We start from the raw sequence: 144179 nt of genomic DNA, 5'->3' as shown, positions 1-144179 counted from the left end.
AATATTAGTAAAAAAAAGAACACACAAAATTGCATTATATCAAACTTGCAAAATGCGTATATTTGTCACATGTTGGACTAGAGGTTCTCTAGCTGCAAGTATGTGTGCATGCATGCTTTCTTCTTCTTTTTCTTCTTTGGCGATCACTTGTAGCCAAGTAAGATTGTCTTTCATGAACAAAGTCTTAACAGTGAGTCTGTAAGTGACTGTGGAGGCCAGTTCGGGTAGTGATAAAGCAGGATATCAAATCCAAACTACTACTACTACTACTACTACTACTACTACTGCTACTCTTCTTCTTCTTCTTCTTCTTCTTCTTCTTCTTCTTCTTCTTCTTCTTCTTCTTCTTCTTCTTCTTCTTCCACAGTGGGGACATAGGTTTTCGGGCAGGAGTTGATCATGGTGAAGGTTTGCCAAGCATGTTTTCCTCTTAGCATGTTTCTTCCTTTCATCCTGAGTTCAAGCATCATCACACACAGAGAAGAGTTGCTCTGGGAATGAGTATATAGGGCCATGCATGCATTTGTGTCTATGGCATGTCAGATGTGTGATCCTGCTGCTTCTCATTCAGGATAACTTGTGGTACCATTTCTGAATGCTCCCAAATATATTTCTTCCTGTACATAGAAAATTAACATTTCAGGTAAAAGAAAACACATCTAGACTCATCTATCTGCTAAACTAGCTTTTAAAAAAATAAAAAAAAAAGAGCAAGGAAAGAGCATATGTGAAAGAGCATTACTATATGTGATCCACGCACACATACCCCTAACAATCAGAAGTGGATAATACAGCTGAAAATGGATTTCTTCAAACTCTGCACTCTGAATTGTTCCACAACAGCACTGCTTGCATTCAGCAGTGCTTAAATTTTGCACCAAATACAAGTCACACAGCTTTCACCAGATCCACTCAAACAAACCTTGGTTACAGCTTGTGGTTGGTGAGGACACAGCTTAACTACGGGTCCTGATTTGGACAACACATGATTATTGTAGAATGTAGAGATAGTAACTAGAGCAAATCTATGGACACCCCTCTAAAGCATCAGTAACATCATTAAAGTAAATGAAGCATCCTTAAAGCAGTGGCACTATCTTCAAGCAGCTATCGAACTAATTATTGTTATATAACCTACACACACATAACCTTGTTATTTTATGTTATAGCATGATTTAATAGATTGTAATATGTTTGTTTGACTTTCAGACACTAGTGTCTTGGTCTTTTCATCTCATGCCTATACCTAGTTATGATTTAAATAGGATAAGGGAAGCAGGAACTTTTAATCTATGGTGTATATGGCTGGGATCCATGACAAACTGGTAGTAGCCACAGGATTGCTTTTGTGGATGTTTATTGGATTTATATATCGCCCTTCATCATAAGATCTCAGGGCGGTCCACAGAATAAAATACAGGATAGATAATTAAAACAAAACAGGAAAACACTCTTCCCACAGACACATTTAAAAGGCTGTGGAATATTAATCAGCCAAGGGCCTTCACAAATTGCTGGGCAGTGGTGGGATCTGTATCCACCACAAAACCCTAACATTACCAGTCTTGGTTTCAGATAATGCCAGACTGTGTTTCACACCGTCAGTTCATACCTTCCTACGGGTGGCGCTGTGGTCTAAACCACTGGGCTTGCCAATCAGAAGGTTGGTGGTGCGAATCCACACAATGGGGTGAGCAAGTTGATAAATAGGTACCGCTGCAGCAGGAAGGTAAATGGCGTTTCCGTGCACTCTGGCTTCAGTCATGGTGTTCTGTTGCACCAGAAGTGGTTTAGTCATGCTGTCCACATGACCCGAAAAGCTGTCTGTGGACAAACACCAGCTCCCTCGGCCTGAAAGCGAGACAAGTGCAGCAACCCCATAGTTGCCTTTGACTGGACTTAACCATCCAGGGGTCCTTTACCTTTTTACCTTTTACCACTTGCGTACAGCAGTGCAATGTCACTTGGTTTTCTCTGAATTTGAGGACTTTATGTTCTGACAGAGGTTGGGTGCAATCAGGAAAGACACCAATACAATCAAGAAATTAGGAATTGAGACTGTGTGAGCAATATTGCACAATGCTTCATTGTCTTTAAAAAGAAAAACAAGAAAACAATACTTATCATGGTTGACTTTAATGTAACCTAATTCCCATCTGAGAGGCACAGATGCATATCGTTCTTTAGTCACCTGTTATTCATGCTTTTGTCCCTTTCTTTTTATCGAGCCATCTGTCAGATTTTTTAAAAAACCACTTCACAGATAGCTGACATCCAGTAAACCCCATACGTTTCCTGCATTCAATCCCACTCATGGCTGGGCTAGATTGTTGCTACATTCTCTGAGGTGTGGAGCTCAGCCAGCTATGCTGTACAGTGTTGGATGCAGCTCCTGGTTTCTCCCTGACTCATCACCGACTCTCCTCACCGCAGGGAATCAAAGCAATGTTGGAAACTGCCTTACTTCCCCTAGATCTGGGGGAAGGGGGTGGGGAAGGGTAGGTGGAATAGCTCATCTCTTTTGGGTCATTTCCAGGCAACCTGCTTATTGAACATCCATCCTGATTTGTTTGCACTAGGTTGTGGGCTGGTTGGATGACATTTTGCTTTGGGTTATAGAATATTGTGTCAAGCTGTCACTATCCCACACTTTCCATTGCATCGTCTCAACACTTTTCTTATCACGAAAAGTCCAATTTGGGTGGGGGAAGCGGGTTTCTTGCATTATGCTAATTTATACGGAGAGACACACATTTCAGAAATAATCATCATAATTTAAGCCGAAATACATCTCACCATAGTGGGGAAGGCTGCGACCAAGTACCATCCAATGGCTAATTGTTGATGGGTATCATCTCACCTTTGAACTTGGACCAGACAGTCCTTCAAATAGAAGTCTCCAACCTGTCAGGAGTAAGCATGGACCAATGGTACCAAATAGTATGGGAAACAGCCCTACTAGAAAGATTAATCTATAAACTGAAACTGACACAGGGACAAACAGAAGAAGACACCTTCACCCCGGTATGGCTCCCCTTTATCACATACACAGCCCAACAAGACAAAGACAAGAATCCGCCAACAGCATATGAATCAATCTAGTTAACCTGATTCAAAAACACCCACCCACCCCACTCACACATGAAAACAAAGTTTACCACAGCCAGTCACAAACAAACAACCACATCCTAGGCCAACCCCAACCTCTCTCACCACCAAATGAACACAAGTGAATAGTAAAGAGAACCCGCACAAGCAACGCTGACGCAAAACCCCACACATACACTAAGTAGAATAGAAACACCCCCACCCGACCCCACTCACCATGCCCCATCCACATCTTTCCCCCTTTCTTTCCTAATGTAACACTAATGTCTCAACAAATGAAACTGATCTGTAGAAAATGTAACCTGAAAAAAGAGACATTGCACATACTTTTGTAAACCATGAAATCATTAATAAAAATACATTTTAAAAAAAGATAGAAGTCTCCAAAAGCCCTTCAGATAGAGCACTATTTCAGGATTATAAGTAGGATACTGAGTGTACAGTTCAGAACGAAGTGCATTGGATTTGTGTGTGGATGCCCTGTTCAAAATAATCTCCCATGTGTTGGTTACTAGGGACTTAGAGGCAGGACAGACATGCCCATGGGACAGATGTGAAGGCACAGTCACATTTCCACACCTTGTGTCTGGACAAGCTCAAGGTAAACATAATTTGATTTCTAAAGATTGGCAAAGCAGTCGAAAACCCATTTGCACTGAGCTGGCTGGGGTGGGAGGAGTAGATTGGGTGGAGATGTCTGTCTTCTAATCCTATCACCTCAGGAGCCTCACCTCCCTCTGGTTAAAGGTCTTAATGCACATATGGAATGGGGCCTCTACCACTCAGACTTAAAATGGCTCCTTCTTACATTCTTAGCATCACTCTGGAAAGCAGCCCTAGAGCTGGGTCTCTGAACTTTCGCCTAATAACCTTGTGTCTCAAAAGTTTCTTCTGACTTCCGGACACAGAGCTCCCAGTGGATCACCACTGGGACAAGCATGCCAATTTAGGTTTTGCAGGGGGACAATAGTTCATGTGTTCACCAGCTGCTTGGAAATCTTTCCATGGCTTTGGGTCATAAGTGCAGATTTTTATAATGTTTAGGGCTGGTAATCTAGCATGCTGTATTTATTCTGGCTAGCTTTGAGAGATTCAGTTCATGAAAGTCTGCCGACTCAGGAGTGGTGGTGGTAGAGTGGAGAGGTTTTATGTTCTAGAATTTAGTCCTCCTTCTACATGGAGAACATCTGTCTGTCTGTCTGTCTGTCTGTCTGTCTGTCTGTCTAGCTATCCATCTATCCATCTATCTATTTTAAAAAATCTATTTTCGCTTAAATTCAGAAGTGAAGATTCAGGAAATAAACAGACATCAGGTAGGACCACCAAACTTTACTGAATATTTTCAGAGAATGAAAAAGCATTAGAAGTAATAAATTCAAAGAAAGGAATACTAATTCATAAAGGCAAACACACAGTAAGACCATGCTTCACAAATTACCGTATTTTTCCTTCTATAACACGCAGATTTTTTCTCCTAAAAAGGAAGGGGAAATGTCTGTGCGTGTTATGGAGCGAATGTGTGGTCCCTGGAGCCAAATGGTGCAAGGGGAGGCCAAAAAAAGCAGGCAAAAATCGCGCGTCTCCTAGAAGGGAAAGCTGAAAAGAGGAAGTGGCTGCTTTCCTGCATTCTGCCTCAGGGTCTTACTGCCCACCTACCTCTGTTTCCTTGCTGTGTTTGCTCAAACGGAACAAAGAGCAGGGAAAGCCCCTCCCCTTCAGGCAAGCAGAAGGGAAAGCTCCGTGCAGGAGGGAGAGAGAGAGAGAGCGCGCGTGCGAGCTGGCTGGCTTGGGTGGGTAGGTGAGGGAAAACTTTTGCCTTCCTTTCCTCCCTCCCGTTATACCCCTGTCCTGCATTCTTAGCCAGCTGCTTCTGTGCACACCCCTCTCGTGCTCCTTGTCCGTTCTGTTTTTTTCCTTCCCTCCCCACTTAAAATGTGGTTAAAAAGCATGGATCCACATGGATCCTCAGGATCTTTGCATTGGGTCAGCCCAAATTCACCATCAGATCACATAGCATGTCCATGGCTACAGCCTGCCCCCCCAAAAATCACGCACCCACTGTTGCCTGGGGCTGCAATGGTGCAAAAACGTGGTTACAAAGCATGGATCCACAGGGATTCTCAGGATTTTTGCAATGGGTCACCCCAAATTCACCATCAGATCACATGTCTGTGGCCACAGCATGAAGCACAAAAATGATACATCCACTGTTTCATTCAGAATGTTTTTTCCCTTGTTTTCCTCCTCTAAAAACGATGTGCGTGTTATGGTCAGGTGCGTGTTATAGAGCGAAAAATACGGTATATGTTATTCTGAAATATGCACACATATAAGAGGGAAGCAGTGTGCTATAGATTGGGGGTGGGGTATCTGTGGGGAGGCCTCCAGACATTGTTGGACTCCATGTCTCATCAGCTCTAGCCATGTCTCATCAGCTCTAGCCAGAGATTGTGGGAGTTGTGGTGCAACAGCTCCACTTCTCAGTGACACCTAAATCAAGTGTAGCTGTGCAAGGCCAGAGCCAGTGTCTGGATGCAGTAGTGGGATGGATGAGGTCCAATAAATCCAAACTGAATCCTGGCAAGACAGAGGCTCTATGGCTTTCTTGTCTGGGTTACGGGTCAATTACCTGTTCCGAATGGGGTTGCACTCCCTCCGAAGGAACAATCCTTGATCCATCATCACTGGAAACTCAGGTGGTCTCAGTGCCTAGGAGTGCTTTTTACTAGACTCGTGCATCAGTCTTGTGGAAGTCACTACCTCCAGAATTTTGTTGGATATTAACAACTTTTCTATTTGTACAGGCTTTAACTGAAGGTTGGGACACGGGTGGCACTGTGGTCTAAACCACAGAGCCTAGGACTTGCTAATCAGAAGGTCGGCGGTTAGAATCCCTGCGACGGGGTTAGCTCCTGTTGCTCGGTCCCAGCTCCTGCCAACCTAGCAGTTTGAAAGCATGTCAAAGTGCAGGTAGATAAATAGGTACCTCTCCGGTGGGAAGGTAAACGGCATTTCCGTGTGCTGCTCTGGTTCACCAGAAGTGGCTTAGTCATGCTGGCCACATGACCCAGAAGCTGTCTGCAGACAAACGCTGGCTCCCTTGGCGTATAGAGCGAGATGTGCCCGCAACCCCAGAGTTCGCCATGACTGGACCTAATGGTCAGGGGTCCCTTTACCTTTACCTAACTGAAGGTTAGGTTGGTTTGCAAGTGGCATCTGATGCACTTTAAAAAAAAAAAGAACTGTTTCATCTGCATCTCCAAACAACCCACAAAGTAAAACCTGGAACAATGGCTGTGTGTTTATGTTGCAGAAGGAAAGAGAGGCAGCAATTCATTGCTCATGGTTGCCAAATGAAAATGCAGAGACAACCGCATTGATCTTGTTCAGTCCACTGGTGTCCCAGCCATGGACGTAGCCAGCATTTATGTTAGGAGGGGAAGAACCGAGCTATCTGCGACTGTTTTCTGCTGCTCCAGAGAAGCGGACACGGAGAAATGGTTCCAAACTACAAGAAAGAAGATTCCACCTAAACATTAGGAAGAACTTCCTGACAGTAAGAGCTGTTCGACAGTGGAATTTGTTGCCAAGGAGTGTGGTGGAGTCTCCTTCTTTGGAGGTCTTTAAGCAGAGGCTTGACAACCATATGTCAGGAGTGCTCTGATGGTGTTTCCTGCTTGGCAGGGGTTGGACTCGATGGCCCTTGTGGTCTCTTCCAACTCTTCTATGATTCTATGATTGGTCACTTATTTATTTATTTATTTATTTATTTATTTATTTATTTGATTGGGGGGGGGCAGCAGCCCTCCTGGTGCCCCTTGGCTATGCTCAGGGTTCCAGCCACCTCTTTGGGATACAAGCTCTCACCAGGCTGTCCATGGGGACTGCAAGGCCTGCTGCTTTATGACTATGGATCCAAAGGATCTAAGCTCAAATGTAGGCATTCCCTCCCCCTGCTGTGAACTGCAGCTGCTCCTTCACCCTTCAGTTTTCAAATGTCTTTCAGAAAACCCAGGCAGCTGTGAACAGGCGAGCCCAGCTAACTCCCATCTTTTTCAGCCCGCTCGCTCCACTGACTCTTTGAGAAACTGAACATCTGGATACTGGAATGCTTCCAGACCTAACTGTTATGGCTAGTGCCGAGTCCTTCAACCCTCTGCTGCTGTAGCAAACCCATCAATCACGACTCAGAGCCCTGCTGGAGAAAGTGTGCATGGTGCGTGGACAGCTCTAGACATTCCAGGGCACCCAAGTATCTTTTCCTGTCCATTTAGTGTCATACCATAGATTTTGCTGCTCCAAGATGTATGATAGGGAAACATCAAACAAGACATCTGTCCAAACTTCCTGTCTCTGGAAGGGGCCAGCAGACTGCGCTCCGTTAAGCAAGACTAAGAAAATGGATTTTGCTTTTCTGCTTGAGATGTGGGAAATCAATTGGCATTTGGTTTCCGTCTCTGTTGGTTGCATGCTTGTGATGGAAGAGTTCTCAGTTAAACTGCCCACCCTCTGTGAGCCACCTCCTCTTCCCCTCTCCACACCACTGAAAGTTCCAGGCTCTTTTCTTTAGACTTTTGGGAAATTTTAAGATGAGACCAGCTAGTAACATTGATCCTTTAGAGGCCCTCTACTGAGATCTCAGTCGACTCAGGATGAAGGATCTTAAAATTTCAGGCCTCCCCAAATCCATCAACACCACCACCATCTTGAATTACAGTGTCTGCAATGAATAAGCAACATTGCCTTACCTACCTTCAAACAAGTCAAGATTGATGGTTAATTAAGAGGTCATCTTAAGAGTGCCCTAGCAGAACTGGCTCACGTGCCACAGTTGAAAACAGTGGCTATAGCACAAAACCCTGGTCCCTCCTTCTTGTGGTATCTTTCTATACCCAGAGTACATCTAGGCCAGAGTACATCTAGGCCTCCATGCTTTAGTTTGGAGAGGTGGTTTATACATATTGTAAACAAATACTGTAGAGGCAAATGCACTGCCAAACTCATTGCAGGAAATTGGTGGCAGAGTGCATGAGCTGTACTGGTCCCCATCCACTGTGTGCAGTGGCGTAGCGTGGGGGGTGCAGGGGGGCCGGCCGCACCGGCGCAACATCTGGGGGTTAGAGTTAGGGGGTGCAAATCCACGGGTTAGGGGGCGCAAATCCACGGCTTAGGGGGCACAAATTACTTGCCTTGCCCCAGGTGCTGACAACCCACGCTACGCCACTGACTGTGTGGACCACAAGGGGCTGTCATAGACTGGCGTAACATGCTCCACAGCAGCAGAGCATGTTAAGTCGTCCCACATTCTGAGCGACACAGGGCTTACATTTACTTCTTGATTCCTGAAACATGAGCTTTCTTCATTTGCCTCGAAAAACGCCACAATATTTTAAAACCGACACACTGACCGTGTTGATTTGAGACACACTACAGAATGTTTTGGAGCTGAGACTGAGTAAGACTTTGGACTCTCACTAGGCAATTGGGAGCCAGCTGTGGGATCATGTTTACCTGCTGAGCTAGCGTTGGGTGTCAGTTTTAATGACACACTTTCAGCTGTGCACAGCAGCCTGGTTTTTTTAGCATCAGAGGTTTCATAACACTCGGATCAGTGAGCTGCTTCGGCCAAAAGCCTAAAGCTCAGATTCAAGAACAAATGATGTAACACAGGGTGGACTCATTGGGGCCCTAAACCTCTGAAAGAACACTTCAGCAAATTAAGAAAGGGGGTGGTGGAAACCCCCTAAGTAAGAGAATACAAGCCGCTAATTCTGTTTGGATTCAGAGAGTAGCCAAGTCACTGAGAACCACAAAACACTTCATTCCTCATACGCTGTACACCTGCTACTGCTGTCCAGCCTATGTCAGTGCAATTTGTGTCTCCTTTCCAACTTCATTCTGCTCAAGGATTTTGCTTTAAGAATTGTGAGAGAACACCCTTGCAAATACCAGTCGTCCTCTCTGGGTTAGTTAAATTTCTCAGCCCAACTGGAACCTTTTTTGGGTGAGCTTTTATTGTGATCACCGATTACTCAGCATCACTTCTCAGACTCCTGCCTTGTCCTTGGCCCAGCATCACCCTGCTTGAAGCAGCAGCACAGCAGCATACCGTGGCTTGGAGAAGATGCGACTACACTGTGGTAATTGTAGAATTGCAGTTGTTGTCAGGCTGGGTGCAAGGAATGGCCTTTGCTTCTGTGCTTGTCATACAGTATTTATGGAGAGAGCCAGCAGAATCTGCACGCATCCAGGGAGAATGCGAAACATATGTTTGCCGTTGTCCACTGGCCTAGAAATACTAACCAGATCAGCTTGCACATAGTCGATATGCTGCTGGCTCCGGGAGGATCTCATGGGTGGTCTTGTCGTGAACTGGCTGGGCATCCTCAGCTTTGCAAAGTTTCTTGATTGTGTCACATGGTGCCACATCTCACATCTCTTTCCACAGCAGGTGGACAGGATGGTCCTGAAAGCAAAGATAAAAACAACGTAGCTTGCAATCCTCAAGATTCCTTAGTAAGTAGGGTTGGCATTGACACCATTAGCAAGAATGGGGTCCTCTGTTCTGACCTGGATATATACAGATATCTGCAATGGGCTAGAAATGGGGGACTGGTCTCTGCCCAAAAGCACATGCCTGCACTGCTTAGGTAAACTGACAGATGACTGTGCAGAACACAGCAATCAAATAAGGCACAAAAATGCCTATAGAGAAATGTACTCAAGTGGTCTGGGGCGTTCATGTTGGAGCTATGTGGGAGGCAAAATGTGCTCATTTAAAAATAAAACTAAAAAATCCTTCCAAAAGGCACATCTGTAAGAAAAGAAAAATACTGAAAGCAAGGCAGGGTGTTCTCTTAGGAAATCATCCAAAGCTCGCTGATATCAAAGGGAGGAATGAAATAGCCGTTAGATCATCGCCCTTGTGGTGTTGTTTTAAACAGGCACACAGATTTTCATGCCTGTGGTTTGCATTGAGAAAGTTGAGGACTCTGCTCCTTTAATGTGACCATCCCTTGTCCGTTTAATATCTTCCATTTGGCTAGAGGAGACTGAGCAATGAGAGGTTTCATGGGTATTAGTGGCCCAGAAGTGTCTTCTTCTATTTCATATGCTGTGTTTTATGAGAAGCTTCTTAAAATCACCAGTTCACTTTGCCAAATCTGTGTATAATTTGCTCCCTATATGTAGGGTTGCCATATTTCAAAAAGTAAAAACCAGGACACCCCGAAAGTTGCTGAGCTTTTTTTTAATAAGAAACCACCGAAATTGTGTAACCTGCAGGAAATATGAAGAAAATTCTTCCTTTGTGTGCATGGCTTGAATTTGGCATGTGTTTGTTTGTTTGTTTGTTTGTTTGTTTGTTATTTAACAAATTACTATTAGTTTTCAAATCCTTGCAAACTTTGAAGATTCCAAACATTTCCCAGTTCATGCTCATTGCTTTTAAAGCACAAGTCAAGTTAACTCCCTGGCCTGTGCAGAGCAATGGGGTCATGACTGCATCCACAGCTCTGCCATCATGCATGGCAATTGGGGCAGAAGGTGGAGGGGAGCAAGATTGCAACACCATCCTGAAACCTGTGCAGTGATCAGATCCAGATCGGGCCTGACGCGTCACATGACAGCAGTGAATTTGACTTGGGATCTGATGAATCCCAAGCTAGGTTAGTCTCTCCTGTTCCATATGAACCTAAGACAAGTCTGCTGGGTCAGAGCAAGCACCCATCTAAGTCCATCCTGGTCTCACAGTAGCCAACCAGATGCCTGTGGAAAGCCTGCATGCTGGACATGAGCAAAACAGCACTTTGGAGACCTGTTGTTTCCCATCAACAAACTGAAGCTCAATCAATGAATGCTCAAGGATGGGTGGAACTGGATCATGTCTCTGTGACTGGAATATTATGAAGGACTGTAGAACAAAACTGTGTACGATTTTGCTTTGGCAGTAGCTCATTAGCAGACGCAGAGCTTAAATAAATCTAGCTTTGCATTTTATTTGAATCACACAGTCAGGCACAGAAAACCCACAACCCACCCACCAGAAGTTGCTTTTCACATCCAAACCCACAGCATTTTGGATTCTGTCTTGGAAAACCAGCTGTGGCCTAGGGCCACCATCAATGGTTTCTGAAGCGCCAATGTTGTTCCCTAAATTGTGGCTGATAAGGCTGCATAAGCAGCTCTGGCTCTGACTCATTCTTCATTCCTCACAGAGCACTTGGGCGTAACAGGACTGTTGTGAGATAACCCAGAATTCTCCCACTCTTCTTGCAGCCAGAAATAAATTATGCAAATTACAAAACGTGCTTAGTATTTAAACAAATCAGTCAAATGATACATAAACATCATTCAGCCTCAGTAAAAAGCCGTAGCGACATTCTGTGGCTAATATATAAGGAAAGGAAATGGAGGTCTCTAGGGAGAAGCCTGGAACCAAGAAATGGGGGGCGGACCCTCAGCCTGTTTACCTACAATTCCTCCTAGACCCTCCCCACTTCCGATAGTGCCTATCATTCAGTGCCTCTTATCAGCTAGTGCCTAATATTTAGCAAAGAAGAAGGAGCAAGAAGGAAGTTAAAAGCTTGAGAAACAACTAGGAATCAGCAAGGGAAGAATAGGTTGCCTTTAGGTCTATCACCCTCCACCGGTTATTGCAAGAACCTCACAGGTTCCCAAAGGCAGCTTGCAAAGAGTTAAAATTAGAACACGTAACACTTACTATGTATTCCAATAGCTGAGAAAGCACTTGAGCCTGAATGAGTATTAGCAACATGGAGGTTTGACTACATCCATTGATAATAATAGGATAAAAAAATTAAAAATCTAGACCCATCATTCATTCATTCATTCATTCATTTTAAAAGCATATTTATAAACTGTCAACTAAAAAAGATCATGGTGGTCTACAATAAAATAATTAAAACATCAAAAAATAAAATATGTGGAACAAATGACCAATGCTGAATTAAATCAATTCTCTGAAAATGCTTGGCGACACAGGAACATTTTCAGTAGCATATTGAGTTTTACGTGTAATTCACTTCATAGTGAGATTCATCTATGCACGTTGGGTCACTTAATTCACTGCTCCTTCATTTCAGGATGAAAAACTATTGCAAAAAAGAGTAGTAGTATTCTTCAATATGCTGCAGTGGAGAGTTTTCCACAAGAACACAGTGACCTAACAGAGAGAAGCAGTGTCATGGCTGCAACCTTGAAATGCTTTATGTTTATAGACAGGAGCCAGCATTTAAAATAGTGAAACCACTTAATCATTTCACTAACTGAGTAAAGGAAATCTGTGTGCTCACTCATACCAATTCTGAAAATCCAGCACCTTTATGAATTGGGTCAGGAAAGAAAACAAGGAATGGCTACACCCATGACATAAAAAGTGTTAATCTCTATTATTTGCTGTTTCCATATGTATTCTAACACTGCTTTTAGAAGACATGTTCTCACCAGCACATCTGCTAACCAGTTAGCCAATGACTTCTTGCATCTTCCTGAAGCATCCTTGTTATGCCAAAAGCCTTTGAAGAAGAAATGTATCTGGCTGTCTAGTCTTGCTTGTCCTAGCAGCTTCCTTTCCTTCAAAATTGCCACTTCCCTACCGACCCACTCCCAAAAAGTGATTGCTCTCCTCTCTGAAACCCCTGAACTAGGTGACTGGGGTAGGTGTTCCTGCCAACTCAACAGCTAGAGTGCTTGGGTTGAACAATGCCAGGTAATGGTGTGTGTGTTCTAACCCCATCTGTAAAAACAGTGAGAGTCTAAATGTGCACCGTAGCCCAATGTTGTGCATTATGAGCTGCTTTCCCCTTCTTTAAGAAGGCTGGGAGTGCTGGTGTGTATTTCAAATGTATGCTGTAGATGTGACCTAAAGCTGAGATTTTAACCCTTCAAGGGGGCTGCTACATTAACATATTTTGCACTCCAAAGTTGATTGGATATGTCCCTGGTAGGCTCCAAAACACTATTGAATTGGCATGTTTCAAGAATTTTAAAAATGATTGATAGACCACTAGTTTTATTCATCATCTAATCGTCAGTGCTTTTTTTCTTTTAAAAAAAAAGTTTAGGGGTACTCTCATTTTGACTTAAGAAAATCACCATTTTATAGTTCAAATTGGGAAAATAAATACAGTAAATGGACAAAAGTACAAAGATTCACAAAATCTTTAGGGATATGTGTACCCAGGCGGGAAAGCACTGCCAATAGTTAATATCTGGAATTCGTAATTCTTTGCTGTCACTATCTAGGTGTGTTACTTGTTTCCCCTACCATGCTCTCAGGACAAATTTGCATTTGTATGCAGCCCAGAAATGAGAGTTCAAGCCAAGCCAAGCCGCATGCTCTCTGGAACACGTAACACTTCAATTTGGAATTCTGATCAGTCAAGTTATTCCCCAAGTTAACGGAGCTCAGGTTCTGCTCACCAGTTTGTGAGCAAGCTGAGTTTGTATCCCAGAGTGCTTTGGAAGAACTCCCTGACTCATGTCATTCCTAATTTTAGCTCTCCCGGTCAGACATCAAGAAATCAAACTGCATTCTTGACCCATGGACTCAACACTAAGAACCTTCTCTGATAAATAGAATCTTGTCCTGCTCACCTAAATATCTTGCTAAATAATGTACCCAGTGTGCCAGGAAGGTCTTGTAATGTTATCACTTACTGTATGTTTTTAGATTCCCCCCTGGTTTGCCTGGATTAAATGACTGGGCAATCAGATTCACGAAGCAAGGAGAACAGGATAGGAAATCTATTTTTCCTTCCTGACTTCTTACATTTCACCTGCTTCTACCTACACAGCCTCCTCTCGTGGCAAAGGTGTTGGGAGGGTTGAAACATACTTGTTGCAGCTTGTACAATGGAGCGCGGTATTAAAATAACACAGAGCACAGGTCATTCCATTTCCCATTACAGAATCAGAAGACAGCTGCAAGCCTTGTTGACAGACCAGAGCTTCCCCAGAGTTCAGAGCTGTTTGGATCCAGAGTTTCAGTTCTTTGCCATGTGAAAAATTATATGAAGGGGAGGGGGAGAGAAAATAGCAGACTTTGCTGTCAGCTACCCATCAAGCAACCCAACCAAAGTTCTACCTGTCTTGCAAAGAAGAATGCAATGAAAAGACTTGGTGGCTAGACATTGCCTGGAATGTTCATAAATGTAGGCAGGAATCTGGTGCTCCAACACATCAAAGGAACTGGAATATATGGACACATTTTCCCCCACCCTTTTTTTTTAAGTGTCTCTGAGTAACTTTCTAAAACCACTCCAGTTTACCTCTGAGACTCATATTTCCTTACATAAAATGCAAGAAAAGAATACTGTAAACCTTTGCTGCATTCAAAAGAAGAATTTATAGAACTAAAACTATTTTTGCACTGTGAATAAGCCACACTCCTCCTGGTTTCCAGGAAGAAAGGAAGGCTGAGATGTTAAGAAGAGCAGCTTGAAATCACTGCCCACCTCAAAAAAGAAAAAAAGGGGGGCAAGAGTAAACTGTAGCAGAAAAGCAACACTTGCCTTGGAGGAAGTTTCCCCATCTCATTTCTAGGGACTACCCAGTAAATAAAGCCTGCAATCTGCATGTACAAACAGATTTCTCTGCATATGGATCAGCCACAGATGGTGTGGAACGGAGTCTGGTATGGGGCAAATGACACATTCAGCAAAGTGGATGAGAGGCCAGCAGGGGTGGAATTCAGGGCAGCGGGTGGGTACCAGTTCCCAGCCTACCTAATTATTATTGCCTTTAGGGTCTCAGCATTTAACCTTGTAAATTCTCTTTGGCTAACAGAAAACAATAAAAAAAAATTAGAACATTAAGGTTTTTTATTTTACTGTAATAAAAAAAATATTTATAGGCAGATGTATGCATGCATACACACACCATTAGACAGTGGAGCCAGCTCCTGGGAGCTGAGCCCTTCTGGGCCACCAAATATTTTGGGGGTGGGGACCAGCCCCCCAATGTCCAAAAAGCATGGAGGTGAAGCACAGAGCCGAGTGTGGCATGGCTGCAGTGACCAGCTTCTTCTCCTCCTCCTCCTGCCATGGAGGGGGAAAGGGTCAAAGCAGTCCCGCACTGGTGGGGGTGTGAGGAGGAGCAGCCGGTTGCCATAGTCTGCTGCGCCCCAGATCCTCCCGACATCCTGGTGTCACACGCACAACATTTGGACTTGGAGAGGTCACCATTCTAGGAAGGCTGGGAACTACTGAGATAGTACACTAGCTGTGTCTTCTCCTATGCCCAAGGATTCAGCCTGTGCGTAGGGGTCAAGAGGCTTCCCACATGAATTAGCATAGAGTACAAAAGCATGACCTTGTTTCTGTGATGCTGTAGACAGTATTCTGAGTTCCTAGGAACATGGCTCATTACTAAACAGAACTATGGTTCTCTGACTGGAGGTGACATATTGGCTATGGCCTTGGGTCTTCTGCATAGGGTATGTTTTTACAAGTGAAGCAACATGCTAAGAAGGAAATTGCTCCCTCGTTCTTTGTAGGCTTCGCAGAGTTAATGAGCGAGCATGTCTCCAGGCCCAGAGCCCATTTCAACACGTGGTTTCAATAAGCGGCACTGGGAGGGATACAATAGCTTCTTGTGAAAGAAGCATATGGTTCACTTCAACCACAAGGAAATGGCAGGTGGTAAGGGTGGGAGGGAGATGCTGAAGTTTACAGAAGGAGGGAGGTAACAAATAGAAATGGTCCCCCTCCCAGCCCATATTTTTTTAACAGTGCTATGGAAAAATGCATATTAAGTATGTAAATGCTGTTGGAAAAGGACCCCACTAATTTTAATGAGTAGAAATAAGTATGTGGGGCAGAGGATTCATATCAAATAGATATACGTAGCTCAGAAGGAAAGAGTAAGGACAATGAACCCCAGAAAATATGTTGCCCTGTGAGAGGCATTGTGGAGAGACTTAGCCAGAACCAATTAATCACACTTTATAGCTTGTTGCTGAAGCAACAATAAATAATGGAAAACACGCAAGAGGAAGCAACCTTCTGCCCTGTTGCAACAGGAAGCTAATCTTGGAGAGGTTGATGTCTAGGAGAGATAGATTTGGAGAAAATTTGTTACTCCTAAATGGTGTTTCCAAACACTGAGTCTGAGTGTTTAATCTCCTTCGAGTTTTGATTGAGAAACAAATCATCTTTGCTAGGCTGTAGTGATTTTGCATTCTAAGAACTGCCAAGTACATTTTGCCACCAAATAGTAACTGGAAAGCCAGACCAAAATGGGTAAGAGATGACAAAAGAGACCTTTATTTCCCATTTCCTGGACAATTGAGTACAGGTTTCCATAGAAAAGTCATCTTGTAGCCTCATCAAAAGTGCTTCCAGTCCCCAAATCAATACAATGGCTGATATCACAATGACAGGCAGGCAGTAGTCACCAGTTTATTGAAAAAGATACCAATGGTGGAATATCTAGATCTACTGTAAAATTGCCCATCTGCTAACTTCCGTCTCTGATATTAATGTCTTGTGCTACACTTTCCCGCTGTTGGCAGCCTGTTCTATGTGAATGGCCCCAACTTACTATTTTAAAGAGTCTAGATAAAGTTACTGACCCCCCCCCCCCCAAATGACATGACCAACTCAAGCTATACTTTTTTATTGCTCAAACGGTACATATTTTTCCAACCCCTTATTCAAAACCAATAGGGATAGGATTTTATAAGAAGAAAATTGTGATGTTTGACATTCTTGCAAGATCTAGTGTTGCTCGCAAAGCATATATGCAAGTTTGATAATAGCTCTGGTGTCCTACAAACAGAAATGTCTTCCATCGTAGAGAATGAATTATTTCACTTTCAAGGTTGAGGAATTGAAGGAAATATTTTGAATAGTTGCTATTGAAGAGCACACTCCATAATGAAATGCTTTTAAATGAAGCTAAGTTTTTCTTGAACGATTTTCAGAAGTAGGCACTGTAATATTTATTTTTTTAATTTTTTTTTAAAATCCCCTACCCTCATATCTGAAATTCTGAATAGTGATCAGAAACAATGACTAGACCATGTTGCTTTAGCCAAACAAACCTGGGTGACATTTTCCCTAGTGTAGTTTATCTAGTGCAAGCTTCCTCAAACTTGGCCCTCCAGATGTTTTGAGACTACAGTTCCCATCATCCCTGACCCCTGGTCCTGCTAGGTAGGGATCACGGGAGTTGTAGGCCAAAAACATCTGGAGGGTCGGAGTTTGAGGAAGCCTGATCTAGTGGAATGTGTTTTGTTTGTTACCTGAGCACCGTTTCATGTGGTGTCCAGGATGTAATTCAAAGCTTCAAGTGGGGTCTTCCTAGACTATTGCAATCATAAATCCCAGAGAATAACTTATGACTCCCAAGAATCTCAACAATGTCAACATTCTTCTCCCTCCTTGTTGACTTTTTATTGTCTCACCGCATTGTCTAGACATTGTTCCCTTCAAATTGTCCAGCTTCTTTCTTCCCACAACAGAAATGCAATAAATAGATAAAAAGACAATTACGCCATCATAAACACAGGAATACTGGCTGGTGTGGGCTCAAGTATACATGGGCTTTAGTGTAATTTATGGACATCACCAAGCAATAGAAGGTCAATGACTTGTCTCTTATACACAGACAGCTGATTAAAAACATCCAAAGAGCCTTGCTGATCAAGCCAATGGCCCAGCTAGTCCAGCATCCTGTTCTCACAGTAGCCGACCAGATGCCTGTCAGAAGCTTGTGATCCAGACTAACTCAAAAAACAACTGGATGTTTGTTTGTTTTTACCAAGGCATGATCCCTGCTTCATGTAAGGGTCTTGAAAGATTAACAGCTTGGTGATTATACCTAGAACTTGGTACCACTTCCTATACAGTGCTTCTTTGTGCTGAGTAAATAATTATTCTAGGGAGCGAGGTGGAAACATCTAGTGCTTGCAATGGCAGTGTTCTCAGAAGCAAAGGACTCATCCCAAAGAATCAGACTTCTCCTTGGCTATCAGTGAGAAATAGTAAACCATAAATTCTCAAGGGGCTGAATTTGTAGTTTTTAGGTTGGTGATGAATTGTGAAAGAGTTATTTCTTCACCGTGATGTTCATGATTCATGAACACGTGATTTTTAAATTTGTAGGTTGTCAATCTCATACATTAACTAAAACAAATCTCAGTAACTTTTACTGAAGTAAACAAGACTTCCTGCTTTATTCCAAGGAACACGATAGACTGCTTGGTCAATAACTGGAATGCATTCCAGGCAGTCACTGTGTCCCACAACGTTTATTGATTTGCATTTATCTAAAACATTTCTATACATCCTTATATCCACCTCTGCCTAAATCAGAAAAGATCACAAATATTAATGAGAATAGAATATACATTAAAGTGGGTAGAAAAGCAAAGAATTTAGTAACTAATTGCATGATATACCATATTTTTCGCTCCATATGACACACTTTTTTCTTCCTAAAAAAGTAAGGGAAAATGTCTGTGTGCCTTAAGGAGCGAATGTGTGGTCCCTGGAGCCAAATTGCCAAGGGGCAAAGAGCAGATCATGCTCTCTTTTTTTGAAAGAGGGAAGAGGGTGTTGAAACAAAGCCGCTGATCGGGGGGAGAGATAAGGGATGCTAGAGATAAAGGAGGCTGCCTGGGAGGGGGGAGGTAAAGACAGCAAACTTGCAAAGGGGGAAAACAGGAAGACTAAAGCAATAAGGAGAGAAATTAGAAGAAAAGGAGGAGCAAAAAACTGCTCCAGCTAAGGAGAAGACACTAAAACAAACAAGAGGGAAGGGAGTGTTGAAAGGAAACAGCTGATCAGTGGGATCGGAAGAGAGATAATGGATGCTAGCGGAGGCTGCCTGGGAGGGAGGGAGGTGAAAGCCCATGGATCCTCAGGATTTTTACATTGGGTCACAATGTAAAAATTCACCCCAAATTCACCATCAGATCACATAGCATGTCCATGGCTACAGCTTGACCAAAAAAATCACGCACAAACTGTTGTGTGGGGCCGCAATGGCGCAAAAAACATGGTTACAAAGCACGGATCCACATGGATCCTCAGGATTTTTGCATTGGGTCACCCCAAATTCACCATCAGATCACATGTCTGTGGCCACAGCATGAACCACAAAAATCATACATCTGTTTCGTTCAGAGTATTTTTTTCTTCTTCTTTTCCTCCTCTAAAAACTAGGTGCATCTTATGGTCAGGTGCGTCTTATGGCACGAAAAATATGACAGTGTTCCTTGCACATACATATATTTAAACTTTATCATGTTTATCCAAACCATTTATGAACAGGTATAGAAAATGATCCTTATGGCAACTGGTGGTATTTCTCTTTGAATAATGTTCAGTTACTATCTTCACTCTGGTCTTTTAGAGCAACACATTTCATATGTCATTTCCAAGTATTGATGTACATGTGCCAGTGCAACAGAAATCATTATTGCTTAGTTTACACATTTCCTGACTTTATTCAATGCTCCTCCTGACAGCCTGTTTATTGAGCGCTCATTCATATTTGCTTGCACAAAGTTTAGACTGTGCCTGGTCATTACTGAGCATTCATTCTGATTCAAGGCATTTATATAACAATGAGCTTTAATTTTGCTTTGATTACAGTGTGTTTATTTCGGGAGCTCGGCCTTCTCTTGAGTAGGACCCTGGCAGAGATATATGCCCAACTGGCATGTTCTCTCCCTCCTGGTCTTTCGTTCAGGAGATTCAGAAGCTTTCTTCAGCCCAAACATCACAGAAACCAATGCCAACAGACATTGGCACACTTAGTGATCCGCAGAGTTTTCCGCAGCTTGCATAACAGACCTCAGCAACTCAGCATTTTGGCTAATCTACTTTATTTACATATAAACACACACGGAGCACTGCAACATGGCTCCCTCTCTCTCTAGCATCAGACAGCAAAGAGAAAAAGAACAAAGGACAATAGTCCCACTTCACGGGACACAGTAACATAAACATCCTGTCTCCGTCACTTCCCACTGTATGGAGTCAAAACATATACCGTCATGTGAAAGACAACAATCCCATGACTGCAATCATGGAGCAGGAATTCGAACAGTTTACACAATTTCCCATTCATCATTCATTCATCCCACACTTTTCAGTGTATTTCCCTATCACTTTTCTAACTGCAAAAGGTCTGTGTGGACTGATTTTTTAAAGTAGATTTGTTGCCCTAGGGTGCCAGAACACTATGAGCCACTTTAATTGCCCAGGCCTAAAGTTCTGGTATGAGCAGAATCTCTCCCACAAAATAGTGAAGTCTAGGGGCACCCGTAGTCTTCTGGAGCTAATTTTCATAACATACTTCCTCTCCAGTGGATGGTCTCAGGATGATCTCTAGGTATGGTCATTTCCCAACAGGTCCAGGTGGAAATGGGCAAATTAGGCCTTTTCTTCCCTCATCTGTTGACTGTCACTCCATGACAAGGAAATTCTTCAGTTAGCTCTTCTTTCACCATCCATAGAAGTAAAGGATATTTAGTGTTTGACCGATAATGCACACAGAATCATAGAATTACTTACCCTCCAACATTCCTCCGATGAAAATAGGGACATTCCATTCCATAATGATAATTTTACTATTTATACCCCACATATCTTACTGGGTTGCCGCAGCCACTCTGGGCAGCTTTGAACATCTATATTAGCGTAATAAAACATTATACATTATACAGGATTGCCTTCAGGTGGCTTGGGGAGTCGGATAATTCCATACCCTCCAACATTTCTCCTAAGAAAATAGGGACATCATAAGGAAAAGTGGGACATTCCGGGATCAAATCAGAAACTGGGAAGGCTTCTCTAAATCAGGGACATTACTGGAAAACAGGGACACTTGGAGGGTCTGGAATTCTAGACTTGGAAGAGACCCCAAGGATCATCTAGTCCAGTGGTTCTCAACCTGTGGGTCCCCAGATGTTGTTGGACCACAACTCCCATCATCCCTGAGCTCTGGCCTTGCTAGCTAGGGGTGATGGGAGCTGTAGTTCAACAACATATTCTAGTCCAACACCCTGCAATGCAGAAATCTCAACAGGAGGTTCCCCATCCAATCTGAAACCATAACGGACCCTGCTTAGCTTTGCAAATGTGCTAGCAGTTTTATTGCCACGAAGGTTTCAAAGCGAGAAATTTAGTTCTCTCTCTCTCTTCTTTTGTAAGAGCTGCTCAAGACACAAGTGAACAGAGTTTTCTAACAGCAGATGAAACCATAAATCTCTTTTTTCAGCACTGAACTTTCCACAGAAGCCATCCCAGAAGGAATGTTGGAATCTCTTCTGCCACAGTTCTGCCTTTATTCCGAGCTCTCTTAATAGGTGGACTTGGACCTCAGTCCTCCAGAGCACTCTGCCAAAAAGAGCTGCTTATTCCTGCCAAACACATAAGGCAGCAACTAAAGGCCCAGAAGCAGCAGCTCAGGAAGTGGCCAGTGTTTCTTGCCCACTCAGAGTTTCTAACACAAATCAAAACAATCAAGAGGCCTGCGGCCTTTCAAGAGGTGGTGGTGCATCTACACCTGAAAAACCCCAGCTTGGACCATGCCACAAGCTAACTGAGGATCAGAGCAAAAAAATCTCTACTCAGCCCAAAATGGCAACTGGCTAATCGTGTACTAATATCCCAGGGAAAAGGGGACCAGGGGCCACCTGAAGACTGAAGAGGGATAGGTGAAGGTGGAACCAGAATATACATTCCAGCAAGGCTGTGCCCTCCAAAGCAGTGCTAATGTGCATCCACCTGCAACATTTGATAACAAAGCTGTACTGATGGAGTCCAGAGAGAAGTCTTTGATAACACTAGCACAAGGAAACTGAAGGAAACCTTATATCATTTGAGGAGGAAGGAACAGAGATGGGTTGTTGTTGTTGTTGTTGTTGTTGTTGTTGTCTTTCTTAAGTCAGACCTTATACACAGCAGGGAGACATTCAGCCAAAGACACAGAGTAAAACTCTCTCAGAACTGCACTAACAGAGGGCTCATCCACACTTCCGTTTGCCCTCCCACTTTCCCCTAGGGAAACCCACAGTTTAGTGTTGAACTGGAACAAATGGCAATAGGGTTTTCTGCAGATTGCCACTTCTTCCGATTTAATGCTTAATAGTGGTTTTCCCAGGGGAAAGTGGCAGAACAAAGGCAAAACCCCTTCGACCTGTGATTTACAGGCATGGGAGGAGCAGAAATGTGGGTGAGCCCGTAGTTAATGCTTAAACCTGAATAATCCCTGCTGTTGCAGTGTTTGGCCTCTTGCTGGCTTGACCCACAAACAGGTCCTTCTCATACCTCTGCATATGCAAACAGAGGAACAGGACTGCAGAAACTATAGTGGTCCAGGTTTAGCACTCTTCAGCCTCAACACAAAAAATTAAAATGCATCCTTCAGTCTCTCCATGGATATCAATGGAACTTCAGTGTGTTTACCCTTTGGCTTGTTGTTTTACTTTACGCTACTAGGAAGAGCACAGAAAGTGAGGCAAGTGAGAGGGAAAATATTTTGGGAAAGCGACAAGGCGATCCAAATAAAACTGCTCAGATCTGTGCTGGAATCCCAACTGCTGTCAAGTGGCTGCGGAGGTTAAAATCTTTGTGCTCCAGAGCCAACACATGGGCAGAAACCTTCGCAAGGGTGCGGTTTGCAAAGTGCTCTGGGAAGCTCAGCTGGAAGATGCTGTTTGGAACACAGCACATTTTGTATTGCTATTGGCAAAGCAGAGTGCTTTCATTTTTGGCACAGCTTAAAGGGGCTCAGTAGGCAAGATCATGGAAAGCTGGCAACTTCAGATGAAAGATTCATTAGGCTCGGGGGGGGTGGGGAATTGGAATAAGGCAGCTGAGCTGACTGAACAATGCTTGGTAAAAAACAAACAAACCCCTGAACTTAATTAGCTGCAAGAATATACATATACACACACACACACACACACACACACCAAGCCAGATCATTACCCTTTCCAATCGTAGCATTTTCTTGCATTTTGTGTGGTCTACTCTCTGTCATCTTGGGGGACTATGAGGTTGCAGAGTGTCTGGCAAGCTCTCCAGTGGCCCCTGTTACTAGATGCCCAGATGGGGGCTGATGGGCCATAGCACTCCCAAAATGGTGGTCTTGGAAGGGTTGCCCCAATTTGATGTATGTCATAGGGCAATCCTTGACCTTGGTTAACCCTGCCAAATAATCAGCCAGCAGGCAGGCAGGGTTGATACAGGATACATGCCCAATGCTTACGCCAAAACCTGCTGACATCTGTTGTGGCCTGTTCAATCCCAAAATGGTTGTACTGTGCTCACTGCAATTCCCCATGCCTTGGCTCCACTGCCTGCAGCTTCACCATGCCTGGACCCGCAAAAGAGGACCATTTGTGTCCTGGTGGTTGTTAAAGTTTTCAGTGCAGGGAGGACATATGCAGAGCTAAAATGGGAAGTAGAAGAGGGCTGATTACAGCCACGGATCCTGCAGTGGGATACCTTCTCATATGCGGAAAGCCAGCGTTATAACCATCTGCAAATGCTTTCGGACAATTGAGCTGAGGCATACATCTCAGGGTTCCTCCCTAGATCTCTGTTTCCTGAGTTCTTACTGGAACTGCCTTGGAAGCGGATTAATCATTCCGTTCTATTCCAGCTCGAAGCTCTGGAAGAGTGTGCGCTGCAGACCGCAAGGCTAAACGAGACCAGCAAGGGAAAATGGGCTGGGAAGGAGAAACAGAAATAGCAACGGAGGGATGTGGATGCTGCACAAGCCCATTAGCATTCCCGTCCTCAGGATTTTACACAGGAGGAAACTGAAGCAGGCGCGCTCCTGGAACAGCAGGAGCTCAATTACACTTTATGGTCCAATGGACTCATCTTCTACACAGGGAGAAAAGTTAACACTCCCAGGGTTTATATGCACAAATGTGTTTTTCCGTCAATACAAGGGCCTCATTTATTCCTGTTTACATACCCAACCAGTATAATTAAAAACGAGTGCGTTGCTGGAACCTGCCCGTTTATTTCCAACGAATCACTTGCCAAGTTCTCTGCTTGCCCAGCTCAATTTAATTTTAGCCTAGTCTCAGTTTAAGCAAATGACCCTAGTGCTATGAAAGTACTTGCTGATGCATTCATTGTTGGCTCTGTTAGGGCGAATGGGGCACTGCCCTACCAACTTATGTCTGTCGCCAGCCAGACCCCACCTGCCTGTCTTCTTACATACAACTGGTCCAGGGAGTGGCTCTGCCACTCATTGGATCTGCCTTCCCATGATGTTGGTCTCCCTGCCTTCCGCCCTGCAAGCCCCAGTGGGTGCCTGATGGTTCTGGTATTCCAAAGAACAGTCAGGGCTTTCTTCAGCCCATTGGCTCTCAGTGTGGCCACCCTTCCTCTGCCCTCCACTTCCCACCTCTGAATTATGCTTCCTACTGTGGAACGCCCTCCCAACAGATATCAAGGAAATAAAAAACTATCTGACTTTTAGAAGACATCTGAAGGCCGCCCCATTTAGGGAAGTTTTTAATGTTTGATGTTTTATTGTGCTTTTAATGTTTTGTTGGGAGCTGCCCAAAGCGGCTGAGGAAACCCAATCAGATGGGTGGGGTATAAATGATAAATTATTATTATATTATTATTATCTGATGAGGGGGTGAAACTAGTCTACTGAACTTGCAATGGACGAAGGTAGTACCAAAAAGAAATCCATCCCTGATAGTCTGCAACATGTTGTTGTTTTTCCTGAGCATGATCCAAAAGAAATGTTAATACTGGACCGGTACCACCAACCTGTCCTTTATGCCATGTTTGCAACCCTAAAGCAAAGAAACACAGGTTTGCTATAAGAGGGGAAACAGAGAACATCTTTGGCTCAACTTGCAGCTTACTTAAAATAAGGCTCCCCACCAACCATCCAGCAGCATATGGATCCTTAAAAGATCAGGTCCACACACAGAAACCTGTCTCCATGTTTCATTTTCACTGGATTAGGGCTGTCAGCTGTTTTGTTGACTGAGCCCCAGCGCCTCTTGTGAACATGTAGTAAGTGGAAAATTTGAAAGTGAAGCTTTCCCTGTCACTCATCATGTTAGCTGAGAAAGTCACAGGACCCCACCAGGGGGGAAAAAGAAATTATTCACTCTAAGGAGTGGGTTGGATTGGGAAGTTGGATTGGGAATTTCCTAAATTTTAATAAATGACCTGCCAGGTCAGTAAAATTAAATTTGTAATTTTCATCATTTCATTATTGTTCTGAACTTTAGAAAGGACCCCAAGATAATTTTTGGTGATGTATAATCTCTTCTTTGCAGGAATCTCCAATGTAGTCAGCACTCAGTAGATCTGAACCTAAAACAGTGGCTCTCTCTCTCTCACACACACACCCCCACAGGTAATGTCTGGCAGGTAAATGTTGGCAGTGCCAGAAAAATCAGAGCATAAGAAAGAGCATGTTAACTGTGAGTTTATATAATAATAAAAGTAGTAATTGATGATAATGATACTTCACATTCCTAAAGTGCTTTAGAGCATTCAGACTGCTTCAGACATATTCATATTGAAATGCCTTAAACATTGAACAGTGGAAAGACTGGCTATATACATTATCCATAAATTAGCTAACACCATTAAGCCATCCTACACATACTTACCTGTGTGTAACTCAGTTTTAAAGGAAGTCAACGGAGCTTATATCTGAGTAGACACTGCTGGGGGCGGGGTCTGTGTTTCTTCTCACACAGATGGGAGAGAAGGAAGATGGAGGCAAACTAGGAAGAATATTGTGTTCACTGCAGCTTAATTTTAGTACGGAATGATTCTTTCAACTTAGAAAGTTAGATAGTATTACTTTGCACAGTGAAAATGCATCTTGTGTTATTTAGACATGGTTCTAGTAAGTTGGCAACCCTAGTAAACAGAAGCACCAGTGTCAACTTGTGTATTGGGCAACCTTTGCCAATGCTTGTTTGAGACATTTATGCTCATTATTTGTTACATGCAATGTTTTTAGAATATACAAAACCTCTTAATTCTGTCCTATCCTTTCATTATAAAGCTAGCGTCTGCAACCCAGAAAAAAATGAAAACTTGAGCATAATAGATGAAGCTTTGAAGTTCACTAGCTGTTTGTTCCAACCTTGAGGATTAAAAAAAAGATAAGGTCCCTTAGCAACTGCTTAGTGATGGCATAGTAGAAAGGATATAGTTGGGGTGTGGGGGTGTGGATGGCTTTTGCTTAGAGGCAGAGAGCAAAAAAGCTGGGTGGAACTACTAGCTGTGAGGTATGAAGATGAAGGGGAACAGTGATGCAAGCATCCTGACCTTTGCTACTCAGTGGATTAAGGTACCATTCATGTTAAGAGGACAATACTAGAGACATGATATTAGTCTGGCAATTAGTTGTTGCTGTTAGAGTTTGTATATCACCCTAAGTATGTAGATCTCAAGGCGGTTCACAACATAAAATTACAATATAAAAAACACAAATTACATAATAAAAATAATTCTTTTTTGTTGCTGTTGTTTCAGTGACTCCTAGATTATGCTCTTTAGACCCTGTCTTCATTCCCCCCAATATTATCAGCACTTAAGCTGTATATTATTAATTCATCCCCATGTGGTTTCTTACCACGCTGTGTGCATGAAGACCATTTACTAGACAATGCACTCCATTATAGCCAGATCTATTTTCTATGAAGACCTAGGCCTTTGCTTTGTGAAGCACACCAGTTCAGGTGTAGGCACTGCCATTGCCACATCTCCACCTGAGTTTTTAAGAACTTCAGGGGATGAAAAGGAAGCATGCTATGGAGCAAGGCCTCTCATAAATGCAGGAACCAGGACATTTGCTTCTGTTGCTTACAAATGTAAAGCATGACCGCAACGAACATGTTTGCAACTGAACCTCTAATTCTGATGCAGATAGGGAGTCCCAACTGATTACAGAACCCAGTGGAGCACACCCTTGGTGGCAAACATGGGTTTGCTTCTGTGCAATGCGCAATGGCCTTAGATGTCACATTGCAAAGGAAAGATGTCACTCTGCATGCTATTTTTGTATGATGTGTGGGGCAGATACAACAAGCAAGCAGTCAGCGAGTACATTTTTAATACTAAATATTTAGTTGTGTTTTGATGCTGCACCCATTGTTGTGAGGTTCATGTTACGTATTCGGTGGTCTGTGTTTGCCTGAGCTTGAGTCAGGACTAAGGATTCTAAGCCCCTGTGTTCTGATTTGATACATGATATCCAATCACAGAACATTTCAGGATTTGGGCCTCTGCCATTGGCCCTTAAACTCTGAGTCATGATTTGCAGCTTGGAAGTTTAGACAGCCAATCACATTGAGAGTGGGAGTTGTCCAGGCCTACAGAAATGTATATAAGCAGTTGCTTTGCCCCTGTTGTCGAGTTCTGTTAATTCAATAAAGGTTCTTGCTGTTATCACTGTTTCTTGCCTTGTGGGAACCCACCTACACTTCAGTTCAGACCTTCAGTGCCTTGTATATACAACCTCCTAGGTCCAGCCCATTCTGTGGGCAAACATGGATGCTCAGATATCAAACCCTTGGATAAAACTTCTACACTTTTTAAACTCTTCTTGCTACCGGCAGGCTGCCTACTAGGTCCAAGGACAGTCTCTGCTTGATTCTGTTCCTGGGCCCCAGCTTTTACTGCTTCTCTCTTTCTGGTAATCCCAGCCTCAGGTATAATTCATGTCTTCCTCTTTCTCCTTGCCAGCGCCTCTCATATGCTTGGTTTCTTGAGGTTTCCATGTGCTTTTCATTTAAAACGAAGGTGGGGAAACCTGTGACTATCCACAACTCCCTTTGCCCATGCTGGCTGGGGCTGATGGGAGTTGGAGTCCAACAACACCCTCAGGATCGCAAGGCCTCTTCACTTACCTCCTTGTCTTTGGACCAGTCCAGTTCTGAGCGTAATATTGGGACAGGTTAAAAAGAAGAAGCAAACAGATCCTCCAGTTTGTTTTGTTCTGCAGGGGCAGGAGGGAAAAGAAGGGAGGGCTGGAAAGGAAATGGCAATTTGACAGTGCCCTCTGTGGGGGCGGCTGGGAGAAGAAGGGCAGATCTGTGTTCTGTTTGGCTGATCTCTTGCCTGGCTGCCGTGGAGTACTAACAGAAGGGCCTTGTAGTGTGCACAGGATGGGACAGGAGGGAAGGAGGCATACTGGCCCTCGTGCAGTCAAAGAAACCGCTATTCTCTGGCCGAGGATGCCACAGGGAAGGGGCGTGCGGAAAAACAAACACTGGGCTGAGAGCAGCTTTTCATCGTCAGCAAGAGGGGCTTTCTTTGGAAGGCTGGCTATGTAAACATTGTGACTGGAGGGAGCAGCTTCTGCTGGGAGAAGGAACTGGAGCAAGGCGGCATTAATTAATCCGGAATAATAGGACCTGACCCTGCGTCCGAGCCAAGCGCAGGACCACTGAGAGGCGTTGGGAGGCGAGGCTTGCTCCCTTCCCCCAGACTTTGAAATGTACCAGTGTTATTCTCGGCATCAGTCCCAGTTCCAGCCGACTCCCTTCAAAAACCACTGTGGGTCAGGACTCCCACTTGGGGCCACGTCTGGAATCTGTCTGCAAAGCTTGTCGGAGCTTTGGTTTCCCCACTGCACTCTGGACATCCCAGGCCTTGGCTTGGATTAAAATCACTTTGCAGGCTCCGCCACTAGCACATTCTCAGACCCGAGAACGACGGATCTGGCCTTCCTCTGGGCTCCTGTCAGGGACTTGGGGCCTGATCTCCTAAGGTTCTCATGCTCAGACCAAGCCCTGGGTTGAGTTCAATGCTCGAGAGATGGAAGCAGGAATCCTGTATGCACTTAGCAGGAAGCTAAGTCCCATTGAACGTGATGGGACTTACTTCAATGTGGGCTTGCACAGGAAACAGAGCTTCATATTAGGGTTTAGTGATGATCTGGTAAAACATAAAGTAACAGTACCTGTATGTCACACAGAGAAGGGCTGTAGCTCTGTGGCACAGCATCTGTTGGGGGGGTCCCTGGTCCTCTGGCATCTCCAGGTACACCGTCTGAACCCCTGGAGAACTGCTGCCAGTCAGTGTGGACAATGTTGGGCTAGATCAACCAATGGTCTGTCTCAGTATAAGGCAGCTTGCTGTGTTGCTAGGTACCCTTTCCTTAATTTATATAAGAGGAACATAATTGCTTTCTTCTGGAGACTGCTAAATTAAATTAGCTGCAGACAGGTTAAAAACAAGGAATTTAAAAATGAAGCATACAGTTTAACTCCCCCTGGTGGTTTGAAGCTACATATCTTTTCCCTTTTAGAGTTTTCTTCTTATAAAAAAGTATTAAAAGTACCTTAACATGTTCCTGAGTTTTCCACTGAGGCTGCTATCAGGTATGAAATTGTGAAGTAGCTGACAAGATCCCAACAGCCATTATGAATGTCGTTTTCCTGAGAGTCAAGGAGGAGGTTAAAATGCAAAGTGGAGCAAGAATGAAAGGAATAGCACATCACAGCTGCCATCTTTACTCTGTATGCTGGGCTGGCCCAGGACATTTTGTGGCCTGCGGGAGAACAGCAAATAGCCCCAACACTGGCTCCAAGACAGCAAGCCCCACATTCAGTGCCTCTCCCTGTCTCTGGTAATAAAAATACAGTAATAATAAATTAAGTAACCACACTGCCTTTTAATGTCACCCCAAATCAGCCACCTGAGGCTGCTGCTTCACTCTGCCTAATGGTAGGGCTGGCCGTGTGTGTGTGTGTGTGTGTGTGTGTGTGTGTGTGTAAAAGAGGGAGAAATGCACACACTGGGGGCAAGGCATACTCTTCCTTGTGCAATGAAAGCACATGTGAGAGGGGTGTGAGATCATGCTGGATAGCTCTGTCCCCACGTGCATGTGTGTGTGTGTGTGTGTGTGTGTGTACACACACACACACACACACACCAGACATCTGTTTGGTGTCTTGTGAAGGAGACTGCATATGCACATAGGGTTTATGAGGGAAAATTCAGATTGGCCAGCAATTCATGTGGAGACCTAGGAGCATATATCAGCATGCGCTTTGGACTACTTCCCTAGCCACCAAATGTGTGGCAGAGGGCCAGAGCCAATACAATCCCCTCACGTTTGCTTTCATTAATCCAAAACAAACCCTATGCCTTAGGAATGAGGAATCCCCATGGGCACCAATGGGGGACTGCCCCCCTAAAGAGCCATGCAGGAAAGGGGCAAGGACAATCCCCTTTCTAAACATGGGTGGTGGGGTGTAGATCAATAAGCCTTCCCTCCCTCCCAGGTGCTGCCTTCCTAGGCAAAATCCGGCTCCCTGTGCCTGAGCAAGTTTGGCCTTGAGCAAGAAACAAGGGAAACGTCATTGACAGCTGCTTCCAGAATTGACAAAGATGATTAAAATAGACCTTGCAGTGCCCACTTCATTCTGTATGTCAGGAGGTCCATTCTCACGCCTTCAGATAACAAAGGCCTTTTTACACCAAGGCATCACGCAGATGAGGCTCTATCACATGGCTTTTCTGCATGGATATCAACAAGCCTCTCAGGAAATGGATCCTAATGCTCTAGCTAATGAGTTCATCCAGAGATCACCAACGTATTCAGTGTAGAAGAATTCTATCACTGAAGTCAAGTGCTTTTTAGTTGTCTGTTTCTGCCTCATCCTGCTTGAAAATATGCTCCATTTTATATGAGTGGCCAAAACCTTCTACCTTGTTTGTTCATCCCATCAAGTGCCTGGTAACCACAGCTTTGGAAAGCAGACTTGTGTCCTAAAAGAAGCAAGAGTTGCTGTGTTTTGAGTGATGGACTCCTAGGATAAAATGCCTGAAATTCCCATATTCGGTTCCTGCTCAGACAAGTTGGGGGCTTCACCTTGCTGGTTCTTTTCCCTGTTGAATCTTGATGTGCCTGCTCCTCTGTGGATATAAGCTTCTTAACCAGAGATTGGCCTGGCCCCTTCATAGTGCTGGAAAAGCTGTGTAACTGGTGCAGAAGAAGAGTCTGGCAGATAGGGAGGGGTCGCAGCTGGGTGGTACTAGGAAGCATCCTGTACTTTGCCTTCTCCAGCAACAAGCCGGAAGGCTGTCTCTCCTCCGCACTTGTTCTAGCAACCCCTGGCCCTTGGCCAGCTGGGTTTTGCCTAGCCTGCAAATTTGCAACAGAGGCAGAAATTAAGAAAATGTATTTGGCAGACGGCTGGGGCACCCGCCACGCCCCATTGACAAAGAAACGCATGGCAGGCTGTCTGTCTGTGAGCACCCACTTACAACCCCAAAGAGTGCAGACCCTGCCTTGGTCTTCTTAGCCATCATCACTGGGATTCTAGGTTTCTGGGCTTCCTCTCTCACCCATGTCTTTCTCAAAGGGCTCCTAGCAGCTATTCTGACTTTAATTTTAGACACCTCCCTCACCTCTCCTGTATTTCAAGGACCCGGGACCTTGCTGGTCTCCCTTGCAATTTCTACATCGTGAGGCCAGCCATGCCAAACAGTCTGCCTTGCTCACGTTCATCAACCACCAGTAAATTTACCATGCTCTCCTATACATGAGTAAAGGTAAAGGGACCCCTGACCATTAGGTCCAGTTGTGGCTGACTCTGGGGTTGCGGCGCTCATCTCGCTTTATTAGCCGAGGGGGCCGGCGTACAGCTTCTGGGTCATGTGGCCAGTATGACTAAGCCGCTTCTGGCGAACCAGAGCAGCGCATGGAAATGCCGTTTCCTTCCTGCCAGAGTGGTACCTATTTATCTACTTGCACTTTGACGTACTTTTGAACTACTAGGTTGGCAGGAGCAGGGACTGAGCAATGGGAGCTCACCCCATTGCAGGGATTCGAGCTGACGACCTTCTGATCGGCAAGCCCTAGGCTCTGTGGTTTAACCCACAGTGCCACTCGCATCCCTATACATGATTACTCAGAGGTAAATCCCACTGTGACCCATGCAACCTGCTTCAAAGTAAGCGTGCATTGGAATGGTGCATTAGCTGGGCCTTCTGGGGATATTAAACTCTCCTCTTTCACATACAGCAGGATATGAAAACTTCAGTTCCACCCTGATCCCCTCCTCTCCGCCCCCCTTCAGACACCGCATTTGGAGCTCTAACTAAACTGCACGTCATTTTTCACTTCGACAGGTTAAAATAAACCTCTTCTGGTTCCCAGTCTGGTATTCATTAGGCTTATTCTTAATTTCCTCAAGCATTTTCCATCGGCCCGAGTCTGGTGGGGGTGAGGTGGAAAAGACCAGCTTCTATCTTTTCATCTGAAGGGGACCCTGTCTGAAGACAACACAGCAACATTCCACAGCCCCTGGATTCAGTTTACACTTCAGTGGCCTGCAGGCCACATCACAAGGGAATCGGTGCAAGCCCTGGCGCCTGATGGAAAAGCCAGCAGCCAGTCAGCAAAGAGAGGCAGACATAACTTCCCCTTACACCAATTCTATGGCAAAATCCATCGGATGATCCACCCAGCAACTCTAAATCCCTAGAGCGGCTTTGTCAACCTAGCGCCCAACAACTCAAATCCAGGCTGTGCTGGCTGGCTAGGCCGGGGCTGATGGGAGTTGTAGTCCAAAACACCTGGAGGGCACCAGGTTGGCAAAGCCTGCTCAGCTGAGCTGGTTTACCACCAGATATACAAGCAATGGAGTTGCAGCCAAGGGCCAAGGGCAGCCCCGCACGATACATTTGCAAACATGCGTTTTTTTTCATTCACCAACATCTTAGGCATGCATACACCTTTAAAAAATAAAACAAAAGCATAATGTGTCAGTTTTGACCCTAAGCCAGATGGTCAAAATGAGAATCTCAATGCCAATTTATCCAAGACAGAGGTTCTCAAACTATGGTCCATGGACTTCCTGGTTGTAGACAAGCTCCATTCAGGTTGTCTGTGAAAAGGCTGTGGAACAGTTTAGAGCAGTGATTCCCAACTGGTGGTCCGCAGACCCAAGGGGGTCTGCATAACCTACCCAGGGAGTCCATGGCATAGAAAACTACCATAGAGATATCAAAAGTAGGGGGTCCATGGCCTGGCTTTTGAAAAACTGGGGGTCCAAAGTACTTAGCTAATTGGGAACAGTTGGTTTAGAATATCTGCACTTGGACCTGTGCTTTAAATTCCTGGGTTTTGCCATAATTTATGTCATGTTTTTTGTGATATTAATCTCCTGGTGTGTGTGTTTTTCTTTTTCTTTGCAGTTCTATTAATGTATTATGAACTTGCTCCTGCAATCCTGATGGATGGATGAAAAGTGGTCCATAAATAGAAGAAACAATAAACAAACAGATAAACTTGAATTATTACTTTTCAGATAACAGTGATCAAGACCATTTCAGTCAGAGGAGATCAAACAGAGTAAGAAGCTCTGGCCTGGGGCCTAAGATTTTCATAATACAGCACTATTTTTGATGAAGTTACCAGTATAGAAGGGGAAATGTTGTTTAACCCAGAAGCACATCCATGATATTAGAAAAGCAAGGTATTATTAAGTGGTCCAACAACCGCAGCGCCGCCCCCGCGCCCCACAATTTTCAAGTGGGGGAGTTTGAGAGCTGCTCAGTTCTCTTTGCAATAGCCATGCACCACCTTAAGAGCTCCTTCCCTTGAAGCATTTGCTTTTATTCCATTTGAAATGCACATCTGTGACCCTGCCATTGTCACAAAATGGGGGGGGGGGGTAGCACATGCCACTATTAGGAACAAGTCCACCGATCATTCTCTCCAAAGCATGTTAAGAAAACAGATGCTAGTTTCCTTAGGCTTCCATAAAGGTAAAGGGACCCCTGACCGTTAGGTCCAGTCGCAGACGACTCTGGGGTTGCGCGCTCATCTCGCTCTATAGGCTGAGGGAGCCGGCATTTGTCCGCAGACAGCCTACGGGTCATGTGGCCAGCATGACTAAACCACTTCTGGAGAACCAGAGCAGCGCATGGAAAGGCCATTTACCTTCCCACCAGAGCAGTACCTATTTATCTACTTGCACTGGTGTGCTTTCGAACTGCTGGGTGGGCAGGAGCAGGGACCGAACAACGGGAGCTCACCCCGTTGTAGGGATTTGAACCACCAACCTTCTGATCAGCAAGCCCTAGGCTCTGTGGTTTAGACCACAGCGCCACCTGCGTCCCTTAGGCTTCCATAGGATCCATTATAAACAGTATGTTTGGTGGAGTGTGTGTTTGCGCAATTTACACACTTATGACCATGCTGGCAGCATTCTTTTCCAAACAGAAAAGTGTTGCAGGATCTCAGACATCTGCCACTAAAAAGGAGACTGCTTCGTCCACTGTTAATTGAAGATATTGCTAATCTCCAGCCATCTACTATCGGCTCCTGCCACAGCAGGGGGAGATTAAAGGAGTCAGGACTAATTTATATAAGGAGGTGTGCACAACTCATCCCTGCAATTAAATCAATATGGGAAGAAAGCCTGGTGGGCCTTTGTCCAGGTGCTCAGGGATCCACTCAGGAATGTCCATTGGCTGGTCGCGCATAAGGTCAATGGCAGACGTCAACTAGTTCCAAAAACAGTATCGTAAATGCAGTAAAAAAAAGTGTAAGAAAAATAGGGTTGAACCATCCGAAGTCAAAGGTTTGAATGAAGCTCTTGTATCTGTAGCCAGCACAGTATTTGCACTCCTGATATAAACAGGTTTTGAGAACCATCTCTAGGAATTATAGTACTGTAAGGAATCACAGCACAGGACTGGCTATATCCTCTAACTTTGTTTCCCATCACTGAGAGAGGAGGTGTTTGAGCGGGTGAAGCCATGACAGTATAAGGCAGGGATATGGATAGGGAAATGGTGCAAGTAGATAAATAGGTGGCAGGAAGGTAAACGGCATTTCCATGTGCTCTGGCTTCCATCATCGTGTTCTGTTGCACCAGAAGCAGTTTAGTCATGTTGGCTCCATGACCCAGAAAGTTGTCTGTGGACAAACGTCGGCTCCCTCGGCCTGAAAGCAAGATGAGCGCCGCAACCCCATAGTCGCCTTTGACTGAACTTAACCATCCAGGGGATCTTTTACCTTTTACCTCTCCAGATGTTATTGGATTTCAAATCCATCGGCCCAAATTATTGGATTACCCCCATATTGAGTAAACCCAAATTTACATGGAGAAAGCATCAGGATTGGTGTTGTTTGAGGGTAACTTCATGTGTACCAAGCAAATTAAATGAGAACACAGACAACTGCAAACACATAGCAAAGTGCTGGGTTGTTTTGTAATCTCTAAAACTCGTTATTCTTCCTTGCAGAAAATGGAGAAGTTATGGACTGAACTTGGTTGTTTCAAATCAAACTTTAAAGGTGCCCTGCATGAAAATCCCTGGATGTAGCTACCTCCAATTTGGCAGGCTTATCTACCTGCATCTACAAATGGCTCCTGCATCTAACAAATGCCACCCACTTTTGTGAAGAGGAAAAGTTACAGACATTTTTCAATTCCCAATTAGAGTAAGTAGAGTTGGGGCGGGGAGAGAATCGTTTTTACCAGATCTCATTTTGTCCTGAATATTGAGATGATTTGGAAAGACACAGAATACTGCAAAATAGAGTCCTGCTTCCCAAAGCTACAGATAAAAGTTGAATCTTGTGACTAGTGCACACTTCTAGGATTTATGAAACCTTGATTATCTCTCTTTCACAATACAGTGGTACCTCGGCTTATGAACTTAATCCATTCCTGAAGTCTGTTCTTAAACCGAGGTGCGTTTTCCTTAAGGAGGTCTCCCACCACCAGTGCCCTTCCACCATTCAGCTTCCGTTCTTAGACCGAGGTAAAGTTCGCAAACCAGGACACTACTTCCGGTTTTGCGGAGTTCGTAAACAGAATAGTTTGTAAACAGGGCTATTCTTAAACCGAGGTACCACTGTATGATTTCAGAAGATATTATCTAGCACTCACATGGTTAGGAGGTGTCCAATCTGGATTCCACCTGCCTCTGAAACCTATAGGCTTCAGTGGAGCAGAAAAGGTTGGGCTACAAAGCCAGGAGTCTTGCTTCTCTTTTTTCTACTGTTACTACTAGTAGGGAAATGTATCTAGGCTCTGATCCCGGGACAGAGCTATGTTGTTCCAGCCAGCAATGAGTGTGCCGTGGCTGGAGATGGGAGAGGGAGGCAGAAGGCAGAGGTTTGAAGGCCATGGGCGACCTGTAATTAAATACTCTGTAGAGCACTTAAGAGAATGATTGATTGCATATAAAGTGCTGCGTTTAGTGTGGTTAAATTTAAAATGTGTTTACTAGGATGCCAGACTGCCTTGGGAAGGCAAAGTCTAATCTGGGCCCTAAGCAATTTAGAGCCCTCCATGCACAAACTAGGAAATGCCTCACCTGAAGCTCTTTAAACCCTGGGCCCTTTTTTGGAAGGACAGGTCCAACTTCAGAAATGTTAGAGGATGCCCCGGGGCCTGTGTCTGGGAGCAAAACACAGTCTTCCCTATACAAAGTGCAAAATATGCAGCCCCAGGTGGCTTGGGGGGGGGGAGTTCTCCTTCTTCTTCCACTACTGATTTCTTAATGGCATAACTGAAGAGAAAGCAGAGTATAAATGTTACATATTTTGTGGTCAATGCTCTCTTTTTATTCTGGGCAGCCACCCCACACAGCAAGGGTGACAGGAAGGTGCTGCTGAGTGACAAGCAACTCTTAGCTAACAAAGCAAGAGCCACTGAGAATGTTGGCAGCCAGAAATGCACTGCTGGAATCTGAAGTTCATGCACACAGCAGCTCTTCACGTTGGCAGAGGCGTGCCAATTTCATCTTCCTCCTCCATGAAAGTAACCATCACAGCATTAATACAAATATCCCCTTTCCATAGCTCTGTTGTTTGAAGCATGGTGCTGTTAATGCCAAGGTTGCAGGTTCAATCCTTGCATGGGACAGCTGCAAATTACTGCATTGCAAGGTTTGGATTAGATGATCCTCAGGATCCCTTCCATAAAATCTGCAATTCTATGATTTGGGTAATGGATGTAGCAGAATGGAGGGACCTGCAGGACGATTGTGCAGAAGGAAAGAAATGCAGTGCTGACAAACTCTGAAGGATTATGCCTGACAAACCAGGTATGAGAAAAAGGCTAGTCCTAGACCTCATCGAAAGGTTGTTTTCATTGTATCAGAATTCTGACATGCTCCTGAAAATAGCAGTCTGCCTTCTGCTCTCTAACCTTCAGCCTTCATGCTAAGCTATTGCAGTGGAAGGTGGAGCTATGAGCTGTTTGAAAAGCTCACCACAAATAGACTTTCTGACCTTCTTTTTACTAGCTTGGCACTGTGAGCAGCATATTCAGAGGGGAAACAGAACACACTGCATTCAGGTTTTGGGTGGCAAATGTCTTCAGTGTTCCCAAGGAGGTGTCCACAGAGCCCATAGTGTCCCCAGACTCCAAGCCATTGCTACCCTCAGTTCTTTGGCCTATTTTCCCAGCCTCAGACCAGGCACTGAGGAAGCCGCTGGTGCTCTGAAAATGCTTTGGGGCTTGTGGGTTGTGTTGTTTCCTTGCTGGAATGCTGTCTCAAAGAGGTCAGAAGACAAGAAGCCAAATACATTTCCCAGACCCTGTGAGGGGGATGTGGTTTCAGCTAATGTGTTTTGGGGCTTTCTGGCCTTGCTTGTTGTGTAATGTTTCTGCTTCCTCTAATAAACTCACAGAGTTTTGTCAACAAGACAGCGGTACAAATGAGCAATTTGGCTACCTCATTCCCCTCTCTCTGGTCTTCTTTGCTGCACCAGGGTTTCTTTCTTTCTTTCCCAAGAAGCGGTTTCAAAAGCTGGTGTTCATTTACAGAATACATGTGGGACCTGCAACAAAATATTGTAGCATGGAGCCTTCTGTTCAAAATGCCTCATTCCAGGGTCCTCTAGAGGTTGTGGGACTCCATTAGCCTCAGAAATATCCAGGAGTCATGGGAGCCCTGTCTAACAATGTCTGGAGCACCCAACATGGGCTCTCCCCCTAGTCCATTCCCCTCTTCCTTGTTTTCATTTTATTTTCCTCTGCCCTGCCCTCCAGCAATAAGTCAGCATTCTTGAGCATGCCAAGTCCTTAGGAAGCTATTTTTGTGTTTTTCTCCTCCCCCTTAAAAAATAAAAATGGTACTTCTGCAAACCTTGCCCCCACCCTGTGAACCAAGCATGCTGATATCTTCCAACTTGTACAGTGGTACCTCGGGTTAAGTACTTAATTCGTTCCAGAGGTCCATTCTTAACCTGAAACTGTTCTTAACCTGAAGCACCACTTTAGCTAATGGGGCCTCTTGCTGCTGCCACGCCGCCAGAGCACGATTTCTGTTCTCATCCTGAAGCAAAGTTCTTAACCCGAGGTACTATTTCTGGGTTAGCGGAGTCTGTAACCTGAAGCGTATGTAACCCGAGATACCACTGTATATAGGTGAAGCTCTTTGGCAAGACGGATCCCTAAGTTTGCTGCTAGTATACATCAGCTTTTCCCAACCTGAAGCTCTCCAGAATTTTTGGAGTAAAACTCTCATCATCCCTGACTATTGCCTATGCTGGCTGAAGCTGATGGAAGGTGGAATCCAGAATGGCACCTGTTTGCGTTGACTTCCCCCCTTAATTTCTAAAAGGCTTGCATCGAGCAAGAAGTTTTGTTTCATACTCCTAATTCCAAGGGCTGTGTAGAAAGCATGCACTCTTTCTTATTTTTATAGGGTTGAGCTGTGACAGGGAGAAAAATACTGAAAATATTATTTCAAGCCAACACCTTTTCAAGGAGAGTGAGGGGACAATAGCATTCTTGCCAGGATGAGGGTGAAGAGAAGACATCCAGAGGATCTTTGTCGTGTTGTCAAAGAGGGAGGGGGCAAATTAATACTCCAAGCAAGTAAAGCGTTGTATGTGGGACTCAGCTGCAATTACACCACACTAAGTCTGGCTTCCTGGTTGAGACGGGATAAATTGAAGAACCCTGCGGTTGACACACTGATGTCAGCCAAGAGGATCGCACACCCACCCCAGACCCCAAATGCTGCTATTTAGGCCATGTGCGTCATAGTCGGAGGAGCAGCCTGCAGCAGAATAGCTCGAGAGGCCCCATGCAGATGAGCCAAGTCGTGCACTGTGGAAATAAGCATAGCCCCTTTTGTCTCTGCCGGGATACAACATTCCACTGTGCTCAGGCAATGAGACCTTTGCACTGTGGTGAACTGTGTGCTTCATTTTCCTGTCTGTCCTAGACCTTACCCACCCACTCTGCTTCCCTCTCAAAGCACAGAGGAGACCGGCAGGGAGAAAGGATTAAAAGCCACCTCAAGGTCTGGGCACCTTCCAGGGGCCCAGCCACTGCCTTTACAGTGGCAGTCACTACAATCAAATGCTGACAGTAAGCAAAGCCCATTGATCCCAAGGGGGTAGTCAGAAAATGCTTAGCATCCTGTTTCTGTGTACAGTGGTACCTCGGGTTACATACGCTTCAGGTTACAGACTCCGCTAACCCAGAAATAGTACCTCAGGTTAAGAACTTTGCTTCAGGATGAAAACAGAAATCGTGCTCCGGCAGCGCGGCGGCAGCAGGAGGCCCCATTAGCTAAAGTGGCGCTTCAGATTAAGAACAGTTTCAGGTTAAGAATGGACCTCCGGAACAAATTAAGTACTTAACCTGAGGTACTACTGTATGCCCGTTCCTTATTCACCAGAACAAGTAGAAACCAAACCCAAGATCCAGTCAGCATGGGGAATTCCTACCAGATGTTGGGTGGCACACTGGCAACATGATCACGTTAGGCTATGTAGAAATGGCTCTGTACTGGTTTCTCCTGGTTCTACTGAAAGTGGAATAGATTTTTAATTTTGGATTGAATTTTGTAGTTTAGGATATCTCCCAAGACCATGGAACTCAGCAGCTTGTGATCCATGTTAAAAAAAATAGCACAAAAATCATTTTTGACTGACTGACAGAACCAATCTCTTTATGCAGTGGAGAATGCATGAGTTACCCTTTATTGCTGGGCAGTTTGCAATAATTATTCTGTTTTGCGTCAGGGTGAATTCACCAAAATTCACCTGGAGTTGTTTTATTTGAGCCAGAGCTCGTGCCTTCAAAAGGCATGAACTGGGATATATATTGCTTAGTAGTATGCCTTATGTGGGGAGGGAAAACTCTCAACTCCTATTCTAAAAGGATATATTAGGCCTTAAGAACTGGTTGGCCCCACCCAAGCTAACAAGCATAATTTTCTAGCTAGCTCTGTGACCTTTCAAGACATCTCAGGGGCTTTATGTGTGGGTGTTTGACCAAGGATCTGTTTTGTAAGTCAGTGCTCTCCTTTCTCATTAGAGAAATTATTTCGCTGCAGCTTGCTAACTATGGGCAATAACCATGATGATAAAGCCCATGTACCTGGGACCCCAAGGGTTCAGCCTCTATTGCATGTGAAAATCCTTTATTTATTCCATTGGGAAGTCTTCCCAGATGGAGCTCTAACAGCATGTCAAGATTGTCATCTGCTCACCTCTGCATTATCAGCCAGCCCCTGCTCTCTCTCCTAGCTCTAGATTTTTATTCAAATCAAGAGGGATAATGATCTACCCAGCGAGTAGCAGAGCACGGACAACCATCTCAGCCAGTAGTACATTTTTAAGTGGGCATCACATGCTAAACACTGTTGCCCATTTCCCCGCCAGCAGTGGGTTAACTTACAAGCAAAAGTAAGCCGCAATACCTCTCATTTTTTAAAAAGAATCTGTATACCGGAGTTGTGTACAAGATGCCTCCATTGTACACTCACTGCTTTGACACAACCTTCGTGCTGAGATGTCGTCAAGAAAGGATGGTGTGGTCAGTTGAGTGATATACTGGTTGAATGGGAAGACGCATCTGTCTTTTCTATTCTATCCCTGCCCAAGGCACCCGTTAGCTATTCAGAAGCATAACATCCATTCTAAAGTTTTGAAAAGGAAACAATCTCCCACATATGCTATTCTTTCTTGAAGTATGGTGACTTGATGGTACCCTGGGGTCTAGCCCTTATAGCGGCAATAACTAGGAGACCAGCCCCAAAAGCCCACAAAGCAAGGACTTCCTTCCTCCGAGCAGGAAAGCTTCAGCGCCTGTTGTGGAATTCTTTGCTTACCGCACTGTGTGACTCCATGGGGAACTGTTATCGGTTTTGGAGGCACTCATTGCTTCTGTAAACATGAGAGACTCCTTCCCCGCCCCACCTCAGTTTCATAGGAAGCCCTTAATTCTCAAGGACTAGATGCTCAATGAGCAAACACAGAGGTACTGTCCCCTGGCGGAACAGCAGCCATCGCCCAGAGGCGGCAGAGATTTCTGCAGAGGACAAAGAAAGTAAGTTCCACTGGATACAGTATGTAAGGCACAACACTGCAATAGCAATGGACCTCCAAACCACCCTTGGGGATGTCCCTCACTGCCATTGCTCCACAAGCTTGAGTGTTTTGCCTGGGTGGTATGCCACGGGGGCAGTTCTGCACAATGGGAATTGCATGGTGCTTATGTGCGTTCATGAAGGTGTTCCCACAAGATGGCAGCATCAGCTCAGAACTAAATGCAGCCAAAATGTAAAACAAAGAACATTACAGTGGTACCTTGGTTTTCAAACTTAATCCATTAGAGAAGTCCATTCCAAAACCAAGGTGTGCTTTCCCATAGAAAGTAATGCAAGATGGATTAATTCGTTCCAGACTTTTAAAAACAACCCCTAAAACAGCAATTTAACATGAATTTTACTATCTAACAAGACCATTGATCCATAAAATGAAAGCAATAAACATTGTACTACAGTCACGCAGTCAATCAATCAGTAGCTGAACTGGGTTCCACACAGTCACAAAAACAAAACAAAACAAAAACGCAAAAACAAAAACGCAAAATGAATAGCAAAAACAGACAGACCTCAGCGTAACACTCAAAATGGAGCACATTCAGCTTCCAAAAAAAGTTGGCAAACCGGAACACTTACTTCTGGGTTTACAGTGTTTGGGTTCCAAGTTGTTTGAGTACCGAGGCGTTTGAGAACCAAGGTACCACTGTACAAGAGAGTTGCACCTGCACAACCAGTCATATGAATTGCTGGTTGAAATGCAACTGTGTGGAATGCAATAGTGAGGGAGCATGTGTGCAGTGATGCCTCTTGTTGTGGAAACTTCCACCAAACTAATATAATCACCAGGGTGTTACAGAGGTGCAGTTGACATTGCTGCAAGTATGTAGAGAACCACTTTGCACAAACTGATGGCTACACAGCTTCACCCTTGCAGTCATATTTCGGCCAGCATCTATCATGAAACCACGGCAAGCATAACTTGTCTACAAGCTTTATTTTACCTGCCACCTGGATCCCCGTTTCAAAGCTGATACTGCCACCTTCTGGCAGAATGCGTCCATTAACAGCTCACAAAACCTCAGCCATTCTAATGATGATTCACTTTAAAAAAAACAAAAAAAACCCTTCATAATCCATTGCAAGGTAATCCAGAGATGCTGAAAACCTTGATCGGTGTTCAAATTCTCAGCTGAAAACTAAAGATTAAAGGGTTAGAATGAAAATTTTTAAAAAGTGATTTTAAACCTCTGATCTATTTATTTGGCTATTTCATTGATGGTAATTATTTAACTGTTGTTTATTATGTCATTATGTCAACACTGGTTTTAGCAGTTTTTGCATTGGATCATGGTATGTTAATCAGAGTTCCCATGAAAGTATGTCAGAACTGGGAAGTATCAGTATAAACCAGGTCCAATGAATGAACTAGACTGTTCCTCTAGAGCAGCCTTTCCCAAGCTAGTGCCTTCCAGAAGTTTTGGATCACAACTCCCATTATTCACAACCAGCATGGACAATTGTTAGGGATGATGGTTCATGTAGTCCAAAATATCTGGAAGGCACCAGGTTGGGGGAAGCTGCAGTACTGCGTTGTATTATCTCTCTGATTTGCAGTATGCTGTGTGGCCTGCACATCACTGAAAAGGATTTGATGCTATTTTAGAATGCCTCTGTGGTAATACTTTCTGCAGCTTTGAGGTGCCATTAGCCACGACTTTGCTCAAGTTCCTGTTTGTGAACACAGACAGTTACTTGCAGAACAGAAGCTGAGAGTCCTAGTCCCTGTAAAAACCAAAAACCAAAACCAAAACATTGATTTGCTGAGCCTTTAAAAAATAAAGCTATGTTCCCCATTTCCATTTCACAAAAGCAGAGAGAGGAGACACACACAAAGAGACCCCACACAAATGATCTAAAAACAGACAACCCCATTTTATTAGCAGTTAGTTCAACAGGACCTTACATTAGTGACACAGTTTTCTGAACCCAAAATGAGTTCAAGTACAGATTAAAAATAAGGGAGAAAGACTCTTAAAATGTATTCCCTCCCCTTTCCTCCCTTCCCACCAAGAAAATACCCCCTTCCCATGGGAAGCCATACAGAATCTCATGCAAAACATAAAAATCTTCAGAGCGCTCGTCCTTTCATAAAGAACAAACCAAACAAACCCAGTAACAAAACAATTGTCCTCCTTAAAAACCCAGATATTGACAAGATGCCTGACATTTGCTCAGCCTTATGAATGTTGCTGACCAGTGGAAAGGCAGATTTCTCCTCACACTGTATAGGCTAAACCACACCAGATTTGGGAGCAGGACAAATTAATACTTTTGAACAATGATCATGTATAAAGGTTTCATCTTTTTTTGTATTTACCGCTTTGGCCATGTGATGCCTGAACCTGACACAACGGATACCTTCAGGAGCTAAATTCAAAATGCCTTTGTAAAAAAACAAAAACAAAACTTCTGCATCATTTTGCTGCTTTTTGTGTGCACACTGCTCACAAAATTCGCAATGGGGTCAACTTTTGGGCTGCAGCTACCATTGCCTCTGCAGATTACCTGAGGGCCACCACACAAATCCTTCATACAGATAAATGAGGCCATGCTTTTCATGTTACTTAGCATCTAAACCTGTGGCTTGACCTTTCTGGACGTTAGAGAGACGGGCATGGGTCAAGAACCGGACAGGAGACTTCACAGCCTCTTGGGCTTCAGCTGTAAAGAATATTCCACCTATAAAGGGAAGGGTACTATTTTGCAGGACGCAGGTGGCGCTGTGGGTTAAAGCCTCAGCGCCTAGGACTTGCCGATCGAAAGGTCGGCGGTTCGAATCCCTGCGGCGGGGTGCGCTCCCGCTGCTCGGTCCCAGCGCCTGCCAACCTAGCAGTTCGAAAGCACCTCCGGGTGCAAGTAGATAAATAGGGACCGCTTACCAGCGGGAAGGTAAACGGCGTTTCCGTGTGCAGCTCTGGCTCGCCAGAGCAGCGATGTCACGCTGGCCACGTGACCCGGAAGTGTCTCCGGACAGCGCTGGCCCCTGGCCTCTTAAGTGAGATGGGCGCACAACCCCAGAGTCTGTCAAGACTGGCCCGTACGGGCAGGGGTACCTTTACCTTTACCTTACTATTTTGCAGAAACTTTTACACTAAAACAGGTTTGTTTGTTTTTGCCTTCAACAGGATTGATTTTAAACAAGCATCGAAGCTGCAGCAAGGTCAATACACTATGTGGAAACTATGAGAGAAAGAAAGGCCCAGGATGCTATCTTGTCATAAAGCAAGTCTCCTAGAGCAGGGGTGAGAAAAAGGTAGATCAGGATGCAAGGGCAGATCTCTGGGTGCCTTGCAGTGAGGGTTTCCAACTTCTAACATAGTAACAACTTTTATGTCTCTCTCTCTCTCTCTCTCTCTCTCTCTCTGTGTGTGTGTGTGGCTTTTTTTTTTTTTTTTTTTTACTGAAAAGGCTGAGAGATCAGTTATGGTAATGGAAAAACTCCTGGGCTGAGTATGTACTCACCCCTTCTAACCAATTCTAAAAGCCCCACTGAACCACTTTGCAAATATTCAGTGCATGTTGTGGAAAAACCAACCAAGTAGTCGTACCTTGGTTTTCGAACAGCTTAGTTCATGAGCAACCTGGAACTTGAATACCGCAAACCTGTAGGTAGGTGTTCCGGTTTGCGAGCTTTGCCTTGGAAGCTGAACATCCGGCGTGGCTTCTGATTGGGTGCAGGACGCTCCTGGAACCAATCGGAAGCCGCACCTTGGTTTCTGAACGTTTTGGAAGTTGAACGGACTTCCGGAACACATTCTGTTTGAAAACCAAGGTACGACTGTAGACCCCAGCAACTGCCCACCCCTGTCCACTGCCACATTTTTGCAGCCAAGCCTTCCTTGCTTCTGCTGCTTTGTAGATTTGTCCTTTTTCAATCTGAGTAGCAATTAAATTTGTAGAGGGTAGCAGTTTCTGGCCCTGTGCCTTAGGCTGCAAACACTGGGAAAGGCTACGACAGCATTCTGTGTGTCTTGTCACTTTCATTCACTGCGACATCTGCCCAAAATTAACTCACCAGGGCCTTGAATTGCAGCAGCAGGAGGAGCAGTTGTCCCACATGCAGATTACTTTACTCGTTTGGTTGTTAAAAAGTACTGTTCTCGTGACAGGCCTACTTCCCCAGTTCAACTGCACTCCTAAGCTTATTTATGGCTTCTCACCTGTAGTGCTCACAAAGCACATCACCACTAGATTTAATTGAGCAGGAAAGATGGCCCTGAGCTTCAGGTTTTAAGGCTGCTACCAGTATTGGGCAAAGGTGGGGGCGATGCTTATAAAGGTTACTTGTCCAAATACTAACTCCTGTTGCCAGATCTATTGCTAACATGAAGGCTCCCCTTTAAAACTACAAAGTGCCCAATAGCTAGAAATCCACAGATTAAGGGGAGGGGGGTTTTTTTGGTCAAATTCCAGGTTTCAAAACCCTTCAACATAGGACACATGCGGGTGACACAGGGCTAGACTAGACAGGACTATAGCATATGCTATTTGAATGCAGGTCTGCTCCTACCATGCAAGAAATAGTTGAGGAAGATGGGCGTGTGCATTTTAAAAGAGCACAGTGCCCCTTCCCAGCCACGGTTCACTTCCTTTCAGTCCCTCTCACTGAAAGCACTTTTCTCCCAGGTAAACGCACTTTTGATATCAGGGCTCAGCTGAGGAGACAAAAACCTGCAGCAGGCGGGGTTCTGCACTCCTTGTTCATGTGCCCCTTTTGCAAGAACTCTCTTATCCTCTCCCTTTTTTCTATGTAATCAGTATTTAGAACGCAGAGGTGTCTTGCTTTGGCTCCATCGCTCGTGGCACAACCTGGCAGAGGTCACAACCTTCACACGGCACAGCCCATATTGCTACAAACAGAAAGTGCTCCCTTACTTATATCCTAGCACATGGCTTCACGGAAGAAGGAGCTTCCTTGAACAGGGAGGTGGGGGAGAGAAACAGGCAGATCCAAGAGGGCCACTTCTGAAAGTATGAAGCCTTCGTACTGACTACTCTGCTCTTCCTATTTGAAAAGGGGGTAGGTGTTCCTGGGAAGGAAGGGTCTCTTCAATGTCAGTGTAGTTTGGGTCCATTGTCAAAAGTTCCGTAGTGTAGAAGGCCACATGAGAAACAATTTAATCAGGAAGAATAAGAGGCATCATCTCAACATGAGTAACCCTCCACTGTCACCATCTCCAATTCCATTTTTTCTTCTCGAGCAGTTGCATATTCCTTACTGGTTACAGTTGTTTAAATAAAGACACTGAATAAAAAGGTAGAGCTGAAAGGCATCTGCTGTTTCTCGACTCATCCGCTAGATGGGGCTCAGGCACAGTGTCAGGGGGAAGCATAGGCCCTGTGTGACTGGGAGTCACTAGGTGGGCCGTGTGCAGGACGAAGAAGCACCTGGTTGGGGAAACCAGTGAAAGGGAAGCTGAGGGAAATGATGCCGTTAATGTCTCCAGCCTCCGCAGCAACCTTCCCCACCCCAGTACCCTCCAAACTCCTATTGGGACTCCCATCAACCCTGGCCACTGAGCTGGGGCAGCAATAGAAAACATGGACATCAGGCTGTTCAGCCAAATCCATGGCCTTTCTCTGCAGCGAGAAAAGGGACAAAATAATAAAAATAATAAAGAACCTAATCTGGAATGCAAACTACGGCATCCATAGTTCTGGCTGGGAAAGGAAAGTTACTAAAATACTGTTTTATCTTAGTGCTCAAGCGGTTCAAAGTTCTTAAGTAACCTTTTTTGGCAGCTGCCAGTCCAAGGCTGTCATGTACACCCCAGGCCTCCTTTTCATGATCTGGGAGGGGGGGCCATGTGCGCGAAGAGCAGCTAGGATACTGAATGGCGTCAGTCTTTTAACCACAGGAACCACCACTCACACAAAAACTTTGTGGCTGCAGGCAGGGGTGCAGGATGAGGGCGTGTTAAGATAACCCTCTGGAGTGATTTCGCTTGGTCAGATGTGTGTGTCTTCCCCATCCTTATCCCCCTCCCATCCCCTGTGCACACCCCTCTCAAAAATCCCCAAATAAGAAGACCGGAGGAGAGAGGGGAGTGGGAAATCCATCTTGTATAACCTAAGTATTGCCAGCACCGTAGTCTTTTTCAAAGTCACCATGTATATATATATATAAAAAAACCACCTCTTTCAGCTAAGAACTCTACTGAGTAACACCATCCCAGTCCGGTCTGGGCTTTATCCCAAATTGCATAAAGTAGGTCCATGCTTGCAGCAGGGGCACTCCCCAATCCAGCTCCAAGGTCGTACTGCCCTCGCGGTCCCTTCTCCAAACTTCCATGGGGGCGGGAGCTGTTACTAAGCAAAGCCCCCTGGCTGCCGGCCAGTCCTTCGTTTCTTCCTTCTCCATCATCTGTTGAGAAGGAGCTGGCTTGCTGTAATACTATTTCAGGTGATGGGACTCAGATGCGGAGAAAAAGCAGATCCTTGAGCAGATCCTCTTTGCCAGGAAGTGGCATTACAGACTACAGGGGGCAACCTCAACACTAGCGGTAAAGCACAGCACTCCTGGGGAAGATGGAAGAGGTCGCTGTAGAGCTGGCTTCGGCCAAGGTGTGTAGCGAAGTCATTCAACTCAGGTGGTTGGTCTCAGGCAGTCATCTTCTTCCAAGCTACAGCATTTAACTGAATGGGCCTGCTATTTCTCCCCGCTGCCCCATTTCCCCCAGATGATCTTGAATGGATATTGCTCAAAATGCTTCTTCCCTGGTTGTGTATATCATCCCACACCATTATCACATCCTTTTGGCTCGGCATACAGGTTCCGAGATCCTCCGCACGGACTCATTCTACTATTGCTCAATACAGGAGATAAGAAGTGGCTATCTTGTGTTCTGGAGTTCCTCCCTCAGCCACGTCGGCAGAGTCTGGCCCATTTTGTACAGTAGCTTGGATAGCTCTATGTTGTGGTCCCTGTAATAGTCCCTCAGGAACGCTCTCGACTGCAAGAGGAGGAAAGCAAAGAATAATGACTAAGGTGCCGCTGTGTAAAAACTGTGTTAATACGCAACGGACGTGCTGCATCAGAGGGGACAGCTGAGAAGCAGCCTGCTCAGGTGGCTCCCATCAAATATATAAACCCCTTGAAAGAGGGATGTGGTTTCGGTGCTCGACTGGGCCACACAACAGAAGCTGCCTCTCTACTGCCAGCATGCGGCAGTGCCTTCTTCTGCCAGGGATTCATGGAGGCTGAACTCAAACTTCCAGCAAAAAGATGCCAATGGATTGGGGTTGCTAGGAACTGCAGTTCAACCCAGGAGGGAGATATGCCAGGAGGAAGACAGAATCAATGCACTGCAAGAATCTTCTGGGGCTTTCAAAGCAGTGGTGGGGAAGAAGGGAGAAACCACTGGCAAGTCCATCCCCATTCAAGGCGAATACCACTGATGGAGTTGCCACCTAAGGAAAGCTTCTGGGATCAGGCAGGGCTGGCAGATGGGGGATATTTAAGGTGGCAGCAGGGTGGGTGGTTCACTCAGGGAGAGCCATACTTTCCCACTCCTATTCTGTGGGGCTGTCTGCCTTTCTAAGCACCCCCCACCCCACCAGCCAGTCACTCATCCAGGCACAAATCACAAAGAGACCAGCTTAAACAAAATGGTGACCCCATGTGTCTGCAGACCATGCCCTGGGACACAGGGGTACCACACAGAGGTCAGCCTAGGCTTAGCATCAAGTGTTCACAGAACAGGTGCCATTAATCTTTACAGCTCCCTGTAAGATGGTTTACATGTTTACATTTTATCGGTTAGACCTTTAACAATAAGTTGCGTAAAGGGCCCCCTGAAACAACAGTTAAATCCCATCTGCATTGCTGACAGATAAGAGGACACAGAAGGGTGGCAGCAGCATGTCATGTTGACCCAGCTCTTCCCAGCAAGCATGCTAACTGCCCCATGGTGAGATCCGAAGTGAAGGCCTGGTTGTGGGGGAACCACTTTGGCACAGGGCTGATAACGTAGGTATTTCCAGACCTGAAAGTATGACTGGGAAATACATGGGCAAATCCGTCTCTCTTTATCCAGTGATGATCAGGCCCTGCCCTCATTTCCCATATTTAGATGCTCACTATTGTGGCATATATGTCTCAAGGCAAATTTTAAAAGATGTTGTATAAACACCAACAACTGGGAAACACTTGCCTGCAAGCGCTCCAATTGCAGAACAGCCTTTACCAAAGGTGTCATGGGCTTTGAAGACACTCGAACTCAGGATGCAAGGGAGAAACGTGCTAAGAGGAAGGCGCTCTTGGCAAATCCACACAGTGATCAACTCCCACCCAGAAAGCAATGTCCACACTGTGGAAGGATGTGTGGATCCAGAATTGTCCTCCACAATCACTTAGGGACTCATTGTTAAAACCGTGTTTATGGAAGACAATCTTACTCGGCTACGAGGGATCGCCAAAGAAGAAGAATAGTGGCATATAGGTTTTCACACCGCTAGTGGCAAGTGTGGGTGGGGCCTGCATGCTGTGTAGAACTCTGGAGATCAGCAGTTGCACCATCAAGATGCCCACAGGTCCAGAAACCTTGAGAGGATTTCAAATACTTACATCTAAATCCATCTCTGGATATTTCCTTCCTTTGCTTTTCCCCAAGCACTTGGTTTTCCCTCCTTCCAGTAGTTGGCACCAGAATCCTTTTTTAGGATCAAACCTGCAAAGGCAAACCACAAAGACTGAACGACGTTACCCAAACTGCCCTCAGCTTCTTTGCACTGCAGGCTGAATTTATTTAGCCATTTTTACAAGTGCGCCAAACTAGTTATACTTATTTTAACATATGGAAACAATATCTTCCAAGTCCAATATAAGCCCCGTTTTGCAAGGCAATGATTATGTGAAATTATCCCATTATCACTTTTGACATAGTAGTATTTCTGACTTGAGAAAACCTCCAAGGAGGCCTCAATAGCCAGGGGACAACACAGAGAGGTTTCTGTACTTTAATAGACAAAGCAAATATTAATCATGCAGTATCAAGGTTTTGGGGGGCGGGTTTTAAAGCATTGGTGCAGGAGTTGTAGTTCTGCTTAAATTGTCTCTCTTCCTTAATTTAGATAATTCCCATTCCCTAAACTGAAACTAGAAGCAGTTGTTATTTTTTTAAAGCATTTGCTGCCATTTGCGCTTACAAGTTTTGCTTATTTTTCTTTTCATATCAGCTATTATATCAAATAGGGACGCGGGTGGCGCTGTGGGTAAAAGCCTCAGCGCCTAGGGCTTGCCGATCGAAAGGTCGGCGGTTCGAATCCCCGCGACGGGGTGCGCTCCTGTTGCTCGGTCCCAGCGCCTGCCAACCTAGCAGTTCGAAAGCACCCTCGGGTGCAAGTAGATAAATAGGGACCGCTTTCTAGCGGGAAGGTAAACGGCGTTTCCGTGTGCAGCTCTGGCTCGCCAGAGCAGCGATGTCACGCTGGCCACGTGACCCGGAAGTGTCTTTGGACAGCGCTGGCCCCTGGCCTCTTGAGTGAGATGGGCGCACAACCCCAGAGTCTGTCAAGACTGGCCCGTACGGGCAGGGGTACCTTTACCTTTACCATATTATTTCAAATGACAATGCTATATATACATTGGGCAATGCAAAATACTGCTGAGCTAGGACTCTTCTTGAAATCCCTTCATCCAATGTGGTTTTCAAGCCTCAACTACACACATTTGTAGTTGTGTGTGCTGGGTCTCAGATTAAGGAAAGAGAAATAAATTAACCCAAAGCTCTGCCACGGAGCGCCAGAAAAATCTGAGCAGCACAGGAAGATGCTGCATCTTCTGAATGTACTGCAATGAAGATTCAGGCAGAATACAAACCTTACTGTTACTGAAACAAGCGCAAAATTAATTTATTTCTCTCCTATCTGTAGCCACTGCAGGGCCCTGTATTCCTTAGAAAGGCAGGCTTGCAATGTTCCAGGGTCCTCTACATCTGTAAAGGGAATGTGGTCAACAACCCAGTTCTCCTAAAGTGGCCTCTCAAATCAATTCCTCAATAGCCAGGATCTATGCAACAAACTCTGTGCAAAGAAATCAATCCCAACAGGTAGAAAAGAACATTAAGGACCCAGACTGGCTCAAGGGGAAGAAATGTGAAGGACTCACGCTAGAGTTTTGTGGTAGTCTATGATGTTTGTCACTCCGAGAAATTTCTGGACTGTTTCCATCACTTTGGCTGGTTCTGTGCGTAGCAGCTTGCCATCCAGAACAAGAATCTGAAAGGAAAATGAGCCCTGTAAATTTGGCTCCTTGAGTTCAACTCTGTTTCAAAGCACAATCAAATCCACTCCAAGGTGCAGAGCCTCAGAGCACCCAGAAGTGGTTTGTCCCCCAAGCACTGGTAAGGGAAGCAAAGTGGAAGACTGGAGTGACCTCGCTTCTCTCTTCGTTGGAGACTGATGAAAGCTATGGATGGGTAACATGCAAATACATGTTATTGATTACTATTTCTGTTCTACTCCTTCCCAAGGGCACAGGGCAGGTAACCCAGCCAGAAGGGTGGGGTATAAATAAAGTAGTAGTAGTAGTAGTAGTAGTAGTAGTAGTAGTGGAAAACCACAGTAATCACAAGTAGGCACACATATTTTGCACATCTGCACACACAAATATTAAAGACGTGCACATTTTTGCTCAACCCTGGCTGCTAAATGCCAAAAGGGAAATAATTTAATAGGGAAATTATAAATGCAATATAAATATAATAGTAGTATAAAATATGCCAGTGTTCCTAGCAGTACCAGGTTGATTTGAAGACCTAGGCCTCACATTCCATAGAGCGAGAGCCAGTTACTGCAATATACCAGGCAGCAACAATATGCCAATAGTGATGCGACTGGTGGTTTCCAGCACCAGCCATTAGGGAGCTTGAGAGGTTAAGTGTTAGGTGGTTAACACCCTAATGCACTCAAAACAGGAAGAGTCGATATCCTGCCTTTGGGCCTATGGCCCATTCCTAAATATATTTACACAAAAGCAAACCCATCTGGCCTAAACCCAACACTGATTTCAACAGCCTTAAGCCTGCTTCTAAATCTGCATTGCCTTGGAGTTTGGCGAGGCTTACTTTCAGTGTAAATGAGCATAAGATTGCTACGAAGAGGGTGAGCACGGAATCACCACTTTTTCTCCCAGCACATTAAGTCTGCACAAGAACCTCTGCCTACGGAAAATAGCTTTCAAATGCAGACCACAGTGCAGGCTTTTCAATATAAGCGTCTCTGTGGCTCATTTGCATGGCTTTTTCTTTGACATGAAATCTTTAATGACTACAACATTGCCTTGAGGGGGCCTGGAGGACCTTCCTCACAGTCAAGAGCAGCAAACTCATAACTATAAGCATATGCTTATACGCACATATATAAGTTGCCAACAAGATGCAAACTTAAACTAGTCGGTATACAAAATCCCAAGTCTGCCATTTCTTTTCTTCTTCTTAAGTGCTTGGCATACCAAACCAAAGAGGTCTTCTCATTTTATCATCTGCAGAAGGATTTTTGGACGAGTTCTCAACACTTTCCTGTTAAATGGATTTCTTTTTATTGTCCAAGGAAATGGCATGGAGGGGATTTGAGGGCGGGCAACTAGAGTTTCCTACACACCCTCTTACATTTTTAATGGAGTAAGTATAATGGGCCAGATCAGCACAGGAAGTGCTTCTGCATAACTTCCATCTTTTGCTCTTTTACGATCAGCAGAGCAACCTGGGTGGGGGCCATGTGATAATTCTTTCCTTCCCCCATTATCAGCTGACCTCAGAGGGAGGAAGGACTGGTGCAGGATGGAGACACATATCCGAGTTCAACTGGCTCCTCATTACAGTTTTTTAACCAGGACAGCATGGAAGTCAGCCTATGCTACAGAGCCTGCCGGTCAGTAATCACGCAGTTCAAAATTGGAGTTAACTTTTTATTAGCAAAAACATGATCTCCACAGACTTGGCTGAGTGTCAGGACTAATGAGCACAGCAGCTAATTCCTGATGGTCTTGCTCCAGTCCCTGCCTCTCCACAACCATGGAGTTCCCTCTTCTCCAGGGCTTTTACCAAGCATTTGGAGACTATGTCTGCATGCAGCCTGTCACTGCTCCACCCGTTTCAGCCCTCTTCTGGTTCTGGGAGAGGGGCAGGGAGAGGGAAGCTTGTTGTAGCAGGAGGGGGAGAGGGGAGACACCTGTGACTCTTCACCAGTCTGATTTATCTCTGCCTCTTGGCCTCCCTCCTCCCACTCACCTGCTTCAGCTTCTGCCCAATTGACTTCTCTCTGCCACAGACTGTCCTAGCTCACTGAGCCCTGTTACCCCTTCAGCTTCCAACACCTCCTCTTCCCAGTCTTCTCCCTCTACCCACTCATTGTTCTCCCACCACCACTCCCTGGGCTCTGAGCCTTCTTCCCTTGGTGGTTCCATAGCTGGTTTCTCCCACCAATCCCATGCATCCAAACACTCCACGACAGTCTACGCAGAAGTGGTTTCTGAAACACTCCCGTTTCATACGTTCTTGTCATGAAAGCAAAGGAGAATCCCTATGTGTTACAGCAACCACAGTCACTATGTTTTGATAATATAGAGATTTAGAGTCTTTCCTACCTGGTTAGCATGGAAATTATTCAACCACCGTTCAATGTGGGTAGCATACCAGCCTGGTACTAGGCAACGATTCTGCAACGTCCGGAGCTTCTGAGAGGCCTCAAGCCCAGCTGTGATCACCTCGTGAAAGGTATACTTCAGGGCAACTGGGTCATCATGTGCTCGCTGATGCTTTTGTTTTGTTTTTAGTTTTAGCAAAAGAAAAAAAAGAAAAAAAGCCACAGAGGCTCTAGTCAGAACACCTCATTTCAAATAAGAAATCCTTTAGCAGCCCCGTCACACTCCAGTGCCAATGCAAGCAGAGGAATAAGCAGCACTAGGCTAAGAGAAGATATCATACTCTCCATAAGGGGGCTTCTTGCAAGGGGAATCTTTAAGACACAAGAGCGTATCTCTGATCCAATATTGCCTGTAGGGTGCAGTAGATGAAGAAGGCAAGGAAAACTGAGTACTGGGTGCAGTTACTGTAACTTCTTAATTTGTCTCTGAAATGAGAAGCACTAATCTTCACAATGTTGATGGACACAAGAAAGTTTTAGGGTTATTGGGAGGAGCATCTGTGAAGTCTAAGGTCCCTTCCAGGTGATCTGTTTATTGAACATTTATCTCGATTTGTTTGTGGGGAGATAAGACAATGTTGCACCAAGCAAGTGTTATCCAGTGCATCTCCCAAACACTTTCCTTATTGCAAAAATGTCAAAGGGATGGGGATGGGGATGGTCGAAATCAACTTTATTTGTTCAACCTGGATTTTCTGGTATGTGATGGAATCCAACCCCAAAATAGCAAAAGTCCAGCCCTCTACCTAATATATGAGTTACTCCCCAAAAATAAATTTCAGTGAGGACTGAAAAAATCTACAAACAGATATACCGTATTTTTTATCCCATACGACGCACCTAGTTTTTTTGGGGGGGGGGAAATAAAGGAAATTTCCCCCCCTTTATTTCCCCCCCAAAACCAGGTCAGGGAAACCGAACCAGGCCGAGGAACAGCAGGATGGTGGCGCTGCGCCTCCTTGCTGTCCCCTGAGCTTGTGGGGCTGGCCGATGTCTGTCCCGCGGGCGGGGCACTCTGCTTCAGGGCGCCCCTCGCGCCGGGCGGCAGGCTGCTATCCGCAGCATAGGGAGCCCTGCGGGACCTCCCGCAGGGCTGCCTAGGCTGCGGATGTGTTCCCGAAGCGCCGGGCGCTCTGCTTTCAGGGCGCCCAATGCTCTGGGAAGCAGGCTGCTATCCACAGCATAGACAGCCCTGCAGGACCTCCCGCAGGGCTGCCTAGGTTGCGGATGTGTTCCTGAAGCCTGGAGAGTGAGAGGGGTCGGTGCGCACCAACCCCTCTCGCTCTTCAAGCTTCAGCGAAAGCCTGCATTCACCCCATAGGACACACCCAGATTTCCCCTTCATTTTTGGAGGGGGAAAAGTGCGTCCTATAGGGCGGAAAATACGGTAAATCAAAATAACTCTAATAATTCACCTGAACTTCCCATACAAATCTGTCATTGGTAATTTTATGAATTTGTTTTAAAATGCTGATTTGGATTGGCAACCAGATACACATACTTTTAAGAGGGCATCCATGGGCATCTATATGCAGGACAGCTTATGTGCACAAGTTTCATAAAAAAAACCCTAATGTCAACAATCTATATCAATGCAAAACACTGTTCTGTCCTGAACAGGATACGGCAGATATTTTTCCTGCCAGTTAGGAATTTATGTACAACTTAACTCCAGACCAACTATTCAATACCCTAGCCAAACTCAAAAATATAGGACGGGGGGCGGGGGGGGGGGCAGAGCAGCTTACCTGGTACCAAGAGTAGGCCCGATCTGCTGGATTAATGAGGATGGTGATTATTTTAGCCTTTGAAAGCAGTGCAGCTGCCCGCCTGGGTGCTACCTCTGAGTCAAAGTAATTGGCACTCTTCTCAAAGTAGAAGTCAGAAGTGGTGTTGGAAGGGATGGGGAAAAACTCCATATACCTAAAAAAAAAATGTCAGTGGCAGAAAAGGAGAGATAGATGACATTTGATGAAAGCAGGACAGAAATGGTTTCAGCCAACTGTTCTAAAGGTAAAAGGCAAAGGACCCAAGAAAGGTTAAGTACAGTCAAACGCAACTATGGAGTTGCAGTGCTCATCTCGCTTTTAGGCTGAGGGAGCTGGTGTTTGTCCACAGACAGCTTCCTGGGTCATGTGGCCAGCATGACTAAACTGCTTCTGGCACAATGGGACACCATGACAAGTGTTGTTTACCTTCCTACTTCCATGGTATCTATTTATCTATTTGCATTTGCTTTCAAACTGCTAGGTTGGCAGGAGTTGGGACAGAGCAACAGGAGCTCACCCTGTCGCAGGGATTTGAAGCACCAACCTTCTGATTGGCAAGCCTGACACTGCCAACTGTTCTACAATGTCCTTTTAAAAAAATAGAGGAAGTACTAGGGCATACCGAAAGGTTCCCTGTTTTCAGAGATATTCCAGACCAAGACCAAATCTATCAAGCCATGTGGAATCTCATCCGTTTTAAAACATCTGGCTCATTACTGTTTATGTGAACAATTATTGTACAATTAGAGATGTGCTCTTCTAGATCAAAGGATTATCAGACTACTGAGATTTAATACATTTATAGGGAAGGCTAACACTCATTCAACTGCAGTTTTAACTACTACAGATTGCCAGGACGGGGTGGGGGTTGTCAATTGTTGACTACCGTCCCGGTCATGCAAAAGACAGCAGAGAAGAGGGGCTGTGAGGTGTGTGCAAAACACATTAGACACAGTGTACTTTTCTTTTGTGGTTTCTCACAGCATAAGCCAGCCGGATAAAACATGCTTACAGAGCAGAAATCACTGGTGCTTGCTCTGAGTGTGGAGAGTGCATCAAACATGCACACCCAGTTCTGCATTTCATGCTTATTTGGATGATCTGCAAACAAAGCAGTGTAGGCAGCCTCCTGAGCTTAGTGTATTCTTGCTGCCACAAAACAATAATAATTTAAAAAACTGCCTGCTTCTTCCACACATGCTAGGCAACTGTCCTTTCAGAGCCCCCGTCAGCTGAGCAGACTGCCAACGCGAGCCTACGAAGTTTTCCTACACTGAGTAAGACCACTGGGACTTTGTTTTTGGGTGGGCAAACAGCAGGTGGTCAGCACCCTAGCAATCCCGCTTAGGAAGCTGCCTACAGTAGAAAGTACTGTTTATGTATGCAGCAACAGCAGCAATAATGTTATTTGCCCAGGGATGGAAAGAAGAAGCTGCCCCATCGAAAGAAGAATGGATAATGAAGATGATGGACTATGCGGAGATGGCAAGGCTGACCGGGAAGATCAGGCACCAAGATAACAAATTTAATAGAGAATGGCATAACTTTATAGCATATATTTTAGAACACTGCAAAAATCTAAAAACATTAGCAGGATTGACATAGCACTTGTAATTTAACATGACAAAGGATAAAATTGAAGTATAGTAATTTGGATAAATTCAATTAGCTGTAGTTAAAAAAGGAAGATAACTTTTAGAAGCCGTGGAAGGGATGGGGGGAAGTCCAGGGGTTCAGTGAACCCCATAAAGGTACTGATAAGGACTACGGTTTAATGTAAACAAGTGTGTGCGTATATAAAAAATTGTTTTTTTCTTTTTGAAACTTTGGAAAAAAAATTACACACACATACACCTCATCAGCCTATTGGTTCATTTAGCTCAGTATTATCTACACCAGCCTTTCTCAACCTTGAGCTCCTTGATGTTGTTGGACTACAAGTCCCATCATTCCTAGCCAGCATGGCCAGTGGCCAGAGATCATGGGCGTTGTAGTTCATGAATGTCAGGGGACCCAAGGTTGAAAAAGACTGGTCTACACAGACTGGTAGCAGCAGCTCGCCAGCCCTACCTGGATACTGAACCATGGATTGAACCTCAAATCGCCTGCATGAAAGGAGATGCTCCGCCACAGAGCTATGGATTCTCCCCAAAAGGCTTCCACTTCCATATTGCAAGCCACCCTTGTAAGCCCGAAATGCAGCTTGCCACCTTCCCAGCACTGGGGCTGAAACCTACCAGTCAATGCCTTTGTGGTAATTATGCCCATTGAAGAACTGGATCTCCTCAAAGGTCTCCGAGCTCGGATAATTACTGCTCAGGTCAGGATGCATCCCCAGAAACAGGTAGAGAGCTGTGGTACCTTTTCACAGAAGGGGAAAGAAAACAGAGCTGAAAACTTGTTTTCCCACCAAGCATCTGCCAGATGTTTGTTCTCCAGCTTGTGTGACCTTCTTGGATCTCCAAGCACCGGCAGGTTTAATATATTTATTCCCCAGGACGGGTGCTGCAAGTTCATCAGGTGCTCCTAAATCCTTTCCGTCTCCTATCTCTCAATACACATATGTTCTTTCTCACACCAGAGAATAGCTAAAGACGAGACAATGGCAGGCTTGCATGCATCGCTAAGCCATGGTTAATGCAAAACAAGTTTTATTTTAAAGAAAACAAAATTCCACAGCTAATGGGTGCAATTTGTTTGTTGTTCATAAATCACGGTTAAGCCACTGGGGGTGGGTTCACGTGATCAAATGAACTATGACTTAATAAACCACAGCTTAGCGCTGCATTTGAACCAGTTCAATATGATGTTAGAAGCATAGGAAGCCTCTCAGCTCTATTGGAAGACACCGAGGATCAAACCTGGGGTCTTCTGTATGTAAAACGGATGCTCTGCCACAGAGCTACAGCCATCCCCTGGCAAGGTATAGTCCTGAGCGAACTTCAGGGCATGCAATGCACTTTTACACCCAAGGAGCCCTTCAAAAATCCTGTGTTGGAAAATCCTAGCTATTGCTGCACACCGAGGGGTTTCGCCTCAGCTATGAGTGGTTGAAAAGGCCCTGGGGGAAAGTACTGGTGTGCAGGAAGGGGAACCTTACATTAGCCTCAGATTGCAGCAAAACAAAAATGCGGCATCTGCACCAAGTTTGTGAAGAAAAGCAAACAAATGATGAGACCGTCGTATGATGGGCTGGTCTATATGCTGTGCAGTTAATATAAGCTGGAGCTGCAACAAAATGCCGCCCTGTGGATTGCTCTCTACTCAGGAGTCCACTCCAATCCCCCTCTCCCACTTTTCTGTTTTGCCTTACCAGAAAGCATGCCATGGCCTCCTTGCATGCTATATACAGTGTTTCTTAAACACTTATCATTGGTCCTACTAGCTAAGGATGATGGGAGTCCAACAACAGCTGAGAAACACTGCTATAAGACTTCAGCAAACTTTGGTATTCCTCCAAGTTTGTAATACTGTGTGTGTGTGTGTGTGTGTGTGTGTGCGCGCGCGCGCGCGCACACACCATGTTAGTGGCAGGTGTGTTCAAAGCACACGGAGTAGATCAACGTGCTGCAACAGCAGGAGGGACTTGTTCAACTACATTATGTCTTGGGGAACCTCCCACTGGCAGCTTACCAGTGGACAGTTAGGATGCTCACCTTTCTCCAGTGAGCAAGGTTCCTGACAGGCAAAAGTCAGTGTCCCCCCCCCCCCAACCTTCAGTCCAACAGCCAGGCAAGCAAGAGGCATACTAATGACAGTTCAAGGACACACCAGGGGAGAGAGCTCAGGGAGGGTGTGGAGCAGAGCTGGCAAAAAAAGAATAGCCTGAGCGAGAGTACCAAAGGCAAAATAGAGATGCTGAGGTTCAGCATCCCTGGGTTAGAGCTCACCTGTCTTCTGAGGACCAATTATTAGCAGCTTGGGGAACCGGTCACAGGTCTTCTCTTTGGACCAAATGTCCTTGTGGCGTTTGTCCTCACAGGGATCCTGAAACATGAGAATATGTTGGGATCAAACAAGTGGAAAATTGAGGCTTGTATGCAGCAAATCAAAATAATCCGTTCTTACTGGAGGGGGTCCCTCAAAAGCCAGCAATGAGTTGTGTCCATTGCAGCCAGCAGGGAAAGGATGCACTGTCTTCTCAGCAAGCATGCTGGGCCTGCTTCATACCTGGCACTCTAAGGTCACGTCTAAGTATTGTGGATTCGAATCTTACAAGCGGAAGAAAACTTTCACACAGTGCTCTGCTCACCTCTAAAGGCAGCATAATGATGGGTAAATCAAACCATGAGAAACAGATCACATCATACTTGTAGTTTTCAGATCTAGGACCAGATTGGTGTGATGTGCACTGTTTCTAGAGAGAGAGAAGAATGCAGCAGCAAACAGGCACGTCGTTCGAATATTGCTGCACATGCACAACTACTAACTATTCCAAAGAATAGATTGTTGGACCGGCTGTTAATTCAGCTAGAGAGTCTCTACGGAGCTTTGGTTTCAAAAGAAACAAGCCAATCAAACAGAAAGAACACTGAGCGTGTTTACTTGAATGCCTTTGGCTATGCAGGCCTGGAAAGGCAGCTGACCCATACCTGCCATAGAGGGTCTTTCTCCTCTGAGAATATCTGGAAATACTTCTGTGCCAGCTGCACAGGTGGCAGTGTCTGCAACTTCAAGTTAGTCCAGGAGTTGAGGAAGCGGACCAGGTGTCTAAAGGTGTATAAACCCAGGCGGTCGTTTCCATAATTGGAGAGGTGAGTCATGAAGATACTGATCTTTGGGGCGGGGGGGGGGGGGGAGGTGGGAGGGAAGAAAGGACAGCACAGAAGACAAGGAAATTAATTGGTGTGGTTAGTCAAAACGATATTGTGCCACCTTGGCTTTCAACCCATGGTTTGTTTTGGAGAGAAACAATGTGGCTGGCATGAGCAGCCAGACCATGGTGTTCACCAGAAGCAGAAAAGGGGGTGGGGAGAGAGATTGAAGGTAAGAACACAGGAAGAACCCTACTGGATCCGGCCAAAGGCCCTTCTAGGCCTTCATCCTGTTTTCACAGTGGCCAACCAGATGCCTATAGGAAGCCCACAAACAAGACCTGTGCTCTCCCCATCTGTGATTCTCAGCAATCAGAAGAACTTGTCATTTCAGCAATGTGCACCAGCACACTGGCACTGCTTGTTCACAAAAAAACCATAATGTTTTAGGGCTCATACACAACTTCCACTTATGCTGCGTTTAGAAAGCGCAGGTCCAAGCAGTTTTCTGCCTTACCCACACTTTCTAGGCACATATCCAAGCGGCTTTCCCCTTGCCCTGCTTCTTTCCAAGGGAAAGCCTGCTCTTTAGGGATAGATCGTAACAAATGGCAATCCTGGGGAAACCTGAATTGCTGTTGGCTCTGATTGAGTGCTAAAGAGTGTGAAAAGTCCTTAGTGTGACATGCAAAGCAGGCCATATTGTGCCACAAAGAAAGAGGAATAGTGAAAAATTGTGCACCATTTCCGCATGCATAAATTTGCTGACTTGCTTAGCAGGTCACTCCGAATTAATTTTTCGGCAACTTAAGTATCTTCTTTCCTAGTCACTGGTCAATCAACCAGAAATAAACTTATCTCTGACTCACAGATCAACAGAAACAAATTCATCCACCAAATTTATTCATGGCCCAGATAACTCAGCATATGACCCAGCCTAACCCACAGACCTTCCCCACCAAACATTCTATCTCATGACAAGACAGAAATTAACAAGATAACTAAGCAAATGCAAAGGGAGCAAGGGTCAGTGGGAACAGAAGCAGCCCTAGAAATCTGGAGAGGAAACCAGATTTGAGGCATTTTCCCTCTCTGAACAGATAGCCTGGAAGAGATAGCAGCTTTAGTGGACTTCCAGACTACTTCAAAATGTTGGATCACGTGCATTTTCTAGGATCATAAAAGGCAAAAAGACATTCATTTACATTCATTTCAAACTGCTGGCAAACACCTAAAGCTATGCAATTTGATCACTTCAAATCCGATGGCCCTGGATTCCTGCATCAAGACCTTCTCAAGCAATTTTATACAGCAGAGAAATTGTGTGTCTCACATAACTATAGAAATCTCCCATGCAATCTTCTAAAATCTGGGACACCATGCTTATGCACAAACCTACTTAGCAAGTGAAGCAAGCAACGGATCTCAGCTTTTAAAGAGATGCTGTGGGGCCCAGGATGTGGTTTCCACTTACCAAACAATGCTCCAAACAGATACAAATGCATTTCTCTGTCACTATGATTTTGGCTACATAGCTTAAAAATCCAAACTCAGCAGCTTCTTCTTCTTCTTTTAAATTTTATTTATCATTTTGAATTTCAAAAATTTGCACATTGACATTTTACCAAAATACAAACCATACATAATAATAATAATTTAATATTGCATCATCAACTTCCCTTCCCCCACTTCCATGGTTCGTTTATTAACCCTTTACCACTGCATATTCCAATAATTCCGTACTCTCTCTTTTCCAGTTTTATTTCAGTAAACTTCATACTGCTGAATTTATTCCAACCCTGCTAATGTTTTTTTTTTTGGGGGGGGAGGGTAATATTTTTATTTGATTTTGCAAGTATAAAATTACAACAATACCAAATACATATCCATATTTAGAGTTTACTCTCTAAATCTCTAAACTAAATCTCTAAATCTCTTACTCTCTAGACTTCCCACCTTCCCTTCCATGGGTCCTATTGCCAACCTTTTCAAACCTTGCTAACATTTTAATCTGTTTACAGTGATTTTTCTAATATTCTGCAAATCTTTTCCAGTCTTCCTTAAAAGTTCTTTCAACCTATTCAGGAGCTTCTTCTCAGGCTGCTTTACCACCACCCAAACTCACCCACAACGCACCAAGGTCTGTCACTCAGGGAGTGACCTTTTCCCCATTTTCTCAGTGATCTTGTTGCTTTCCTTCTATTTGGTGCTTGTGGTTTTAGACTTTATTTCAAAATGCCACAGAAGAAGAAGAAGAAGAAGAAGAAGAAGAAGAAGAAGAAGAAGAAGAAGAGGAGGAGGAGGAGGAGGAAGAAGAGGTTCTATACACTGCAATTAGACCTTCTATTGTTCATCAAAGCAGCACTTACAGGGTTAAGTAGCACAGTCAGAAAAAGCTCGCCTCCGTTGATGATCTTATCCAGTTCATTGGACCCACCAGGGTATTCATTATAGAATATGGTATGTGTGAACAAGCCGCATGTTTGCCGTGGGAGAACCTGGAAAGAAGCAGAAAGAAAACATATAGCAAGTTACAGATGTTTTTGAAAAGGAGAAAGAGAATCAGCCCGTTCCAGTGCTCCTTCTGAGCAGATGGTGGAAGATGTCCTCGCCGTCCCTCCAGGAAACAAACACGCAGGTTGCCTGCACTTAAGTTAGTGGATCCCCCTTAAACAATATGGGGAGTTTGAGCTTATTCACGTACTGGAGAGAGGGTGAAGCAGGAAAGATAAGCTTACCATGATTCCATTGTGGATGAAGCCTCGTCTGAAGCGGGCTGGTTTGAGGTGAGGGTACTCTTCCGTGCTGGTGACTCGGATCCCCCACACTTGTTTCCAGGCCTCATACAATTGCACATGGACTGGGTACACCCCTGAATGATGAGGTGCCACTGCATAGCCCATATCAGTGGGGATGCCATGCTCCTAAGAGGAGAGAGAGAGGTCATAACTGTATCAGCTGGAGTAACCAGTGGACTTTTAATGAAAGGCTCCCACCACAAGTGAATGGAATCCAGCCTTTAAGGGCTTTTTTAAAAGAAGATCTTATTACCTCCCCTCCCCACTGCAGTCTATATCATCCCAAAGTAGCGGAGATGTCAGCATCCTATTTCGGGGAACTGGGAAAGACGGTTCAAGGTGTAAATTCTGTGAGATACAGGAGAGAGTAGCAAATGGGTCCTACAACTGTTAACACCAAGCCCCTACTCAACTTATCACACAGATGATATGTCCAACATGTGTAGCCTTATAGCAAGTTTTGCCAGGAAGGCTTTTACCTGCTCCAATGACCCTAGCACAAGACTGGGTGCTCTCCAGCAGATGCAAGAAGGACAACTGAAGAACAAAACCTGGAACATTACATTTCAGCCCTGCTTTACAGGCAACAGGCATTCAGTGTTAAGTCTGAGCAACTCACCCATGGGGACATGGAGAAGCCTATAGTAGCACATTTTATGAAGTCACAGCTTACACAACACTAGAGAATACAGATTGCCACCCAAGACTTATCCAGCACAGCTTTCGTGCTTCATTGTTTTAAGAAAGATCTTCTGCGAGATTTTATGGCTATGTTTAAGTTTCTCCCCTTTTCTCAGGTTCTTTTCATTTGTTCATGTAATCGCAAAGGAGCAACCTGCAAATTCTTTTTTTGTGTGTATGACGCACCAAAGGGCATCTCTGGCAAAACTCCTTAAAAAAAGGATTAATGATTTAATCTTTGAGTTCTCTTCTCCCTCGAGTGGGCTTGTTCAAGCAGACTCTCTGCTGTGCTGAAAGAGTAACAAAGAGAAGTGAGCTGTGCATCCCACAGACGGCACTATCAAGAACTGGTTGCTTGGCAGCACCCATCTTTTGAAAAGGTCAGATAAAGAACTGTACTGAAAGGTGTTGGATGCTATCTGACACCTGGAACCAAGAGGGTGAATGAATAAATAAAAACCTATTTGCAACAGGATGAAGAACCGACTTGTAACTAAACTGTGGGGTTGGGTGAAATGAAGGAATTTTCAAGAATTCCTCAGACAAAAGAAGTTAGCACATCAACAGAAAAGTTGGGTAGAAAGGAAACAAGCAAAGTTTATGCCGTTCTTGAAAACTGGTAAAAGGTGCCCCTGACCATTAGGTCCAGTCGTGGCCGACTCTGGGGTTGTGGCGCTCATCTTGCTTTACTGGCCAAGGGAGCCAGCGTACAGCTTCCAGATCATGTGGCCAGCATGACTAAGCAGCTTCTGGCGAACCAGAGCAGCGCACGGAAACGCCGTTTACCTTCCTGCCGGAGTGGTACCTATTTATCTACTTGCACTTTGACGTGCTTTCAAACTGCTAGGTTGGCAGGAGCAGGGACCGAGCAACGGGAGCTCACCCCGTCGCGGGGATTTGAACCACCGACCTTCTGATTGGCAAGCCCTAGGCTCTGTGGTTTAGACCACAGCGCCACCCGCGTCCCTGGAGCAAAGCAGGATTACCAGGGACACTATTTGTCCCTGTGCCAGAGAATGGTATGCGCTCAAGGCTAGAGAGGCTGAGATTCCACACTCAGCATAACCATTGGTTTGCTCTCCTGGACATTTTCGTTTTGAATTTGATAACAAAATCTGAAGGTGGATTTTAGGTTTAAGAAAAGAGGCTCATGGGCACTAGTTGTGAAAGACTAGGATCACAGGCAGAGTACTGTAGGAAGGGATCACAGGGACCAAGATCCCCCTTCCAGAAAGAGATAGGAAATGGTGGGATTACAGATCAGTGGTTGAACATAAGAAGACAACAAGAGAGGAGAGGAGGAAAGCAGGCCATGCTTTCTTCCTGGAGGTCCAATTCATTATCATGCTATGAAGGGTGCAACACCTCAGACCGACAATACAGTAGGAGAAGCTGGTTCTATAAGACCCCTGAGGAGACTTGAATGTTGGGATGTTTTTACACACACCACACTCCTTGCATAAATAGTAGACAGGAGCCCCAAAAATGGTTGTTCTGTTTTCTGCAGCAGCCAACGAGACATTTTTAAGAATGCTGCGCTGATGCAACGCATTGTGGCAATGTCCTAGCAGTGCTAGGTTTTTCATTTTGCAATTGCAAACTCATCATTCTGATCAATAAACAAATGATCGACTCGTGCCTTCCTTCCATCTTTTGAGGTACAACCCGCTTTTTGTTTTGCCCCAGCCTTCTGCTTCTGTCCCCAGAAAGCGTCTTACTTACAACTGCAAATTTCTTGTTCATGGTCATTTGGTCAGCCAGCACAGATTGGTTATGGAAGAGGTGAGGCTGCATGTGACTCCACATGTGGGGGAACCACCAAAACTCCTTCACGTACGAGAGCAGCAGGTCATCTCCTTCGTCTTCCGCGTCCGTACCTAACAGACCCAAACCACTAGTGTCACGACTAAAAACCGAAGACATGCAATGGAATGCCATTCCTCCCATAGGCTCAAACCAACCATGTGCTTTGCCCAGTAGAACACTAAAACATCATTAACCACCCTGCACACAACACACAGACTGATCAAGCCTTGGACCTCCAGGGGCAAAAATAAGAAAGGGAAAGGAAGGGAAGCTTTCCTGGTGAATCTGATCCACAAAGCTATCATCACCTACCAGGCAAATCTTCTAGCCTAGCCCTCAAAACAATGTGAAAGACCTGAGAGCCCAAATAAGACAATGCACACACCCCACAAATCCTTCTTACCTGTGTGGAAAAATTTCCCTGAGTAACCCAGATTGAAGGTGAAGTTGGGGATATGGGTGCGCAGTTCATTCTGGGTGTCAAAGAGAGCCTACAGAGTGGGATAAAAAGCAACATTTAAAACCATAGCCTATTCGCTTTAGAAAGCTGGGGGAATAGAAGTCCCAGCTTCTGGAGACGTGAGGAAGAGAAGCAGCTGCAGCATGGTGTCTTCTCACATGGCATAGGCCTTTTTTTTTTTTACCTTATCCCAGTGGTGGGGGGGGGAGAGAGCACAGTGCATAAGCTTCCATCCCACCAGTATAAATGCAAAGAGGCCTTAGTACCAGTTCAAAACATCGGTTTTCCTCACATGCCCTTATATATACACATTTCAGTCATTAACATGCAAGCTGCAATATCACTCTTACCAGGAAGGTGCAGCTTACATTTTCCACAGCCTCCTAGACCTCAAAGGTCACCATCTGCTAATAACCCAGTTTTGGGACTCCCACAACACCTTTGCCAGTATTAGCAAGCACTTGTTAGTTCACGTGAGTGAATAGTATAGTGACTAGATTAGCCTTTGTTAGATAAATACTAGTTATTTAGAAATGGAGGTGTCTGGAGTAGAAGTGGGGGCAAGTAAGCATTCAGATGTTCCTCACCAGGCACAAATAAATCCTGCTTAAATACTCTTCTGGGACTTTGTTTGGAGAGCTACACTCTATTTTTGTTAAGAAAGCAGAGAAAAGGCAAAGGTTTAACAATAATTCTATGGGAAACAAAGCTGAGACAGACATGTGCTTAAGAGACCTAGTGATAAATCTGTTGCACATTGTGCTTTTTGCTTTAAAAAAAAGGAAAGTGTTCAAGCCTTAAACCATCATTTCCCTAAGCCAAACAAAATAAATCGTGGTTGTTAACATCAGTCTAACTTTCTTCTTGCTCTTCTCAAAGGAATCAGTTAATGATCCCTCTCCCTAAGATATAGAAATATTAGGAAGAGTGGTCATTAACTGATTCCTACACACACACACGAGGGACGCGGGTGGCGCTGTGGGTAAAAGCCTCAGCGCCTAGGGATTGCCAATCGAAAGGTCGGCGGTTCGAATCCCCGTGGCGGGGTGCGCTCCCGTTGCTCGGTCCCAGCGCCTGCCAACCTAGCAGTTCGAAAGCACCCTCGGGTGCAAGTAGATAAATAGGGATCGCTTACTAGCGGGAAGGTAAACGGCATTTCCGTGTGCAGCTCTGGCTCGCCAGAGCAGCGATGTCACGCTGGCCACGTGACCCGGAAGTGTCTCCGGACAGCGCTGGCCCCTGGCCTCTTGAGTGAGATGGGCGCACAACCCCAGAGTCTGTCAAGACTGGCCCGTACGGGCAGGGGTACCTTTACCTTTACACACACACACATTGTTCTCACCTATTTCTGGTAATATACCATTACATAGTAAAAGGTTCATTTTATCCCTAGACAACAAAAGTTTGTTCCAAGTTCTGAGCTTTCTTAGTTTGTTCTTGTTTCTTTGATCTTACTAAAAATAGTTTTTGTAGCACCTTAAAGACAAACTTTCACAGCCTACAGTTCTCTTTATCAGATGTTGAAAAACAAGTGATGTTGGGCTAAGTTAAGATTTTTAATTTTAGTGCTTCCCAATTTAATCGCAAGGAATTCTGTAACTATTCACAGCAATCCTGATTTAAAGGGCTTTCAACTAAAGCAATAATATGTTGGCTGTGAACAACAGGTTTTTTAAAAAAGAAATGGTTTCTGAGTCTACATTAAAATTCCATGAGGCTGGGACACCTGATTACGCTTCCTGCATTTCAAATGTCACCATCCCAGTCTCACACATTCTGGGAATGACAGAAGCACAAACACCACACTAGATCCAGTGTGGTAGAGGTAGAAGAACAGCGGAACAGCAGTAAGGATTCAGGGATCCAGGGCACAGCTCCTAGTATCATGTAGCTTTCAGCCCAAAGAAATGGATCCACAGGACAGCTAGCCCCACATCTCCCCCAAATTCCAACCTCAGAAGCAAAACCTGGCTGTGTATCATTACCTTTACATCATCCACTTTCATCCGTGTGCCTTCCTTGCCAACAAAAATATCATCAATGTCCACCAAGACGTAGCGGTCCAGGGGGAGGGAAAGCCTCTTGCCAGTGAGGAAAGAAACAGCGTCGACAAAGACCAGTTTGTGCAGCCAAAAGTTGAGGTTGTTGCCAAAGAGGACTCTCTGGATGCCATCGTGGAGGCCCAGATCCTGAACCACAGTGGTATGGAGTGCTGCGTCAATGCTCATGTGTGGGATGGATTCTGCCGACTTGGTTTTGGCCAGGAGGATGGGTTCGTAGGTGGAATGGTTTGACTGGAAGACTGTCCAGTCCTCGCCTGGAAGGAGTCCCTTCTCTACTTCACTGGGCCGTGTGATGTACAGGAGTGGTGATTTGGGGTTGATGCTGCAGTCCTTCAGCGCAAGGTTGGAGTGGAGAAAAAGGGGGAAGCCTTTCAGCTGAGCACTCAGCAAGCTGTTCTCATTGGCCTGTAGGGAGATCACATGAACTGAATTTATACCCCATTTGTGTTGCGTGTATACAGGATGACAACATTTGCGAGGCTTCATGATTTTCCATAGAGGAGGAAGGAACAGAGAATTTGAGGGGTTACCTCTTTGGTTCTGCTGTGTGAAGTATTTATTTGCAAGTTGTGTCACATAAGAAAAATTTCTTGTAGCTGCCAACAATAAGGAAAAGAACAGAGGGGAAGCAGCGTATGAAAGCGGGTGAAGAACTAGAGCCCTATTTGTCTCAGATTTATTTATTAACAATGCTTAAGAGGCAATATAATGGCACAATGTGATTGGTGTACAGGTTAACTGAATTCCCGAAAGCACACGTGGTACTGAGTGTGTCACTTCAGGCTTGCAAGAGCAGGGGAGCAGTCTATGGAATTCAAGTGTTTCCTTGCTACTATAAACTACTAAACATGGGTGTTCTGTTGGCTCCAAGAGCAGCTCTGGTGGTTAAGAACATAAGTTAAGGCTGGTGCACCTTCCAGTACAGCATCCCCATCCTCACAGTGGCCAACCAGAAGATGCTCTTGGGGAGCCTGCAAACAGGACCCAAGTGCAACAGCACTCTGTCCTCCTGTGGCTTCCAGCAACTGGTATTCAGAAACATACTGCTTCCAAGAGCGGAGGTAGAACATAGGCTACATGTGGCCACTAACCCTGAGAGCTTATTCTTCATGAATTTGTCTAATCTTCATTTAAGGCCATTCATTTTTGAAATTTCCACTCATACCAAAGAAGATGTAAGAGGAGGAAAGTGAGGGGGGCAGGCCTAAGCCAGAGAGGGTTGGGAGGTGGTATACACAGCTGCTAGAAAACTTTGCTTAAATGTGATAGGCGTGGATGGTTCACAAGGGAAGCCCTACAGGATTACAGTGGAACCTCGGTTTTCGAGCGTCTCGGAAGCCAAACGTTTCATTTTTCAAATGCCAAAAACCCAGAAGTAATTGCTTCAGTTTTCGAACACGCCTCAGAAGTCAAACAGCTTATGAGGCACATTTCTCAATTTTCCACTGAGCCTCGGTTGTCGAACGTTTTAGAAGTCGAACAGTCTTCCAGAACAGATCATGTTCGACAGCAGAGGTTCCACTGCATTAGATTGGAGGGAGGAAACTCTGACTAGGATGAAGAGGCTGCTGCTTGGGGAAGGACGCAGAGGTGAAGAGATCAGATACAGCCTTTTTATATACAAACCAAGCCAAGCTGAATTCTGTGGCTTAGAGAGCCTCTCTGGACCAGAGTGCCTCTCTGAAACAGCTGCAAAGAAATGGTTAGGTCAGCAGCCTTTGTGGTTGGGCTCTTATATTTTGGTTGTAGTCTTATATTTAGGCTATATGTTTTAGTACTGTGATGGGCTCTTCCCGTCATATATTCTGGACCCTTCTGCTTCTCTCATTTATGTCAATAGAAAGGAAAGCCACTGTTTTATTATTGCAATGTGCATGTTGTGTGGTCTGTGTACTTTCCACCAGTAAAGTTCACTGAATTACACACAGAATATACTGTGTGTGACGAACTAAGGATTTTTCAAGGACAGGCTTTATCCAACTGTATGTCTGGAAAGGGATCGACATGCAGTGTAGCCATACTACTTAGCACCCAATCAAATTATCTTTCAAAGATATAACTATGTAAATGGACAGAAAGCCAGAGGGTTAGGAAGCAAGGGAGGGAGACTGATTCTTCTTTGCCACTCTGAAAATTTAAACCAATTTAATATAGTACTGCTTTCGCGGGTTCGAGCCAAGGAAGCAAGAGAAATCAGAATGGAAGAGAAAACAGACTGCTGTGCAAAAAATGTCTGTCAAAAGCAGCAGGACAGCTCTTGGTGTCAGGATAAAGCCTCATTTACACGCTTCATTTCTGCCCTGGATTCTTAACCTTCTTGGCTTACCCATTCAAGCAGGGAAAAACGCAATAGACCTGTGGCAAATGCCATACGGTTTGTGTTACTTGACTTCTTGGAAACCAAATCCAAGAATCACTAGGGGAAGCAGGGACACAGGGTGGGGTGGCCTTGTCAAGTCATAATGCTAGGCAGGGACGCCCGGATGGCCCCCAAATCCCTGTTACAATCTGTTCTCTTCACACATTAACCAGTTCCCAAGAGGACCATTACTGTTATCTTTTTTACTGTCACCAGCAGAACTAAAGGCGCTGCAGCCTCATCTCCAAAGGCGCAGATTTGTAAATCCGCTCTTGGCATCAGTTAAAATACACAGCCCTTTTACTTATCAGGCTCGATGCTGGCAAGACATCAAGCCATTCAATAGCAAGGAGTGACTGTGAGAAGGTGTCCAAGAAAGGCTGACATTTTGCAAGCTGAAGCTCTTCCAGGTCCCTACTGTTCACACATGAGCCAGCATGTGGCAGATACAGATGCCTTCAGAAAGCACCTGTGCTATTGTAATACAGGTGGGCTGTTGCTTAAGAGTCTAGGCAATCTATCGTATCAGCAATAGCCAAGAGTAATGAATTTCAGAGAAGCATGCTGTCAAGCCAAGCCCTCAAAGCTGCATTCACTCTCAGCACTGTTGTACCACTAACTGCAGAAGGAATGAGATGGAAGAATGTTCCCTCAGGATGACCTGTGTACATACCATACATTTTAAGAACTTTCCCCACCAAAGAATCTTGGGACCTATAGTTTGTTAGGGGTGCTGGGAAATGCAGCTCTGTGGGAAGTAAACTACAGTTCCCAATATTCTTGGGGGAGAGTACTTTAAATGTACAGTGTATAGACAGTATTGGGTCCAAGGAAAAAAGGGGAGGAAACTGAAGTGCTTTAAAAAAAAAAAAAAAGATTAAAGCAAACTTCTGTCCTGAGAAGTACACAACTAAGGATCTACTTTACAGCCCTCTTCACCAGCTAAGGACTGTCGCATTGTTAAAATTATTTTTATTTAGGACTGGTTCAGAAGTACACACAGGTCCTGCTTACCAAACGCAATGTGTTCCCTGACAATCGTTCGTTTGGTGAGCATTCACATAACGAGTCCACGATTTACGTGGATGCCCAAGGGAACATTTCTAATCTGGGATTTTTCCAATCTTTCTTCCCACTTTTTCAATGGTTTCTTATTGAAATGACTGCAGCCAACCAGCAAAAGAGAGAGAAAGGAAAAACTGATTTTTCCAGTCTCTCCTGCTCCCTGATTTGTCCTGCTCTCTGATGTGTCTGCCCGAAAATGGCTGCCACCAACCAGCAAAGCACAAACAAGCAAGCAAGGAAGGAAGGAAGTGGGCAAACTCCAGCTGTTTGAGTATCTGAATCTGTGGTGTATATAGAAAGGTATGGGCATAATTATATACAAATATAATTATGCATTCCTCCCACCACATACATGGAAGAACCTAATACAGCAATCTGAAAACTAACTGTGGGAGTGTTCGCAGTTACATGTGTTTGATTATAACATTATGATGCAAGCTTCTGGCCTTCCCCCTTAGGTCTTGGACCTGAGTCCAAGGTTTATGTCACTCTTTGAAGCTCTTCATCCATCCTCTTTAAAACAGACTGGATTTACACTGCAACAAAATAAGGTGGCATTGGAGCAGCAAAATCTGAGGGCATAACTAGTGCAATATTTGGCGGGGGAGATGCTAGGCCACCCTTGTGACTCTTGTGTTTATTTTCTATTTGTAGAGAGTTTAACACAGACGATCCTAACCTTGCTGTAGGACTAGGCCATGTGTTCATGCAGAGAGACTGATCTGTGCTCCATAGTTGGACTAACCTTGTCCCCATGAAATGATATTGGTCTGGGGGAGAAGTTTTGATGCTTTTATTGCTGTAAACTGCTTTGATTTTTTTTATGATACAGCAGAATACACATATTTTTTAAAAAATAAATAAGATCCCTATGAAAATTAGCATCAAAAAAATTCAGCTCATGTAATTGTAACTACAGTGCAACTACTCATTCTACATGTCTATTTTATACAGGCAATCCACCATTTGCACACATCAGTGAAATTGTGTCTATCTGAAACACCACTGAAAAAGCCTGCAAACACCCTATTCCATCCCACCCTGCCCCGGTCCACCCCTTTTCAAAACATTTTTGTGACATTTCAGGTCACTTCTGGGTTTGGCGCAGCATGTGCACGCATAATTGTACACATATTGAACACGTGTAAACGGGGGGTTGCCTATAGTTGATTTTCATCTTTTAATTTTCATCTGTTGCTATAATTGTTCCCTGTTTTATATACATTATAAAATGAAACAATAATAAAACACTTTACCCCCCCCCCAAAAAACCCGTGTTTTTTAAGCTTGCGTCAGAAAATGTGATTTAATTCAGTATGTTTATTTTACTTGTATTAAATATACACAGCTACATTCTTTGAAACTGCCCAGGTCTGCCTAATACTGTACTTGTCATTGGCATCCATTCAACGACCGTATATGAAACCGATTTTTCCCCCCACAGAAAAATAAAGCACTAGAAAAATTTCCTGCAGGAAATTCGCACCCCATCACTGGAGGTGGCCTGATTCTTCCCCACCTGCTCCCACAAAAGCTTTGCCCAAACCAAAGCCAGTACCTTGAAGAAGCCAATGATTCCTACACCGTACTCAACACAGTACTTGTCCAAGAGCTCGCGGTTCCAGGCGTCCAGGTTCACATACTTCAGGATGTTCTCGTAGATGATCAGTGCAAAGCGCCCTCGGTCCTTGTCCGTCAGTGTGGGCATGTCCCCCTTCCCTGGAGCAATCTCCGTCAGGTATTTGAAGCGACTGGACTCCAAGATGGCCACTATCTCCTGGCCCAACTGGGAGTAGAGACTTTCCACAAACACAAGGACCAAAGGGTCTGTGCGAGAAGAATCCACCACTTTGATGGGCTTCAGCGGAAGCAGGCGAGAAGGGGCGACCTTCGGTTCATCACAGTCCGGGCTTGGGATGTCCCCCGAGGGCTCCAGTCCCCTCTTCCACCCATATAAATAATAGGCCGAGACAAAAACGCTGAGTAGGCAGAAGGCAAACAGCAAGAACAGCACCACCTGAGGAGACACCTGCCGGAAGCTCCTCCGAATCCTGACCAAAGTCATCCTTGCTTTGATAGAGTGTGTTCAGGTTCCTTCCCCACCCCACCCCACCCAGCCCCCCCTCCCTCCCTCCAGATCTTGATACAGGAAAGGACAATTTCCCTAAGAGGCAGCGTGTGTGCGTGCACAATCGCCCCTGTGGAAGTCCGTTATCCCTCCTGGTCTTTTTTCATGTCACCATGGCAAATCCATTCAGAGTTCCTTTCTGAGGCAGAAAAACCAAGAGCTTTGCATCATCACTGACGCATCATCAGGACGGAAATTGGGCAGTCTTGGGGTTCCGGAACATCTCTCAACAGGTGGAGACGCATGGTGAATCCTTGGGCTTGTACCAGAAGCGTTGTTCTGTGTTTAAAAGAAAAGGGCAAACAAGGTATTAGCAAATTCCCTCTGGAAAGAGCATAGTCACACAACCTGGAAGATCCCACAGACTCAAGCCGCCTCCCAAACACAGCATATTCCCACAGAGAAACCTTTATTTATGGACCCCTCAGTGGTCCATGCCTTTGATGAAAGAAGTTGTCACAGCTGAAGTTGGCCTGGACCTATAAAAGGGTAGGGAAATAAACTTTGCACGCGTTCAGGCGCTATGCCACTTATCCAAGGAAGTGCACTTGTTTTTATCTCCAGGCATGACAAGAGTTGGATTGTGTCAAATTGATTATTGTGAGCAGTTCTCCCTGCCTGCACCCCTATATGAATCCTACCTCCCTTTTAACTAAAACTATTTTTATGGGAGGGGGGTGTCTCTAGGCTTCTAGGGCTTTTCTGTCTCACAGAAGCTTTTTGGAAGAAAAAGCTAAGGAAATTCAAGATAGGTGTTTTGCATGTGTGGTGTTTAAATGCAAATGTAGCTTGCTGAGTCCTCCCGGGGCCTTTAGTCTGCATAAGGCAGATAGTGCATTACAGGCCAGCTTCAGCCCTCAAGCTCAGCTTTCATTATTAGGCTAGATATGTAGGTCTACAGCCCCTCCTCCCGCAAGCTCATTCTTGGTGTACCAGTCAAAGGGCCAGCTGCCATACAATCCAGAGGCCTAAACACCCAGTGGGCACAGGGAGAGCCCGCAGTTTGCTTTCCCAGCGTAGTTGTTCACCCCCACATAGCTTTGAGGAAGCCGCCACGCACTCTGCACCTGCTTCAGCTTAGTGTCAATCACTTGCCAACACGCCACAAGAAGCCTTTAATACTTAATAGTTCAACAGTGCAGAGAACCGTAAGAATACTGCTGTTTCTTTGTACACTTAAGAAAAGCCAGAGCGGCGGCCCGTTGCCCAGCTTTAACCCACAAAAAACTAAAAAAAAGTGAAACAATTCTTATTTCGCTCACAGAGTTTGGAACAGCCATTCCAAGGCCAGCACCCAGGATAAGACCACAGATTCAAGCCACGTTTCACCTGCAACTCCTAAACACCTACAAGATGTCCTGCTGTCAAGAAACAGCCTCAACAATCCACACAGAGGCAAAACTTCCCATTTGATTCTTTTCCAGATTTACTTTTTCCCCTAAAAAGAGCAAACCCGGCCATCTACTTCTATATAACCAATTTGCAGTTGGGCAAGCAAGTTTTGTATCTTGTAAGATACAGTGGTACCTCGGGTTATGTACTTAATTCGTTCCGGAGTTCCGTACTTAACCTGAAACTGTTCATAACCTGAAGCACCACTTTAGCTAATGGGGCCTCCTGCTGCTGCCGCGCCACTGGAGCACAATTTCTGTTCTCATCCTGAAGCAAAGTTCTTAACCTGAAGCAATATTTCTGGGTTAGTGGAGTCTGTAACCTGAAGCGTATGGTTTGGGGTGAGGTGGGGGTTTTTTAAGGCCAGCGGCATATTTAGCACTCAGGACACATCTGAAGCTGACACTTGCATTGGGAGAAGGAAATATCCCACATTGGCAGCAGTGGGGATTTCTTCCCAATACAATTGCCAGCATCGGAGGAGGGACTTTCCACAGCAAAAAAATGATTAAAATCTCCCTCCGCGCTTGTTGCAGTATGGACAACCTCAGTTTAGACTAGCTGTTACAATTTGCATTGTTAAATGATCCTTGTGGTCCCTTCCAATTCTACAATTCTACGAAAACCTCCAGTTAAATGGAAAGGCACATTCAACGGGTCACATTTCATTTGGCCCCCAGGGTTCTACAACACGATTATGCTACTCCCCTTAAAAGTCATCTGTGAATAAGCACCTGAAACTTTCAAAGATGCACATCCACAGTCAATGTTCAGGTGCAAGTCAGAGCTAAGCATCTGGCAAAGCTTCCAATACCTGATCCAGGCATGTTTAGACTTGCGCCAACAATTCAATACCATTTTTCATCTGCTTCCCTACTTAGAAAAGGGTTAGTAGAAACAAACAAAACAAAACAAAAAAGTGACAAGGATTGCTTATTCTTTCAGCTAAAGTTCACAAGTCAGACGGCCGATAAGTCATGGGATACACACTCCTTCAAATCCTAGAACCCTTTTTGTTGTGTTGTGCAACAGATCTTCCTACACACACACACACACACACACACACACACACACTCAGCCTCTACAGCATCATTATATGTTAACAACCCCTTTGTAGAACAGCAATACTCATGGTCCACCAATATGGTTGCCACCAACTACCAGAAACGTTCAGTTCCATCAACCAGAAGAAAAAGGCTCCTGTGCGCACTCCTGAAGCAGAAACCTTCTTTTTAAAGTATTCAGAAGCACAAGGAAGCAGAGTGGCTCTTTGGAAAATGGTGCCCAGCACATTGGGATGCACCCCCATCAATGCCGCAGGTATGAGAGAAAGGGTTTTTACACACACCGCTCCTCATCACCACTGCCCCCTGAGCACAGCAGGTTCAAAAAGGGGTGCATCTGCCTGTCCCTGTACAGCAAAGACAGCTCTACCAGACACGATGGCTGGCCACCAAAATCCAAACATGTGGCCTCCTGAAGCCACCTTTCAAGGGCATCAAGTGTCCAAGTGCATCCCGGAAAAACAACTCTAACATGCAACACAAGCGGTGCTCCAGCCAACTGGCTGCAGGCGTTTGACACAACAGCAAAGAGGAAACCCTTATCTAAGCATCATGAGGGTAAGCCTTCCACTCCACCGAGGGAAAGAGCATGGTGAGCTGTAAACAGCCACGCAGCGCAGGAAGAGAGCAAGGGCCATCTGTCTGTTCCGAAGACAAAACAGCCTGAAACGCAGTGACCTTTGGATGAGTGATTCAGATACTGACCTTTGGTATTCCACTCAAGTTCTCCTATCATTTGAAACCCAGCCTCCTAGTTTTCTATGTAACAGGCTTAACGGCGAGGCACGTGTACAATAAGCAGTCCAATAAGTATCCCACCAATGTTTAACATCTGCAAAATCTGGAAAGACAGAGCCTGCACGTCCTGGTTTAGTTGCTGTGTTTGGTTACAGTGATCTCTTGTTACTTGCCAGCCTCTCCTCCCAATTGTTCTTCTGCTCTCCTCCTTTTAAGCCCAGCTCTGCTGTGTTCGAAGAGTTGCCCAGGGACAGCTGGAAGGTCACTCTGGACTGAAGGGGAGTAGCAGCCAATGGCCTGCTGCCTTGGACTTTCGCACCTTAGCAGGTGGAGCAAAGCTATTAATAGACTCCAGCATGAATCAACCAGCAATCCAGGGGAGGCTTTTCTAAAGGCCACCACAGAGAACCTCCCAGCTCTCCGGTGCCCTACTGAATCGTAGCTTGGAAGCTTCTGGCCAGGGCTGTTTCCAATTTTGTCTGCCCCCTTTCAGAACTTTTAACACATTTGTGCATCATGCAAGAGGACAGTTGCCGTCTTATTGCAGTGGAAGAAGCAAGCAGCCAACCCCTAAAGTGGATGTGGTGTGAGACGCTGCAAGCAGAAGAATGGAGATGACTTTAAAAGGGGGGGAAAGTATCAAGTAAAATCAACAACAGTGCGATTAAAAAGGAAGCTGGTTGAAAAGTAGTTTGGATTAATGCCAGGCTTAATCCAGTCATTTCCCCTCCTGCCTGAAGCGAGGAGATAATGGAATTGGGGACAGGTTTAATTCCAAGAGTAGGAAAGATTTGCCCACCAGGCCTCTGAAGTGTCACAAAAAAGGCCTGAAGCCAGATCTCCTAGACTATCGATTTCTTACCTTCACTCTTTTTCTGTTCCTTAGAAATGCCTGATCTGTCTCAAGTGGGTGTAAAACATCAAAATCAAGGGGTTTTTTATGTTTATGCAAGGCAGAGAGAGAGCAAAATAGAACCATCTCAATATTTGAAAAGATCACAATTATCACCCTGGAAATCACAGAAAAATGTCCATACTACTAGAAAGCCAGGGCAAAGCAGCTATGCCAATATGACACAGGTAACCCCCATACTGTAGAGCTAGATCTCTAGCTCAGCCATGACTAAGACCCTGGACAGAATCCATCTGATATAGAAAAAATAGGGATGGTTGGCTTTTGCTGCCCAACTCCCCAAGGGACTGAGTCCCCTAAGTCCATGATCGGTCAGAGATGAATGGATGGAGGCAGGCAGCAGTGAAAGCAAGACAGGTCTTTATTTTTTCTGTTGCAACAGAGTTCCCTCCCTTCCTAGCAAGGAGGCAAGAGAGACCCAGAAACAAGAAGAAACATCTCTTTTAAGAGTTTGGATTTTGGTGTGGGGAAGGAGGAAATCGCATCATGCATAAGGTGGGGTTTCTGTGTCTCAGGCAGGCCAAGGTGTGATATTCCTGAGGATTTAGGAAGTTTTACATAGCTCCAGACACACAGTTTACACAAATTACAGCATTTGACACAACTCTTTGCATTATGCTATCTTGCCATAGAAGGTAAGCAGAATCATGCTCTTCTAGTAAAATGCCACGAGATCACAGAATCAATGATTCATTAAATTTATTACTACATTTATATGCCACTTTTTCTACAAAGAGCTCATTCAAAACCCACTGAAGTAGTGCCATATGAAAGGATTTAATTTCAATAATGTTTGGATCTTCAGAATTCAGACTAACATTTCCAACAATCCTTCTAAGCACTGAGAGTGACATCAGAGCAGCTAAGCCCATTCATGGCAGTCAGAAAGGCCTTGACCTCTCTGCCAATACTCTCTCTGTGGCATCACATCAAACCACTGGAATAAAGAGGCACTGGCAACTCCCTACTGCAAATGGTGGCAGTAGTAGTAACAGTGATGATGATAGTTGCTGCTGTTGTTGTTATTGTTGTTGTTGTTGTTGTTTCCTAGCACGAAGCATAGCATTTGCCTATTGTCCAAAGGGATTTTCTGACTATAATACTGTCCCGGAACCACCATAATTACTAGAATCTCTAACTATACGTCATCCATTTACAGTACTAGGATTTCTAGCTATATTTCATAATACTACCCATAATGCTGAGCTAAAGCAGCCCATATTCCTTACTGATTGTTCATAAATCAAACCACCTTGGTTTTTAATGTCTGCACAGCACTTAGTAAGCATTAGGTGCTTTACAAGCGGTTATTAATAATAATTTATTATCTGTATGATACTATCTGGGCAACTTTAAAAGGACCCTCAAGCTATAGACCAAATCTGAGCTGCCTTGCACAACTACATTAGCCAACTGGATGTAGACAAGACATCACAAAATCACGATATGGAATTATGAAAAACACTGATGATGATGAGAGGCAGGACTATGAAGTTGGAAACGCTTTGGAATTCAGACAGTGGGAAGCCAAAACAAAAAATTATTACAATTTGGAAGACAATTGGACTTTTTTTTATTTTATTTTTTTATTTTTATTGGATTTGATTTGATATGTTAATTGGATGTTCTTATTGGAAAATTAATAAATGCTTTTAAAAAAAGACATCACAGATGAACATTTATATCACATAAACAGATACGTCATACAGTAAAGTAGGTTATTAAATGATAGGTTTTCCCTTGATAAACTAGCACTTATAGGTGAGCGAGCTTTACTCAGAGTAGTCCCATTGAAATTAATGGCCATGACCAACTTAGGTCTGTTAATTTCCGTGCGTCTGCTCTGAGTGAAAGTTAGCTGAATTCCAGATACTGTGTATGTATGTTTTGAATGCAAAGACTTTATTTCTGTGCTCATGAAACGGCAAAAGGAGTAAGTGAGCCCACAACTTGAAACTTGGTTACATTCTTACAGCCAAATAAAACCAATGTACTACTACTTGAAATTCTGTGGGCAACGAGCTGGAAGAGACTGTGGAAACTGAACCAAATTTGTATTTGAAGGTTGCTTTTGGATGTTTATTTTCTTCCCCCACCCCGCCTGCCCTACAAATCAATGGATCTAGGGGCAAAACTACACATAGTGTGTAGCGTGTAGGTTCCTTTCCCCTTTTATTTTTATTAATTGCATGCACACAGGAGGCAATCCTTAACTTGGAAATGCGGCATATGTTGTGTGGGTGTGGGAAGACTTCTCTCTTCCCTCCACAGCACAATCGGAACTAACATCTCTTTCCCTTCCCCACAGCTAGAACACTTAGGAAGTAACTTCTCACTCCCGCAACAGGAAAGATTCCCCCCCACACACATGCACACACCCACACCCCAAACATTATAGTAGCATGAGGGGTGGGTGCTCATGTTCAGTTTCAGTTCTGACAATGCTGGGGAGAAGAGATAAATTTCCCCTCTCTGCATGTGGCTTTCCCAGTAAGGATCACCCTGTTTGTACCTGTAATTCATTCAAGTAAAAAAAGGAGAGATTGCTGCACATAATTTGTTCAGTGTAACGCATCGTTTGGCCCTCAAAAGGGCAAAACTGCCACGGAAATGAATGAAATTCCACAATATGCTCCCCGCCACAGAGCATTCCTACGATATATATATTTTTATTTAGTATTAGGATGGTAATTATTAGACCCCTTTTCTGGGGCAAATGCCCATCAAAAAGGATAAAAGAAAAGTAATACGTATTTTAAAATAAATACTTAACACTACCACTCAACGCACCACGTAAAGAAGGGTTTTTTAAAGCAGAACTGAAAAGCACACAATTCAGCCGGACCACCGCCCAGCTAAGAAACATCACACCCAGAAGGCCATTTGGGGAAAGAAGGGAAAACATTCTTCAGGGGCTTCCGCAAAGGCCTCCAGTGTAGAAATGGCCCCAACTGCACTGTTGTGGGGCCACCATAGGAAACGACAATAGAGAAGAGTATAGGCAGTCCAAAGAAAAGCATATGCCCAAACCATTTTGGATTTTAAAGCTCTAGAAATGCATGGTGTGAATGGATCATCCTAGGTTTTGTAATTAAGACACAATATAGCTAGGCAAGAAGGTGACTTTTTGCACAGTGAAGCAGTATTGCAAATTCTCTGAAACCCACCCGCACTGCCCCACAAAGAAACCCAGTACTGCAAGCATGCTATTTAATGTATATTTGGGGGTCGGAGGCAGGGAGTATATGTTCAATTCAAATGAAAGTTCAAAAAAGAATACGGTTGTTGTGTAAGAAATATAGAATGAAAGAACTGAACAATTATTTTGCAAAGGGTTGATTAAGCGTTGGTTTCAACTGCAACCTGTCTCTGTAAGACACACCTTCGCAGGCAAGGCTCCAATCTCCAGAGGAGTGCGTTTTTTGTCTTAAAAATCAGCAAGAGAAATCATTTCAAAGTTTCCTAAGAAAGATGTTTTTCCGGCAGATTCTCCCCCAGAACAGCATTTTGTTCTCCTAAACCCAGCTCAGCACCTTCGTTTGTCAATCAGAAGTTTTCCCCAAAGGCAGTTGCTTTTGAGTGACAGGAGCGCTGCCACGTTTCAACAAGTTCCTCTGCTGGAACTGCAAGAATAAATAGCCCTTTTAATCTCCCAAAGTGCTTACTAGACATTAACCATTAAGCTCCCTTTCCCCTCCCCACAAAGAGAGCACACCCCCAGCATTTCTTCCTCCATAGGAAAAATTAGCATTTATAATATAAAAGGCGGGTGTGAGGTGGGGGGAAGAGATAAAACTAATCAAGAATCCCACCTTGGAACCACCAGATGGGTTTTTTTTACTCCGTTTCTACCATTTACAATAATTAACATCCCGCCAACCTGCCGCCTGCTGCCTTCACTAGTCATCTTTCCTGCATGGAAGGAAAGTCACAAGCTCTCGTTAGTGACATCAGAGTTCCCATGGCTACACACAGAGAACTGACAGCCAACAAATTTAATGTCAATGCATGGAGAGGCAGGATAGGCAATAGTTACTGACAAGAAAAGATTAGGCATTCATCTTTAATCACCAACAAGAAAGGGGCTTGGGTGACGGTGCATATGCACACACAACCGGCAAATCAACTTTTGCTCTAATAAGGTGCTCTTATCATATTGTGCTGGTTTTGCTCGTAGTAATAATAACAGTGAGCGATGCTGCTGTTCCTGCTACTTATACAGCAAGGTTAACAGGGTCCACCCTAGTAAAAAAAGTTCTGTGCAATTCAGAGCTGATGTTTGGGACCTCCATGTGCTGATTCCCCAATCCAAACCCAGTTCCAAACAGCTCCCAGTTGCCAATCCAGAGGGAAAAGGGATGCAAGGATGAAGAAGTAGCAACAGGACTTCGAAGAATATATGGAAATAATGCATTTCCTTCGCTTCATTTAATTTGTACTTACTTCCCAGAGTCAGGGGAAGGGAAATAAAGGAGGTTGCTAACGAGATCTAAACAGCTTATAAAGGAAATAAAGCTATTAGGACAGTGTTTCCTAAACGTTTCATAAGCAATGGGCATTTTTTAACCACTAAGTAGGGGAAGGCTTCATAGCCAGACCGTGAAAGAGCAAGAACTGCCTGGCAAGAATTGCTGATCTGGGCATGCAAGCACAAACTAGGAAACATAACAAAACCTGTGTTCAGTATCTGGCTCTATGGGTTTTACAGAATTTTCTACTCAGGCTGTGTTCGCATTTCATGGTAAATCACTTGCTGTGAACGTGTACTACTTCACTCCTTCCCTTGTAGAAGCAGGAACAACAAACCATAATCCCATGCTTAGTTTTACGTCCCAACAAGAAATCATGGTTTGCTTTTGCTCCACACAGTGTGAAGCAAAGGTTTGTCCTTGGCTAAGCAAAACAAACAAATACCCCCAGTTTGGACATGGCGCTGGGCCAGGGGTTGTGATTTGTTGTTTGCATTCACAGTACAAGTAGAAGAAAGAGGGAACAATCTGCATCTTCATGGTAAATCATTAACTCTGGTTTTCAGTGAGGTGCAAACTGAGCCATGGAGTTTGGTTTGGTGCAGAATACATCCAACCATCACAAAAGCCCAATCACCTTCTAGTTTCCAAATCTTTAATAATTATTTTATGGAACCATGCATATAATCCCCATACACAAGCAGCAGAATTCTGCCCTATCAGCACAAGTATGCATAAGTACAGTACCCTAATCACAGCAATGCAGAATTATAGTTGCTCCTCCAATCCCATGTTCACAGGCACTGGAACATTATGACTGCTTTATTCCCAAGTTCAGAGCAGTGCTGAAATGAAGTATCAGACAGTGAAGCATTCAAATGGAACAGATGAATATTAAGGGGGAACTGCTAGAGGTGGCAGAGTTAGAGGTCCATTAACTTAGTAACAGCTACAGGAATTCCCATTCCTCCTTTCACCAACCCGCTCTCAACGAACAGCAAAACGAAGAAAGAAGAAAGAAAACGTGGAGAAGAAATATTCCAGTGTACAGGATTGGCTCTGGCACAAAAAGAAAATGGGGGTGGGGTGGGGAATCACTTACAACTTTAGATGCTTGCTGAAGTAGCAGCTTAAATTTACCTTTGGGCCGTCTCGTGTCACTGCCCAACACGCACACTCTAGTTCAGCATACTGTACAGAATGGAATTTAGCTCAGCATGACAAACAGAAACGCGTGGTTTTCCTTCTGCCGAGACACCACTATTGCTCGATGCCGCTTTTCCTCGAGACCAAGGCAATTCCATCCCATGGAGTCCTGTAGAACAAATTATACTGCATGCAAACTGTACGAGAAGCAATGGACTAGAACACACACACTCTGCGTGAGCAACCACAGCACCTTTCGTTATCTGCTTACACTCCACATTCCAAAGCATGGCTTGGGCACTGACAACCATCTCGTAATTGTTTTCAAGGAGTCTGAAAGGTTGCAGGCAATGCACGGAAACTAAATGGCAGCAGGCCATGCCACAGGGGAAGAAGATATGACCAACCGCACCAGACAAGGTTGGCAAAATCCAGAGGACTTAAGCAGTGAACAAAATTTTTAAAAAAAGAAATCAGACTATGTACAAAGAGACAAAAAGAGTGTATTAATACACTACAACTCCATCCCACCATTCCTTGGGACCAGGCCTTAACTCAGGAGCAGAAAGTCTCTTTAATACCATAACCATGTAGGGAGACTAATCTAGGATTGTATGCCTCTGGTAAACAGAAGCTTTCTGTTCTCAAATCCAGCCATGTGTTAAATAGTCAATTTTATTGCCTTTATCTTCCATGCTCTGTCTTCCTTTACCTAACTTCCGCTTCCAATCTACCAGATTACACTCTCTGTTTATGTGGAGGATAATCCTGTCCCTTTCCAAAGATCTGCTTAACTTAATACACAGAAACAGACCAAATTCTCTTTAGTTGTGCTCCTCCTAACCGTGAGATGCTTCAGTTGAACATTAGCAGATGGGAGTAGAGTCCTTCAGAACGCACATGGGAAGGGAGTGTATTTCGGAAATACAACATTTTTTAGATTTTTAATTCTGCAGAGATTTTTCTTTTAAAATGAACAAGCAGCCTTCTACATGCTTTCTAAGGTTGAACACTTTGAGGAAAGAACTGTACCGTGATTCCCAAGAGAAACATACCAAGCTAGAAATAGTACCTCTGAAGTGAAATCATCCCTTCAATGATTTTTGCTATTCCTTGAATCTGTTTCAGTTTTGGTTTCAAGCTTCTTGCAAAAAGAGCCCCAGACTATCAAAGAAAAGCAAGCCCACCACCTTCCCAGAAGCCTCCTTCTCTGTTCTGTAGAACAGTTAGGCCACAGGACACCTATTCACCACTATAGCATTCTGGATCTGTCTACTGCATTCCTAAAGGAATTAACTTGCTTTGGAACACAGGTATGGGTACAATTACACCAGAAAGTGAGTGGAAGAAACTATGGAACTCTTATGTCACACCAATCTGTATCTCCCTTTATATGGGAACTGTTCATCAAAAAATCTCCCAGAGGTGGCATCGTAAACCAGTTCAGCTTTCACATATAACTTCACAGATGACATCATGTGGTTGGAGAGGCTGTAGGGTGCAAGGTACATTCTTCCATTTATTGTGGGAGTGCCTGCCTGAACAAGAATTTTGGTTAGAGGTGTATCATGAATTTTCTGCAATATATAAGACTCCTATTCCACAGCTCCCCCTTTTAAACGTTTGGGAGGACCAAACTCTGCAATGGCATTCAAAAGGACTCATTACTTGGCTATTGGAAGCATTCAGAGTATCTATTGCGCAAACTGGAAGACATTGGATTACAAATTTCCTTGTGGTGTTAGAGCATGTTTATTTGCAATGAAAGTAGCGACACAATCCAGATTCTTTATCACTTGCGATCTCACTCCTAAAGTAACAAAGAAAGAAAGGTAGGTGACTATGGAGTGCAGCGCTCATCTTGCTTTCAGACTAAGGGAGCCAGCATTTGTCCGCAGATAGCTTTCCAGGTCATGTGGCCAGCATGACTAAACCACTTCTGGGGCAACGGGACACCATGACGAGTGCCAGAGCCCACGGAAATGCCATTTACCTTCCCGCCACTGCGGTACCTGATTATCTACTTGCATTGGCATGCTTTTGAACTGCTAGGTTGGCAGAAGCTGGGACAGAGCAACAGGGGCTCACCCCATCGGGCAGATTCGAACTGCCAACCTTCTGATCGGCAAGCCCAAGATGCTCAGTGGTTTAGACCACAGCGCCACCCGCTCCTTATAAAGTCATACAGTCACAAACAAGGCTATAAACAAGGCTATCATAAGCAACAATATCAGAAAGCATAATACTGGGCAACCCTAATTTAAAACACTAGTCTTAAAACAATGTATGTTTCCATTTCAAAATCCCTATGGAGCCATTCCTTTATTAAGTCAATAAAAACAAGAATTCAGGTTTGCATTCTGTACAAGAAGCGCCACCCAAAAGAAGCAAGGTTTCACAAACAACTGGCAGGCCAGCTTCAATCATAACACAGATTTGATGCATATTTGTGGCCTGCGACAGAAATACCCATTAAGGCTATTTGCCTTCCATCTCTAGCCTGCCTTTCATTATCCAACAGATGAGTCCAAATGTTCTTTTGATATCCACTCCCCCCCTTCTGCCCCCATCCCTTTATCCTCTGCCAAGCTCATGCTTGGTGTGGAACCTGTCATAGGTTTACAAAATCCACCTACATTACAACATGAGAGTGCAGGAAATCTCTCATCTTTGTAGCTTCAAAGACAGCGGATATAACTCCTTCAAGCATTCAGTCAAGTGTGTTTTGCCTCCAAAACACTAAAGCAAAATGCTGGTAGGAAGAGGGGGAGACTTTATCCCCCCCCCCCCTGCTTGGCATGCAGACGAAAGAGGCTCACCTTCTAACAATGTCCCAGCTCTGTCCCCTCAAGGCAGGCTCTCCTCTGTACTTAATGCAGCCTCTTCTAATCTGAGATCCCTGACAAACAGCATTACAATCAACCCAGCTTTCTAGGCAAACTCTCCACAACCTCCACACCACACACACACACCCCAGTTCCAGCTTCCTAGGCATCATGAAGCATTTGTTCCAAACTCAGTTCCTCTCCCCTCCCCTCACAAATCTAGGCCACCAGCTTTTCAGAGGGGAACGAAAGCACCACATCCTTGAAAGTTTTGGGGCAAAGGGAGTGACTAACGTGCCATATTAAGGTCAGGAAGACTGAGCACGGCCAATGGGCAGCCTACTCTTTGCAACTGATACAGCAAAAAGGGTCCATCATCTTTCAAAGTTTAAGCCAAATGAATGCATACATATGCCCTCAGCATTAATATACATGAGACTGCTTGTTCGTTCCAGCTCCTTAATTAAAAGAAATAAAAATAAAAGCAGTTTTCATTTTCAAGTGTGTATATAAACACGGCTTGTTTTAAAATGAAACGTAAAGAATGCAACACAATGTCAACCAGTCTATTAAAACTTAATGCTGAGCGTCTATCAAATAGACTGAACCAAAGTCAGGCTTTCCATGTTAAAGAGAGGCAGCACCAGGAATATAATGCTTAACTTCAGAAGCCAGATAAGTGATCCAATACATAATTTATTCTATTTAGTACTGTGGGTTTCTTACCGGACCCAGGAACCAGCAAGTCACCACAATTGCTAGAATTAAGGCAATGATATCCTTTATAAAGAATCATCCACAGAAGTCAAATGGAAGGATAGGTACACCTGTTTTATGCTCTCCTGCTACCTCAGCAATCTGTTCAGTTCTCAAATTCCAAATATTTATGATTCTTACCAAACAGACAGCATGGACATTTCCTGGGAGCGGAGGAGAGCAATATTTTGTCCAATTGCTACCAGACTTTGCTTGTAGAAAATTGTTGACACTTGCAGCACATCACTAAGCATATCAATTAATCATATCAGCTCAGAAGCCTCATTTTGTTAAATGGGACTCATTTCCAAATATATGGATAAGACTGTGGCCTTATAAACAACTGCCTCTGCATAGCATGCTTGCATACGAACAGAAAAATTCATTCCTTGACTAAGCAGATATTTATCTCCAGTGCAAAAGGCTGCAGGACCAAAGGTTTTTGATTATGCTCCTTTATTTATCTGCAAAGCATTGGGAAGTAATCAGCTAAAACTAACGGACCTATCTTAGTCATGGTCATTAATTTCAACGGGTCTACTCTGACTACAGATTAACATAATACCACCTGATATGTCTAAATTGCTATAGCAAATATTTAAGCACACAGGAAGCCTATGAATTTCAACATGGGAAATTTCAGTCAAAGGATTTCAGTCAATCCACCCTAACAATTCTCTTAACTTGCTGCCCTCCCAAAGTTTTGGACTACAACTCCCATGAGTCCGAGCCAGGACAGCCACACTGCAGCTGAAGGGAAATGTAGTCCAGAACAGTGAGAGGACACTGGGTTGGGGAAGGCAGCTCTACACTTCTTTTTGTACACCAGTTTTAATAACTGGAGAGAACAACTATGCAGTATCTCAAAATGACTACAACTGGCTGAAAATAAGCAAGACTCCACCAAATAATTCAACCACATGGATTCGGAGATTCCTCTCCACAGCCACACTAATTTTTTTTACACAAAGAAAAAACTGTAGGAGAAAACATGTTAATGAGAAGTATCTCATAGCACCTCTGAAGCCCCTCTCGAGGGGAAGTGGCTAATTGCACATATTCTGGAATTTCTCATACAAGCACACTCTTGTTTGTTCATTTCCCTGGTCAATTTGACACCCATTCTCCCAGCATTAGGCTACCTTTCAGTACAGGTTATATTTAGCTATCCTATCTAAAATCTATTGTACTTTCCATCATCCAGAACCTCTGCCTTTTCAACCTCTTATCGCAGGTTATTTGTTTACAATGATGTTAAACAGCACAGGCCGCGGTCCCAAATTCTTATTTTAAAAAGTAAAGGTAAAGGGACCCCTGACCATTAGGTCCAGTCGTGACCGACTCTGGGGTTGCGGCGCTCATCTCGCTTTATTGGCCGAGGGAGCCAGTGTACAGCTTCCAGGTCATGTGGCCAGCATGACTAAGCCGCTTCTGGCGAACCAGAGCAGTGCACGGAAACACTGTTTACCTTTCTGCCGGAGCGGTACCTATTTATCTACTTGCACTTTGACGTGCTTTCGAACTGCTAGGTGTGCGGGAGCAGGGACCAAGCAACGGGAGCTCACCCCGTTGCGGGGATACGAACCGCCAACCTTCTGATCAGCAAGTTCTAGGCTCAGTGGTTTAACCCACAGTGCCACCCGCGTCCCTATTTTAAAAAGTATGCACGTTCTATTGAAAGACTTGCTCAGCCTCACATCTAGTTTGGCCTGCTGTCGGTAGCAACTCCAGGGTCTGAAGCCTGTCTTTTTTCTAAATAAAAAAAGAAAAAGGCGAATAGGTGTTATACTAGCTATTTTACATCTGAGGTCTGGTGAGAGATGACATACCCCACTTTATGAAACTATACTGTTTATTTGAGATGGCCCACAGACACCCTTCCTCACAACAAAAAAAAATAAAAATCCCAGCAAGGTTACACAGGAGAACAAGCTACAAAATGGGGTCCATGTGAACATCAGGTGGTGCACATTGTGCCCTGTCTCTATGGTCACCCACAAATAGCTACTTGGCCCCAATGGCAGAATTGGATGCTGTGCTCAGAAAGATTCAGGCCAGCAGAACATGTGCTTTTTGCTTATTTAGCAGTGGTGCTTACCTGCTTGAAATCTTGCAAGGGAGGAAAAGATAGAACACGTTTTTCGGCTAGTGCTAAATAACACTGTCAAATTCAGCCTTTGGCTTCCTCTATCAGCTTGTTTGCCTGCCAAGGTAGTTTCACCCTACAACGCCACAGTGCTACTTTATTCCCTCCCTCCCTCCCTCCCCGTCACACATTGTAAGATCCATCATTCCCCCACACACAATAAGAGAGAGGTTGCACTAAAAATAGCTTGATAACACCACTGTCTACAACAGCCAAATAACCCCCTTGCCCCAGTCCATTAGTCACCGTTTGTCAAGGGAAGCCACCAGAAGCAGCACCATTTTTACCTAGCGCAGTTTACTCCACTTCAGCTAAATCCCAAAGGCAGCCATCAAGCAGGTAACCTGGACTTCTTCTGCACATTCAGGTAGCTTATCCAAACAGCTGTGCCAGAAAAGGATGCTCAACAGTTAATTGGGCACCTGGGATTGGTTTCTCACACATAACATGACTGAAGGGGGTCCACTGCAGAGATGAGAAAAGGTGACATATTGCTAGTTTCCCCAACGCAGAGGTTCCAATAAGACTACTGTTAAGCTAACTTCAGATTCTCAAAAGTATGCTGTTGTTTTAAAAGAGAGAACAAATAAAAAAAAAAGAGATGCATAACCCTTCCCCTCGCCCACCTTCCGTTTATGCTTCTCCTTTCCACAAATCCATTGCGTTTTATACCCAGGTTACTTCCCTGAAGAAGAATTTAACAAGCAAAGCAAAAGTTTTGAGGGGAAAGGTCAATGAATCTCACTTGGCAATTGCGGCAGCAACATCCAAAAAGCTTGCTATTTATATATAGCAGTGCACAGAGAGCTTCAGCATTCTTTATTTGGTAGAAATTGCAATGTTAGGGCCTCTGTCTGGCAGCCTCTTGAAAAATGTGCACATGTTGCTCCCCCAGACCCTGACAAGCTAGGTGCACACTGCCACAGTGCGTAACGATTTGGCTTTCAGCAATGGCTGACAAAATTCAAAATCCACAGTAGGGCAATACCTTTATTACGATAAGGTAAAACATCATGGCATTGAGCAAGCCATTGAGGTTTTTTAGAAATCTTTTAGGCTGGACATTAAGCAAGCAACAGAAAGTAGGGGGGGAAGTGTTGAAGCCCATAACATCTGCAGTGTATAACTGCAATTTTAATTGAACCAGGTTTTTTTTAATAACATAATGAATATAAATTTGGAAAAGAACATAGCATACAGAACCACCTTCCTAAAAACGGCAAAGCAGCTTCTCTGATACAAAAGGAAAAATCTGCTTGTGTAAAAGTCTGCAAAAAATTCACCAGCATCCAAGGTTGTGTGTGTTTTAGATTTCTGCACAAATGTATTTTGGGGTTCCAACTACAGGATTCTGGAACTTGTCAGCCTCTATAATGTTCTCTGATTAATGTCGAGCAGGTCAGAGGAGTTGAACAAGAATTACATGCAACAGGTCTTCTCTCCTTTAGCTACTTTCTCATTCTGGCTTCTTGCCTTGCCTCCTGCTTGGGCGTAACCTGCTCAACTAGGCCTGAGTGATGCCCTTAAAGACACAGTCACATTTATCCTTACAGCCTCGGCCTTGTTTTTAACACCAGAATTCTACAATGACTGCCAAATGCCTGGAAGCGTCAGAAGCTAGAAAGGGTGGCTTCGGCACCCTGCATAGTTCCAAGCGTTTTTCCAGAACAAGTACAATAACACAGACAAAATAAGGAAACGTGCACCAGCTTCCCTAATTTAAACAGGGCGAAGAATTTATTGTTTTTCTCCTCCGCAGACATATCCCTGGCAAAAACATTCAAAAACATCTTTCGCAAGGCCGCCTCTTGTGCCAAAGAACCATTTAGTCAAGTATCCAGTTTCCTACAGTGGCCAGCCAGGTGTGCCAGGGTGACAGTAAACCTTCTCCTGCTGTTATTCCTCCACAACTGGTATTCAGAGGCATATTACCCTGAACAGGAAGGTCTCATAAAGGTTCCACCATGACCAGTGAGCCATTGATACTCATCCTCCCGGACTGGACAATCTCCTTTTAAAGCCAGTGTGATCTGCCTTTTCTGAAACTACTGTTTTTGAGAATGTGTCTTCTTTGTTGAATGAGAGGTATAGCAATGCCAAGAATAAATAAAATATATTATAAATTACTTAATGCATTTGCCATCTCTCCATCCTTTGGGTTGGCCGACTCTGTCTCTGTCTCTCAGCAACTCCAAGACAAGTGTGAACGTGCCTCAACTCTTCCCAATCTAAAATTAGCACAACAACTGACAGGGAGAGCAGCAGCACACATGAACTTTCATGAAGCAGAAAAGGTTTTTGACATTGTGGTGGAGGAACCAACCTAATGCTACTCCTCTTGTTTGTCTCACAACCTTGGAGACCCAGGCGCCCTACAAAGAGAAGAGGAGAGAAGCAATGGTTTGCTTTCAAAGTTCCTCCTTTTAATTTCCACTGTGCACAGATCTCCTAGTCCAGTGGTGGCCAAATTCAGCCCTCCAGCTGTTTTGGGACTACATTCCCCATCATCCCTGATCACTAGTCCTGTTAGCTAGGGATGATGGGAGCTCTAGTCCCAAAACAGCTGGAGGGCCGACATTGGCCACCACTGTCCTAGTCACACTGGCCCTTTCAACATACACACTTACCTTGGAGGCAGGAGACTGTGATACAAGGGAAGTGCTTCCAAATTAAGCAAGCCTTCTGTGTTTTGAGTATGACTCACCCTGTGCTGCTCACTGGAAGGACAGATCGTGAAACTGAGGCTCCAATACTTTAGCCACCACATGAGAAGAGAAGACTCCCTGGAAAAGACCCTGATGTTGGGAAAGATGGAGGGCACAAGGAGAAGGGGACGACAGAGGACGAGATAGTTGGACAGTGTTCTTGAAGCTACCAACATGAGTCTGACTAAACTGCGGGAGGCAGTGGAAGACAGGAGTACCTGGCGTGCTCTGATCCATGGGGTCACAAAGAGTCGGACACAACTAAATGACTAAACAACAACAATACCCTGTGCTACCTGAGTGTTCTATTTGCAGAGCTAAAGAACTGTTGCTATGCATTCATATATATATATAAAATACACATTAAATTCTGATGACCCAAGAAGATGCTGGGCGAAGGAGCCACTGTTGTACATGTGTCAATATATGTACTAAACCAATCACTGCATTCTGCAGAAGTCTAGTAGATACTATCTTATCTGTTTCACACAATGATGGAATCAGCCTTTATGGTGACTCCCTCCTAGTGGTGCAACAATAAAACTCCTAGAACATTTGCAAAGTTAAGCAGGGTTGGGTATGGTTTAAAACTGGATGGGCCATCATGTGTGATTGAGTGTTGAGATTCCTGGATTGCAGTGGGTTGGATTAGATGTAGGGTTACTTCCAACTCTACAATTCTATGATTCTATTCTGGATTGTTTTATTTAATGTTTTAATTTGTTTTAAACTGCTGTGAGATTTTTTTCACTTAAAAATATAAAGCAGTATAGAATTGAAGGGGGGGGGGACAAGCCTTAAAGGTGGAGAGCTTTCTTCTCCCTGCATTGGATCTGAACTTTAAAAATATATGTGCAATTTAAAAATAATAATAATGCAATTTTTAATATATTTTATTGTATTGTGAAGTCACTTCAAGATGCTTCACCTGGAAGCAATGTATAAATAATATACCTCTCCATCTTTTATTTCTCTTCTGATGCCACAATTACCAACCTGCAAGCACATATTTTCCTTATGAATGCTTATTGTGGGGAGTATAGTGTTGAGTACGCCACTGAAACACACTTCAAAATGTCTGTATTCCCTTCCACATTGAATAATACCTTCTAACTCTGAAACGAACTTGCCGCATCATTTTAAAAATGGAACAGTGGGTAGGATAAGGAAAGTCTGGGAGATGAAATAGCATACAATTCTTTAAACCGGGGGGAGGGGGGGACCTATTCCACTGCCAGGGATTTCAAAGATTTTCCATGATGCTTCTCAGGCAAAAATAAAAGAGTACACTGATAAGGTATAGGAGAGAGAGGAAGTCAACAACTCAGAGCCTCAGGAGATAACACCATGTAGAAAGAGGATGCAGTTTCCCCAACAAGCTACAGAGGATTGACAACATGATTGAAAAATGGAGCAAGCATCCTTAGGGCTGAAGAGGGGATCTATTCAATGATGCCATGGGCTCAAACCCAAGAAAGCATGAACTGAAACTATAGAAAAGAAACAAAGTGTGCAGAGTTTCTACTTAGTAAGGAGGAGACAGCAAATGGCTTGTGAAACTGGCCTAGGGAAAAAGGGAGTTAAATCAGCAACTTGGAAACACATTGTAAGAAATTGAAAAACACGAGCATTTTAAGAAGAAAAACCATTACAAAGTGCAAATGATATACAGATGTGTGGAGGGAATATAGGATCCACTCCTGGCCCCAGATGTTCAAGACCTCTTTTTGCCCTCATAAAAAAAAGTTGTTCCTTAAGTGTGGTGTGCATTTCTAATGTACTTTTGAAGTGATGCACAAATGCTACAGGATTATTATCCAAGCATAATCCAGAAGCCTGAAGATATTATGCATATCAGCTGGGTAAGGATAATATATTTCGAATCCCCGTGACGGGGTGAGCTCCCATTGCTCGGTCCCAGCTTCTGCCAACCTAGCAGTTCAAAAGCATGCCAAAAAGTGCAAACAGATAAATAAGTACTGCTCCGACGGGAAGGTAAACGCCGTTTCCGTGCGCTGCTCTGGTTTCGGTGTTCCGTTGCACCAGAAGCAACTTCATCATGCTGGCCACATGACCCGGAAAAACTGTCTGCGGACAAACGCCGGCTCCCTCGGCCTGTAAAGCCGCACCACAACCCCAGAGTCATCTGCGGCTGGACTTAACTGTCCTGTACCTTTACCTTTAAGGATAATACAATCAGAGCACTTCCATCTAAGAGGTAAAGGCAGATAGGAAGATCTAGTTACTAACACCCTTGATTGGTAGACCTCACAAAGATCAGATAAGGTGAGCAGAAGAAGAAAGCCATTTAGCCAACTGCAATCAAAATGCATAAAAGGGCTCTGAGTCAGTATTTAACCAGTTTTGTCATTTCTAATTAAGCAGGAAGGTGTGTGATCAATGTCTCCCTTAACCCCAGTGCATTATTGCTTGCATTCACACTGGATCACAGTCAAGATGTCCATCCACACACAGCAAGCCTGATGACGGTTGCTGAAATTCCATTCCTGAGCTCTTACCTGAAAGCAAGCTCCGCTGAAATCAGTAAGACATGGAAAATAACTTTTAGGAGCAGAGCATCTGAGCCTCAGGAAGTCAGCTTGCCCCCTTTGCTGAAAAACTAATTGCTACCCAGCTCCTAAATGTTCCCAAATGGAACAAAAGAGAAGCATTTGTTGTGCCACACGCTCAGCTTCTAACTGGCTGTTCTCCGCAGGATGGCAGGGTGTTTTCCTGCTTGTTGTTGACATCTGCATAGATCCCTTTAAACACACCATACTGGGGATTTACCTCTCGTTTTGAAAATGCAGAAGTTGAGAATTGCGTTCCAGGCAGGCCACTGGGGAGTGAAAGCAAATCCAGGGCGGGGGTGGGGGTAGGGGGTGGGAAGGAGTTTGAATAGCTGGTGTTACACCCCTGAGAACGAAGCCCCCTTGGCCCTAGAATGTTACAGTTTCTGCAAATTCTGAGTGAGCATTTCACAATGCCCGACTGACACTGATCCAGGCAAGACAATAACATCCTCCCAGACAGAATGAGAGATAGAGACCCCGCAACCCATCCCTGTTCTGCGCTCTCTCTGCTGATCGTTAACAGCTAGGCCACAAGCCTGTAAGTTGTTCTTAATAAATAATTCAGGTGATCCCCCTCCTTCCCCGGCTGCTGGCTGCATTTCACATCCTGGGCTGCAGCTGAATCCAGCAGTCAGGCATCAATAGAAAGCAAAATTACACAGCCTCAAGACAACCAGGGAAGCCAATAAAGAAGAAAGTTTTTCGGGGTGTTTTTTCTCCAGATCTGGATAACAAAAACCTGGGGATTTGGGGGCACTGTGAAGATAAAACTCCACGTGAGGCTTCAGAATTTATCCTTCCTCCTAAGCTAGGCCACATAGATCATTTGCCATCGTTATGTTAAATCAGCTTGGATGCCTCAAAACCATCAGCTTCCAAGATTCTCGAGCTATTCCCCTTTCTCACAGAGGCATAAAAGGGACAGGTGTGGTACTGGCAGATTTTCACAGGTAGTGCGATTTCCTTTTACAGAACAGAGCTGCAGGTGGCAGGAAAAGGCAGGGGAGATATCTTTTGGATATGCAAAGGATCAAGGTGCCTTCCTAGAATTAGGCCACTGAAGAGACATAACAAGAAGGCACACTAATAGGATCCCTATAGCCAAGGTGTGTTCAGCCTTTGTGGAGAGCGCAGTAGCTGCTGGATGAGACATGAGCAGCACCTCTCTCACTAGTACCCATCCCTTCAAGCTAAGGAAGGTTTGTTTGCCTTCATTAATAAAACACATTTCTTTGATCAATCTATACTGCCCAACAGAGGCATATCCTCTGTATGAACAGCGGGAGAGGAAAAGAGATGGCACTTTCTTCTTACAGAAATCACCTCTTTAGGTAGCTGCATATAGCTAATGTTCTGTTACTCTGCTCCCATATTTTCTATCATTCAGTTGGGCTTTGAATGAGAGACTCGTGTTTCAGAGACATGAATTTAAGAGCTTATGGGCATTCTCGCCAGCCGCTTTCAGGTAAACATTTAATCTTAGGAACTGATCTGCAAGGTCAAGGGAAAAAGCTACTCAATTAAAGTTCTGGCCCACCTACCACTAAATCTCACCATCGTCACATTTTGATACATAAAAGCAGTAGCCTATGGCAGGTAAAGTCAGCTGTTGCCGTAAAACATTCATTCATGCTGCTGCTTGTAAATACTATATATGAGGTGGCCAATATTTGCAAAGCCTTGTTAATTGCATGTTTAATCCTACCATTTCTAAAGACAGCAGCTAGGGTCACCAGGCTTGTCATTTCTGAAAATACTTGGCAGGCAAACAGAACCATCTTTTCCAGCACCCTAACTCTTCCCACAGCAATAAGAACGCTTCCGGCAGTCTGTCAGAGGAGTTTTATAAAAGGCAGATAAGGAACATCTTAGCAATAGATTACACAGCCCGCTTAAGTGCTTAGCAAACAGTAGTTACAGGGTTCAGGGGATAAAACAAACAAGGTCCAGCCAGGAAAGGGCAGGGGAGAAATGCTTGTGTTTTAACAAAGACATCCAAGTGACTTTCCTGTCTCTCTCTCTCCCCCTCTCTTCTTTTCCCTCTACCCTCAATCTCATTGGTCTAATGAAGATGTAGGAAGGGCAAACAGCAACACTAAAATGGAACACACTGTACTGAAGCCAAAAATACAGAGCAGTACTGTATGTTCATAAACAACAATGGAGTCAATTCGAACGCTGGCCTTGGTTTTCACATATTTTAACTAGTAAACATGATTACTCCCATTCAGAAAGCACTAACTACACCAACTTAGTCTTGCTAGATTCTTGCAAATCTTTCCGTACACAAAAAACATAGGTAGTTTCTGAATCTATCAGTTTAGAAAAACATGGGTTTTCCTAACTGCTTAATGGGAAGCCGAGGAATTCCTTACAGGACAGCCTATTTAAGGATTAACATTTGGAAAGCACATTTAGAAGATTGCAAGGCAGCCAGACAAGCACAGAGCAAGCGCTTAAATATTAAGGCTAATCTCGCTATGGGTTGGCAATTTACTCCGCCTCACCCCATTTAGCTCCTGGACAAATATGTAAATCCAGCAAAGGTTGCTAACCAGGATTCAGGCACAGAATAAGGACTTGGCCCACCTAGGCCAGTAAACCAGTTTGAGTTTTTCTGCAATAAGGTGGTATATAAATTTTACTAAGTAAATAAACAAATAATCCTGTTCTCACAGATGCCCATGGGAAGCATGCAATCAGGACCTGAGCGCAACAGCACTCCTGTTCCCCCAACAACTGGTATTTTAAGGCATACTGCCTCCAGCGGTGGCAACGATTCTGCGGAATTGTCTGCAATGCATCATCACTAAAAGAACTTGGAGAAAGAGACTTTTAGAGCCTCTAACAGAGGAGCTGAAAGTATGATCGGCTCATCCCACATATATACAGTTTAAATCTCTTCCAGCTACAAACTCTTCAGGTGGTCTTATGCAAGACACTCATCCTGAATTCAGCAAATAGAAGCAGATAGATAGATAGATAGATAGATAGATAGATAGATAGATAGATGATAGAAGTAGCACTGGCCCCAGACAAGGTGCTTGTTATCTAAACCACTGGGCTTCTTGATCTTGCTGATCAGATGGTTGGCAGTTTGAATCTCTGCAACAGGGTGAGCTCCCGTTGCTCTGTCCCAGCTCCTGCCAACCTAGCAGTTCGAAAGCACACCAGTGCGAATAGATAAAAAGGTACCGCTGCAGCAGGAAGGTAAATGGTGTTTCTGTGCGCTCTAGTTTCCGTCATGGTGTTCTATTGTGCCAGAATCAGTTTAGTCATGCTGGCCACATGACCCAGAAAACGGTCTGTGGACAAACACCAGCTCCCTCGGCCTGAAACAAGATGAGCACCGCAACCCCATAGTCGCCTTTGACTGGACTTAACTGTCCAGGGGTCCTTTACCTTTTTACCTTAATGTGTGTGAAATGCTTCAGACTAAAAACCCATAAAGAAATGTTAAATACCATGACTTCTAATTCCAAGCCAATTGTAGGAAACATCTTTGTCAACAAGTTATCTACAGGATATATACCACGCCCCTTTACAGTTGTGAATTCCAGGCAGAAAAACATGATGTGAATTCCTACATAATCTTGTTGAGTGTGTATTCCAGATTTTTGAGTGTCACCGATTTCAAGCTGGATACATCTTGAGTACTTTAAATCTGCAATTGACCTTTGCCTCTACACATTCTAATGCCAAATCTCATTTATTAAATATCGTACCCAGGAAGTATTTATTACTACTGTAATAAGATTACACATGTGACTTGATAGTGCTATTGCATCAAATCTTATCAAAATGCCACAGTCTGCACAACTGTAGAAAAGCATTTTGCAGCAGATGGTCGTTTTGGCATGCCTCGTGCTCTGCATTTTTAGCTTAATTATTTCCATAACAGATCTAGCCCCCAACCTTCCAAATAACTTTGTTGTTTTAATGGAGGAGACAAAAAGAAAAATAATAATAAAATCTCCCCCTGAAATTGATTACCAAAATATTGTCATATTCTTTCCGTTCAGAAAAGGGTATGGTCTCACACATTATCATTCCGCTCCTTTCAGTAAATAGTGACGAAAGGTTATTCCAGCAATTTTAAAAATGTTCTCAAATAAAGAAAAACAAAGAGTAAATCTTTTGATTTTCACTCCTTAATTCACATGATGCATTTGACTAAAACTTATTCTTTAAAAGATATCACAGTAATTGCCTTTTTTTACCTGTATCCTGAAATCACCAGAAATTTTAGTTACACAATTCTAATATGCTGTCCCACAATGTAGTACAACTATTAGAAATTTACCACATCCTTTCCAATGAATGACTTCCTACCTTATTCCTCCCTCCCACAAATGCCCACTAAAATTAGAATTTTTTTCTTTAAGGGGAGAAAAAGCCAAATGCTTCAAATAAAATGAGCATGCAAAGCAGCACGTTATGTGATACAAATCTGGACATTCTACTCTTGTTAGAGAATTTGAGGTCTATAGCATTCACAGTCACTCCCAACCACAGCCAAAGCCAAAAAAAATAATGAGCAACTGTGGCATGGTACTTATTATTCGCTTTCCTGCTTCCTCCCTCGTTTTCTGAAATCAACATGAAAGAAGCAGAATGGAGGACAAGATGCCATGCAGCAAAGTCAAACTCAATTTTAGGTATGTAGAGAAGACCCTCTCCAAAGTTTTTAGAATAAAGGAGGACAACAATTACTTTAGAATAATTAACATTCTGATTCTTCAGACTCCTCTCAGCTGCTGCTGGGGAAAATCCCACCCTTCACCTGTCTGTGGCCCTGAGACAAATTCTTTGTGTTAGGTGTAGATACATGTTAGACCTTGCCTCCTTCCTAGTCACCTGGCAATCCATATGACAACACAGGCCTGCAAAATAGAAAGCCCCCCCACACACACTCCCCATCTGCTTGCAGCTGCAACACACACACACAGACTTCCAAAGAGCTGTTGTTGTAGCCCTTTATAGGAACATCTATGAACAGACTCATCCAAAAGGGGAGACGGAATGCCTTTACAGCATTGCATCTGCATTGCTTCTTTTCTGGATTTAGAGGTGCATGGTGATAGTGGCCCAGTTTTTCGGGGGGGGGGGGATCTAGGCAAACTGCATAATCTGCCTGACTCAAAGACTCCTCCACTGGTATGAATTGCTGGTAGAGTGAAAGCCTTGTGTGCTGCTGCTGCTACCACCATACACATGTAGGTGTAGAAATAAACAAAGCAGAGCAAAAGAAAAAGTGATGAGATAAGAGAAGAGGATGAAAAAAGATGCCTGTAATGGTACAAAATATAATTAATAATAATAATAATAGTAATAATAATTTATTATTTCTACCCCACCCAACTGGCTTTCCCCAGCCACTCTGGGCGGCTTCAAACAAAAGATTAAAAATACATTAAAACATCAATCATTAAAAACTTCCCTAAACAGGGCTGCCTTCAGATGTCTTCTAAATGTCATATAGTTGTTTATTTCTTTGAAATCTGATGGGAGGGAGTTCCACAGGGTGGGTGCCACTACCGAGAAGGCCCTCTGCCTGGTTCCCTGTAACTTCGCTTCTTGCAGTGAGGGAACTGCCAGAAGGCCCTCAGAGCTGGACCTCAGTGTCCAGGCAGAATGATGGGGGTGGAGACGCTCCTTCAGGTATACTGGGCTGAGGCAATTTAGGGCTTTCAAATATAAAACTATGAGGGCCAAGAGGCAGTATTCTGTATTCACCACACAAGAGAATCTGCTTCAGAGGGCTGGGGAACACCCCTGAGCAGATTTTTGGAGCACACAGGGGTCTACAAGAAAATAAGAAGCAGAAGTCTTGGGTGTATGGAACTGTGCCTACACAAGGTTGGTTGCCACTCAAATCGTCTGGAGTCAGAATAAGTCACAGATACAATCGGTTATAGTTCCTTGTATCAATTACTCAGTGAGCTTGGCAAATTATAGATAAATGTTTATCATTGTGGATAAAGGGATCTCAGACATCATCTTCTTTAAAATGTAAGTAGGAATTCAAACCATTTCTGTATCTCATGCTAAATACAATTCAGGAAGCTTCACGCTTCACATTGCCCAGTAACTTGAACAGGAACTCTCTCCTTCCCCCAAAAGTTGTCCATTTGAAATGGATCCTGATTTTGTGTATGTTTCATTTTTACTATGTTTTTTATTTATTCTCTCCATCAGAAGCATCAGTTGTGTCAAATTTTGTCTCTTTTCTTCTTCTTGAACAATTTCTTAGCCAAATCAGAGGCACACCTCTCTGCCTGTGAGTGATCTAAGCTTGTTGTGGATTTCATGCAAGCCCTTTAAATGGTCACTTCCGGCCGCCAGCTACATAGAAAGAGCCATCAGGAAAGGCTAGGGAGTCCTAGCTTGCAAGGAAAATTACTCTTTTAACACATGCTTGCGCCAGTCACAACTAATCAACACTCATGTATTTGGTGTTTGGGTCTCTATACTCAAGAAAAGTGAGACTCAATACATACCATTACTATGACATTTATCTATGAAGAATGACTGAAAGCTGTTAGACCATTAATTCAAATGCAATTACTATTTGGCTTCTTAATAAACTTGGATTTTAGTCTCATTTTATAACTGCTTGCCCACATTTTTGCAAGGTAGACACAGCTTGCATTTTTAAGACAGCTTGGACTTCCTTCACGAGTGCAAGCAGACACAATGGGGAAACAAATGCAGTCTCAGAGAGGGGGAAACCCATCAGTAATACACAGATAATAAAGCTGGGTCCCCTTGCTGCGGTGCTTCATTTATCAAAATTTTCCAAATCAGCTCAACAACCTTGAGTGGTGGAACATTATGAGCAATACAAGCAGCATTAAGGTTATTACAACAATGCAGAATACCGCTCACAGTACTTGACTTGCAGACACCATGACAAGAGGCACAGTGCACAGGGGATTCACTAACTGTTTTTCTGTACTTCATTTTCCCTGACAGTTTCTCATTAAAAGGGATTGTGTTGCGTGTCTGTATGTGTGCGCGCACAAGAGAGTCATATTGGAAGTCTCAGTTAATCATGTCAAAGAATAAACAGAGTATTCTCTCCTACATCATTCTAAACAATTTCATAGATTAGAATAATATCAGATCGACATTGGAGCAGGCTTAGCTTTAGCCAGCAATTTATCACTATCCATTAAGCAATGGGACATCATTAATTCTTTTGTAAGAGGATGTGGGGAGGCTAATTTAACCCAAAACTAAGTGCTTGCAAAACAAGCTTTCAAAAACTGGAAAGGAAAACCATTCAGAATATATATAAATGAATTACAATGCAAATTTTCACTTCCACATCATGTTAGTGTTTGAATCCCTGCAAAGGAAAAGAAAGTAGCCCCCTACAAGGCAGCTGCTTGGTTTGCATTACATGTGAAGCACAACTATGGCTCAGTGTGAACCAGCAAGCATGCTAGTTTGTGGGAGTGGTTTTTTAAAATCTTTTTTGTTTTGTTTTACCTATTTTGTGATTTTATCCTGTATTTTTATTTTGTGAACCACCCTGAAATCTTTGGTTTAAGGGTGATATGCTGCTGCTGTGAAAATTGTGCCTGCTGCACTATTCCCTTGGACATTTTGCTGCTGTGCTAAGCAATGGTTTGGCTTAGTGTTATATGTGAACCATGACTTGCTTCTCTCTGAACAAACCACAAGCTGTTCTTGGCCTACTATGCTTGATGCGTTTGGAATGAAATAAACCATTGCTTCGGTCCTGATAGTATGGCAGCAGCAGAAACAGGAGAGGAGCCACTGGCAGAAATGACCAGCAGAATCCGAGACAAGGGAAGAGAGACAGCGGAAGAAGATTGGAAGAAATTTAAGGACTATCTTAGGAAACATTGCAAAATTAATGAATGTTAGAATGACGTTGGTTTAGAAATAATGTGGTTCCCAGCTGTAATGGTTTAAGTAAATAGAAAAGAAAGGTTAAAAATTATATGAAAAATAAGGGAGAGGATTTGCTGAATTAATAAATAGAAATTGGAATACAGAAAGGGGAGGTATGAGGAAGTCGGGGAAGTAAGGTATAAGAAAATAAGGGAATGAAATTATACTTGTTTTTTGTTTGTGTTTGTTTGTATTGTTGTTTTGTTTTGTTTTTATATAATTTTTGAAAATTTAATAAATGTCTATTAAAAAAAAAGAAACAGGAGAGGAGCCAAGGGGCCATGGTTTTCTAAATGAGCATTAGCACACTTTTTCACACTGAGCCCCTAGTTTGGCTAACTGTAATGTGCAAACAAAGCCACTGTATGGACTAGAACTGTGTCCAGGTAACATCACAAATCTTCCACCTTCATTACAGGAAGAGAAATTGGGGGTCATTTCTCCAACAGTTTCTCAGGGGTGGGGCTCACTATTAGCAGTAGCACAGTTTCTCTCTGTTTTCCTAAGGCTCCCCACCCACGGCCATCTCTCCAAGCGTTAGCCATAGAAACCATCCTGACTCATAGTGTGTCAAAGGAAGGTATGGGCTGGCATCCTGAACTGGACCACTCCTATTCGGAAAGAAGAATAACTGCAGCATTCTGTTGCAGGTCCAACTGGTCACCTGCGTGCTCAACATTTACTTCCAAGTCTGTTATGCATGGCAGTTATTGTCCTTTGTCCAGGGTCTTTTCTGAGCATGACTCACTGTTTCCCTATGGCGGGTTCTTTCCCTGGCAGGTTCGAGCCAACCTTTGCCTTTGTCTGCATGCTCCATCACCAGCTTGACACAAACCAGTAACTGGATGTGAGCAGAGGGAAGAGATCGGTCAACTGGCGCTGCTCTTTCACAGGCCCCCAAGCCTGAAGCCTGAGAGGTGCTCTTCCCCTCTGTAACTACTTCCCCTCTTTCCCTTTGGGGGGAAAGGCAACTAAGTGATCCCTATCTGAAGATAAGTCACAGGTTCCCTGTGAATACATATTACATTTCCCTTCCATCTCACAGTGATGCTCAGATGATGAGGACCGATACAGAGAATATAAAAGAAGAAAGCTTCATCTGTAAAGCTTCTAAATGGCTAAAGATTCCTGCTTGGGGCTACCGCAAGCAGAGAACGGACTTGGCAAGCAAAATGTACACATCTTCAGGCTAAAGTCCTATGCATGCATACTTGAGCATGCCCCTTTGAACTCTATGGGACTTGCTTCCAAGTAAATAGTCACACAATCAGGCTGTCATTCTCCCTTTTAAAGTTTAGAGCAGGGTAAAATACACACAATGGCTGGCGTCCAATGGACCATGAAGAAGGCTTTTGCATATGCAATGAGGCTTCAGAGATTCTTTTCCAACTAAAGGCCCCTCTGCTGCCGGAGAAGCCATTTCCAAAACTCTGGGGATTCTCCAGAGCAGCCTTTAAACACAGCGCAAAAAGCTGTAAGTGGAAAGGTGGAGGGGGGTGGGGGAGAATCAGAGACAACCTACTATATACACAGAAGTGCTTGCATCCACCCACAACTCTCTGGGTCTGTGCCTGGTGTGCTGCATCTGGAAAAAATAAATCTTGCATCCATATTTGACAAGAAATCCTATTTAAACCATGTTGAGTAAGTGGGGAAATTTGGCATAGGATATGGAGAAATACATTTCCCCATTTTCCAACATAGCTTATCACAGCATCAGAAAACATTGATGGCAAGAACCCATACTTATTTCAGTAGTTTCAAAACTATCATTACTACAAGGGGGTGGCAGTGCTAGGAGATCTGGAGCAGGGCCAGTGGGCACAGCTCATGTATTTGGGGCGATGCCCTAATAGAACTAATGACTCCTTTAAAATAGTACCTGCTGTGTCATGCGTCGTTAAAAAACAAGCTCTTTTTCTTCTTTTTTAAAACTATTCTATTTCTTCATGTGCTTGTGTAGATAATTGATCAATTAACTTAAAATAATACTGAGATTTATTCAATTGGGCAGCAAACCTTACATGATTAGCCCTAAAACAAACTATAGTTTTATTATTACTTATTGGAAAACAGATTCTGTCCTTTCACACAAAGGAGAACTAATACACTGATTGCAGGAAGAGCCGAGATTTTTCATTATTGGACAAATAGAAAAGCAGCAGGTACGCAACGATTGCCAAAACATATAGAGAAGGCTAACAAATTGTTTCAAGGATCATTTGAGGCATCATAAAGACAAGAGCTCTTAGCAGCGTTGTCATTTCCTCATTTGGGAAGTGCAGGGGTGACTGTCAGTGGCCCTTACTGAGCAGAATAGCACCACTTAAGCACAAGAGGAAGGTCTCGACAAGCATGGGGGAACCCTAAGGTTTGCAAACATGAAAGAAAGAAAGAAAGAAAGAAAGAAAGAAAGAGCAGTCCAGTTAGGACTGAGCATGTTCAGCAGCCACAGAAAACTGAGTATCCTGGAAAGGAAAACGGGAGGAAGGAAGGGAATGAGCTGAAATGACTGCTGAAGAGGAGGGTGCCTCTGGGACAGCAGGGAAGGCATGAAAACATCACTGATCAACTGGCAGGTGGTCAGAGGAGGGGAGCTGTAAGAGAAGGCAAGGAGTGCAATGAGTAGAAGCACAGAAGAGGAGTCAATTCTTTTTCTCTTCAAGCATTTTTCTTCAGCTCCCTTTCTTCCCCCTCAAAGAGAAGTTATCAAGAGACAATGGAGGAAGACACACAGAGATATACTGTCTGGACAGTTCACTGTCTTTAAGCGTTCCCGGAGACAAAAGTGACAGCTGACCAAAGAAAAAAATTGAGCAATCCAAGGTTTTAATATGGTAAGAAGTAGCCATCAATTTGTGTGGCCTTCCAAGCGGTAATAAAAATGGGGAAGTTCTAACAGCATTCTTATTTAGTGTGAAACTTTTTTTTTAATGCCTCTGCTAAAACAAATTCTGAAGCAAATACAGCTCATTTTCCTCATATTGCAGCAGCTGTGGCTGGGAAAGTGATTTACAACTCTGCAGCGTCATATAGAGGAATTTGGCCCCTATTGCTGCTGTGGGGAGTGGGAGGAGAGACTGAGTAGCTTGCAATAAACCTGCAGTTAGTTATCCATTGCTTTTATGCAAACACAGCCTGGGCTGAGAAAGTATACAGCAAACCTTCACTGCAGTTCACTGTTGCCACCCTATTACAGGTTGAGGTGTCTGTGCTAAGTATCTTACAGCAGCCCTGCGCAATAGTTTGTTGCTTTTACTGTATTACAGATCAGAGGTTGAGATGAGGCTCATTTAGATCGCCAGTCAAAAATACCCCAGTCAAAAATCCCCAATACGTATCAGGCTGCACCAAGGGGCAATCTATTCCAATTGCCCTCTCAGACCAAAAGCCAGCACTAAGTTGCATGCAGGCTCCAGTAACACATGCATGCTAGAAATTCTTGCTGGGCCCCACTTATTTTTTTTCTATTACATAACAGAATATGTCTTGTGTAACATTATGCAATATGCTTTAGAAAACTGAACTGATTGCCCTTTTTGTCTGTACAGTGGTGCTGGCTTTAATGTTAATTAGCCACAGGCTGCATTTATTATGGGAAAGATGGAGCGGAGGGTTCAGCGCTACACCATGTAAATGTGGCACCTGAATGTTCATCAATTTATATGCCAGTTTACATTCTGTGGAATGTTTCCCCAGATTTAAATGGAAAAAACCACTAAACATTAAAAACAATAAATACCACTTTGGTTGGCTCCCTCTGCTAATTACAAACCCCAAGGAAATTAAAAACAAAGTAATAATTAGAAAACTGTTTTAAGATAAATTTATACCCTCCATATGGAGCTTAAAATATAAAATCGTTCCACCTCCTTTCTTTATATATTTTAAAAAGTCAGGCAGTACAAATCTCAATATTCCTTATTAGCTTAATTTTCCTCTTTCATGGCTTTTCCAAGCAGGCTTTATCAGCAGGGAGGGAGCTAGAAAAATTGAACAGGTACAACTCCATATAAGGCTATGCTAATGCAGAGGACATAATATATTTGGGGAGGGGAGATATCACAGTCCCCCCCACACACAAAATATATGCAACCACATTTATATTCTGGCACAAATGAAATTCCTTTGTTGTTGTTGTTCTTTTAAGAAAAGCAGACACTACAAAACTGCAATATGCTTCACACCAACAGACATGGCTGCCCACCCACCTGCCACCCCCCGCCGGAGAATTAAAATAATTTTTGACGAAAAGGCAGTGTCTGTCTGGCTATGGCTCTTTTTTGCTTCCTGATGAAAAAACAAGATAAGGGAGCATATTGGTCATCAAATATATAAATGCCTTTGAAAAGGAAATAAGTGCCACCAACAGAAACAAACCAGGTACAAATTAAAATTCACTGCTTCAAAATTATAAATCAGTGCAGAGCTCACATAATTTTAAAATTCAGTCTTAAATTTGTTTGGCAGCAGAGAAAAGAGGGTGAAAAGGCTGAGGTTTATATTGTGTTACTGCTCTGCCCCAAGAGCTGAGGTTTTAAAAAACAATTGCCAACACGGAGGGAACTCCACACAGGATATAAACCTTGAAAAGGTCTGGGCGAGAGGCTGGATAATGAAAACGGTGAGGAGGGTTCAATTAGAACATTCACTACAAGATTTGATCTGGTTTGATGGATATAGGGCATGTGACTATACACAATAAAGGCCAGAGGTTGCAGCACTGGGTTGTTAAAAGCAGGGCACCCAAAACACAGGGCAAGTCGGTCTGCAAAGCTCCAAGCAGCTGTAGCTGCCAGAGAGCACAGTGGAAAGAAATGATCATTCCACACACACCTGTGGTGGTAGAAGAATGAATCAGATTATTAGGGTGCAGGAAATCTTTCTTGGCTCACCTGCCTTCCCCAAAGGGAAAGGGAAGCCTCAACTGCGCTCTGCCACCGACAGCAAGTAACCCCCTCCAAATCCAGTCAGCCAGCAGTCATGCGCTAGATGCATCACTGCTATTGATTCATCCCCTGCAGACCCCGCCATGACCGTCTGTGGCTTTTTACAGCAGAACAATACGATACAGAAGAACTCCCGTGTCCTTGTCTCACAAGTCCTCCCCGCATTGGTGTCGTGGGCAACTCACAGACACTTTCCAGCTACTACGAACGACCATTCGGAAAACATAATAGGAAACAGCCAAGAGAAGGCTGGAAAAGGGGGTCTGGGTGGAGTGGGATGGGATGGGGGAAGCCTTATTGCCTCCAGAGCTTTCCAGCCATCTCCCCCCCCCCCCTTTCCTTCACATGACTGCCTCTCATTGGCACCAGCCTCATTACCCTCTGAAGAACAGCCACTTAACTCCTTTGGGACCAGAGTTCACATGAAGAGATCTTGACAGGCAAGACACATTTCCCTCACAGCCTGCTCTCCATCTTGAGTTTGCAGATATGCAAAGAGAAGGGGGGTGGGGCTTGGATATTACGGCCCTCTTGTCTCAGAGTAAGAACCTCTTAAACAGCAATCTTTATTTCACAAACCAGCTAACAGAGATGGGAAAGTGCCATTATCTATTCATGGGGGTGCCATGTTGGGATAGTCTTGCTAACATTAAGATTTAAAGTGCAAAAAAGATGGGAGGTTTGAGCTAAGTGTTAATTATAGGAGCACTTCACGGTATCGATTAAAACTAGCTTACAGTTCAACTTACAGTAAACCTATTTCTGCCAAAAGGGAAAACAATAACTCCTCAGCTATGATCTATGTACACTGTTTTGGTGAAAGAATGTAGGCTTCTGGTCGTCACCACTGCAAGCTAGCCAGTGGCGTAGCGTGGGGGGTGCAGGGGGGGCCGGCCGCACCAGGCGCAACATCTGGAGGTTAGGGTTAGGGGGCGCAAATCCACGGGTTAGGGGGCACAAATTACTTGCCTTGCCCCGGGTGCTGACAACCCACGCCACGCCACTGAAGCTAGCTACATTTGAAATAAGAGAACTGCAAAATTACTACAGTGGTACCTCAGGCTAAGTACTTAACTCATTCTGGAGGTCTGTTCTTAACCTGAAACTTTTCTTAACCTGAAGCACCACTTTAGCTAATGGGGCCTAATGTTGCCGCTGTGCAGCTGCTGCATTATTTTTGTTTTCATCCTGAAGCAAAGTTCTTAACCCGAGGTAATATTTCTGGGTTAGTGGAGTCTGTAACCTGAAGCGTATGTAACCTGAAGCACCACTGTACTTTTATATTAGCAACATTAGCAGTGTGGTAGCCCACCTTTGCACAGTTTATGCCAGCATTGTAAGAGAATGCATAATAGTTACTAACCCATGAGCCACAAAAGTGCATTTACTTGGGAGTAAGTTCTGTTTTCTCTGTGGAGCTGACCTTCCCTTCCCATTCTTGGCAATCTCCTCCAGTCCACAAAAACCTCCCTGTCCCACAGCTAAGCAGGCAGGTAACTGTTGATCAAGTCAATTTTAATTGTATGGAGTATGGATAGGGCAGCTATCCAGATGTTGTTGGGATTCCCAACGCTCATCCGCCCTAGCCGCTATAGCCAATGGTCAGAGATTATAGGAACTGCAGTGAAGCATCTGGAAAGCCAGATGTTCCCCCATTTTTGCTATGAAAAAACACATGTACATCTTCTAATCTAGACAGATCATAAGGATGCCCACAGGTGAGCTTGTGCAATTTGAGAAGAGTGGGTCAGGTTAGGAGGTATGTTTAAGGCAGCATGCAGTCAGTCAGTTATATCCCCTGAACAATGCAAGAAGCTGACAGAGTAAGTGGAACACAACCTTTCAAGAAAATATCTTAGCATTCCAGGAACATTGCTACGTACAGAATTTACAACCAAAAGTAAAACACCCCAGGAGCATCCACCGCACTTTCAAGACAGACTAGAACAAACTGAAGAGCTCACTTCTCACTCTGCAAACGGCAGATCAAATGGAGATCCATGTGTGCATGAAAACTTACAGACTATGGTGCTCTGTCAACGTCAGAAGCGGGGTCTTACCTTTCCCTCCGCCTCTGTGTGTATTGGAAAATGCAAGCTTGCACTGATAGCTCTGTTGCCTGGCTGTTCGATTGTAACAACCACAACAAAAATGTGTGCAGGAAAATGTTGGTTTATTTCTCTCTTTTAAAAAAAGAAACTTAGCCATCCCTGCAGAAAAAAGAAGCCATGCTGGCAACAAAAACAGATTTATGCCACAAAAAGAGCATGAACAATAGATACAGCAGGCACTGACCCAGAAGGCAATGTTAGCGATCCTAAGTGACTAGTGCAAAGCAGACTCTATCTATATCATAGAAAACCGTGACAAATTTTAGTGCCTTGATAATCAGAGTTCTTCTGCATCTATGCATTACCCTAACTGCTTCCAGACTCCAGTTAGCATGAGGGGAACAACTGTCAGCCACGTTACACATATTAGAGGATAGGGGCCCCAAAGTAGAAGCTAATCTAATGGGATGTTCAGTATGTTTTGACCCACAGAAACCTATCTGTGGTGTTTAAGTCTGTATAAAGCCACATTTCCTAAAAGTTCAAGCATGTTGTAGAAGTCCAGTCTAGTGGCAAGACTCAACTACAAGTTATCAATATGTTCTTGCTAAGAAACAGGAGCATAGTCAATATTTTTTACAAGGGTTAGGCACCAGCCCTCTGAAACACCCTCTCCTCTTTCAGAACAGGAGGCAACAACCTTGATGAACTTCAAACAATCAAAGACTCACCTGTTTCACGAAACTTTCCCTGACTCGTACAATGTTTTTGTAAAGTGTGCTATGTTGTTGCCTTTCCAGGATTTCATTGTATTACAGGGTCTGGTTGCATGCAAGTCTCTAAGCAGTTTACAAAATAATAATATAAGCAAAGAATGGAACTATTTTGGCATTAAACAAAATATATGAAATATATAAATAAATCATTTTTAAAAAGTCTCTTAACTATTGTCCTGATTAGGACAGTGCTCAAAAACGGATTTAAACTTTCTGGAAAGGCAACTATTCTGTTAATACGCAATTCATACAGTTTAATTAATATCATTCCTTTTGAGAAACACCAACTAGTTCCTCTAACCCATCTTGAATTTTTTTCATTGATTTTTTTAAAAAACAGGTTCTTAAGCAGGCAAATGTGCAAACAATGCCAAAATTGACATGAGAAGGGAGCTTCAAAACCAGACTAATGAGGAGCACAAAGTACACACACCACATTTTGCACAGTGAAGACTGAGAGACAAATCAGATGTTTTCCTTTCTTCCAAGCATAAAGCTTTTTTTTCTCAAAACTGGATTTCTCCACTGTTTCTTTTTAATGGACTATACATATATATTGGTTAGAAAAAATGAACTTCTCTGTACACAAGAGTGTATGTTTTCAATCATGCCTAATATCTGTAGAACACTATCTTGCCATTTCGTTGATTTTTGAAAATGTCCTACATATATTTAATTGGCACTCATTTGGTTTTCCTCTATCTCTATCTGAACCCATTCCAGCGACATATTAAAACCAACAAAGTCAGAAAAAAACTAATCTTAAAGATAATCCTACCTATTTATTTCACCCATATTTTAAAAGATGGTGTATGCTTAACATTCTCCACTTTCACAAAACCTCTGAGTAAACCAGTCATGGTGATTTTTAACCAGTAATGTGACATCCTCTAACCTTCACATTTGGGGTATGTCTGTCCTTGCAAGTAGGCTAAAGGAAATGCTTGTATTTGGCAACAGATTTCAAGAAGAGATTCAGCATTGGTACTTTTTCTGACATTATGGCATGGTGAGACTGTGAACAGTGGTACCAAGCTGAAATCTGGGGTGTCAAGAAGTACCTCATTGGCCTGGACTTGGCTCATACATACAGTGAATGCTATATAAAGCTTACAGCCTACTCATGTTGCCCCCATAACTGCACCCAACTGGAAAGTTTATAGTTTGAAGGAAGCTGTTAGCTTTTTGATGTCTATCCAAGATAGATACTATTTCAGTGCCAGCCACATATTTGGGAGGGGGGAGGAAAAGACACCAGTAGGCCTGGGGAAACCTTGCTCAGTGCTGACATACATTCATACCTGGTGCACATTACTGGTAAACAACACATACCGGTAAATGCTTCATTTGGGGAGGGGAGATTGATGGCTTGCTATTGCAAGAAACGCATTAAGAACCAAACTTGCATGAGCTATAAGAACACAAATTTCAACACCGAGCTATAGGATACAGCTTTGCAACTGCTCGTTATCCAAATCACAATTGTATCCAATTTTGGATAGCGGTTTGAGCCAAGAAATCAGCGCGAGAAGTTGAAGGACAAATAAACAAGGTTGTAGGCAGGAAACTGAGCTGAGCCAGGAACAGGACATCAGAGATGTTTAAAAAGACAATCTAGCTGGATTTGGAGGGCTGTGCCAGCACAAATAGCTGCTCGGAGTTATGGAAGGAAGCCCAGCAGTAAGACAGTAGGCAATTGACTGGCACCTGGCAAGAACCAATCGGGAGTGGTGAAAATACTGAGACAAGCAGAGAAGAGCAAGGCAAATGTAAAAAGATACAAACTAGAAATCAGTCCACAGCTTGTAGGTTACATGTATGCCAACCAGGTACCCAACACATTCACTTAATCAATCCCTGTTACGATTTAATATAGCTTCTGATGGAAAAATAATGCAGAGTCAGCCAACTAGGCTGGAGGTAAAATGCAATGTTTCCCAAACTGTGGTCCAGGCACTATCAGTAGGCCTCAGCTCACTCTCAGGTGAGCCTCCTTGTTACAGCCCTCCTGAACCTCCTTTATAGACTTTTTGGTACCACGCACAGTTGTGAGGGGAGAAATATAAAGGAAGAAACAGATGTGACTGATGGAGTGACTGGCCGAGTGAAAGGAAAGGAAAAGAACGAAGATGGAGAAGGGAGGTAAACAGGGCAGATGGATTAAGGAGATGCACTGCTGTGCCTTCTCTCTCTCTCTCTCTCTCTCTCTCTCTCTCTCACACACACACACACACACACACACACAAAACCAGCCCTCCTTCTTTCCTACGCAATCTGCTGCCAAGTCAGGAAGCCTCCTCCCTCCTCTGAGGGGAAAAGGACCTGAGCGGATGTTGATGGAAATGAGAAAGGGAGACAAAACATTTTTATTGTAAATGACAATAAAACGAGAGAGAGTAACAGGACAAGGGAGGGAAGCTGTCAAAGAAGGAGAAGATGTATGCCTGTCTCCACCTGCTGCCATTGCAGCGCCACCGCTTGCAACTGGTGGGCCTCAGCCATTTTCAGGCCTTTCAAATGGTCTCTGGGAGTAGAAAGATGAAAACATCTGACAGTGGCATCAACACAGCTGAACTGGTTACATGGACAGCTCCCTAGTATGTCAGTGCAGAGATACTGGATTAAAGACAAAACACATTTACATCAGGGGCTGCCAACGCGGTGCCCTTTCAGAGGTTGTTGGGTTCCAACACCCCTGGGTCTAAAATTTTATCAATGGCCAGTAGGCAGAAGAGACCAGAATGCACCCTCACTCTTTAGAGAAGGCTTCTCAAACCTGGGTCTCTAGCAGTTGTGGACTACAACTCCCATCATCCCTAACTAGCAGGACTAGTAGTCAGGGATGATGGGAATTGTAGTTCAAAAACAGCTGGAGACATAAGTTTGGGAAACCCTGGTTTAGAGGCAGCATATCTCCAGTCACCAATTACTGGGGAGAACCTACAAGGAGCAGCTGTTAACATCAGGTCCTGCTCATTGGCTTCTTGAAGCATCTGGCTGTGAGCAAAACAGAATACTGGACTAGCACCTTGGTCTGATCTACTCAGATAATTATAAAGCTCATAAGAGTGTTTTCTCAGGATCACTTGTCACAGATTAGTTATGCCTTAACTAAAGTGACAGTAGAACAATCTCTTGTTTAAAATTCTCAAAGCATGTCAGAGATTCCAGTGTATACACACACATACAGATGTACGCCACACAAAACCAATCAGCTCATTCCCATACTTAAGCATTCGTCTTCAAATGGTGAATCATGAACCTCAACTGGATTGCATATAAGCGCAGTCAGCACCATTATCTTTCTTGTTTTGCTGAAATTTAAGAGATCAAGAGAAAGGTGGACGTATACAGTAAAAAAAAAAAGTTAAAAATAGTCCTAAACTGCAATATAGGATTAAATATGGATTATGGGCTTGATAGCATTGACAACCATTGCACTAGAGATTGGAAGTAAACAAACAGACTGGGGGAAAGACTTCTTATCAAACAAGAAACAAAAGGAGGAGCTGCTTATATTCTTATATAAATTAGCATGTTGTAGAATTACCAGGCCAATAGATCTGGGAATTCATTGCTGTTCTTTTTGCAATTCAAATGATGAAAAGGTTTACATGGATTTAAGCTACCCTTGCTTCTGAAGTCAATCGTGCTGGATTGGCTTGTATCCAAAAGCACCAGTTCAACTGGTTTTCAGTTAAGCAGCGCTTTAAATATTCCAATCCTTGCTTGTCTGAAACCAGGAGTGAATCTGCACCCCTCTTTGTGTCTCCATTCTTCTAAATTATATAATCTTGACCAATGAAAGAAAAAGTGCAGAACTAGGTGAACCATGAGTCTGACCAACTCTGATAGCAGGTGGAGTTCCAACAAGCATCTCAGATTGCAATCACTTATGTTTTTATTTATAAGTTGTTCTGAAAGAAAATAAAATATTTGAAATATGCCATTAGAAGGCCGGATTTTGAATACTGCAATTAATTGTCCGAGAGAAATTACAGAAAGCAAATATTTTGTTGGACTAACTTCATTAAAACACTCATTACATGAATAACAATGCTGCAAATGCATTCTAGTATTCGGCAAAGAATATAAGGCGGTTACCAAAATACCAGAGAATGCCAGCATCCCCATGTCTCTAGGGTAGTTCTAACAATTATGCAGTTATTCAGTACACTGAATTAGTTTCTTCTGTGGAATAAAAGGACACGAACTTCCTTCAGTTTAATTCCCCTCTTGTACAGCCTTTGCAATGTTCATTCAGAAGCCACAAGCTTATTGTAGCTGCTGAATACTCCCTCTTTTTTGGAAAAAAAAGAACTGAGTCATCTGGAAAACAATGGCTTGTTTTCCAAGCTGCTGAATACACAAGTATGGTATTGTTGATTTCCTTGTTTATTACACAGCCTCTGTAAAGTCAGTGCAAATCATGGAAAAAATTGTTTGAAGCCATAACATTCCAGATAGTCATGCCACTAGGCGTGTTTTGGGCACTCAAACGTTTACTTTTTATGGTACATGAAAATTTACCAGTACTGTCTAAATTTTGAGAGGCAATAAGAAAATAATTACTGTCAAGATGAAAATAATTACTGCCAAGTATTTCTGGTATAGAGGGTAACATCTACAGTGCTGATCCAAATTCGTTACAGAAACACTGAATTCAGACACAATGTCAAATCATGGTTTGTCGTCACAAGAACAAATGTGCACAAGTCTCAAATTCACATGCCCCCCCCCCACCTCCTTTGAGGAGAGTTTATTTAAAGCTTTGGTAAAGGTTTAGAACTGCTGTTTCTCATTTCATCCAAATATAAGTATAGGCCAAGTGTGGTTTGTTGAAACTATAGTTTAGGGTCTTTGATTTTATAGCCTGGCTATAAGCTATGGTTTGTACAAACCAGTTTCTTGTATTTGGATGAAATTGGTTTCAAATTTGTTCATTAAGTCTGTTCCAAATCCAAGCAGAGGATGCAAATATTTGTCCCTTTGCATAGGGAGGTGGAACCATACATGGGTCACTGTAGTAGCACATTCTCATAGCAAGCTATGGTTTCTCGTAAAACCTGAATCTGAGCCATGGAAAACACTATGATCCAAGGTACATAAACTGGTTCTTCTCTCAAGCTGGCCTATTGGTATTTTTTTTTAAAAAAAAATGTCAACCTTGAGTACAGACCTCAGACTGAACACATTTTGTGAAAGGGGGAAGCTTAACACAATGATGTTCCCAGCACTCAGCTTTCTTAAATACCAGACCAGTTCCCTCAATGCCAGCACTATCTTCTGTTCACATTTTTATAATCCACTGCACATTCAATCTATAACCCATCATATTTCTGCCACATAACCTAGATTCCTGAGAATCTCCAATGTTGTGTTTGGTTTGGTTTGGTGGGAGAGGGAGGAAAAAATAAAAAAGAATATTTCTACTTACATGGTTTTGAAACAAAAAAAAATTCCTTCCAGTAGCACCTTAAAGACCAACTAAGTTAGTTCTTGGTATGAGCTTTCGTGTGCATGCACACTTCTTCAGATACACAGAAGAAGTGTGCATGCACACGAAAGCTCATACCAAGAACTAACTTAGTTGGTCTTTAAGGTGCTACTGGAAGGAATTTTTTTTGTTTTGACTATGGCAGACCAACACGGCTACCTATCTGTAAATGGTTTTGAAAGAAAGTTAAAAAGAAAAAGTTGCGAACAGTCTCTAGCGAAGGCTCCGAGCCATAGGTGTCTTTAATACATGGTTAATTCTCCCTCACGTCTTTTATCACCCGCCTTTCCTACCTACGATGTCCTTGAGCACTTGGCTGCCTGCCTTCTTACCTCGTTACTATCCCCACACCTGGATAAACTATGCAATGTTCCACAGAAATGCAACTATTTCAGCTATAAAACTGCTCAAAGTATATAAATAACCGCTCTACTTCTTTACATCCAAGTCAGGTGAGAGACTGTCAAAGTACTGAACTGGTGTCTGGAATTAGTGACAGGCTGGATGAAATCAATAAATGGAAACTCAATCCTGACAAGACAAAGGTGTTGTGGGTAAATGGACTGTCTTCTCAGAGAACTGGTGCTCAGGCTGTTTTAGATTGAGTTGCATTTTTCTCCTAAAGGATAGTGTTTTGCAACCTCAAGGCGCTCCTAGAGCCAGCTCTGTCACTGGACGTTCAAATCAAGCAATCTATGGCCTTTTAAACTGTTGGGAGGTGTTGTTTTTGTTTGTTACTATACTATGTGTTTTTATATTATAAACTGCTCTGAGATCCTAGGATGGAGGACGGTATGGAAATTTAATAAATAATCATAATAAATAATCTGTGTGGTACATAGCACCTTTCATTAGCAGAGGCTGGAGCACCAGCTGCAGCCGATCTTCGACAGAAACAGCCTGGCCATTATAAATCATGTTTAGGTAACATCTGTGACCAGCTACTGTAATGTGCTTTACATGGAGCTATCTTTGAAGACTACTGAAAACTGAAGTAAGTTCAAAATAAGAGCACTAGACTACGATCTGGCACCAGACATGGAAACCTTAACACACTGGTGCTTAAAAGAATTGCAGTAGATTCTGGTCCATTTCTGCACATGCTTTTGAAGCCCTACATAATTTTGAGACTGGGATATCTGGAGGAATGCTTGCTTCCACATCAACCAGCCTGTGTGCCAAGCCATCAGAAAAGGCCCTCCCTTCAGATGCCCTCACTAATTGAGGTTAGGTGGGTAGCAACTGACCAGAGGGCCATTTTTGGTAGTGATTATAGAATTCCTGAGGAGGTTCACCAGGTGCCCATTCTGTTTGATGTGATGCAATTGCCTTTTTGTCCTCATCTGTGCCTTAATCCAATTCAACTGCTTTGTCGTTGCTATTTGTTTAGCTGTATTGTACGTATTTACCATTGTTTGCATTTTTATTGTGAGCCGAAGGATAGTGCAGAAATAAAATAAAGTACAATTAAGTAACTGAGAAAAGAACTGGACTGGACTAGCAGAGTGTGTTACAAGCCCTTCCCACTGCTGCCCTTAAAAGCACAAAGCAACTCTCTCCTACCACTTCTCCCTTCACATCTGCTCTCTCATTCTCACCAATGTTTCAACTGACTGTATGATGCAGACCCCTTTTTGCATTCATTTTCCAGCTGATCTATAGGCAGCCTTGACAAAACAGGCAAAAGCAGGCATTTTTCACCCATCCCCCATCTCTGCCCAAGAGAGAATGTGTCTGATGTTTAATAGCCTCTGCACAAACTTACCCTCTATGATCCAACCAAAGGAACCCATGACCAAATCACTGTATCATATTATTGCCTGAGGCTTCCCTTCCCCACCCAACCCCATTGCATGCATCACAGCACCCGCCCAGCATTCGGCTCCCAGTGGAAATCAGATTCCAATGGCGAGAAGCCTTACCCTGCCTGGCAGCACTGATTCTAGCACTGCTATATCACAGGATAAGGCAAATGATTATTGTGCATTGCTGTTTGACACATTGGGTCTTTTAGGTTTCAGCTGGGTCACACTTCAAAGTTTCTCTTCACGGTTGTACAGTGGTACCTTGGGTTATGTACGCTTCAGGTTACAGACTTCACTAACCCAGAAATAGTACCTCAGATTAAGAACTTTGCTTCAGGATGAGAACAAAAATCGTGTTCTGGCAGCGCAGCAGCAGCAGGAAGCCCCATTAGCCAAAGTGGTGCTTCAGATTAAGAACAGTTTCAGGTTAAGAACAGACCTCCGGAATGAATTAATTACTTAACCTGAGGTACCAGTGTAATCCTAAATGCGCTCCTCCCTATAGCTGTATTTTAAGAGCAATGACATTAATGAAAACAAAGGTTCCCCCATTACAAAACTTGTTTTTAAAGTGCTTTTCATTTCCCAATGCAAATTATTGCCTAGGAGGTATTCACAACAGCTGTGGGACTATTCCCCGCCCCCGCCCCCCAATTTTACAGACCATGGAGGGAGTTAAGACCTTAAGATCTTCGAGACCACTGCACCACACTGCCACTCACTTTACACATTTCTAGAGAAGACTCTTGGAGAAAAGCAGACCAGCAGGCTTAAGGGAGAGCGCAAGGCAACTGCCTAGCAATGAAAATATAATAAAGCATATCATTTGTCTTTCTAAAGAATAATGATTCTAAACCAAATACTGGACCCTGCGAAGCTTAGCTTTCATTTTAAAAACAGTAACATTTTTCTACTCCTCAAGGCTATGAAGTAAAGCTTGAAAATGTGCGGGCAGTGGCAGTGAATCAATCACAGCCCAAAAGGGATCTTTATGGGTCTTCCAGTGTCCAGAGGCAATGCTCATGAATCTGCCATCCAAACTTCTCCTTTCCAACCTACACCCTCTAAGTTTCAAATCAGAACTCATTGTAAACACATGCAAATGTATGCATTCTTTTTCCTTTAGATGAACTATGATGCTATGCTTTCCGATTTTAGACATTTAAAATATATTATTCACACCCAAGCAAGAAAGTCTGACTACACAATGGCCCCTGAAATATATTTGGGGAATTAGGCAAGGATGGCTTTTAGTCTACCTCAATACCCACCCAATGAAGCAATACTTATCACTAGTTACTAAGACAGGAAAAATAACCACAGAATTCTCCTTTCTGAAAGAATAAAATTACCTCTCTCTCTACATATATATATATATCTCATCTATGTATGTGTGTGCGTGCGCATCACCAAACACATACATTTGTTGTTGGCTAAAGACCACAGCTAATGTTGTAATTCAGAAGCTAGGACAGGCCTTCCAGCTGGGATTATAAAGCGCTTTGTTTAAGGCTCAAGCCACAGCAACACAAAGACTTGCAGCTTCAGAAGGTGCGGAATGTTAAGCCAACTCACTCATTCAATTTGATGCTTTTCTCTAATCTTTTATTTTTAATTAATGCTGTTTCTCTCTCCTAGGTAATGACATTTGAAGAGCATCTTATCCATAGCTCTTTTCATCCAGGTACTGCTGCCTGGAGCAGCATGCCTCTGGTTTCTTGAAAGGTAGCCTATTTGTTTTATGGCAGTTATCCGAAAGCTCTGATCAGCCATGGAGGGTAGGGACCTAGCTTTACTGATGCAGCAATCTCCAGTGTTAAATACGTTTCATATTTATGCCTGCATGTATTATATTAATGCTAGCACTTTCCTTCCTATAAATCCTCAGAGAGCACCTTTTGAAGGAGGAAGAGTTGAAAGGCACAAGGGGATTAGGGCTTTATGAAGCCAGCAGATATCTCTAAGGAAGGAGAGATCTTTTCATCCTGCTAAACTGTGCAGGCAGGAAGGCGAGGGGAAGAGTGCAACTACAGGGCTTCAATCCATTTTGAGGCTTTGTGTCTCCTGGTACAAGCCAGACCACCATCAGCAGACTACAGGTCACACAATACAGCTTTCCTGCCATCCTTGCTCCCTACATTCTACAAACAACATCTCTTTCTAGCAGAAATGAACTTGTAGTTGCCATCAACCTCCATCTCCAGCCAAGAATCTCTGGGATACCCAGAGTAATTCAAGAGCAGCAGCAGGAGGTTACTTGGCACAGCTCTTGCTCCCAGGCTCAAATGCCAGCACAGAGAGAAGGCAACAGATGCCCTCTTTTGAAGAAACTCCTAGTTGTGCTTATGCTGTTTGAAAAGAGGGCTGGAACACAGAACAGCTGCTGCTAACTTCTGACCACCTCCAATCAACCAAAGCAAGTTGTTTCAAAAATTAGCAGAATGCAGATGGTAATCAACGGAAACACATTCTAAATGTTATACAGAACTGGTACAACATAATGAAAATCTTATGAGCCACACTATGTATTTTGTTAAAAAAAGAAACAGCCTCTACAGGTCTAGTTCTCAGATTCTTCACAGTAGTAATACATAGTGTCCATCCCAATAGATTTTTGGCAGTGTTGGGTATTTTAATTCTGGCCATCTACTCGTTTTTTTAGTATCTTAGGGACTATCTCAGAGGTTTTCAAAAATGCATAGGAGCAACAGTATTTCTTTACCTGAAATTCCCATTATATATATTTCCTTAAATTCTGCTCACCAGTGTCCCCCATGCCCCCAAACCCATGTGACCACTTCCACTTTGAATCAAGGGAGCTGCTACAACTATAACCTTACCAGGTTGGACATTTTGGAGCAACATATCCACTTTGTTTTATTTATTTGTAAGATTTATATCCTACTTTTCGTCCAAGCAGCTCATGGTAGCATCTGGTACTCAACCAGGCTAACATTTTGCACATCAGTCACAAAAATGCTTGGCTGTCTTAGTGACTCTCTAGCATTAGTATATCAGGAGTACAGTATATTCAAGTACTTGGAAAAAAACATTTTTTCCACTGCTTGCCAGTAGCAGACATGTCACAGTGAACAGTGAACTCAGGTACAACTAGCAACCTGTTCAAAATCCCAACTACTTAATGTGTTACTAATTATCAATGACAGCAACATATAAGTCAAACAGACAGCTCCAATTTTTGTCACAAACAGTAGCTTAAAAAAAAAAAAGCAGGGCAGATTTACTGTACTGTATTGGTTATTAATCAGTTTAGCCTCCCTGTGCCCTCATAATAAGTGTTCTTCCTTTTGACACTCTGTATAAAAGCCATCCTTGATCTAAGAGGCATGAGATTCAATAGAAAATTCCTGGCCACCTTCCATCACCTGTATGGATGTCTACTTTGCCCTCTCTCCCCTAATCTTCAATACTGGGGTGCAGAATATCTTGGCATAAAGAAAGTGCAGCTTGAGGCATGAGCTTACCAGTGAAGAACAAAGCAACACTCATGAACACAAGACAGCATTAGGAAGACATACCCCTTTGATATTCTGTATAAATCATTCCAGGTTAAGCTGCCATCCAAGGGATGCTGAGAGGATCAGTTAATGAGTGTGAAAGCACTTTGAAGATGAAAAGCAATCCAAGCGCCAAGTATTATTTCAAATTGATATTTATGTATGCTGCGTTTTCGTATTTTAAGATGTGCCTTGGCAAGCTAAGGGCTCTCTTTATCAGGAACTGTCTCCAGAGCAATCGGAGGAGATAGATTAAGAAGGCACAAACAAAATTTATATATGGAATTTCCTGGAGGGAGAGGGAATTTCACTGGGAATAAAAGCAGCAGCGGCTTCTGAAACAAGAGAGAGGGAAACCCAGGTCCAAAACAACACATATACATATTTCTATTTTATTTTTAAAAAATGATAAGGGAAAAGAAAAGCAAGTTCTCCACCCACCAAGGGCCACCAGAGGCTGCACTGTTTTCTAGGACCAGTCCCGCCTGCTCCTCATCCCCCTTCACCACCACATGGGTCTCCACAACATACTGCAGAGGACAAAAGTTTCGTCAGTTCTCAGGAATATATATATTTTCCCGGGGGGGGGGGGGAGAGAGAAACTAGAGAAAAAGAAATCTCCAGCAACAGTAGACAGATGCAACTTCCAAGGCGCCCCTCCCGTTCTTTCACACATGGGGAACAACACGCTTCCCCTCCCCAGCCTAGAACTGCAGCTTGGGGGGGGGGGGGGGAGACCGACTGCCGGGGGGGGCGGATGGAGAAAAGAGAGAATCATCCCAAACCGCGGTTGAGGGAGGCGGAGAGGCGGCTTTCGCTTCTGCAGGCCTTTCTCCCTCCTTCCCCGCCAACTAACCCCGCTCCCTCCTTTGTCCACTGCACCCCCCACTCCACTCCGCCCCGCCGCCGCCGCCTCCCTGCCGCTCTCCCTCGGCCCTTCCCCACGGCGAAGGAGACTCGCCTTCCACCACCCGCGAAGGCGGAGGAGCAGCAGCCCGCGTCGGACCCTCGCCTGGCGCCCGAGCTCCAGCCGGGCCTTGCACGCGCTCCCGGCGCCCCCGCAGCCCATTCATTAGCCTGAGAGAGAGCGGCGACGGCCGCCCGCTCGCCCCTTCCTCCCTCCTCCTCGCCGCGTCGTACCTGTTGTCCGCAAGCCCCCGGGCAGCACCTGAGGAGCCAGGAGGAGGAGGAGGAGGCGGCGGCGGCGGTGATTGGGAAGGCAGGCTCCCCCGCTCCCTCCGCGGGTTCCCGGGCGCCGCTTGCTAGGCAGCTCTCAGCCAAGGCTGCCGTCCTCCTTCGCGGCGTCTGCAGCAGCCCACAGTGGCGGCAGCGGAGGGAGAGGGGGCTGGTGCGCGGTGCATTAGCAGCGTCTCCTCCTCAAAGGCCACAGCAGGCTCTGCGGGGAGCACCGAAGAAGAGGAGCTGCTGCTGCTGCTGAGGCTGCCGCGGTTAACCCTTCCCAGCCCGGCCCCGCTGCTGGCAGAAGGACCGAGCGACCTCCTGCCAGCTCTCCCATCAGATCTGGCCCGCCCCCTTCCTCCGTATCTCCACCCACCAAGAAGGTTCCTCCGGCGGCGGCGGCGGCGGCGTGTGTGCCGTGCCTCTGGTTTGTTTGCCGAGGCGTCGTCGGGGCTGCGAGTTGGGAATCCTGGCTTTCCTTGCAATCGCCCGCCGGCTCTGCTCTAGAGTAGAACCGGAGAGGATCGCGGCGGGTCTGGGTTGGAATGCGGCGGCGGCGCGCTCCTGAAATCAAGGCTGCCTTTCGCCGCCAATGCTGAACTTGTATCGCCGAAGTCGGGTTTACTTTTGAGACAGCGCGCCCCGTTGATCGTGGCCGTGTGGAACAGCATCTCGGAGCATGCTTAGCATACGCGTGAACCGGGTCGTTCCCCCACCCCCCACGCGCGCCTTAGCCCGAAATGCACGGGGATCAATTACTTTACACTAGGATTCGCGCTGGCACCCCTTTCTGCTGTAGACCTCAGTGGTGTTCACACGAGGCGCCTAGGCCCTAGGGAAGTGCGTTGGGCTCCGCAGCTCACAGGTGGAGCGAGATAGGTTTTGCTGATTCGTAGCCGGGAAAGTGCTCGTCCAGGGTAGAGGGAGGTACAGCAAAGAGTCACCTGCGTTTGTGTAGATCAGCAGGTCTTTGCCTAGTCCAAAAGAGACAAGCAGCGTTCCTAAGCAGTTTGCAGGCTTTGAGGCCCTCAGTATGGCAGCCCACCTTATTTTATTTTGCTTTGTTTGGTGGAACAGTAAGATTTTGGGGTGGGAGGGGAGTGTCATTTGTGCACCTGCAGTAACCCATTTCACATACTGGGAACACTGACAACTGATGACTCCATCGCAGAAAACTCTAAACCCAAGCAGAGCAGAGAATTCAATTCGGTAACATGACCCCAGCTGAGCTGCATGGCTCTGATCAGATATATGCACTGTGTGGTCAAAGAACACTTTTTCTCTGTGTGTCACCCACACGTATATACAGAGAGATGAATATGTCACCGATCTAGGTTCATTTCAGCCTCGCTGTCTCTCATAGACACACACTTCTCCCAGAGCCTGGTCTGGATCCAAGCTACTCCTTTGTTGCACCTGCCGGTTGTGGCTGAGCAGCTGCTGTAACTTCCTTTCAGCCAGGTATCGTTCAGACAAGCCGCAGATTAATAAGTAACCAAATGAGAGTTGGGGGAGGCAAAACAGGAAGGAAACAATCTCCCATGCCTCACTGGGTGATGTGGACATCAAAAAGCTGCAAGGACCAGCCAAGAGTCGGTTGGCAATCCTGTTTCAAAGGCCATCAAAAAGAATAGGTTTGCACATAGCTGGCTCCTAAAATGGTTTGCAGTAAATTTTCTTTAAAAAGGTTTGCAGCTGGGAATACTGTCCCTACCTTGAACATGTCTTACTGTGAAGTACGCCAGATAATTTAGATGCAACTTAATTTCAAGGTAAATGTACATAGGGATGTAGCCCTGCAGCTTGATCTAAGCACAGTGATTCAGAATATCTGTCACACTTTTACCCTGCTCTTCTCAAAACAGAGGTGATCACGGTGGTTTATAGGGAACCCATATAGCTTACAAGACAAGAGGTGCTTAGGCTTCATAGACACCATACATTTAAAGCACACACCCAAAGAATCCTGGGAGCTGTAGTTCCCCATCAAAGAGCTACAATTCCCAGCAAGCATCCCTAACAAACTACAATTCCCAGGACTCTTTGGCAGGGTGGGATTTAAATGTACGGTGCCTCAGCAGCCGAACTGCATTGTTCTGGACCCAGTGAGTTCAGTGCTTTTATCCACAATTCCAAGGTACTGCTGCACTTGGAATTTGGGTTTTTTTTGTTTTTTAGGTTACTGAACCTTAGAAAGGGTACTGTAGATCTGGAAAGGATGCAGGGAAAAGGGGCAACTCCCCTATGAAGAAAATGTATAATATTTGTAGATATTTGGTTTAGAATAGCTACGATGTAGAGAAAGTGGCCAATGAGAGAGGTTTTTTTCCTTGTTCCATAATGCTAGAACCAGAGCTCCACTCCAAATATTTCTGTGGTGTGTCCCCAGCCCTGGCCTTTACATCACTTTGAGAGGCCAAAAGTAGGTAGAGACAGAATTCCAGACATTCACATATCTAGGGAGGTCAGCAGTGTACCCACTGCCAGAGCCAACAGCAGATGGAGCCAACTTATTCTAGGTTTTCCCCATCACCACTGTGATGAGGGCAGTGTTCTATGAGGGTAAAACAGACGGGACAGTGCCCTGTTTGCCCTAAATCAGGCATGGCCAAACTTGGCCCTCCAGGTGTTTTGGGACTACAATTCACATCATCTCTGACCACTGGTCCTGTTAGCTAGGGATGATGGGAGTTGTAGTCCCCAAACAGCTGGAGAGCCAAGTTAGACCATGCCTGCCCTATACGGATCCATCTCCACTGGAGAAATAAGCAGTTGTTCACATATCACATAATTAAACTGACATTCACTAATATCACTTGGTGATAAAAGTGCACCTTTCCACCAAGAATTGGGCACTGATGACAGCAAAAAAGGTGGAAAATGTTCAGTGGTGGCATGGTGGAAGAATTCCATTTGTAGTTTCTTCTTCTGCCGTCTATATTTTAATCCAGGCAGTTTAGGACTCTTTGTTGTGTGAGCCTGGCTAGAAAGTGGGAGATCAAATTGGATGTCAGTTAACTGAGTTTCAGAGCTGCCGTTTGTCACAATATTATGTTTTTTTAAAAGTGTTTAATAAGGACGCCTCCCAAAGATTACTTTCTGACATGGTGATTTCTTCTGTGAATAGTTCAAAACTGTGAGTCACCACCTCCCAAACGAATCTGCATTTCAAAAGTTTCCAAGATGGGATGAGAGATTTGTCATTTCAAAATCTGCCAGTAAATCAGCTTCACAATATAAAAATGCACATGCGAACCAGACAGTGAGTGGTGATGTCAGACATCAGTTGAAAAAACATTTGTTTGTTGATAGCTCCTTTGTTACCAACTTGATGAAATGGTTCCTGGCCTCCTCAGAGCATTACACTGTATTTGGAACTTTAGAAAGTAACAGAACAGAGAGGTCCCTGCCTCAAATAGGTTACAATCTAAATTTCTATACAGCGAGACCGGGAGAGAGAAGAATACCCAAGAAGACACAAATCTAATTACTGTATAATGGAGAGTCTTGTGGCAATCTGAATACTAACAAATGTACTCTGGCATAGGTTTCAATGGACTACAGTTCACTTCATCAGCTACATTAAGTTTTATCTTGAGATATAAACATTGAGGTCAAAAGGAAATGAAATGCAGAAAAGTATAGACAGTTAAAATTATATTACTAACAGTGGTCATTCACACATACACAAACACACACAAAATCCAGAAGTATAGATAACATAGACATTGTGGCATCGGTTAGCCAATTAACACATGTAGTGTGATAGAAACTAGTTGTTATTCCACTAATTCACTCTGCAAGTGTCTGGCGACACAATCACACAACTTAATAAGTCATCCACAACTTCAGCCGTTCATTCCTGTTCTTTCAATGTGATTTATGGCATTATCTGCCAACAATGGCGCCTCTGAATTCTGCATAGGGCAAACAGATCTACACAAAAGAATGGACAGAAATCTGACATCAGAAATGGCCATATCCAAAAATATGTATACTTCGTAAATGCATACATTTATTCATTACAGTTATTTTATCCTACCTTTCAGGATATAAATCCCATCAAGTCAGTTTACAAGTAACATGCAATTGCATATTACTTTTAGAGGGAGACCATAATGTGAAATCGCTAAATTACTTTATCAAGAAGTTAAATACTATGGCTTGTGGTTTGAATCAGGATAAGGGATTTTTGTCACACTGCATGTGTCAATTGGCTTACCCATATCAGGTTGCCAGTGTTATCAGCAGCTTTTCTGTGTGTGAATGGCCACCATTAACAATGTAATTATCACTACAGTATCTAGATTTCATTTCCTTCTTACCTTACCATTTACAGTTCCTTTCCATGTACAGTGGTCCTCAGGTTAAGTACTTAATTCGTTCAGGAGGTCCGTTTTTAACCTGAAACTGTTCTTAACCTGAAGCACCACTTTAGCTAATGGGGCCTCCTGCTGCCACCGCGCCGCTGCTGCTGCACGATTTCTGTTCTTATCCTGAAGCAAAGTTCTTAACCTGAAGTACTATTTCTGGGTTAGCAGAGTGTGTAACCTGAAACATATGTAACCTGAAGCGTATGTAACCCGAGGCACCACTGTACAGATAAACTTCAGCTCAAGAGGACAGTTTCATGCTTCTGATAGTAAACTGCAGCCCAGGAACTCTTATGCCACAACACATTGGTTAGTCTTTGCAATGCCACAAGACACTGCTGCTTTTGCTGCAGCAAGCTGACATGGCTCCCCCCTTGGCAAATGTGAACATATGAGCCATATGCAGGTTTATGTGGAAGTCAGCACTGTGTTCAGAAGGGTTTAGTTCCAGGTAAATCTCTCTAGGATTGCAGCCCTATTTTCACTTGGCGATGAAGGTGAAGCAAAAAGCTTAAGGGAAAATTCTGATGGGAGATTTGCTGTGCCACTTTAGAAGCACAGAGTGTATCTCCTTGTTGTATATGGTACCATTACAATTCAAGACATTCCCCTCTTAGGAAGAGAATGTTTTATTGATTCGCAGCAGCATGGTGATGTTCTGGACTTCCTGGGGAAATCAGGACAATTGCCAAGCCTGCTCCCAGTTCTGCACAAGGAGACGCAGCAGGATACTGTCCACATGCAACCCTACAGAGTGGCATAGAGTGAGGTGGAGAGAGAAGGAAAGCAGCAGTTTGCACTGAATGTCAGTGTTCCTTTCTGCTCCCCAGGGGAAATAAGTGTTTAAAAAAAAGAGCGCTAAGCGAAAGAAAGAGGGGGCTTTGCCCTGCCAGACTTAAAGTTGTACTATGAAGCCGCAGCTTTCTGCTGGCTAAAAGACTGGCTACTTCTCGAAGACACTGATGTACTGGACTTGGAAGGTTTTAATAATGCTTTTGGTTGGCATGCATACTTATGGTATGATAAGGTTAAGAGCAATAAGGCCTTTAAGAACCATATTGTCAGGAAAGCAGTGTTTAATGTCTGGACAAAATACAAAGACTTATTGGAAAACAAAACTCCAAGGTGGCTTTCACCTCTGGAAGCTAAGGCCCGAAAAAGACCCAATATGGAGGCCAAATGGCCAAAATATTGGGAAATATTAGAAAAAGATGGAGACAATTGGAAATTGCAGAGTTTGGAGAAAATGAAGGATAAAGTGCGAGACTGGTTACATTATGCTCAGATTAAAGAAGTCTTTAAAAATGACAAAAAGCTAGGGTTCCAGGTGGAGAAATCGAAGTTGGAAACAGAATTGTTAGAACCAAAAACTAAGGTACTCTCAAGAATGTATAACTTGCTGTTAAAATGGAACACACAAGATGAAATGGTTAAATCAGCTATGATAAAGTGGGCACAGGACATTGGGTATAATATTATGTTCGAGGACTGGGAAAGGTTGTGGACCACTGGGTTGAACTTCACTGCATGTAATGCTTTGAAGGAAAATGTAATGAAAATGATATATAGATGGTACATGACCCCAGTTAAACTTGCCAAGATATACCATTTGTCTGATAATAAATGTTGGAAATGTAAAGAAAATGAAGGAACATTCTTTCACCTCTGGTGGACCTGCCCTAGGGTGAAGGCCTTCTGGGAAATGATATATAATGAGCTGAAAAAGGTATTTAAGTATACCTTCACTAAGAAACCAGAGGCCTTCCTTTTGGGCATTGTCGGTCAGAAGGTGTTAAAGAAGGACCGAACATTTTTCATGTACGCAACAACGACAGCAAGGATACTCATCGCTAAGAATTGGAAAACTCAAGATCTACCCACGCTGGAAGAATGGCAGATGCAACTGATGGACTATATGGAACTAGCTGAGATGACTGGCAGAATCCGAGACCTGGGAGAGGAGAGGGTCGAAGAAGACTGGAAGAAATTCAAGACTTATTTAAAAAAACATTGTAATTTGGTTGAATGTTAAGAAAGGATGCTAGATCATAAATAATTGTGCACCACTAAATTAGATGGAATTAAGATGATAAGTAAGTTTGAGGAAAAATTATAAACCTATTCGAGAACTAACAGATTATATTTAAATGAACCTGACACAAGAGCGTAAACAAGATGATAAATTGCGGGCAAGAATTGACAACGATGCAAATGGGAGCGGGAGGTGTGAGGGAGTCCAAAGATGTTAAGAAAGTATGTTATGATATATGTTATTCTGTTTCTTTATCTTTGCATTTTTATTCAAAAATCGTAATAAAATATTCATAAAAATAAAATAAAAAAAGAGCGCTAAGGACAAAGAGCTCCTGAGTACATACAAAGTCCATTGTTCTTTCTAATTAATGGTGTTGAACTCGATGGAACAGTACAGAGTTCATGTATTTGCATTCACAGCACAACATTTCCATAGCACACACTTGTACTGCACTACAAATGCAGCCACCTCACCACTTGATACCTTAATCACGTGTACTTTTTAAATAAAGGGTTGCTATATGAAAGCACCCACATACTAATTAATAGCAAAAACAGCCCTGATGGATCTTTGCCAGGCTTTGTGCTTTTCAGTTCTGGCCAACAGCCCAGAGGTTAAAATTCAGACTAGACTGACTGGATGCGTTTTCTTCGTGCTTCTTTCTTGTGTCCCTTGTGTTCAGAGATGTGCTCAGTAGCTGTCTGTGGGCAGTACTAAGAGAAGCTGGGCCATGCAGATTACCTGGGTATGGAAGAAAAAACCTAATATCTCTGGAAATACACCCTGACCTTTTCAGGGGAGATTTCTTCTATGCCAGCAATCCCACACACCGCCCCCACACTTCTGAAACCGAGGTTTTGTTTTGTTTTGACTCAATGTGGGTGACATTGGCCCTGGGTGGCTTATCCTAAATTATGTGATAATCTCTCAGCGAAAGGATTCCCCGGCACTTTGATTAGCCGGGAGAAGAATGCGTTTGATGCTCTGTCCAGTGATCTATATTTCCATAAAGTCCTTTCTCCCCCTGCACCATTCCAGCAGCAAAACTTGGGGGAATGCCCTGAAGGGCCGGATGAGGCTGCTGCTTTTGGAGTAATTGGTATGTCTAGCTGATATCTTCTTCTAAGGCTGCTTCCTTTCTTTGGCAATTGGTGCGCTTCTTGTGTCCTCATGCATGTCAGATTTTTGAAGCCAATTAACTCTGAGGTTTCCCCCACCACCTAACCAGGGATTGAGAAGAAGTTGCTGGCTCATCAAATAATTCCCACTTTTCACGCTCCAGTTGAGAGATGAGGGGCAGATCAGCTCCAACGGCCAGCTGCATGTTGGACTTTGCCTAGCTACAATCCCTGCTCTAGCCTGCAAAGAATTCCATTCCCTTGGCCTGGAGGAGAGTTTGGAGGTGGGGAGAGAAAGAGGGAGGCCCAGATTTGTCCTAGTTCATCATTTTCTCCCTGCCCCTTTATTCCTGCCTAGAGGCTTCCGAGGATTGTTAAGTCATGTACAGGCAAACTCAGAACAATAGCAATGGTACCTGAAATCATTGTCAGCACACAGCAGCAGTCATGTGGATGCATAAATTCTAAACACCGAGGGCAAATGACACCTACGATGCAATCAGTGGCAAAGAATACATTGCTTCCCCCCCCCCCCCATAGAACAACCTCTATTTCCAGCTCATGTTCAAACAGATTGGTTTCAAAACAAAACAAAACACCACCGCAGTAACGGAAAGTTTTATTTTTTAGTTGGTTCCTATGCCCTGGGCATATGCTCAGACTTGCAGGTAGCCTATGAAGATTAAAGGCTCTTCCAGATGACCAGTTAATTGCACATTCATTGCATTTCCACACACAGGTACACAATTCTCATGGTGCTTCTACAATGTCGCTGTTCATTGACCTTTCCGATTGGTTTGCATTGAGGTTATATGATGGCACACAGTGTTGCCAATACGCCAAACTTTCCAGTGTGTTTCCCCTTGCCCATGTTTGTGGTGAAATGTCTCCTGTAGTTTTCCATTTTGTTTTCCATCAACGAATTGTTTGATATTGTGGAACTGTACCAAAACAGCGCCCAGCAGCAAAGAACAAAAGAAACAGGGTGTGAAAGCGAAGTACAATAGGCATTACTCTTAAGAGTCCGACATGAACATGTTGTGAGCAAGCAGGTTTTACAGTTCTTTCAGGAGAATGATAAAAACAGGATCTTCCAGTCATCCACAATAAAAAGAGTTATTTAATATATCGTTTTAAATAAACAGCTTTCACATCTCTAAACCTGTGTGTACTATTTTGTGAACACGTTGCTTAAATAAACTTCAGCTGCAATCCTATGCACACTTACTTGGAAGTAAGCTCTGCTAACATATTGGGACTCACTGAAGAGTAAACATTCATCAAATTGCACCCTAAAAGAATTATTATTATAATGCTAATAAACTGAAAAGCAGGTAAATTGAAAAGTTGACAAATAAGTGCCTATGAAGGTAAATAGCAAAAGAAAATTTACATTGGATATAAATGTATATCCAACAGGGAAAAGCAAAATAAAAACACACCATAAAAACAAATGGGAACAAAAGTAACAGAAAAACAAACTTGTATCCTGCGTCACAGGACAGGAAGCTGATCTGGGATGGGGATCCAGCAGCCAGCCCTCCAGATGTTACTGGACTACAACTCCCATCAAACCTGACCACGGACCATGCTTGCTGGGGCAGATGGGAGCAGGAGTCCAATGTAGAAGGTACATCTTCAAACTTAAACCAGCTTTATATCCATTTCATTGTCATGACTTCGCCAAAGAATCCTAGGAACTCTAATCGGGTGACTGCTCTGAGGATATAGGAGATCCCTAAGCAGAGGTAGAATTCCTTAGGGAGGGAGGGAGAGAATGACTATCAAAACTTTATGTGAAGAAATCCCCTCTGGATTCATTCCAAGTAAAAATGTATATTTATGGTACAAATATGCCCAGGCACAGCCAGTCTGAGCCACGCAGCAAGAGTGTCTGGAGCAGCAAATTCTGTAAAGCAGGTGTGGGAAAACCTTTGGTCCTCCAGATGTTGTTGAACTACAACTCCCATTACCCCAGATTATTGGCCACATTTTCCTCTCCCCTTTTAATGCACTTTTCTTTCCTGTTTGTCTTCTGTCCCTTGAGTCTCTGCAGTTTCCCATCCCATTTTTCCTGTGGTAGGTTCATCTGAGATCACATATTTCCTTTAAGCTATTTTCTGATAATGTAACTGTACATTAAGTACATGTGGAAAAGCATACCCCTCGAAAGGCAAAGGCAAAATGTGAAAACTTACCACCAGAGGCTTAGGCATATTGCCTGTTGTGCATGAGCTAAAGTCCATGCACTGGTTAAGAATTCACTGTATGTTTAACATACAGTACAATGCTATGCATGTCTACCCAGAAGTAAGTCTCTTTGTGTTTAATGGTGTTTGCTCCCAGGTATGTGGGTCATAGGCGCCGACTCCATGGGGCCTGAGGGGGCCCGAGCCCCCTCAAAAAATCGTTTGGGGGGGCTCTGCCCCCCCAATAATTTAAGAAAATTATTAGTTATATTATGCTTTGTAAAATCACAAAATTATGTTGGTATTTTTTATTTTCCTTGTTTGACGATAGTTACCTTTTAAAATACATTCAGTAATGAGTTAAAACAAAGCCACTCCCGATCTAGAGGGGGGTGGGGTTGCGGGCTCTCGACCCATCAACAATCTTGCGGGGCTGGCGTCAGCCCTGCGAGAAGCGGGATTCCCCCTAGCTCATTAATATTCACCGCCCACGGCGGCAGCCAATTGGCTGCCGCAAAGGGCGGGCCCTCACAGGTTCACTTAAGGTCGGGGCAGCCCGGGGCTCGCCCCTTTCGTTCCCCCAGCAGCAGCGGTTTGGAGGTCTTGGGCCCCCCCCAATATTTTTTATAAGTCGGTATGGGCCCCCCCCCAATATTTTTTATAAGTCGGCGCCCCTGATGTGGGTACAGGATTGCAGCCTAGACTTTGGTTTAGGGTTGGTGGAAACAGGGTTCTTGTACCTTTAACAACTGTGTGGCAGGCAGAAATGCAACTGGTTAAACCTGTCATAATATAGAAATATAATTATTAGAAAAGCTTCATCTGTTCACATTCTGTTTGTCAGACATTTTATTACTTCATAGTAAGGGATTTATTTTTTTCTGGCCTCTTCTACACTTGTGAAGGAGGACACAAATATGCACATGACAAAAAGCCATTTGCAATCTTTATGTAAATATGTGTCCTCTTTTGCAAATATCCTCTTCTGCAATCTCAATGCAGTGTACAGGGCCCAGAAAATCCTGTTGGCACCCCTGAGCGCTGACACCATGTTTGTGAGGACCCTGGGCACCCTGCTTTCAGTGCCCTGCCTGACTTACTGGGGCACCATGGATGGTGAGCTGCATTCATTGCAGAACTGAATGGTGGCTTCACTGAGTAAGCCGCATTTCTCTTGCCCCCTGTGTGGCAACATTTGTGCAAATGGGAAAATAATAAACAAGATTGGTTGACTCCATGCCGAGTGGCACTGGGCAGAGAGGTGCACAGGACAGCTGCACTGGGCAAGCAAGTGAACTATCTTTATGTTCCCTTCCTGGAGCTCTCAATACTTCATTGTCAAGACAATCAAAATACGGCTGCTCGGTCCGTTCAGCCACCCAGCGATGACCAGGGATTTTAATGAGACTCGGAAATTCCACCGGCAGAGTTTTCCACATGTGGTTGTAAAAGCTGCACCTGTTTATTTTCCATGCTCTGAAATACAAGAAAAGGGCCACACAGGAAAGGTGTCGGTTCTACTTTTCAATTCAGCTTCGGAGGACGTAACGAAGGATGTTTATTGCTCACATTGTGCCTTCAGAGCTTCATGTTCTTTCTTGATCTTTGAGATGAAAAGGCCAGCCCTTCGTCATCTGTTTGTGTGCCACTGCAAGGCTACCAGAGTCTGTGGGGGCAGAAGAATTCCCAGCGCTTTCGCATTCCCATGGCACTCAGCACAAGAAATACACAAAAGAGCTCCAGGGACTGCGGGAAGCCCTTGTCATCCCATTTGAGAAACATCAGTCAGGATACACGTTCTCCCTTTCCAGCGTTGTCCCAGCTCCACCCTCCGCCCCCCTAAGTCTGTGTTTCATTAGCTAACATTTTGTGGTTGCCTCACTACACACTCAAGTGGGAATATCCAGCGCTGGAGAGAAAAAGCGTTGCTGTGATATTTGGTGTACCACATCTGATAGGGATGAAGCAGTAGACTGTCTGATCTCTGGAATGTGGCCTCTGGCACTGTTCTCTGGAATAATTCCCCATTAGCAAATGGGAAAAGGAACCATTTAAATCAAAACATCCATCCCCCAACAAAAGAGAGAGGGAGAGATACCAGAGGAAAGTGAAAATACAAAACTGGTTACAAATTTATACTCACCAGGCAGAAATTCCTATTATTTGGAACTTAAGGCAGTTTTAGTAACCTTGCGTGTTTTCTGAGAGTCCATATTGTTCCAAAATATATTCGCGTTCCTGCGTCCATTACACCCCCAGATACTTACATTGTCTACAAAAAACATGGCAATTTTGTCAAGAACAAAGGTCATTTGCAAGGTCAGCTACAATAGTTCCAAGAAATATGCATTTTATAATACTTGAACCCTTGTGAGAGTTTTTCAGAGTAGGACTTGCACAGAAATTATCGTGCCAAGAAAGGGGGATAAAATATGACTAATAACTAGTCTCAGAGCTAAAGTTCACAATGTCCAGTGGCTAAAATGTTCCCACTGATTAATTATTCTTGTGGGGAAAGGAATTTTCTAAGTATTTGGCCTGGCATTTGCAAACACCCATCCGCCCACACAGTAACAACATGACTGTTAAAGGGGTTCTGATTAAGCACATTTGTCCATTTGCATCTTTCACTTAAGGGCTTGCCGGCTTGGCCAGCATCTGCCAAGCTAGGAGAAGAGATAAACAGATCAATCTCAAAACAAATTATGCAACTTCATGAACTTATCTTGGTGGGAACTTATAGACCACACAAGTAGAATGGATCAACAGTGAACCAAATAATTGCTTGATTTTTTTTTTAAAGGCATGCTAAAAACTTAAAGCAGATTTATAGCCACGTCACTGCAAAGAAGCACTGCAAAGAGAGAAGAAGTATTTTGGCCGAATATTCTAGAATTATCCAATGCACTGAGGTAGCTGCAATTACCAAAGAATGCAGCAGCAATCCTATTTGCAGTCCGGATGAGCAGTAATGGGAGGCTGTAGCCACAGAACAGTTGAAGGGAGATAGCTAAGGAGATAAAGTTGAAATATTCTCCACTGTCACTAGTTGAAAAGTAGATGTGGCTTTGGAGTTTATGGCTTACTTCCTGGCGAGAGATCCTGAGAAAATAAATTATCTTTCCTAACTAGCGCCAGGGCCTTTAATGCCAAGCATTAATGTTTCTGCCAATTGTTAATTGCCTTGACAAGTTCTCTGGAAGTGGTCTGAGAATGCCCCTCTCTGCTGTTGATAACATGGCGGTACTGCTGGTGCACGCACAGCCTCGCTTTTTTTTCTGATCTGGGAGAAGAAGCGGAGAGACATTATTCTTCCTGTCAAGATACAAGGAGAAAACAGTATCTAAAAGATAATTCTGGATTCCTTCCTGTCGCACTGGGAGCTTCAGACTGATCAGCAGACTCAGCACTGGGGTGGCTTGACTGGGCTTCCAGATGAGGCTGCCATTTACTGGTTGAAGCTTCTGAAACTGCTGTGGCGGGAGCTCTGAAGAGCAAGAGGAAGAGGAGGAGCAGCAGCCTTTGGCTGTCTCGCCATTCTCTGCCTGGCCTGCCCTGCAGTTTACCTGGCCAGCTAGGCCTGGCCCAACAGCAGCACACTCTAGCTATCCTTGGGTGCCCACATAACAGATTGCCCCCCCCCAAGAAAATGCATCACATACCCAAGCAGAGGGCAAAAGGAGGGCACAGATTTGCATACAAATTGCCTAAGCTCATTTATACATAGAGAGGTAAATGTAGACGTAATTACTATAATTTAAATAGAAACACAGTCCATCTCAGCACAGTGGGGAAGGGTGTGGCCAGGTGACCTGTTAGCCTGTTGTCCGGGTGCTGATGGGCAACTTCAAGGTCTCTCCTCAAATATTCTTCAAACATAGGACAAGGCCTGACGGAGGATATACTGCTGCTGCAAACTCCTCCCTACTCCTATCACACAAGGGCAAACAGAAAGCGGAGTGATGGCCACACGAGGTGATTAAGCAGCGGTTCAATACCTAGGAAAGCAACTCCAGAAAGAGGAATGGCTGGAGGATGAACATGAGTTTCTAGTCTTCCATTCGCCAACAGCCCATTGTTTGTTTGCATTTATCTGACATTTTCTCTCCAAGGAGGTCAAAGCAGTATACCTCTGAGGTAGCTGAAGCTGAGGGAGAATTACTGGCCCAATGTCACTCAGTGAACTGCACCATGGCCAGGAGGAGATTTGAACCTGGGTCTCTCCAATATAACTCCAAGACACTAACCACTACACCACACTGGCCCCTTGGGTTTTGTGAACTCATCCATGGAAGCCAAAACATAGAGGGAGAGGGGAGGAAAAACAGGAGGCAGGGGCCTCCCAACAGTGCCTTACATGGGAGATTGCTGGTGATCAGAGTTGTGCTTTCTAGGCGCTCATCTAGCAGCCTGGGCTATTTTGCTTTGATAAAGTGAAATAAAAATGTGCCGTTTCCTCGCCTCTCACATCTGTTTCCAAAAACGCTTTAGATTGGCCATATCCTCTCGGATGCTAATTCCGTTTATAGTCTGCCCGGCCCAGCCTTCCATGCACATATGGTTCCTTTTTTTTCTGTAGCACTTCTGGGACGAAATTCTATCCCACTCCATTCACCTTTCCTGCACAGGCTGGCTGAGATGGGCCACCCACGTCGAGGATCCAGGCATAGCCGGGGGGGGGATTCTCACACACATGAAGCAGCATCCGAACTCCCACCAACCCCCTGGTGGCACTTATCGCCAGCTGGAAGATTGCGAATGAGCTTGCAATTAATCAAGTTCATGTGGGAAGGAAATGCACTGGGTTTGGGGGCGGGGGTTATCCCATCGCTCACAGGGGTGCTAAGGGGTTGAAGTGAGTAGGCTGACACCAAGCAGTTTGTGAATCCCTTCTGGGGCAAGATAAGGGATAACGAAGTCTGGCACATTCAGGTCTTGAGGGTTTTTTGTATGGCCTTATTGGCCACCTCACAAGAAGAGAAGACTCCCTGGAAAAGACCCTGATGTTGGGAAAGATTGAGGGCACAAGGAGAAGGGGACGACAGAGGACGAGATGGTTGGACAGTGTTCTCAAAGCTACCAGCATGAGTCTGACCAAACTGTGGGAGGCAGTGGAAGACAGGAGTGCCTCGTGCTCTGGTCCATGAGGTCACGAAGAGTCGGACACGACTAAACGACAACAACAATTGGGAAATAGTTACAAACCTCCCTTTATCAACAGTGATCTGGATACTGTGACGATGGGGCTGTTGGCCTAAGTAGGCCGGGCCTACTTGACTTAGGTAAATGTTGAGCCTTATGCAGCGACCAGGTGTAAGTTGCTGCAGGCCCTGGAACCAGACATGGAAACTTGCCCTAGAACAGGCATAGGCAAACTTGGCCCTCCAGATGTTTTGGGACTACAACTCCCATCAGGACCAGTGATCAGGGGTGATGGCAACTGTAGTCTCAAAACATCTGGAGGGCCGAGTTTGCCTATGCCTGCCCTAGAATAAGGTTCTTCTTCTTTTTTACAAATTTACTAAGAAAATGTAGTTATGTGCCCATTAGATTCTAGCTAATCGGCCTGAAACCCTGGAGAGCTGCTGCCAGTCAGTGTGGACAATACTGAACTATGGAGATCAGGCAGGCACCTTCACTTTTGGGTGCCTGCTAAAAACATTCCTGTTTAGACAATTCTTCCCAGATGCTTAGAAAGCTGATGCTGAGTTTTAATTGGTTTTAGTCTATTGCTTTCACTTTTTGTATGCTTTAAAATATTATTGAAAACTTTTCTTGTGATAATCTGACTGTTCTGTTTTGTAAAGTGTTTTGAGGTTTTTTTCCCCCTACAATCAAGCGGAGTAATGAATAAATTAAAAATAAAAACATAATGGGCTTGTGGTCTGACTTGGTATAAAACAGCTTCCTATGGTCTTTAAAAGGGGAGGGCTGGGGGGCTGAGGAATCCTGCAACAGACACAGAAACTAGATGGTCAGAGAAAAGCCTTGCACACAGAGGAGCAGAAACAGAAAGTGAATACAGCTCTCCCTTGCAAAATTCATTTCAGAGATGGCAGATAGTAAAAGCTACTGCCAGGAGAAGGAAACACTTGCTTGAATGGGACAAGAGAAGTGCGGGCAAATAGCAAAGCTGTGTTATTTTCTCAGCCTTGACTAGGCGTTTTCAGGCACCTTTTCTCCAGACATCCATAATGGCGAGGGGCCTATTCAGGGCCGTCTTAAGCATATCCGGCGCCGTGGTGCAAAGCTCCCTCCGGCGCACCCCCCTTTCCCCAGTTGTCAACCTTTTTAAAGGGAGGATGGTCTGCCAGCAGGGCTGGAGGAGGCGGGCAGTGGCTGGAGGGCGGCTCCTCTGGCGGGCAAGAGGCGGAGGCTGGACGCAGCACCTCCCACCTCAGCTGGACACTTCATGCCACAGTGGCCATGGCAGACGGAAACACCGGGCGCAGCGCTGCTTCGGTGCAGCATGGCGGAGGCGGGTGAGGGCGACGAGCTGATGCCAGAAGGTGCCGCGTCCAGCCTCCGCCTCTTCCCTGGTGCCCTCCAGTACTTGGCGCCCTGGTGCCCCGCGCCACTAGCCTCTATGGGTAAGACGCCGCTGGGCCTATTTATTCTATAAGGAAAAAGCAGTGCTAGTATTCTCTTTACATTCCAGCGCTGGAATGAGAGCCAGCGTGGTATAGTGGTTGGTCAGAGTTTTGGACTAGGACCAGTCACTGCCTCTCGGCCTAGCCTACCTCACAGGGTTGTTGTGGGGGTTAAATGAGGAAGAGGAGAACCATGTTTGCCACCTTGAGCTCCTTGAGATATGCATGCAATAAATGAATAATAAGAGTCCCTGCAGAACAGGATCATAACCACTCAGATTTTTATAGCTGCAGCACATTTGCACACTGAAGGACCGTCTACAAACCAGACACTGAAAGCACATTTTACACACCCACCCAAGGAATCCTGGGGACTGTAGTGTAACCTCACAGAGCAATAATTCCCAGGATCTTTAACAAACTATAGTTCCCATGATTATTTGTGGAGGAGAATGTGCTTTAAAAGTATGGGGGGGTGTAGCCAAGGGCTCATAGCTGTTATTGAGTTGGTGCCTGTAATTATATACAGTACCTTCCCACTACTAGTACCACAAGGAAATGAAAGAGGACAGGAAAAGAACAGGAAAACCAACAGTGGATCCTCTAATAAATGCCCGGCTAATATACTGTAATTATTTAGGTTCCTTTGAAATGTAGACGCACAGATAGAAATCTGGAGAGAGCTCCACACAGAATGGGCTCTGCCCTACCAAAGGCCAGCTTGCTGATTAGGAGGACTAGCCACATATATTTTTCTGTCTGAAGTGATGGGCACAACGGCCTCTCCCCACTCCACGAGCAAAAGCCTACAGCAATAGCGAGATGGGGACAAGTTGGCTAGTATATTGTGTCAGCCCTAAAATGTGTCAATATTTATTTTTAATCTCTCACTTCCATAGCACCTTTTGGTTAATTCATTGCTTTAATGGTCCTTTCTTCCTTTATTATCCTTATCACAGCCATCAGACCTTCTGCTGTTATTCTCATGTGGAGAAATGAAATTGAATGGGAGAAACTTGCCTAAGGCCTTCTCATTAGATTGCAAGGTTGATCTGAGGTTTGAAACCAGTGTCCTAGGTCAAGCTCCAGTCTAACACCTTACCAGGCCAGTCTCTAGAAAGGTTTTTTAACACGGGGTGTGAAGCTCACTGTATGAGCCACATTCTTCCCTTTGCCCCCCACACTTTCCTTTTTGTATCTGAGTCTGGTGCTGGCAGTGCAAGTGGCCATGTGCTCCTGTCCAACTGGACTGAACAATACTGTTTGGCAGTAAGTAGGGGAACCATTTTACTTTCATTTTATTCCAGGGATTTTTAAATAATCCTTGGGTAGACTGTTCATAGCTCAGCAACAGAGCACACTTGGGGGGGGGGGGCGGAAAGCCCCATATTAAATTCCCAGCATTTCCAGTTAAAAAGTCTTAAACTTCCTCTGAGCTTATATGACAGAGCTTTTTTCTTTAATTCATTTCAATGGACATTTACCAGCAAGGCAAGAGGTACACTTAGGGATAAACCTAGCTCACACTAATGGCTATATTCTAATAGCTGGGATGTAACAAACCCATTACAAGAATACTAAATGGAACACAATTACTGTATATAGCTGAGAGAACTACCCACATCCCTTACTGAATCCATGAGATATATAAGGTCACATTTGCTAACAAATTCCAGATCTGTAGCTTCTCATTACAATTGCTCCCTTTTTGTTGTTTGCTTCATAGGAACTTTGAGATGTTTGTGTGGTCATCTTGCTTTCATCCAACAATATCTCAAGCACCCTCTAGCGGAAGAAAAGAGAACAGCACCATTCACCTTTTAGTTTTAGGTAGGTATTTATTTAATATCATAACCTGACAAAAGCCAATATGGTCACAGTCATCATCATTGATGCCTTCGGGGGAACTGGAGTTCCTTATAAGAACAAAACACATATGATTTTTTTTCTCTCCCAAACTCTTAAATTGTCAAGTAGCTCCATAAAGCTCTGAGCTCCCTCAGATCCCAGCAAAGTCAGCCTTCGTTAGGGCCTTCAAGTATTGCCTTTCTGTCCACCTACAAAACCAATGGATCAATTCAAATTCCAGAACTTTCTCAAACACTGAATCTGACTACGTCCACTCTTCCTTTAACCAAGGGCATCTCAGGCCAGGAAATAGGCCTTAAGCTCTGAGGTTCACATTTAACAAATGGAAGCTCTGTTGAGTAAGACGCAAAGAAATTTCCCTGCGGTCACCTGCTTAAGGAAGAAATAAAATGGCAGTCCCAGTTCTGTCATTCTCTCCGCAAAGTCTATGCCATTCACAGCAATAGCCTTATGTCCCTACAGAGAGTGATGTGGATTAAATCGCCACCAATTAGATCTTTTAAGAGAAAATGTTTCAGGGAATTATTACGTACATTAAAATCCCAACATACAGTTTCATTATTCTTTAAGACCCCTTTATACTCCACTGTAGATAAATTTTCACAAGAAGGCCATTGCTGTGTTATGGAGTCGTCTCGCAGGGACTTCATTTGATATTAATTGCATTACATTCCTATTCTGTCTTTAATAGAAATGTCTTCTAACACAAAGAGACATGCACCACTAGGAAAGGTTAGAAGCAAATACTATTGCTTAGACGACTTTTAAGTGTGAAAAGACCAGCATGTGGGTTGTTGGGGTTTTTTGTTTTTGTTCTGTTAGCACGTTATTTAAATGTGCAACTCTTTCAGCACCCAGCTGACATCAACCACTACAAAGCTGCCAGCTTGAGGCATGCAGTGAAGCTCTCCCATGCCGGACAGGACAGCCCCCCCCCATTCCAGTTTTGTCAGTTTTGTCCTGTGGCTCCCTTGTTGGTTGGCCCAATGCTCCAAGTGGTTGAAGCGCACCTAAAACTATCCCGCTTCTTTGAAACAGACTTTAAATCCATCTCGGGGTGCCACTCAGAGGATTCCACAAATATCGCAAAACGTCACCTGATCAAGAACCAGGATCAATCCAAGGGCCCTTCTAGCTGAGCATCCTGTTTCTCACAGCAGGAAGCCACATGCTGATGCAAATCCCACATGCAAGGCATGGGCAAAATAGTCTTCTCCTGCCGCTGTTGTTCCCCTGCATGCTGCCTGTGATCCGGGAGGTAACACCTCAGACATGCTGAGCACTCTGATCTTCATGAGATTCAACTATGTGTTTTGGTTCCCCACACCCATTAACCAACACAGCTTCCTCTGCTTTTTGTGTACCCCCTAGGTTCTGTTTGTGTACCCCCTAGGACGCGGGTGGCGCTGTGGGTTAAACCACAGAGCCTCGGGCTTGCCGATCAGAAGGTCAGCGGTTCCAATCCCTGTGACGAGGTGAGCTCCCGTTGCTCGGTCCCTGCTCCTGCCAACCTAGCAGTTTGAAAGCACGTCAAAGTACAAGTAGATAAATAGGTACCGCTCCGGCGGGAAGGTAAACGCCGTTTCCGTGCGCTGCTCTGGTTTGTCAGAAGCGGCTTAGTCATGCTGGCCACACAACCCGGAAGCTGTACACCGGCTCCCTTGGCCAATAAGGCAAGATGAGCACCGCAACCACAGAGTCGGTCACGACTCGACCTAATGGTCACGGGTCCCTTTACCTTTTTACCTAGGTTCTGTGAGCAGGCAATTAAGTATTCAAAATTACCAGGGAGCAAGTTTGAGTGAACACAACTACAATTATTATAAAGCAAGGGTGGCCTTACCTTTTTGGGCCTGATCTGTAGTCAGCCCTCTGGGGGTTGAAGGCCAGAGAACATGCACAGGACCCATTTCCTAAATTAATCCATGCAGATCAGCTAAGGAGGATACTCACCCCCTCTTCACTCATACGACATTGATCTGATGACAGCCCCAACAGGGCACCCATGCCAGAGCTTTGTGTACTTTTATTTACTTTTCTTTTTTTGCTGCTGCCATCCAAATCAGTAGAGTTTTTAGGAGTCAGAGCAAAATTAAGGTACTTTTTGGGTAGTGGTGGTGATATGAGCCACACCTACTGTTGGGTAAACATGAATAGGACAGGCTGCAAGGAGGTCAGTTACAACACTCCCAATATCAGAACCAGCCCTGAAACTCCCACCACAATCCCAAAATGTGAAAGGTGAGGTATCTGCAGCAATCCTTTGCAACAGAAGAGCAGGATCTGGAATTAAGCTTACACAAAGAAGAAATTACTTAAAGTAAATTATTTAAATAATGAATGCAATTCAGCTAGGAACGAATGCGTGGCTACTCTTTACAAGAAGATTCAGCCCTGCATGTATGCTATGTGCTTTTATTCCCAGCAGTGTTTTTGGTTTGTTTTAATTCCTTGACTCTGGGTTTCTTCTCAGCCCCCCCCCCCCATCCCCAAATGAAATGACAGTCAGGCTGCTGAAAGTAGAGCTACTTCATCATCATCAGAGAAGGAGGGAATGGACGAGTGCCCATTCATGATTACCAATCAATGATTTCTTACAGCAACATGGCCTCCCACTCCCCTGTGTAAATCCTTCCAGGACCATCAAGCTGTGACAACCTTAATGCGAAGGAAACGTCAGGCTCCAGAGCGATATTTGAAAGGTCCCTTTGAAATATTTGGCAAATCTCTCTCTCTCTCAATCGATGCAAACGGATGGAGATTCGTTCCAGATGAATGAGAGGTGGCAGAGCCCATCCTGTTGCAAAAATCATCCGGCAAGCCTCCTTGAAAGATAAATGAGATGTAAAATGTTGCCTGAGTTCCTTTACAGGAAAAGGGTAATAAAGAGATTGGAACTCGTTGCAGATTTCTGCTGCAGCACATTTACTTCTTGGCCAGGAGTCCTGCTTGTTCTGCTTCTTCCACTTGAGGGATTTCAAAACACCTTCAGATTCCATGAGCTGCCTCATCTATGACGGATATGATTTTGAGGGGCAGTAGTGATGGATGGATTGCCTTGCTTGCCATCACGGTGCTACTGAAGTGCTTAATAAATCTTTCATTGACTTCAGTGGAATCATGATTCCAGGCCTATACTTTCAACCGGGTATATTTAGGCTGCTGGCTGGGGATGTTTTATGCACATGAGTGGTGGCAGGCTGGGGGTGGGGCAAAGGCAACATAACTAAACGTGTGTTGTACAAAGCACAAGGGTGGAGAGCCTGTGGCCATCCAGATTTTGTTGCACCACAACTCCCATCATCCCTGACCACTGACCATGCTTGCAGTCCAACAACATAGGGAGAGACTCACGTTCCCTATCCATTTTGTAGCCTGTACAATGGGGACAGAATTATAATTCAATGTAATTGAAGCTTTTTAGAAGCCAGCTTCTTTGAGAATATTAGTTTAGTAAGATCAAAAGAAAGTGCATGTGTGCAAGTGTGCATGCACGTAGAACAAAAAATGACCTGCATTTATGTACACACACACAAACACCACTTTTGCAATCCTGTTGTGTGTCCCAAGTGGGA

The 144179-nt window shown here is 44.1% G+C and overlaps 1 protein-coding gene and 1 long non-coding RNA gene across 4 annotated transcripts; both read right to left on the bottom strand.

Annotated features, from left to right (window-relative positions):
* Nucleotides 1-43330: 43330 nt before the first annotated feature.
* Nucleotides 43331-122769, bottom strand: NDST1 (N-deacetylase and N-sulfotransferase 1). Of its 2 annotated transcripts, XM_083728683.1 has the most exons (17): nucleotides 122392-122769; nucleotides 73436-74284; nucleotides 68376-68858; nucleotides 66334-66421; nucleotides 65847-66001; nucleotides 63384-63569; nucleotides 63015-63143; nucleotides 60484-60666; nucleotides 59782-59878; nucleotides 58129-58252; nucleotides 55871-56045; nucleotides 54064-54234; nucleotides 51586-51695; nucleotides 50044-50146; nucleotides 44879-48430; nucleotides 44548-44837; nucleotides 43331-44173 (listed from the first exon to the last, which is right to left on the bottom strand). In XM_083728683.1, the coding sequence occupies exons 2-15, from the start codon at nucleotides 73940-73942 to the stop codon at nucleotides 48311-48313; spliced, it is 2631 nt and encodes an 876-aa protein (XP_083584809.1). In that variant the 5' UTR covers nucleotides 73943-74284; nucleotides 122392-122769; the 3' UTR covers nucleotides 43331-44173; nucleotides 44548-44837; nucleotides 44879-48310. The 2 variants fall into 2 exon arrangements, with proteins under 2 accessions (XP_083584809.1, XP_083584808.1); XM_083728682.1 differs by having other exon boundaries at nucleotides 44548-48430.
* Nucleotides 122770-132832: 10063 nt separating this feature from the next.
* On the bottom strand, nucleotides 132833-137513 carry LOC310836367. Of its 2 annotated transcripts, XR_014560047.1 has the most exons (4): nucleotides 137351-137513; nucleotides 135072-135428; nucleotides 134289-134417; nucleotides 132833-134156 (listed from the first exon to the last, which is right to left on the bottom strand). It is a non-coding gene; the product is annotated as an uncharacterized lncRNA (long non-coding RNA). The 2 variants fall into 2 exon arrangements; XR_014560046.1 differs by having other exon boundaries at nucleotides 132833-134417.
* Nucleotides 137514-144179: the final 6666 nt, after the last annotated feature.

Source organism: Podarcis gaigeae (assembly GCF_964106915.1).
Source record: "Podarcis gaigeae genome assembly, chromosome: 2".
In the NCBI taxonomy this organism is placed as follows: Eukaryota; Metazoa; Chordata; class Lepidosauria; order Squamata; family Lacertidae; genus Podarcis; species Podarcis gaigeae.
This window is presented reverse-complemented; position numbering and strand designations above follow the sequence as displayed.

Excerpts from the sequence above, each read along its gene's own strand:
- NDST1 (XM_083728682.1), bottom strand. The coding sequence starts at position 73,942 with ATGACTTTGGTCAGGATTCGGAGGAGCTTCCGGCAGGTGTCTCCTCAG. Across the intron at positions 54,235-55,870 it reads GGGCCTACTCTTGGTACCAG|CATCAGCGAGCACATGATGA; the intron begins GTAAGCTGCTCT and ends ACAAAACAAAAG. Across the intron at positions 50,147-51,585 it reads GACTACCACAAAACTCTAGC|GTTTGATCCTAAAAAAGGAT; the intron begins GTGAGTCCTTCA and ends TTGCCTTTGCAG.